Source organism: Cornus florida, unplaced genomic scaffold, assembly GCF_030987335.1.
Source record: "Cornus florida cultivar Cherokee Brave unplaced genomic scaffold, ASM3098733v1 CherokeeBrave_3.0.0_Hap2_Chr01, whole genome shotgun sequence".
In the NCBI taxonomy this organism is placed as follows: Eukaryota; Viridiplantae; Streptophyta; class Magnoliopsida; order Cornales; family Cornaceae; genus Cornus; species Cornus florida.
The window spans coordinates 61,692,064-61,836,242 of NW_026775571.1; the positions used below are offsets into that span (position 1 = coordinate 61,692,064).

The 144,179-nt window shown below is 37.5% G+C and overlaps 3 protein-coding genes across 10 annotated transcripts; 2 read left to right on the forward strand and 1 right to left on the reverse strand.

Annotated features, from left to right (window-relative positions):
* Positions 1-14,298: 14,298 nt before the first annotated feature.
* On the reverse strand, positions 14,299-80,379 carry LOC132298579 (polycomb group protein EMBRYONIC FLOWER 2-like). Of its 7 annotated transcripts, none has more exons than XM_059794997.1 (23): positions 80,216-80,378; positions 63,645-63,697; positions 62,411-62,524; positions 61,810-61,957; positions 61,234-61,289; positions 56,634-56,745; positions 56,377-56,536; positions 56,215-56,283; positions 54,449-54,588; positions 51,882-51,905; positions 51,627-51,748; positions 49,417-49,481; positions 39,302-39,354; positions 39,139-39,192; positions 38,994-39,053; positions 33,551-33,597; positions 33,334-33,455; positions 30,413-30,596; positions 29,244-29,292; positions 25,875-25,967; positions 24,262-24,341; positions 23,697-23,786; positions 14,299-14,700 (listed from the first exon to the last, which is right to left on the reverse strand). In XM_059794997.1, exons 2-23 carry the CDS (start codon positions 63,680-63,682, stop codon positions 14,574-14,576), a joined length of 2,007 nt encoding a protein of 668 aa, XP_059650980.1. In that variant the 5' UTR covers positions 63,683-63,697; positions 80,216-80,378; the 3' UTR covers positions 14,299-14,573. The 7 variants fall into 7 exon arrangements, with proteins under 7 accessions (XP_059650980.1, XP_059650967.1, XP_059650975.1 ...); XM_059794984.1 differs by having other exon boundaries at positions 51,882-51,944; positions 80,216-80,377; XM_059794992.1 differs by having other exon boundaries at positions 25,884-25,967; positions 51,882-51,944; positions 80,216-80,376.
* A 1,744-nt stretch (positions 80,380-82,123) lies between these two features.
* LOC132298631 (heat stress transcription factor A-5-like) lies at positions 82,124-101,169 on the forward strand. Of its 2 annotated transcripts, XM_059795040.1 has the most exons (3): positions 82,124-82,460; positions 83,886-84,133; positions 99,597-101,169. In XM_059795040.1, exons 2-3 carry the CDS (start codon positions 83,915-83,917, stop codon positions 100,830-100,832), a joined length of 1,455 nt encoding a protein of 484 aa, XP_059651023.1. In that variant the 5' UTR covers positions 82,124-82,460; positions 83,886-83,914; the 3' UTR covers positions 100,833-101,169. The 2 variants fall into 2 exon arrangements, with proteins under 2 accessions (XP_059651023.1, XP_059651017.1); XM_059795034.1 differs by lacking the exon at positions 82,124-82,460 and having other exon boundaries at positions 83,748-84,133.
* An 8,091-nt stretch (positions 101,170-109,260) lies between these two features.
* LOC132273326 (uncharacterized) lies at positions 109,261-110,430 on the forward strand. Its single transcript, XM_059774305.1, has one exon. The coding sequence runs from the start codon at positions 109,261-109,263 to the stop codon at positions 110,428-110,430; it is 1,170 nt and encodes a 389-aa protein (XP_059630288.1).
* The last annotated feature ends 33,749 nt before the right edge of the window (positions 110,431-144,179 follow it).

Here is a 144,179-nt window from a genome sequence, read left to right on the forward strand (position 1 = left end):
AGAAAGTCATTCTCAATGGTGGTGGCTCTTTTTACTCAGTCGACTGCACTGAAGCATTGAATAGGCGATGCCGTGACTGCAACGAAGCTCGATTTCCCAACCACGAACTGGGTCAAGGTGGGTTCTTGCAATGGCTTGATTTTGTCTATAGTTGAAGGACAAAATCATAATAAGCTTTTATGGAACCCATCGATGGTAGAGTCCAAGGTATTACCCAAATCTCCTCTGTAGATACTAAAATTTTAGTGGGTTTTGGTGTTGACAAATGGATAGATTAAATATGGGCCTAATGTTTAATTAAATTATTTAATTGGTCCAAGTTTGGTCCACTTAAATTATTTAATTAGCCCAGCCCAGATGGTTAAACAAAAAGATAATTATTCCTAATAAAATATATTTGGAATAATTATTTTTAAGGATAATTATCATAATATAACCGGCCCGGCCTAATTATAATTTTATCCTTATCAGGAGATGACACGTGTCATTATCCTATCAACACAAGAAGCATATAAATAGAGGCCTGGAGGAAGGGAGAAGGGGGATAAAAATTCAGAAATTCAGAATCCAGAAATCCAGAAGGCTAGAAATCCCGAGGGCAAACCTGAAGGCGAAAAATACAAAGCACATTCAAAGTCCACCAAATTCAACAAATTCTCTCCTCTCTGAAAATGAAGAACAACAAGCACATCCAAAGACGTGCCGTTCTTCCTCAAATTCAACAAAGGACACAAATTTAGAATTCAGAAGTTCAGAAATTCAGGTACAAATTCAGACTTCACAAGTTCAGAAATTCAGACACAAATTCAGAATTCAAAAGTCCAGAAATAAAGGACACAAATTCAGAATTCAGAAGTCCAGAAATCCAGAGACTCAGAAGTCAGAGACACAGATTCAGAATCCAAACCCAAAAGTGAAAAACATCAAGCACATCAAAAGTCGTGCCGTTCTTCATCAAATTCCACGGTGATCAACAACAAGCACATCCAACGACGTGTCGTTCTTCATCAAATTCCACGGTGATTCAAGAATAAGCTCATGCAGCCCTTGGATCCAACCAACAACAAAAAGGAGATCGAATCAGAGGACCATTCTTTTTTTAAAGAATATTATTACAGAGGATTGTACTCAAATTTTCCAAATTAATAAATTAATATTTGCTCCATATTTTGTTTCTATTTGCAGACTTACAAAATTTGTGTGTACAAATTTCTGGCACACCCGGTGGGACATCCTCTGCCTCTCATCTCTTTCTCTTACATCAAATCCTCAACAAATTCATCGTCAGATTTTATGACTTCCAATAAGATTCAGACGAAAAGCAAGAATACTACCAAAGACATCGCGGTCATGACGGACAACATCAATACCATCACAAAAGGTGGCAAGAAGGTTGTAACTTCGTCAAGTGGTACAAACACCTCTGCAAGTTCAATGATGTGGAACATGGTCAAATCATCCATTCCTGCCAAAAGACAGCACAATGCGGTGAGAGTCAATTCTGCCAAATCTGTCAAAGTAACAACTCAAACTCATACTGCCTTCACCTCGCTGGGGGCAAGAAAGAAGGTTTCTAGAACCTTAAAGGTTACTCCAGTCACAAGTTCAAGTTCCACCTCGCTGGGGGCAAGGAGGAAGGCTCCTACAACCTCAAAGGTTGCTCCAGTCACAAGTTCAAGGCTAGTCCACCCAAGGCCAAAGATTTTTTCTGACTCCATCACTATGCCAGTCATGATGACGAATACTACCTCGTATGAAGAGCAATTGACGACTATGGGCCGTGCAATTAAAAGATTACAACACTCTCTCAAAGAGCAAGATCTAAAAATTGGCTCCCTGACAGAAAAGTTAAAATTACGTGACGACAATGCTGAATCAAGCAAAGACCGAATTCCTCATTCTAATTCCATGCCAGAGAACATTCCAATTGATAATCAAAATGACATGTACGCCAATCTAACAACTGATGCTGCCTCTGTCACCTTACTTTCTGTCCAACAACTTCAAGACATGATAGTGAATTGCATAAGAGAACAATACAATGGTATCCCTCAAAGTGCTCACATGTACTCAAAGCCTTACATAGAAAGAATTGATATTTTAAAAATGCCGGTTGGGTATCAACCTCCAAAGCTTCAACAGTTTGATGGAAAAGGCAATCCCAAGCAACATGTCGCACACTTTGTAGAGACTTGCAGCAATGCTGGTACAGACGGAGATCTCCTTGTCAAGCAATTCGTTCGTTCCCTCAAAGGGAATGCATTTGATTGGTACACAGACCTCAAAGCTGGAGGTATTGACAGTTGGGAGCAGATGGAACAAGAATTTCTCAACCATTTCTATAGCACTCGTCGTACTATTAGTATGCTGGAACTTAAAAATACAAAACAAATGAAGAGTGAACCCGTGGTTAACTACATCAACCGTTAGCGAGCTCTAAGTCTTGACTATAAAGATCGTTTGTCTGAAATTTCTACAGTTGAAGCATGTATGCAAGGCATGCGCTGGGAACTTCTTTACATCCTACAAAGGATTAAGCCTCACACATTTGAAGAGCTTGTTACTCGAGCCCACGACATGGAGCTTATCATGGAAAATCATAGTGCTAGAGAAGATGCTCCTGATATATCCGACAACCTTCAAGAAGATGAGAGAAGTGAGTCCGAATAAAAAGACAATATACTTCCTAACTCGGATGACGAAATAGCTTCATCTTTCATTATAAGCATAATCTCGAAAGACTTGCATCAAGAAACATACCATGCTACAATAATGACTTCAACCGAAAGTGCAAAATCACAGGGGGCATTAGGTCAAGGAATCCAAGAAGAAAATCCTCAAAGTGACGACGAGATAGTTCGTGCCCTCCAATATAAGCTTGGATTGTCGTCTGATTCTTGCAAAGTTAAAGAAAATTATTAAAGTTAAGATGCTTCCAGATACGAGCTTAAAATGTTGATGGTGCTCCCAGATATAAGCCTAAACTATTGATGAGACTCCTTGACACGAGTTTAAACTATCTACCTGAAGAAAAAAAAAAAATTGGCACTCCTTAACACGAGTTTAAATTGTATACTTGGGAAAAAAAAAAATCAAAAACTCCTTGATACGAGTTTAAACTATCTCTCGGAAAAAAAAAAAAAAAAAAAAAAAAAATTTATTACACTCCTTGACACGAGTTTAAACTGTTTACCTAGAAAAAAAAAATTCAAAAAAATCAAAAGTGTGGAATGGCATGCATAGAAGATTTTGGTTCCAAATGAACAATGAGTCCTTACGGACTAGGTGTGTTCCGAAGGAACAATGGATCCTGATGGACTAAATAAGTTCCAAAGGGACTAAAAGAATGAAAAAAAAAAAAAAAAAAAAAAAAAAAAAAAAAAAAAAAAAAAATTCGTGAAAAAAATTTCATGAAAAAAAAAAAGGAAGAAATAAATATTTCGTGAAAAAAAAGTGAGGAAAAAAAAAAGGAAAGAAAAAGAAAAAAAAATTCGTGAAAAAAAAAAGAAAGAAAGGAAAGGAGCGTGGAAAAAGAGAGAGATAGAGGGAAAAAAAATAAATAAATAAATAAAAAGAAAGAAGAAGAAGAAGAGGAGAGAGAGAGAGAAAAAAAAAAAAATCATACCGATTATGTGTAGTCTTCAGAGACTTTAGAATTGATGGCAAACCCTATAACATTGATGGTATATATAGGCAACAAAATATCTCCTATTTGTATTAGGATTTGTATAATTCAGTTCAAATAGGAAAGTAAAATTCCAATTCAAAGTTGGATAAGAAAAGCAAAAGAGGAAATCTTACAATCCAAAGTTGGATAGGAAAGCAAAAAAAAAAGAAGAAGAAGAAGAAGAAGTTAGATACTTCAAGTCCCATTTGAAAAAGGAGACAAATCTTGTCAAACTTGGGACTCCAAGTGGGGGCAATATGTAGACACTAAAATTTTAGTGGGCTTTAGTGTTGACAAATGGATCCATTAAATATGGGCCTAATGTTTAATTAAGTTATTTATTTGGCCCAAGTTTGGTCCACTTAAATTATTTAATTAGCCCAGCTCAGATGGTTAAAAAAAAAGATAATTATTCCTAATAAAATATATTTGAAATAATTATTTTTAAAGATAATTATCATAATATAACCGACCGGGCCTAGTTATAATTTTATCCTTTACAGGAGATGACACGTGTCATCATCCTATCAACACAAGAAACATATAAATAGAGGTCTGGAGGAAAGGAGAAGGGGGACAAAATTCAGAAATTCAAAGTCTAGAAATCCAGAAGGTCCAGAAATTGAGAGAATCAAAAATCCAGGAAGCCAGAAATCCCAAGGGCAAACCTGAAAGCGAAAAATACCAAGCACATCCAAAGTCGTGCCGTTCTTCACCAAATTCAACAAATGACACAAATTCAGAATTCAGAAGTTCAGAAATTCAGACACAAATTCAAAATTCAAAAGTCCAAAAACAAAGGACACAAATTCAGAATTCAGAAATCCAGAGACTCAGAAGTCATAGACACGAATTCAGAATCAAAACCCAAAAGTGAAGAATATCAAGCACATCCAAAGTCGCGTTCTTCATCAAATTTCACGGTGATCAACAACAAGCACATCCAACGACATGCCGTTCTTCATCAAATTCCACGGTGATTATCAAATTTCACGGTGATTCAAGAATAAGCTCGTACAACCCTTGGATCCAACTAACAACAAAAATGAGATCGAATCAGAGGACCATTCTTTTTGTAAAGAATATTATTACAGAGGATTGTACTCAAATTTTTCAAATTATTAAATTACTATTTGCTCCATATTTTGTTTCTATTTAAGGACTTACAAAATTTGTGTGTACATCATCTATTACCCATATACCTTTATGATAACATTGCAAGATACAAAATGTTAGGACTTGGGCACGATTCATCCATGGATGATTACAAGGTTGTGGAAGTTTTGCATCATCGTAGTGCTACATATGTAAGTGTCTATACAATGAGAACCAATTCGTGGAGTTTGTGGTACACTTGTGATCATTCCCATGTTGAATTGGAGGGTTCACGTAAAAAGGTCTTTACTTTTGTCGGGGGTTTTTGTAAACGGGTCTTTACATTGGTTGTCTTATGACAGACGAGAAATTTGTGCTTTTGATCTAACAGATGAGAAATTAGGGCAATTTTCGGTACCTTGCTCTCTTGACAAAGATGAGGAGAAGTCAAATGATTTGGGGGTTGTTGGAGGGTGTCTCACTATGTTGGTGTGCCGTAATTTTACGGAAACTGATGTTTGGGTGATGAAGGAGTATGGGGTGAATGAAACTTGGACGAAATTTACAATTTGTTTACCCAATGTGTCATTTGATCAAACCCACATGTTTTCTCTGGTGGATGGGGTAGTTCTGTTGGAAATGGATGGAAATAAATGGGTGCACTTGTTTAGAGCAAAGAAGACCTATGTGGAGAGCTTTGTCTCACCCCATTACACATGTGGTATTGAGAAAGAATATAAAGGCATTGAAAACTTAAAGAGAAAGAGGTAATCTATTTTTTCTTTTGGTGAATTATTTCATACATTCATATCGCATATGCCAACATATCATAGGACGTCCTAGCATTTGCATGGTAATTTATTTGTTGTTGATTCTCCACTAATGCAATTTCTGGTTGAAGTTGTATTATATTGTTGTTGACTCATATTTGTTTTAGTTGTATACAAGTGGTTGAGTCAGTCAACATTGTTCAAGTGCTCTTCTTCAGTGTTTGTTCCCGAGTGAAAATCAGTTTTTAACAAAATACTTTATTTGATTTTAGAAAGTAGCCACCTTCTGAAATCTGAATATGCAAATCAAAAGGCTTGCTTTCTGCGGAACTCAAATTGGTTGTGGTACTTTCTTTAAGTAATATTCGTGTTAATAATGTTTATTGGAATCTATTAGCCCCATATATTCATTTGTTTTGTTGTTGTTACTGCTATTTGTGGGAATCGGTTGCATATTTGCATCATATGAGATTTATAATGCAGAGGGTTGGTTTAACCCTTCTGTTATTCATTTTCTTTCACTGATATATTGCTATTTTTTTTTTTTTTTCCTTCTAGTATTTGACTAGGTTATTTTCTCTAATTCTAATCAATATGTTCCATAATTTTTCATTTTCTTCGGACTTCGTGTTATCCATTCCTACCCTCCTCCATTTCTAGATTGTTATCTGGTAGTGTTGTGAATATTGTTATATGCATTTTATGTATTGCATGCCTTGAGTTGTCTTGTATTAATTGTTCCCTTTCTTTTATTGTATGAATCTTCTCTTCATTGGCTTGTGGCATTTTCTACTAATCGCTAGTTTGGAGTGTCCTTGACGGTAATTGTGAATTTTATTGGCTGTTGGAGATACATGTACTGCTGATTGATCATTAATTCATAATGACCTTTCAGCACACAATTTTGTAAAAGATTGTATGAAATGGTTATTATTATAAGTTAGAGATGACTGCTAACAGCCATTCTTCAATTTTTACGTATTCTCCATGGATATATTTCTCTTAATATTTTGAAATTTTTTTTGAGTATATTATGCATCCTGTTTTTGTGCAGAAGCAGATATGTTATAAAATTGAAGGTCTGGTTTAAAATTGAGGAAATATTTTGAGAAACAATTGTATAAATATTCAATTTTGTATAGAATATTTGTCTCGGTGAAAAGTGTTCTTGGTGAACATCAGGTGTCGTTTGTTGTTGGGGTGTGTCCAAACTCACCCTTCCATTTTTGCTGTGTATTCAGTGGCATTTGCTACTTTTACATTCTCCTTAACCTTGTTGGTGGTTGTTTTATTAATCTCAACTTTGTGGTCATGTGGAGTTGCTCTCGGATTTGGAATCTGAGTTCATTGGATTAGTTGCTGATTTTGGTACTCGTCTTCTATATTGTTTAGTCCAGTGGTGGTCTTTTCTTGTCTGTTACCTTCAAAGCTCTGTTTAGTTTTTTTGGCTTAGCACCTGTAATAGTGGTTTTTTGTTGTCTTTTACCTTCAATTGTGTTTTTTGATGCATTTAAACTTGGAAAATTGAACGCTTTGCTAACTAATGACTGGACAGTACCAAGTTCGAGAATAACACAATTAAAAGTCAGGTCCAATAATTGAAGCAACGAGTGAAGAAAATAAAGAGAGTGTAAAATGGACAATCATGAAAGTGGGCAAGGATTCAACAGGGAGGCAAAGCTTGGCTAGAGCTTAGAATTGATCAAATTACCATTTAATTCGAAAGTTTAAGTTATTAATAATATTATATACCCACTCATTTATATCATTTTACTTTTTATTCGGATCTTATGCGGGACACCTCTAACAATGGGCTTGTACGTCATTCACATTTTTTTTTTTTTTAAATATATTTGAAATGAAGACTTTTCAACAAATTCTTAATTGTACCGTCGTTCTTTCATCAAAATATGTGTTTGGATCCTTTGCTGTAATCAATGAGAGTAGGTGATATGTGCCTTATCAAATGACAAAGGAATTAAGTAGTTCTAAGAATGTAGTCCTCTGGGACAGAATGATGATTGTCTAATTTTGCTATAGTTCCATGAGCCTTTTGTTAGTGTTTTAAAATAGGCCACAAATGCTAGTACCTGAACTGCAAATCTACTCAATCCTATATTATGCTTAAAATTGGTGATAGTAAAATGTCATTAATTTAAGATAACAAACAATTTAATTCTATTCAACATCTTCTCCAATTCTAGTAGCAAATTTCTTAGTTTAAATTCATTCATTATATTTGACAATTAAAATTTTGTAACAGTGTTTTTTAAGCAAATTATTTTATTTTAAAATTTTTTGTTACAAAGACACGTGAGCTCTCTTTTTTTGCTTCCAAGTCCATCTCTGCAGCCTTCAATTTCCTCCATTCATCAATTTTGCATATGCAAATCATTTCACACATGTGATTTGTTATTTTACTTTATATTTGTTCAATTTATCAATAAAGCAACTTTATCAAATTATCAAATTTCATACTAATGGTACCACGTCTGGTTCCGTTTTTCACTCATACTCTAACCGTTACTTGCACTGACATAATGTAAAATGATTTAAATATCCTTTAACAAAATAACTCTTAACTTAAATAATTAGATAAAAAGACTAAAATATCCCTAAATATTTTATAAATTTACAAATCATATTATATATTAATATTTTAGCCAGAACAGTGGCGGGTATGCAAGTGGTGGTCATGATAGATGGGTTTAATAAAGAGGGTATAATAGTAACTTAAGTAACTTGGTATTTAGGAATAAATATGATTAAAAAATTAGGGGCAAAGTTATCTTTTTTTATGTTTTTAATAAACTGTGACTGAAAAGTAAAAATGAACCTAAGTGATAATTTTTTTTGAAAAATATTTAAGGATGATATTTAACCAAACCTAAGAGGATGTGAATAAAATAAATGTTATTTTCTAACATTCACGTTTTTTTTTTTTTTTTCTTTTTTTTTTTTTTTTTTTTTTTTTGATAAATTTCAATAAAGAAATCAAGTATCAGTTAAAGAAAAGGATCGAAAGTAATACGCTACACCCATATTTATGCATCCAAAGTTCCAACCCTGTTATTAACATTCAACAAAACTTAAACAAAGGCATGCGGGTCAAGTCGGAATCTTGGGCTTGTAATGTTTTGTTAGCATTGGCAAACTCTGGTCTTATAAACAAAGTATCAATTATTTAACATTTAACTACATGAACTATACTGATAAAGAATTAACATTCAAACACCTTTTCTACCAAATTCCTTTTCTTCTTCCTTCACATTGACATTTGCTTAAATCACCCCTCCATAGAAATTATGATTTAGCTTTTATTTTTCAACCAAAAAAAAATATATAGAAATGATGGTAAATGTAACAAATTCGTTAAAGTCAATTTATTATTTTTAAAAATAATTAATAGAGTAAAGTGCAAAAAATAAATAAATAAATAAAAATAGACATATGTTTTTTAAATTGAGCAAAAGAAGAACAATTTTACAATTTAAAAACTAAAATATCTGAAATGACCTTTAGACAAAATAAAAATAAAAAGCACTTATTTCATTTTTTTTTTTTTTTTTTATCTCTTCTGTCATATTAAGGGTATTTTGGAATTTTTATAAAAAACAAATTGGTCAAAATTGACAGTCAACCAATATTAGGAAGGTATATTAACATATTTTCAAATGTTAAAGATTATATACAAGTACTAAATCACACGAGTGTAGGTTTTTTTTGTACTTTATCCTAATAATAATATAAAAATTAAGAGAAAAACCATATGCAAAATAGAAAACTCCCTCCCACGAATTTGTTTTTAATTTTTACATTAATAGAAACTTTCTCTTGATTTATATTTATTTCTTTTCCCTCTGACTATTTATGACATGTTAAATTATTCCTAAGTAAATACATCAATATAGATAGCTTATCAAAAACTAGCATTCAAAGTTTAATATTATTAATATATTTTATACTTTATTTATTTATTATAAAAAATTTAGTCACTTGCATTGCATGTTACTCGCGCACGTGTGGATAGGACAGTTTGGCCTACAGTTACATAAGCATCTAGTTCTGTCAACTTGACTGTGTCTTTTAACCATTTCTCTAAGATTTTTGGCAAAAATGCAAAATAAATTCATGAACTATCAAAAATAGACATTTTATTCTTGGAATTATAAAAGTCAACAAATCAGTACCGCAACTATTCAAATCGTGAAAATTAATTCCTGACAATCAACTCTTGCAATTTTTCAGCCTACTTCATTGTAGATTTATAAAACTATCTATTGTAATTTAAAGAAGAAAAAAAAATATCAAAATAAATAATAAGGGTGAAATACCCTAAATGCCCCAATCTAAGTTCCAATTTGTTGTTAATTTCAGTCTCACTTTCTCATCCCAGATCCCATTTGTTAGCTTTCATGGTTTGTTGCGGACACATGGATTTACCCTTAAGCTTCATTTATTTTTTGATTTTGTTGTTGTTGTTATTTTAATCTTTTTGCTCAATCTTTCTTTATTTCACTTACAATAAATCCACCATTGTACTCTTGGTTTCTGTATCTAATCTCTCTCTCTCTTGCTTGATAAACCCATACCTCAAACTTTTTTTTCCCCTTTTTTCCTCCTCTGCATCTCTCTTTTTCTTTTTCTTTTTCTTTTTTTTTTTTTTTTAAATGTTGGTTTAATGGGTTCGTTGGTTTTTGAAGTTCTATAAACTACTTGTGTTCCTAAGAGATTGTAGTTACTTCCTTTAAGGAAACTGTACTTGAGAACCCACTCCTGGTCAAATTGGAATACCCTAGATGCAGATCCTTGTGACTGGTCTGGCATTTCCTGTTCTGTTGTGAAGCTGTAAGAAATGTTATTTGTTTATTAATTTTACATTATACAGATACATACAAATATATATATATATATATATATATATATATATTGTTGATTCATTATTAATGTGATTCTATAATATTCATTTTTAGGGCTTACTTGAGTTACTAGTTTGTGGTGGAATTTGATTTGCAAAAATATTTCTTGGTCATCTTTAAAGGGTTTTCTTGCACCAGAACTTAGTCTGCTCTCTTCCTTACAAGACCTGTATGGTTACATTCCACATTGCACTTGAATACTTGATCTTTTTGTTAATAATTTGATATATTGATGATTTATAGAATTTTACGTGGGAACGGTCTGATTGGTACATTACCAAAAGAGATTGACCACTTGAAATCCCTCAAGGTTTTGGATTTGGGGGTGAATCAGCTATCTGGTTCTATTCCTCCTCCTCAGCTTGGGAATTTGTCCGGTAAAATATTCTACATTATATATGATTATATATATATATATATAGAGAGAGCAAGAAAATTCATCCGCACTTTCTATATTGATCATTTGATCTAATCTAACGATTGTTATAGAAACCTACTTACATCATTTCCTTTTAATATAAAACCATTGTTACTATTTATAATTTCTAAATTTAATATTTACATACCACTAATTACAATAATAAAAGGTAATTACTCCCAAAAAAAATTGAAACCTCTTCTTCTATGGAAATAACGTCTCTCTCAAACAAAAAATTACAAGCGACCAGAAAAAAAAATAATAAAAAAAGATATTTTAATCCATTAAATTTTAATTATGATTCATTTTTATTTACTTATGATTACAAGGAGACAAAGGCGGTAGAGAACTTGCAAATTCAATTTGTATAGAGAAAGAGAAGGTACTCTTGTAGGTCTTTGTTTGAAAGAGACGTTATTTTCAAAGGTGTAGAGTTTTCTATATATATATTTTTGAATAATTACCTTTTATTGTTGTAATTAGTGGTTTGGTAAATGTTAAATTTGGAAACTAGAAATAGTGATACTGGTTTTGTATTAAAAGGAAATAATATAGGTGGGTTTTTATAGTGAATGTTAGATTAGATCTAATGGTCTCAATAGAAAGTGCGGATAAATTTTCTTACTTCATGGGGAGCAAGAGATCATTACTCTATATATATAATACAGAAAAACACACACACATATAAAGGTTTTCAACTTTGTTCTTCAACTTTGTTTGAGTGTTCGGTGCAGAGGTGGAGCAGATTAGAGGATAGAAGAAGCAGCAAATGAACAAATGGGGGCAATTTTGGAATTAAAAGAAAAGGATAAATCACATGCTGCACTTGTGGGTCTGAAAGTTGTCGGAATTGACTTTAAGGGGTTAATTTGCACGATTTGGATAGTTATAGTACTGACTTGTTTACTTTTGTAATTCAGAAGGGTAAAATGTCGATTCATGATAGTTTGGGGGAGTTTTTTGCACTTTTGCCAAGATTTTTATCATCAATATTTTTACAATAGCATAATATTTGAACCACCCTCCAAACATAATATTTGAATAATTTTTCCGATAAAATTATTACCAGTACCTTCATAAAAAACTAATAATAATTACAGAAGAAAATTTTTCATGAGAGCTTTTTTCGGTCTTAACTTCATTTTGAGATACAATTGCTATGCATTTGCACCAAGCATCCCTTGATCCCTTCAACCTTCAAACATTGCATCATCTTCAATCATGGTGAGACAACTTGCAATAAAAGTGAGTCACCTATTCGAATTCACTTAGATGTAAACAATTCCTTGAAGGGATTTGTAATAATCCACTCCACCACATAGTATGATATTGTCTGCTTTGGGCCTGAGCCCGCACGATTTTTGCTCTTGGGCTTTACCCCAAAAGGCCTCATACCAATTGGAGGTGACACACTTATATATAAACACTTCACCTTTCCTCTACCTAGGCGATGTGGGACTGTGCACCCGTAGCTCGCCAGTGTGGTAGCCTGACAGTGTCTCTCGCACCCGCCCACAGCACACCCGCCCATAAGGTCACCACAATCCACCCCCTTTGAAGGCCCGACGCCCCCGTCGGCACACTTCCGGCTGGGTCAGGCTCTGATACCAGTTGATGGGTTTAAATAAATAATTCACATATAGAAATCAAGAATATTACAATTAATTAAATAGGGAATTTAGGCTCGTACCTGATTGATGATTAACGCACATATACCTTTGGGAATTCCTTATGACCCTTTGAGAGATTTGAAAAAATAAAGCGCTTTACCCCCTTCTGAAAGTTGTCGATACGATAGATCTAAATAAGGGTTTTAACACCCTTATATATAACAACAAGGGGGACGACTTCTCTACAAATAAGTATATCTAAGTCTCCCTTCTTATCATTGAAACTTAGATATTAATGGTTAGAATTAAATCACACCAAATAAGTTGGAAAACCACAATCCAACAATATAAAACTATACTCCCAATTAGACCACCAAATTAGAAAGTACAACCCAATCCATCAAGTATTAATAATTACATTGCAATCCTATTTTAGAAAACGTAGTACATAGGACCATAAAATAATTTTTATTATTTAAATATATATATATATATATAAATTCCAACAGTCTCCCACTTGGTCCATGCACTCTAAGTTTTATAAAATGACCCTATGGATTGCAACACACTTTATAAAAGTCGGGTGGCCACTCATTTTTATTTAAAAAACACAATTATCGAAATTGATGGATTGAAACTTTAGAACACTCTCCTCCATAAATTTCCTCAATAGTGGATCATGAATGCGTAGACAAGTAATATATTAGTCTAAACAATTCCATGGTCTCAAAACTGATTCCATCTAAGATTCAAGCAAATATAGTGGTACTCAGACAAAATATGATGTTAGTCACCTATTAAATGCCAAGCGGTACCAATAACCTCGTTGAATTATACTTCTTTTAGTAGATGTTTTGAAAAATAAAAAATAAAAAATAAAAATAGAGAGAAATAAAAACAAGATTAAGGATGGAAAGGTATATCTAAGGAATGACGGGTATTCATCGCTCCTTTTATATGGTTGAATGAATAGAAAGAGGCGATATTATTACCATAAAAATTAAAGCGTGTAAATGATGGTGATAAAGTATTTTCCAATTTATCTAACAAATATATTCATTGTTTCTTTCATATTCCTTCCACTTTTTGGATGGAAGTCAATATGGTGGGTCCAGAGGGACGAAGCTTCCCTCTTCCTCTCTCTTATGCTAAACAATGGAGGCTTACTCCAGCTACCAAACAAAAGAAAATTGGCAACAGAAAAGGAAATAGTTAGAGCCAAATTCCACTGTTTGCTAGAAGGGAGAAGATGGGAAGGACGGAAGGGTAGACAAGACATTTGGCACAAAAGCACCTTAGGCCAACACCAAACTAGAAGGATCCTCTTCCAACTTTTTAGGACACATCCTCCCTCAGCCACATGAATTCACAATAAATATAGACAAACTAGGAGATGGGAAATAAATATAGACAAACTAGGAGATGGGAGACTCAAACACGAGCAAACTCATTCAGGGAACTACTATTTGAATCTAATGCCTCAAAAATAAATAAAATGGTAGATTATACTTGCTTATCCTAAGATATAGTATAATAATTATATATACTGAAACTAGAATTAAAGTGATAAATGACAGGTGATTTCCATAGTGACCATAAATCAATATCCATGATACATCCTTAAAATTTAGAGAATGCCAAAGAATTCGGAAGATGACAATAAGTTGTATGTGAGTGGGGCATGAATCCCATCACATGACATCACCCTGACATCATGGAGTGAGGCCCACATCCCCCTCATAGCACCCATTTAGGATCAAGTCGACGAGGATGTATCATTTTTCTTAGAACAAAACATTAGTCAATTCAACACAATGCATAAGGAACCAAATGGCAGCCAGCTTCATTTTCTTTCCTTTTCTATTACGAGTATTTCAGGAAGATATATATAGATGCCTGTGTAGAATTTGAATGTAAGGCCACAGGTACAATATTACAATAGGATTGAAGCCAGGCTAGGACATCTAGTCCACCATACAAAAGCTCAATGGATTAAATAGGATACAAAAAGTGCTACAAAATGCAGTGACAGAGATCAGTAAATTAGTACGGACGCTAGTCTTCATCGCCATCAAAAAATGAATTATCAAAGCTTTAGCTTCTCGTAAGATCTGTGTCCTGCTGGCTTTGGCATTGCTCGAGTATTAAATTACAATTGTTCATGGTGCGTGCATCAAGCACACCATGATTCCAAAGTTTGATCATAAATAATCTCCAGCACCTGTCAAACACATAACCATAGTTCTAATTCAGAACCAAAACCTACTATAAAGAACAAAGAGAAATTTACCTTTTGGAAAGTAACATAACTTGTACACAAAGAACTTCTTGAATGGAGCTTACATGATGGATCTAAGTTACTAAAAAAACAATCTTACAAAAATGCATATTAAATATTGGATAAATTGCATAAACCCCCCCAAAACTATTCTCCCTCTCAAGAAACCCTCTAGAACTACAATTTGAAATTTTTAAGGCATATGTTGTTGCTGGTGGAGAGGGGGAGAGAGACGATGGAAAAGGTGCCCATCAACGGATGGATTTGCAGTGGAGAAGAAGAATTGTGTATGTGTGTGTGTGTATATGTAATCTGTAATATGAAGAATGTTAAGTGTGAGTCAGTAATTACTCAGGAAAAAAAAAAAGTGTGAGAAGTATAAAACAAAGTAGGTTAAATTAGGAGTAAAATTGTGAATTTGTTTTCAGGCGGTTTCTGGGTTGAAAGTTAATGTTGGTAAGAGTGTGCTTGTCCCAGATGGGGAAGTTCAGGACATTTACTCCCTAGCTGCAGTTCTTGGATGCGGGGTGAGTTCTTTCCATATTCCTTAATTGGGTTTGCCTTTGGCGGTCTCTTCTAAAAGGGTGGGCACTTACCAGGACCTCTGAGGGAAAACCCCTATTCCAGGAGTATTTCAATTCACTTTCAGATGAATGAAAGATAGTCATTGAATTCACCAGCTCCGGCTGAATGAAGTGGGAGGAAGCAAGTTCACCTCAAGAATGAAATGAACAATTTCATAAAGGAGAGGGTTGTATCAGAATCCTGTGATTGATAGGTACGAGAAGAGATTGGCGGGGTAGAAAAATCAATACTTATCGAAGCGCGGGAAGATCAATCTTATAAAGAGCACTCTCTCGAGCCTTCCTACTTATTTCTTATCTATGTTCTAGATTCCATGCTCTATTGTCGAAAGGATTGAAAAGATCCAACGAGATTTCCTTTGGGGCAGTAGGGGTGACGAGTTCAAATATCATCTCGCTAGATGGGAGCACATCTGCAAGCCTATTAAGTTGGTTGGCCTAGGTATTAAGAGAATGGCCCCTTTTGGGTAAGTTGTTTTGGAGATTTGGTAGGGAGCGTCATTGCCCGTGAAGGATTGTCTCTTGTAGATTCGGGGAAGAAAGAGGTGGATGGTCTTCCTGCCCAGTTTCCATTGCTGGAGGAGTGGGCATGTGGAAATGCATTCGGAAGGAGTGGGATGTCTTCTCTTCTCATATTCGTTTCAAAGTTCGGGATGGTAGATGTGTTCGGTCCTGGGAGGATCTTTGGTGTGGTGACCAGCCTTTGTCTTGTATCTTTCCTAGACTTTATGGAATCATTGCCGATAGACACGCTTATGTTGCTGATTGATATCAAGCATCGCTGCCGATAGACACGCCTATGTTGCTGATTGCTATCGGCTTGATAGCAATAGGATTACGTGGGATATCCGCTTTAGCGCCCTTTCCAGGATTGGGAGATGGAGGAGGTCTGTGTCTTATTGGATTTGTTGTATCAACAGGATGCAGTTAGCCGAGGTCATGATGTACTCTTGTGGATTCCATCTTCCCATGGTAGATTCGATGTCCAGTCCATGTTCTTGGGCCTCTCCAACTTTGCTAGTTCTGATTTCCCTTGGAAGACAGTATGGCGCTCTAAGGCTCCCCTTGGAGTGGCATTCTTTGTATGGACAGCCGTTTGGGGTAAGATTTTGACGCTAGACAATTTGAGGAGGAGATGCAATATTATTGTTAACTGGTGTTGCCTATGCAAAAATGATGGTGAGTCTGTGGATCATCTCCTTATGCACTGCCCTATGGTGTCTGACTGTTGGAACATGATCTTTGGGTTTTTCGGTATTTATTGGGTAATGCCACAGTCTTCAAGAGGCCTGATTAATGCGTGTGGAGGGGATGCTATGTGGGGGATCTTGCTCGAGACTCTTGGAGGACAGTCCCGCATTGTGTGTGGTGGTGCACTTGGAGAGAGCGGAACAATTGACTATTTGAAGGAAAGGAATCGTCGACGACTTTAAAACTTTTTATTCTTCGCAACATTTTAAGTTGGGTGAAGGAAAGTTATTGTTCTTCTAATGATGATTTCATAGATTTTTTGGACCTTCTGGGTCCTTAGGTTTCGGTTCTGTTTTTGTATGTGGGACGCGTTCCCCTTTTGAACGTTTTTTTTGTTTCTATCCACGTTTACTTATCAAAAAAAAAAAAAAAAAATTATGAATTTGTTTTTCCGTTAAACGGTTGTTTGACACCACGTTCTGAAGTGCCTAGTAGACTATTTCTATCAGTTTAAAGGGGCAGTTTGTAGTTCAGGGGGGTTAGTTGCAATCTGTTGATAGTTTAGCGGGTTTTATGCAATTTACCCTTAAATGTTTTTAAATAAATTACACTGATCTCTCTTGAGGTTAAACATAAGTATACAAGCCATCCCTCTTTTATGAAAATTTATACGGTCCTCCCCTATCAAACATTTGTGTCCAACTCTGCTACCATAGTTTGCAATTTGATAATTTTTCCCCTTAAATTTGTATTTCAACTGAATAGATCAGTTTTCTACAAACACGCATCAATCTCTCCGTGTGTGTGTGCATGTGCACTTTCTTCATTCTCTTATTTCTTTTAAACTCGATGAAACTCTCTATCTCCAAATCAGCATATTTCTTGCATCTTCATTTAGAATCTGCGTAGTAGTTTTTCAACGGTCTCAAGGAAGATATGTATAATTGTCGATGCTTGCAAAAGTGGCCTCTCTCTCTCTCTTTCCCCACCAGTGACTGTTTAACCCAGGTATTAATTTTGTGGGTATATATATAAACATTCATGATCCATGTTATACACCACCAATCCACCCACCACCTAAGTTAAAGAAAGCATAGGGACCAACAGGCCTGTGGCCTAGCTATACAAGGTTCCTACTTTCCAAAGGGAGGTCAGGGGTTCGAACCTCAGTGGAGGCAGTGTGTGTGAGTCCCAACTAGGAAAAAAAAAAAAAAAAAAAGCATAGGGAAATTATAAAGTAGCACGTGTGTGTGTACATATATATATATATATATGAGTGGTCTATAATTTAAACACTTGGTCACTACTCTCTGTCCCTCTCTCTCCCTAAAATAGATCTAATTGAACACAATTGTACTTTACATAGACCCAATTGTTTTGTGATGATCTTTCATCATTTTGATCATGATCAATTAGGTCTTTACAGGTTGGTGTTATAGTACTCTGGTATTTCAGTTTGTTTTGTTGGCTCTTGAGTTGAATTATTAGAAATTAGGCTTTAAGGTTTGGTTTGTTTTGTTTTGTGTTCAACTGTGTTTGGTTTTGTCTAGCCAAAAGAGGAGGTGGCAGTGGACAAAGAAACAGAGAAAGGGGAGAGGAGAGAGAAAGTTGGAGAGTGGTCGTGGAGAGGGGGAGGGAAAGGGGTGGAGGTGGCGATGGGTGGTTCGTACAGAGAAAGAAATTTCAATTATTAAACTTCGGAATAGCCAATTAGATATCTAATTTGATTAAAATGCGAAAGCACTGCAAGTACAAAAAGCTCAAAATCATATATTACAGTATCTCATTTGATCCTTTACTGGATAAATTGTAAATGGTTCATGTCAACCTAGTTTCGCAACAAATCATACCTTTCCAACCTGTCATATGTTAAGAAACACTAAACGCATGCACAAAATTCAGTAAAATGTAAATACTAAAGGAGCTACCATCTATCATAACATCACTACAACAACTATTAAAAGCCAGCGTTCAGTTTCATATTGTTAGGTTAATATTGTTAGTTTGTGTTCAAAACTTGGAGTCCATAAATTTTCTTATTAGAATGTCAAATTAGTTATATTAGTTGTGGCATCTTGTCCAAGCGCAGATCTGGTATTCAAAGATTTATTAGTCAAGAGCAAAAAGGTATTTATAACTTTCTATTGGGACACTAACAAATTAATGTTCATATTCATATATAGTCTACGGTTAACCCCAAGGGTGGCGGCAGAGTAGACAAGAGCCTTACTTTAAAAGTGGATGTCTCATTATCAAAACTTCCCCACACCTAGGGCCACTCAAACGGTATTATACTCGGACTTGGCTGGCTCACGTGGCTTGTAGGATGTTGCATGTGCCCAGGGGTACCTCTTGATGATAATAAATAAATATATATAGTCTAGGGTTTTGTAAAATCATGATTTGATTCATAAGAGATTGTTTTAGATTTTGCATATCTTGTGTTTCTGAAACTTTTCTAATCGGTTTTCCTAAACAAAAAATGATGCAAGTTTCAGACAATTGATCCTCCCCTCCCTAAGTCTGCCTTGCATCATGATTTGTCCAACAAGGAATTGGGTATGGAACTCTATAAATAGATACCTAGGTTATGGGTTGAGACTTATGAGATTGAGAGAGATGTAGTCTCAAAAGGAAGTTGATGGATAGAGGTAGTTTATGGGTTGGTGTAGTATGAAAAATACCGATGGCACTGGTAGCGAGGAGCAAGGACGGAACCAACATCGGCCAAGGTAGCTCATGGAGTAGTACGTGGTGAAAAGACATGTACATGGTGTCGGTATTCTATCATTGTAATATCTCTACGAAAATCATATTGGAATCTCTGCTTAACTGTGGATGTAGGCTGGTTTTGACCGAACCACATTATATCTTGTATTTCTGTGTGATTGCTTTGTTGGCTTTTGTTGGAAAATAACATTTTAGGACCCTTAAATTACTCCTTCATAGAATATTTGATATGAGAATTTCATAGGAGATAGTTTATCCTATGATAGAATATTTGATTGAAGTGATTTATGGTATTAATTTTAGGAATCTTCCATCAATGTATTTTCCATATTTATCACTTATACTCTTTCACCTATAAATAAAGGTGATCATTGTATAGAAAGATCGAGAGAAAATAATAAAGATGATGTAGCCCTTTGGGCTTTGTGCGTGTATCCTTGTGTGCTTCATTTTCTATTTCTCTCTTCAACTTTGATAGCTTTCATTGGATTCCCATGTTCATGCTTTTTCACTGCCCTAACAAATTGGTATCAGAGCCGAAGGTGAGCGAGATCTAAAAAACACAAGGAGCCTCAACAGGTGTTGCAACATGTTTCAGTTGCAGGTGGAGTTAATCAATTTGGTTGATCACGATGGTCATAAAATCGTAATGGGTTACATGGCGTAAAGCTCGAGTAGTCAAGGTGGAGCCTTCGAGGTTTGATTAAACAAGCAGCGTATAATGTGGACAACTAGAGCTTTGCAAGAGAATCTCGCATTCAATCCAAAAGAGTAAGGAGGAATTGTCTCCTTGGGTGGAAGTCCCTGAATCAGACTAGGAGGAACTTGCTCCTTGGTTGGGCTGAAAAGTCCCTAAATTAGGTTGGGATGCAGGAAGGGCTCCATGGGTGGAAGTTCCTAAAGAGTGATCCATTTTGTGTGCCAAATGATTGGGGCTGCAAAAGAATTGTCCTGACTCCTGATCATAGTCGTGGGAAGCGATGATAGGATTGATGGAATTTGAATCAAGGTGGAGATTGTTGGGAATTTTGTCACAAATTCCAAGTCTAATTAGATTTCTACTTTAGAGTTGTATTTTATTTTATTTTTATTTTTTGATAAGTAAGATTGTATTAGAAAGCATTCAAACAGGGAACGCATCCCACAAAAACAAAAGAAGAGCCTAATAGGCCCCTAATCTCTCATTATGTCCAAAAAAATCAACTCTCTCCCCAAATATTTACAGTTCCTCCCAACAAACCAAGCCTAATATGTAGTTCCTTGTTAGGCAAGTCTTGGGCTCCAAGTAATTCTTGTCTAACAAGGCATTGGGTTTGGAACTCTATATAATTATGGGTTAAGACTTTTGAGATTGAGAGAGATGTAGTCTCATGAGGGAACTGATGGGTAAGGGTAATTTATAATAGGTTGGTAGAGTAGGAAAAACACCGATGGCATTGGTAGCAAAAAGATAGGCTCGTGGAATAGTACATGGTGAAAAAACAAGTATATAGTGGAATCTCTTCTCATCTGTAGATATAGGCCAATTTTGGCCGAACCACGTTATATCTTGTGTTTGTATGTGATTGCTTTATTAGCTTTCATTGGATTTCCATCTTCATGCGCTTCCGCTGCCCCAACAGTCTCCATGTTAAATCGTATTGCTTCAAGAAATATAGTTGAGTAAGTAAGTTGAAGAACATGTGCTTCTAGTATTACAACCATCACACCCCATATAAGGGAAAAGGGAAGCTATGTTGTAAGTAATGCTTGTTGATTTGCTCAACTGTATGTTGGATAAGCTCCTACCGAGCATATATTTGATGTTCCATTTATATCTGCTCAAATTCAATAGTTAACGGCAAAATTTTAAATAAATCAGCATAATTACTAAAATATCAGTCTTCTGGCTTGCACATCCAACTGGTTCAACTTTTCTTAAACTGGTTCAATTGGGGTTGCATGTCCAACTAGTTCAAGAAAAAGTTGAACTGATTACACCATAATGACTTCTACCATAACATCACTTGCACACCGAATTTGAGCCACAAAACTCAACAATCTCCACCTTAGCTTGAATTTGATCTTCACATGCTCCTCCATGGATCCACCTCGAACAATGATCTCTTCATAGCTCCACCTCAACTGAAGATCTCTATACCTCAAATAAATCACTATGATGAAATTGAGAAATACACTAACAATCTCCACCTTTTCTCATATTCCATCATACTCCTTCTTCTTCCATCTTCTCTATCCACCACCCCATTGATGTTCAATTGTTCACGCATGGCAACCCACCAATCAACCAACTCATCTTCATCAATTGCTTTTATGGCTCAAAGCAACAAACCTTTCTTCTTCACTCTTCATTGCTCTTTATTGGGCTTAGAGCAAACCCTTTCATTCCTCACACCATACTTGTCTCATCTTGAGAACTAGCACCCACTCTCTGGCTTGTCCCCAAAACTTGTTCCTTATGGGCTTGTGTCTGCACACCTATCTTCATACCTTAGTGTCATCATCAACTTTGATTAAATCTCCATGGCACCTCACTATCATCCTCTGACAAACTTCACACCAAAGGTATAACAATTATACACATTAACACACAACACAGTATTTTACATGGTTTACCCAACTCTAGGCGACGTCGATGGGGAGAGAGATTTCCAATATTATGAATCAAGAAAGAGAATATACAACCAGATGTCAAAACCCCACTCACTCACTCATCATCTCTTTTGAGGCTACATCTATACATGCGGGAATTACATATACTCTCCCCTATCCTCACAACACTCATCCTTAAACTCCTTACATCTTTTCTCTCCTCTCTCTCTACCCAAACCCATCTCTATTTATAGAGTCTTCAAACCCAATTCCTTGTTGGATAAGTATTCCCCAACTTGCCTACAAGGAGTTACCATATCAGTCTTCAACTCTTAAATAGTAATTTTCTGGCTTGCACATCCAACTGGTTCAACTTTTCTTAAACTGGTTCAATTGGGGTTGCATGTCCAATTGGTTCAAGAAAAAATTGAATTGGTTCCACCATAATCACTTCTGCCAAAACATCGCCCGCACATCGAATTCGAGTCACAAAACTCAACAATCTCAACCTTGGCATGAATTCGATTTTCACATGCTCCTGTATAGCTCCACCTCGAACAATGATCTCATCATAGCTCCACCTCAACTGAAGATCTCTTCACCTCAAATAAATCACTATGATGAAATTGAGAAACACACTAAAACTAGTCTCATAAAGTAAAATTGTTGTTTAATTATAGTCCTGCCTTCGGTTTGCTGGGCACCATAAAAAGAAAAATCACAGCCCAAACAGTGTTTAATCAAATTTCATGAAAGCTTGGAATTAAATTATGGAAATTTCCAATCCACGGGCACTTTAAATTGGTTTTTGGACGACTTGCCGACACATGATCCAACAAACCTTCCAACAAGTTCTTTATTTCCTTTTTGTTTAACATCAACACATATGATGCACATATAGAAATGCGTTGATGTAGAACAGCTCGCTCACGATTATCTGAGTATACAGGATCATCGCAAATCAAGGAGGCTGAAAAGGTAAAAAGAATAGAAGGAAATAAATAAGTAAGGAAAAGTCAAAAGAATCATCGCAAATCAGGAAGGCTGAAAAGGTAAGGAGAATAAAAAGAAATAAATAAATAAATAAGGAAAAGTCAAAAGGAGATTTGGTGTAGTTACTAGCAATAGAAGATATTATTCTCCATTGCAAGATTTAAGAAGGATTCTACTCCATCAAATATCATATTTCGATAAAAAACAAGGTTAAGCCCTTGAACTAACAAAGAACACACTCACAAGAGAGAAACTGAAATTATATTGATAATGATGATGTTTGTAGACTTACATCTCTTGCCTTTATATAGGCAAGTCAAAAATAAAATTAAAAAAGAAAGCATGCGTGAAATAATATTAAAGGGGAAATCTGAGATTTGATAGAGTAGAATCCTCCGTAAATCTTACAATGGAGAATAATATCTTCTATTGCTAACAACTACACCAAATCTCCTTTTGACTTTTCCTTATTTATTTCCTTCTATTCTCCTTACCTTTTCAGCTTCCCTGATTTGCGATGATTCTTTTGACTTTTCCTTATTTATTTATTTCCTTCTATTCTCCTTACCTTTTTAGCCTCCCTGATTTGCGATGATCCTGTATGCTTAGATAATCGTGAGCGTGCTGTTCTACATCATGCATCCAAACCAGTAGCAGATGCAGAAATAACATATAATGATGAGATTGGCACGTTATACCCATCTAAACTTGAAAGTTTAGAGCACAGACATGAGTCAATTTTCAAGTCTCACACGTACGAAATGATTAATATGACATTAGTGAACATCTGGACATACGGATTGGAGCATGCAATGGCGCAACTTAAAAACAGATGAGGAGAGAAGTTACCAAAGCAAGGCTGGTGCCCGGGCAAGGTCTTGACCATGGAATTTCGAAAATGCCTCACATGCCCAAGAAATATGACCATCTGCCAACACCCTGCCATTATGAAACCCCCCCCCCCCAAAAAAAAAAAAAAAAAGAGAGTAATAAATTTAAAAATAAATAAATAGAAAAATAAAATAAAATATATTTTTAGAATGGAGGACTAAGATTCACAACAAATCAGGCCTTCAGTGAACTAGAAATGAAGTCTATGCATCGGAATGAACATATCAAAATTTACAGCACACTCGGTAAAACAGACTGATTGCATATCCTGGTCAATAGGCAAAATCAGAATTCACCAATAAAAAACCTACTAAAAAACAATGCCATGTTGGAGAAAATCTAAAAATTTCAATTACTAGCGTAGAAAAATAGAAGGGATCAATATATCCCATACAGTTTTAAATTCGAAAGGCTATATGATGTTTTTTGTTGCTTGTGCCTTTGTGTGTGTTGAGAGAAAGAGACTCTCAATGGAAGGACATAACTAAAACAATTCAAAACGAACAGGAGAAAAAAATATTACCGTTGCTTCCTCACAAATGAGTTCCAGAGATGCATCATTTGCTTCTCATCTTTGGTCACATCCACAAAATCATCAAGCATCTGCAACATATATGAGTGTATCAATGTGGACTACTTTGTTGAGTAAGAATTAGATTGGCATATCTTGTTATAGAGGCAGTAGCAAGGGGGGATTAACACACACTGCTCAATCATTGACATCATTTTAAAAGGCTTCTACAGTCATCCCTCAAGCTGAGGCCAAGCAAGACCACTTTAATGCAAAACCTTGAGACTTAGGTAACCTGAAGTGTGATACTCTCACTAGGCAGTCACATTGCAACTAAGACTCCATAAACTTAAATATGTTCTCCTTATAGGCCAATCAAATATAATTAGGTTATGCACCAACAGTTCAAATAGATTTACCTTCTAAAGTTTTAAAAAATTTAAGATCATAATCGCAAGAAGCCTTATCCCATCTAATTTGGGTTGGTTTTATGAAATGAAGCATAAAACCATGATACTTAGAGATGATTCTACAACATGCTCTTAACATGCCATCAACGATTCAGTGCAAACTAATGCAGATACTTTAAATTACTCTAGAATGCGAGAGGATCCAGACATATTATTGCTTTAGAGTTTGAAAGACTTTTTTTAAATATTTTTTTGTCCCTAAAAGAAAAATCTAGCAACGAGGTGCAAGGATAATGAAGTAAGGACAACCACTCACACTACAATGAAGAGAAATACAGAATTGAAAAGCTCCACTTGCTCTGTGGATAGAGAAGATTAAGCCATGTCATGCATTATCTTCGGGATATAGCGAGTCATGTCAGCTTCTGCAAAAAGTTTGATAGAGAATTGGAGCAGATGCTTAGTGGGATCCCAAGGTAGAGATGCATGGCGAGTCACCCCCTCGTGTTTATGGTGGGCCTTGTGGAAGGAACGAAATAGGAGGTCTTTGATGGGGTAGAGTCCCCAATAGGGGTGATTTTGTACTTTTAAGTTATTTATTTTTGTGGGTACATGGGAAAATTTGTAAATCCTTAAAGCTTTGAATGTCCTTTGTGGATAGCTTGGGGGTATAGCTTTGGGTTTTTCTTTTGTATTAGGCATGCACTCTCCTTTCGAGTACAATGAAATCTTAATTTAAAAATAAAAAGAAAAAATTTAAAAATAAATAAATAAAACAAAAAACAACCACCACCACCACCACCCCCACCCCCCTCTGAGTTTTCTTATTTTTTCTTCTTTAAAAAAATTCAAGATATAGGACAAAAAACCTCAAAAATTATGCTTCTTAAAGGTAACCATCTAATCACTCATTAGATGGTTAGGAGTAGCTTTGTTAGAGAGTTGTTATTTCTTTATTATTTTATAATTCAATATGCTTTAATATACAATTGAATAACACAACATCTTCTTCTCTTCTGTTTGCACAAATCTTTAAAATTACATGCCTCAGCTACTCATTAACATGCAGAATGGGATTGTTGTTGCAACAAAATTCCCAAATTGGAACAAGGGAACCACATGCACACATAGACCCACTCAACAGCATGCTTGCATATACACACACTAATACCAAAATTATAACAAATACAGTGAAATAAAGATCAAATAATTTACCAAACATACCCTTCGATCTTCAAAATCGGCAACATCATCATCAACTTCATCCTCACTATCCCGATCTGACAACACTTGCTCCAATGCCATTGACTAGAATTACAAGAAATTCTACCTTCTCAGATATGTCGATGCATGGGTTCCATAATAATGTTAAAAAAAAAACAAAAAAAAATAAAGTCTAAAAAGAATATTCTATTCCCATAACTGTCTATGAATAAATGTGACTCGCCCGAAACATCAAACAAGCAACATTAACAATGGCAAAAGAAAAAACAAAAAAATGCACAAGAACGGAATTTAACATAAAAATGGACAATTATGGCTTTCATTATCATTCCAATTTCCTCGAAAGCATTTGATTCTTAATATTCTTCCTTGGAACAGTATTAAAGGATCCACTAATCACACAACGGAAGTATATAAGGAAACACAGATAAAACATTGTTTGCCTATAGCAAATCTTTATTAGGGATTGCTACATTTTTTCATTTTTAAGAACAAGGCAACATGTGTTGGAAGATGTTACTTGTGACAGCTAATATTAGCTGTATAAACAGAAAATCTTCCAGCCTTAGACTTTCTATAGTTGCTGTCATATTAAGCTCTTTATCTTGTGTGGTGCTTGTTTTTGTCTTGTTTCACGATTGTTTCTTGGTTCACGGCTGTTTGTCATAACAACAGCAAAGGAAGTCATGGACAAATAAAAACTGGCAACGACATCCTCATCCTTATAAGGTAGCTTTTTTTTTATAAAAGTAATGAAGTTCTCGTTACTCTCCAGAACCTTAATTCCATTTTCTACAGGTGATGCCAATAAAGAAGTCGCCTTATAGGATGTCAAAATGAAGGATGCATACTAGATATTGTTGGGAGGATGTGGTTGTATGATCATGATATGCTCCACCTTACAACTCCACTTGCTTAAGCCTTCCACAAGGACGGAAAGGATCTAATCGTACAACCTATGAAAGAGGAAGTGGCAGACAACCCTAAAAATGCCAAAGTAAATAACTTCCCTACAGCTAATCAGTTTAAGTAATGCACGTAGCTGATTGTTAATCCTACTGATAGTCAAGATGCAGACAAAGCTTCTCATCCACCCGCAATTAAGAAGTTGCTGGATGATTTCAAAAACTTGCTAGTGAAGAATAATAGAGGGACTGTGCAACATTCAACATGCCATAGATTTGGTTCCAGGGGCAGCATTACGAAACCAGCAGCATATTAAATCCCACCAGCGCACCAATTTGAAATGAGAAGGCAAGCAAAATACCTAATTGCAAAGGGACTACACTATAAGTAAAAGTTCGTACGTTGTGCCTACATTACTAACTTCTAAGAAGGATGGTTCTTTAGAAATGTGTGTTTAACCGTCAATCAACCACAAAACTATAAAGGATCACTCTCCAATTCCAAGATTAGCAATAAAGCTAGACATGCTTATGAGATCAACCGTGGTCACAAAGACATGCTATCATCAAGATCAAATAAGGTTTCGAGGTAGTGATGATAAGAAAACAACATTTGAGATGCGGGATGGATTTTGCGAATGGCTCATGATGCCTTTTGGTCTCTGAAATGCCCCTAGCACATTCATGATAGTAATGACAGAAGAACTACCATCTTTTTGGGTTCCTTTGCCGTGGTTACTTTAATGTCATTTTGAGCTTTAGTTAAAAGCATCAGAGTGAAAAGGACCATTTGAATCATGTTTGTTGTTTATAAATGCATACTAATTTCCATGTGACAATGAAATAGCTCACCATGGAAAGAGCATACTTTATTGTCCTAAAATTAAGATTAATGTGTATGTTGTCATTAACTAAGTTTCTCCTGAGGTATGATGGTTCTTTAAGGTCTTAATGCTCATTTCTCAAGGGTCTCACCTCGAAGGAGTAACACTCCACTCTATAGATCTGGCAGCAGACAGCTCGTTTTCACTCTCCTTTGGGGCCCCAAGTACATACTATTACGACAAAATGCAGCGAACCCAAGAAAAAACCAAGAAACACGACAAAAAATAAACAAGCCACACACAAAGAACACAAAGATTTAGCATGGTTCGGCAAGCCTACATCCACAATGAAGATCCGACGAAAGAATTCACTATGCGAAAATCTAGAGATTACAAGTTTCAGCCCCCAAACCCTAGCTCTCCTCTCTCTCTCTTTTCTGTGTCCCTCAATCTTACCACTCCAAACCCTAAGCACCCTTATATATCAAGTTACAAGAAAGTACTAAAAAGGGCCCACACAAAACTCATTAAACTGGTCGTTGGGTCGTAGTTGCGACCCAGCACCAAATTCGGGCCACATCACACATCCTATGAGGACTTCCCTCTTATAAACTATCCTCGATATTGAAATCCATAATTGCGAGGACCTTCTATAACTTTGAGCCCCAAAATCCAATCTCGGAGATATTGAATAATAAAGAAAACAAAATCTGATGTATTTTGCACATTGCCCAAGTTGGTAGCAGAACTTGAGGGGGCATACCACTAGATGCACAATTGCTTTCTCCTAATGCATCTCAAAATACATGAACATAGCACGATTCCTTTGGTACGAGGTTTGACTAGTCATAGACCACATCGAGATATGTGGATATGGTACATTTCTTTGGGATTCTAAAGGGCATGTGGTCTGGTGGCCAGGAGTCAAGTGCTGTTGAGGTAACCTTATACCAAAATTCAACACACTTCGATGACATATGAGAGAGAGAGAGCGAGACCAGCTTGACTATTGGATGACATATGCCCTCATGGATTGGCAACAATTTTATTGACCATGCTTTCCTTACAAAGTAACTGAAACTCTAAAGAGCATGTTTGATTCAGTTCTCCAAAAACGCTTCTCAATAACTCTAAAAACAAACAGTAGTTTCAGAGAACTAAAAAAAGAGTTATCTGAAAAACGATCTTTATTTATATTTTTCTAAAAACTATAAACCAATGAACTTTAACGGATTTATATTTTTCTATCGTCTGAGAATAGAGAAGTACTTTTAGAGAACTGAACCAAACAGGTTTAAATTACTGCTAAGAAATATTATTTGTCTAACATACTTCAAATTCCAAAACCCAAATAAATTCTAGAAGGATGAAGTCACGAAGAAATGCATACTTAGTCTCTTGATCATATATCTTTCTTAAGCCTTTTCTTTGTCGTTGTCCCCAGAGGGAAAAGCTACAACCCTTTCACGTGTGTTGAATATTTAAACCTTTATACCAAATTCTGAGCTTGTCAAACTTATACTTACAGAAAATAGATACAAAATTAAGACACGTGACTCAGAAAAGCTGCAGTGATCACAATAAATACACAGGAAAAGAACCACAGATCAGATGGAAGAATGACTCATCACCTGAGCCCTGTGCGAATGAAAGAACCGTCGTTTCTGTAGTAGAGCACGGCTGAAAGGATAAACAAATCCAGATTACTTTCTTTTTTTTTCTTTTTTTTTTTCTCCCTAAATAGATTACATTCAAACTCATGCAATCAAATATATGACTCATGTGCGGGGGGTGGGGGAAGACCCTGAAAGAACATGGCTTGACAAGTTGACAAGATGGGTCAAAACTGCTCTGCCAAAAAAATTAAATAAAAGAAGAAAAAAACAAAAACAAAAAGTTTGTACACATATATTATTGCCATATGAAGAAATGACAGCCAAAGGAAATGGATGTTAATTAATTGCTGTATAACACAACCATTTTGTTTCCACTTACTGCAGAAATGTGTTCAAGGTACATCAGTTGAAAGAGTGGTCAGCAAGTTCGAAAGTCAGAATGATTAAAATCATCCAATCTAGAAGGTTGCAGGTCTTGACATGTGGCAGCTGGTCCACACGAGTGCTCCACAGGTTTAACTACACAGCCCCCAGACCCATGATCCAAACAGTTTGTGTGATTGCTCGGATAGCTACTAACATGTCCTTAGATATCCTGGCAGACTGTTGATAACTGTTGGGGCCTAATTCATGATGTAGGAAGTCCGTTAGGTATTGCTTGGACTATGACTTAGTTTAACTGTTCTAAAATGAAATTATACATCATTTCTTAATGAGTGCTCCACAGGTTTAACTACACAGCCCCCAGACCCCCGATCCAAACAGTCTGTGTGATTGCCCGGATATCTACAAACACGTCCTTAGACATCCTGACACACTGCTTATAACTGTTGGGGCCTAATTCATGATGTAGGCAGTCCGTTAGGTATTGCTCGGACTATGACAGTTTAACTGTTATAAAATGAAATTATACATCCTTTCTTAATGAGTGCTCCACAGGTTTAACTACACAGTCCCCAGACCCATGATCCAAACAGTCTGTGTGATTGCTCGGATATCTACTAACATGTCCATAGACATCCTGTTAGACTGCTGATATCTGTTGGGGGCTAACTCAGGATGTAGGAAGTCCATTAGGAATTGCTCGGACAATGACTTAGTTTAACTGCTCTAAAATTAAATTATACATCCTTTATTAACGAAAGAGAACTACAGTAAGAAGTAGACAGACTGATATAACATACTTTCTAGGGTCTGAACGTTCAACAGATAATTTTCTCGTCTTTGCAAATTGTAGCATAACAGGAGGTGCAAGGTTGCTTCCAGGGACTGATTGACATTCAGGATCTAAGTATGATTGAGCTGTAGCAGTTGACATCCCTGTGACATTCAGACTGGATGTATCACATGCCACACAGCCAGCAACACCTGGAATAGCATCATGCAAATCATTAGCACTTAGTATGACCCTATCGTCTTCACTTGAATTATTATCTGAATTAATAATATATACAACAAGAAGCATAAGAAAATATACCTACATTTATCACAATTGATTTTCATTATTCAACTGGGGATAGGTCAAAAAAAAAAAAAAAAAAAAGGATCAAAAGTTTCAGCAAACATTATTCTGCAAACTTCAAGGATATGAAGAGTAAACCTAAAGAAGTTCAAAAGCATAGTTTCTTCCAGGATCAGCCAAATTCTACTGCGAGGAGCATTAAATAACTCAAGGAATTATCCACAGGGATATTCTGTACATGTGTTAGGTTCATAGACTAGATTGGCAAATTTCATACTACAAAACTCATTCAATGTAATTTTAGCTTATGTTCAAAATATGTGAGTTGTTTAGAATGATGGTCAGGTGAGATTAGTCTATGTTTGATGAAGAGAAGCAACTACAACAGTCAACTTCGTCAATGCAATGGGTAAAAAGTTAAAATCACATCAAAAATCATCTTCACCATACTAGGATCATGCATACATCTTTATTTGATCAAGTTTCAAAGTTTTATAAACTTAATTGAGCATTAATATATGTTTTCCAAAATATGCATAATCGTTTCAAAAATTAGTTTGCAGCATTTTAATATTGTACTCATCAATCGATTATGAGTGACTGAGTGTATGTAGATTAATCGAAGCTTTGAAAAATGAACTGTTGACCTAAGTGTTATAATGTGTCGATCGATCAAGACATTATTTAATATAGGATTGAAAACGCAAACACTAGGGTTCGATCAAAGCACGTTGTATTATCGATCAATCGACACTTCCCAGAATTCAATCGACAGTCTGTAAAGCTGAATTTCCAATTACGTGTTTTATAAGGTTTCTATTACCAAAAATATTTTGGACTCTTTTCCAAGAAATGGGATGTCTTCTCTTCTAGGATGTCTTCTCTTCTCACATCAGATTCAAAGTTCGTGATGGCAGATGCGTTCGTTTCTAGAAGGATATTTGGTGTGGTGACCAGCCATTATCTCTTACAATTCCCAGATTATACAGTATTGCAGTTGATAGACACGCCTACGTAGCCGACTGTTATCGGCTTGATAGTAGTGGGATTACGTGGGATGTGCACTTTAGGCATTCCTTTCGGGATTGGGAGTTAGACGAGGTATGTGTTCTTTTGGATTTGTTGTATCGGCAGGAGGCAGTTGGTAGAGGTAGTGACGACCTAATATGGATTCCCCGTCCCACGGCCATTTCGAAGTGCGATCTTTGTTCTTATGTCTATCTAATTTTGTTAGCCTTGACTTTCCGTGGAAGACCATTTGGCGTTCTATGGCTCCAACTAGGATGGCATTCTTTGTATGGACCGTTGTATGGGGTAAGATCCTAACGATTGATAATTTGAGGAAGAGGGGTAACTGTTTTGTTAATTGGTGTTGTCTATGCAAGCAAGATGGTGAGTCAGTTGATCATATCCTCATGCATTGTCCTGTGGCGTACGATTATTGGAATCTTATTCTTGGTTTGTTTGGCATGCGTTGGGTAATGCCACATTCTTCTAAGGATTTGATTCATGCTTGGAGAGGATGTCATGTGAGAAGTGGTGTACGCGATTACTGTAGAATTGTCCCACATTGCGTTTGATGGTGCATCTGAAAGGAGAGGAATAGCAGAATGTTCGAAGGAAAGGAGTCGTCTACGGCGACGCTAAAACTTTATATTATCTGCTCTCTCTTCAGTTATGTGAAGAGGAGTTCTTGTTCCTCTTCCGATGATTTAATCATTTTTTTTTTGGATTCTTTGGGGCCTTAGCCCCGGTTCCACTTATGTATAAGGGACGCGTTCCCCTTTTGAACGCCTTTTTATTTAATTCTTACTTATCAAAAAAAAAAAAAAAGGCGGCGTGTATAAATACTAATGTTCTGAAAACCCTAAGAGACACCTTTGAAAAACCTTTTATTGATTGAGAGCTTTAATTTGCATGACATTGTTTCTTTTTCCACAAGATTAAACATCATGTTCTTTAGATACACAATCATATGAGTGTTTTCTTGTGAGTTTGAAGAAAAAGAAGAATGCAGTTTTATTTTGATTTTCATCACACATCATCCACGTTAGTTATGTAATTTGATGAGTATTGAGTATTTATACTATTGTTCTTGTGCTACAAAAGTCAACGTCAACACTGTTTAGAGCAATCAATTAGATTCTCGTTCGGGACTACTAGTGGCTGAAGATCAATCAGTGAAGAGACAAGGATCAGAAGAACCACCTAGAGATCTTCAAAGCACCAAAGATTCAGTGTCTTGTGTCTAGGGATCAACCAAGGGTTTGAGGGTACTGAAATGTGACTTAGGTCGGATATCTATTTCTTCATAGTGGATTGATTTGCCGGACTAGGTCCCGTAGTTTTTTTACTCACCGAAAGGAGGTTTTTCCATGTTAAAAATCTGTGTGTGACTATAATCAATTTTTGTTGTACTGTCTTAGTCAATTCCCATCAACATGAGCTCTAAAGAAAAATAAAAAAAATTAAAATTACCCAGGCTGTCTAGATGTGTCCAAAAGTACAGCAAAGAAAAGCTTTTCACATCATTTCAGCTTCCAAATCAAGTCAATGAGAGATAAGCATTCAGTAAAACGGTTGAAAGAATTGATAGAGGAGTTGGCAGCCAATAAAATCTTGAAAGAGCATGAGAAACTGTACCATCAGGCTTGTCTTGAAGATCATTGGTCGCTGCAGGGAAGTTTGAATCCAAGATAAGTGGACGCACGTGCTCTTCATTTTGAACAACATTCCTATTTTTTCTTCGTCTTAGTGGCTTTGAACTATACATAAATTGTGTTCACCAATTTCAGCGGGAACTCAATATTCATAAAACATAAAAAATAATTACTTCAAAAGAGGCAAAAGAATGACTTACCAAAGAGAAAATGTTTGTTGCTTGGGATCAATACCATCTGCAACAATCTAACCAGATCATAAGAAAAAAGAAAATCAATAACATATAAAAAATGCGAGTCCAGCTTATACCACTAAAAAATTTTGTATAGTCTGGTTGCACCTTGCACATGTAAATATACGTAGCAACAATTATACACGTATCAGCTAAGCAGTAAAAACAATGAAAATTTTTCCATCATCAGAGTAGGTGTTTAAGATGATCACTAAAGGGAATTAGGACCAGCCACCCACAGCATCTAATATATATCTGGAGGAATAGTGGTTAACTGCTGGAGTGACATCTTATAGGGAATGGTCGATTAGCAGAATAACTAGAGGAGCGAGAGAGACATTTAGGTCGCATTTGGTTTGCACGAATAATGCTGGGAACGGAAATCTCATATCTCTGCTACTTAATTTACTCATTGCTAAGTCATTACCTGGTTTAGTGTGGTTCCTGTTAACCGACAGTACCGAGAGGGGCAGATTGGATACAGACATAACATTTGGCAATATTTGCACAAAGTGCTGTCGTTACATTTGAATTTGGCCTGAGTACACTTAAATCCAAAGCAAAGAATCTAAATCAATTTCATAATCTAACCTACTCCGTTCAAATCTGTGCCAGTCTCAAATTCATAGCTGTTAGCATATATGATATCACAATTTATGGTATGACTTACCATAATAGCAGAGATTTGACTATGCATATGTTAGCATATATGGTACCACGATTTATGGTATGACTTACCATAATAGCAGAAATTTGACTATGCTATAGAAAATGCCATAGAATATGCTTTAGAATAAGTTGTGATTTGATTTAGTTTCCTTTCTTGTAATATGAGCATGTGCTCATTTTATCTATTAATACTAGAGCTGTGAATGAATAATTCATATCATTCAAGCCTTTACGCAATTCTCTCCTTTCTTTTCTTTTTATATATTTCTACTTGGTATCAGAGCCAACACCTTTCCACACCTTTCAGCAACCTTGCTACTTGTGCGACAGCTACCTTAAGCTGTTTGTGACATCGTGTGACGTTGTCTACACATGTTTTTCTATGTTGTTGTTTTGTGATCGAAAACAGGTATTTTTAAGTTTTACAATTTCTTTTTCACTCTTCTAGGGTTGGGTAAATTAGGATAGTTGGTTTCCAACACCTAGAAGGGCTTGGGTAAAAAAAAATTAGTCTACAAAGAGGTTCCGGATATTAAGAAAGAGGCTGTCTGGCTATATGTAAGTGGGCAGCGCTCCTTAAAAAAGGTATGTATTTGGATTTTTTGGGAATGGTCCGAGGAGATAATGTTATTGTTTATGGTCTAAGGAGACCCTTTGATTTATTAACAGATTTTGTGGTGTTTTTGGAGTTTTTTTTTTATTGTCGTGTGACAGATTATGGCAGATTCAGGGTCCTCAACTGTTAATTCTCTTGACTCACGTTCTGTGGGTGGTGGTGCCATTTTTCCCACCAACTCATCAGAAAATCCAGGACTTCAAATCACCACAGTGAAGTTGGATGGTTCCAACTATTTGATTTGGGCACAGTTTGCCAAGATGTTCATTAGTGGCAAAGGCAAGATTGGCTATATTACTGGTTCTGAGAAAGAGCCAGCTGAGTCAGAGAAGGCATATCCACAATGGTTTGCAGATAACGCTATGGTTACGTCTTGGCTAGTCAATTCGATGCAACCAAACATAGTTGTTGGCTATATGTTTATGAAGACTGCTAAGCAGCTTTGGGGTTCAGTTCAACGCACTTATTCTCAGAGGCAGAATAATGCACGAATTTTCCAGCTGGGGCGAGATATCACCAGGATTTCTAAGGATGACTTGACAGTTTCAGGTTACATCGCCAAGCTTTGTGCTATTTGGGAGGAGATGTCATATTATGATTCCTTCCACTCTTGGAAGGATCCAGATGATGCAGTTTTATATGCAGGAATTGTGGAGAAGAATCGAGTGTGTCAGTTTCTTGCCGGGTTAAACGACGAGTTTGCGTATGCTCATGTTCATTTATTGGGCTTATCTTCATTCCCTACTCTTGAGGATGCATACTCCTATGTGTTGTCAGATGAGAGCCACCGGACTCATCCATTAGGTGTTGCTTCTGTTGATCATTCTGCTATGGCAGTTCGGGTTCCCAACCTTTCTGGAACTTCACCATCCCAGTCAATTCAGAGCACTACCACCGGTCCTCCTCTGGGACGACGACGTGGACGGTGTGACCATTGCGGAAAAATTGGTCACATCAAATCTCGTTGTTATGCTCTACATGGACGGACGTCCACCACAACAGAAACAACAGCTTCGATCCTCTACACATTCTGTTATATTTTGATTCCTCCCAAGTCTTCGGGTGTGTGTGCTTTGTTCAGCAGTTGGGGCAGACTCGTACAATGACCCCAAGGCTTTGAAGTGTGTGTTTTTGGGCTATTCTCACTCTCAAAAAGGTTATAGGTGCTACCATCCTCCCAGTCGTCGGCGGTTTATATCCATGGATGTTTCTTTCTTTGAACATACACCATACTATAATGGTTCAGTTGGTTCTTAGAGTGAATGGTTCCCATTGAATATAATGGATGATCACCTTCTTCCGTCTTCAACTCTTCTACCATTACCTGTTTCTTCTTCTATGATTCCTCCTTGTGATACCCCTCCAGCAGGGGAATTGTTCCTTTTTCACAGGTTTATAGTCGGAGACAACAGGTACAAGCTTCTACTCCCACGATCAACTGCCCTGTTCCTTCGGCACCAGCTCCGCCATCTCAAGCTATTGTTTCGCTTAATGATCACCCCATTGCTCTTCGAAAGGGTAAACGTTCTTGTACTTACCCTATTTTTACTTTTGTTTCTGATTATGCTCTCTCACCCTCCTATCGGAGTTTTCTTGTTTCTGTTGCCTCGGTTCATGTTCCTTCTAGTGTTGCAGATGCACTAGCACAACCTCAATGGCGTGATGTTATGACAGAAGAACTACAAGCACTTGAGAAAAATCAGACATGGGACATGGTTCCGCTTCTTATTGGACGAAAGGCTGTGGGTTATCGTTGGGTGTTAACAGTTAAGCATAATCCAGATGGGTTAGTTGCTCGTTACAAAGCCCGATTGGTTGCCAAGGGTTATGCTCAGGCTTATGGCATAGATTATCAGGAGACTTTTGCCCCTGTTGCCAAGATGAATACCATCCGTGTATTATTTTCCGTTGCTGCCATTCGATCTTGGCCTCTATTTCAGTTAGATGTCAAGAATGTCTTTCTCAATGGTGATTTGCAGGAGGAGGTGTACATGGTTCCTCCTCCGGGCTTTCGTTCTCCTACTCATTCTGGTATGGTATGTCGTCTTCGTTGTTCTCTGTATGGCCTCAAGCAGTCTCCTCGAGCTTGATCTGATCGCTTTGGCACTGCTATGCTCAAGTTTGGTTTCCATCAAAGTGCAGCTAATCATACTTTGTTTTTACGTCATTCAGGCGGTAAGACAGTTGCTCTCATTGTGTATGTCAATGATATTGTTCTTACCGGCGATGATACTACCGGAATTGATGAGGTTAAGAGCTATCTTGGCCGTCAGTTTGAGATTAAAGATCTTGGTCCCCTATGGTACTTCTTGGGCATTGAGGTGGCTCGCTCCAAGACTGGCATTTTTATCTCTCAACGCAAGTATGTTCTTGACTTGCTTTCTGCTTCTGATCAACTTGGCACTCGTCTTGCTGATACTCCGATTAAGCAGAATCATCGGTTGGCTGATTCTGAGGGGGAGTTGTTGTCAGATATTGGTCAGTATCAACGACTTGTGGGGAAACTCATCTATTTATTCATGACTCGACCTGACATTGCTTATGCCATGAGTGTCGTGAGTCAATTCATGCACTCTCCTCGTGCCCCTCACCTTGATGCAGCTATTCGGATCCTTCACTACTTAAAAGGGTGTCCAGGCCGTGGTATTTTGTTTGCCAATCATGTGTTGAGGCTTGGACAGATGCTGATTATGCAGGATCAATTTCAGATAGGAGGACTACTTCAGGTTATTGTACCACTATTGGTGTTAACTTGGTTACTTGGCGCAGTAAGAAGCAGGATGTTGTCTCTCGATCTAGTGCAGAGGCAGAGTATAGGGCTATGGCTCTTGGGGTAAGTGAGTTGCTTGGCTGAAAACCTTAATGACAGACTTCTGCCCTCCAGTGTCGCTTCCATTCTCACTCTACTGCGACAACAAGTCTGCCATTAGCATAGCAGCAAATCCCGTTCAGCATGACATGACTAAGCATATAGAGGTGGACCGTCACTTCATTCGAGAGAAGATCATCTCTGGTCAAATTTGCACTCCATTTGTCACAAGCTCTCAGCAGCTTGCAGACATTCTTACAAAGGGCGTCAGCAAGATTGTGTTTGAGAATGCATTGTCCAAGTTGGGCATTTCAGATATCCACGCACCAACTTGAGGGGGAGTGTTAGCATATATGATAGCACGATTTATGTTATGACTTACCATAATAGCAGAGATTTGACTATGCATATGTTAGCATATATGATACCACGATTTATGGTATGACTTACCATAATAGCAGAGATTTGACTATGCTATAGAATATGCCATAGAATATGCTTTAGAATAAGTTGTGATTTGATTTAGCTTCATTTCTTGTAATATGAGCATGTGCTCATTTTATGTATATATACTAGAGCTATGAATGAGTAATTCATATCATTCAAGCCTTTACGCAATTCTCTCCTTTCTTTTCTTTTTATATATTTCTACTATAGCATACACGACAATAGCACTAAGAAAAATACTATATTTACATAATCTGAAAGTATATAATTATCTTTTAGTGCTACCTGAGTCAAAATTAGATTGATCATTGAACAGCCTAATTGCCACAAAAAAAAAAAACATTTTCTCATGGTTCACATATACGATGAAATTGGTTGAATATTGATTCCAGGACATTTCCAAATTTCCCAACAGTTTGATTTGAATGATCCTTAGAATCAACTGTTCTTTTATTGGTGATAAAAATGGAAACAACACTAGGCATGCCCAATCCGCAATTCTTGTCATACAAATTGGGCCCTACTGAAACGTGCCGCATTGATGACACATGATTCGGCTAAAATCTCCACCCCTTTGAGGTTTCTTAGGTCGGAAAATAGGAGGAAAGTGAACAAAAAAGTCCGAAGCGAGTTTCTTTATAGCCGGATGACTGCAATTTGTTTTCTTAGCCAAGAAATCATGTAACTTTCACAGGTAGGAGCATTTAACATAATTTAAAATCCATTTATGTGTGTATATATTTATACAAATGTGTGTATGTATGTATGAACATGCATTTATTTATCACCATGGAAGCAGTTTTCAATGTGAACATAATGCCGTTAATTCTCCATAGGAAGTTTTCATTTGGTGGAAATAGTGTTCTGACCTCAGATCTACACATATCAGTTTTAACAGACACATTCACGGCCTGATACTCTTCATTTACCTGCACATCATCAACATGGTTAATGCCTATTGTTCAAAAGAACTAAACGACCAAATGTCATCACAGATTCCTGAAGTTTACCAACCCAATACTCAAAGTTGAAAAGATCATGTGATGAAGACAAGTGATGTCTCAGACCCTACAACAAATTAAGTAGTTCATATAATCAACCAATAAGATCTACATACTGACAGTTATTTTTCATTTGATTAAAAACAAAAATATGTATAGAAATCAATCCAGTTTACCTTAAAGCTAGCATATTTTACCAAGCAGAATGGACAGGAAAAGTCTTCAGTCACTGCATATTCAGAATATATATGAGGTTCACATATCAACCCCTCAAACAATGTGTAACAACTAACAAGCTTTGTTGTTTATTTGGTAATTTTTTGGGTAAAGGGGAAAGCTGGTAATGTAATTTTCACTACCAGTAAAACCCATTGTTTTTACCAAACAAAATGCTAAAAAATCTATCACATCAAACAAATGGGGTTTGAGGAGGATAAGCAGGTAAAGGGGTTTGCAGCATACAATCAGGCAGACTTAAAATGTTTTAACCTCCAACAAAGTTATCCATTGAAATATATTTACTATGATGAAAAAATTATACTATGATGAAAAAATTACTATGAACTATCAAGAAATAGTTACTAAATTAACCCGAGCCCTTGCCAGTCTCTCCTTAAAAATAAATAACTTTGGAACTATAAAAAAAAATAATAAAAAAGAAAAAAAACTCAAGTCTACCAAGCTTCGACAATTGCAGCCAGTCCCATTGCATATGCTTCCACTCTATATAGAACGTGAACCCAACTTAAGCACTACAACATGGACATGGATATGGTATATGGATAGTACACGATATAGACAAGCCATTATTCGAAGACACTGACGCCAACGCAAGGCCGTTTCAACTTTAAGCATAACATAACGGAATTGGTAATCGTGACTTTGAAAGTTTATGGACCTTGCACACTATCAGATGTGCCAAAATCGGCTAAATCCTTAGGGACTCAAAAGTTAATCAACTGATTCACTAGGAATTCAGCCGATTCCCTAGGGACTCAGCCTAGTCTCATTTGATTCCAATTCAGCGAGTATTGGACTCGGACAAGTCCTTTACGACTCAACCAAGTCGTCAGAGAACTATGAAGCAAGGTGATACGATTAATTCTAAAATTTAATCTGTAACAACCATACATTCTCTTTTTCCAAGCTTGGTCTATCTATGACCTATTATTTCATCTTAAAGTTGGAGAAGTCACCTAATTTTAATCTACTAACGCTACAAGGAGCTAGGAATGGGAACAGATAATGCCCTCTTCAGCGGTGAGAAGGATTGAGAGGCTACAGTAGAACAATTTACAGGAAGGCGTAGGAGAGGAATTTAAATGAACTTGTCCCACATCGGATCCGAATGGGAGAGTGATTGGGTATATATGGGTTGGGTGTTAGCCCCACCTAATAGCTTAGGCTTTTGGGTAAATGGGCAAGCGCCTACCCATTACAGTTGGTATCAGAGCCAGGCCCAGTCCTTGATCCGGTGTCACGCCAAGCGCCGGTCTGAAAGGTCCGGGTGTGCTACCCGGGTAGGTAAGGTGGCCCAACCGCTATGAGGGCGTTGCGAATTCAGATGGGGGAGAATGTTACATGGGGAGCTTGTCCCATATCGGATCCGGATGGGAGAGTGATTGGATACATATGGACCGGATGTAAGCCCCACCTAATAGGTTATGCTTTTGGGTAAATAGGCAAGGGCCCACCCGTTACACTAGGGCATTAGGAGGTTAGATATGTTCAACAAAGCCTTATTAAGCAAGTGGCCGTGGAGGTTTGCAGTGGAGAGGCAGAGGTTATAATGGAGGGTTATTTCGTGAAAATTTGGACAATATATGAGTGATTGGTGCTCCTTGAAGGTGAGGGTTCCGGCAGGCATGGGTGTTTGGAAGTTCATCCAGAGAGGTTGGGGCAGATTTTCAAAACATATGCAAATCAGGCTGAAGAGCGGGAGACACATTCATTTTTGGCTGGATATTTGCTATGGGGATAGGTCGCTAACGTGCGTCTTTCCAAGATTGTTGTTGATTCCCGGATTCCGATTGACGATTGTTATTGGCTTGATAGCGGGAACTTGTCATGGGATGTGCGTTTCGTCAGGCATTTCTAAGACTGGGAGGTGGAGGATGTTGGTGATCTATTGACCTTGCTCTATCGTTAGACTGTGACTATCAAAGAGATGGACAAGTGGATTTGGATGGATTCCAATCAAGGGATATTCGAGGTGTAGACCTTCCGGAGGATGGTAAACCCTCATGGGGACTCTTTCCATTGGAAGGCAGTTGGGTGCACCAAAGCTCCCCTAGGGTGGCCTTCTCTGGGTGAACAACTTTAAGGAAGATTAGGTGAAGGCGGCAAGTCATGGTCAGGTGTATCATGTGCAAGAGGGATGAGGAATCAATTAATCATCTTCTTTTGCATTGTCCAGTGGCTAGGGACAAGTGGAGCATGCTCCTATCCATTTTAAGGTGTTCACTGGGTTATGCCGGGATCTACTAAGTGTACTCTTAAAGTGTGGTGAGGTTTCTCAGTAGGGTCTTGTGCCAGTTTAGAGGGTTATTCCACTTTGTCTTTGATGGGGTCTATGGAGGGAAAGGAATTGTGAGGAAAGGTGGGTGGGAGCAAGCTTGTGAGAGGCAAGGCTCTAGTGCGAGTTACGTGTGCTCACAATTCCCACATCGCTTGGGTGTGGAAAAGTGAAGTGCTATATGTAGGTCCATCATCCTTCTGTGACACAATGCGTCTTAAAGCCGTGATGGCCCTGAACCTATCAGAACTCCTGAGTTAAGCGTGCTTAACTTGGAGTAGTACCATGATGGGTGACCTTCTGGGAAGTCTCTGGTTCGAGGAAACCAAAAGTGGACAATATTGTGTCTGTTGGGGTAGTGGTGAGGGCCGTTTCAAATGGTATCAGAGCTTAACCCAGCCGGAAGTGTGCCGACGAAAACGTCGGGCCCCCAAGGGGGGTGGAATTGTGAGGCTCGGTGGACGGGAGCATGCCTGTGAGAGCTACGTGTGCTCACAATTCCCATATCGCCTGGGTATGGAAAAGTGAAGTGCTATACAAGTTCATCATCCTTCTATGACACAACGCGTTTTAAAGCCATAATGGATGTGAACCTATCCGGAGTTAAGCGTGCTTAACCGGAGTAGTACCAGGATGGGTGACCTCCTGGGAAGTCTCTGGTCCGGGGAAGCCAAAAACGGACAATATTGTGTCTATTGGGGTGAGGGTTGTTACAGGATTATGAGATGTTTTGTCTGGGAAGTCTCTGGTCCAGGGGAACCAAAAGCAGACAATATTGTGTCTGTTGGGGTGAGAGCTATTATAAGAATAGGAGATGCTTTGTCGTATTGCGAGATCCTGCTTAAGCGTTGAAATTCTACATTTGTGTGTTGGGGGGAAGAAATTTTAGGGGTGTAGGGAATTTAGTTGAGTTTGTGGATAGTCTAAAGGTATAGTAGCTCCTTTTAGCCTCTGTGCTTTCATTCTGGGATGCAATCCCCTTTTAAGAGCTCTTTCAATGATATTTACTTATAAAAAAAATTAGGCCTCTTTTCCCATGGACCCAAAAATACAAAGAACATAGGACAAAAGTTGGTGAATCTGAAATAAACACATCCATAAATTATAACTATTGTTAGGCTTGGTACACATTGTTGCACCCACTCTCTAACAGCTTCAACTTTTGGAGTAGGCGGTTGTTAACATGGTTGAGCCAAAAGGTCTCAAGTTCAAACCTCATTCTCACCTTCATAATTATAATTGTACACGTGGGACCAAAATTTGTTCACATGTGAAAGGTCATGTTAGAGTGTATAAATAAGTAAATTACACTCTCCCTAACAGTTTAAGCATTTAGAGTTGATGGTGGTTGACATAATATCAAAGCCATGTCCTAGGAGTTCTTGGTTCACGTCTCCATATTTGCTTTTATTCCCTAACTTAGTGTACAAGTTTGCCGTTCTTATGAATTTGAACTAGGTTTGGTATGTTTGTCTTGACACACAAAAGATAGGGTTGCACATGGGATGGGTTAGAGCTTGAATACATTGTTGGAACCATTCTCTAACAACTTAAACTTTTGGGACAATAGGTAGGTAGTCTAACAACTATGTCAAACTTAGAGTACCAAAACTAGACTGATGAAATAATAGCCACAAATTCAATTTTTTTTTTTTTTTTTTTTTTTTTTGTTGATAAGTTAGATATCATTAAAAACGATCAAATGGGTAACGCATCCAACAAAAGCTACACAAGGACCAACTAGAACCCCTAAACTCTCAAAATATCCAAAAAATCAACTCTCTCCCCCAAAGATTTACAATTTCTCCCAAGAACCCAACAAAAAAAGAGAAGTAATAATTAGGGTTGCAAATGAATCGAACTATTCATAAATAGCTCGGGCTCAGCTAGTTAAAAGTCAGGCTCGGGCTCGTTCATTTAGTAAACGAGCCAAGCTCGAGCTCGATTTTCAAGCTCGTTTAGTAAACGAGCCAAGCTTGAGCAACCTTGAGCTTGGCTTGCTAGGCTCGGGAACAAGCTCGTTAAGAAAGGCCCATTTGTATTACCATTTTACATTTAAAAGGTTTGGTCCATATGAATTTATGTTTGGCCCAATTACCATAATTACCTTAATGAGGCCCAAGAAATTATAAGACTTTAGCCCACATTCAAATAAAATTACATCTCAGCCATTAAACATTGATTCATCTTCTGAACCGTTGATTTGTTTTAAGTTAATAAGATAAGTATAACCCTAAAAATAAGAAGTCTCTAGCGGCAGTGGCAAGTGCTCTTCAGATAATATCACAAACAACAGCAGCACCATTCTCTCTCTCTCAAATGCATCTTTAAGTTCAGGCAGAATATATCTTTAGATTGAGTCCCTAAACTCTTGTAAGGTTTGATTTCGATCCTGAAAATTTGTTTGTTTTCTTCTTCTCCTTCTTCTTTTCTGTTGGAGGTGGAAACTTCTTCTTCTTCTTCTTTTCCATTGGAGGTGGAGATTGGATTTCATGGAAGCGACCATCTCCGATCAGATTTCATGAAAGAGAGGTGCTGTTTTCTTTGCATTGTGATTGCACGGTATGTAACCGAGCCCGAGCTTTTCGCAATTCTACCTAGCCCGAGCTAGAGCTCGGCTAGCCCAAGCTCGCCCTGTTCACAAGCCGAGCCTGAACACTTCCCTGCAAATGACGAGCTGAGCCCAAACAACCCAAAGCTCAGCTCGGCTCTGCTCATTTGCAGCCCTAGTAATAATAGAGAATTTCAGCGCCCCAAGAAGAGTCTCTTCACCATCAAAGGACTTCCTATTCTGTTTCCTCCACAAGCACCACCAAACACACAAGGGCGCCACCCTCTAGAAATCACGAGCTTGGGAGCCCACCGTACAACCTCCCCAAATCTCTATCAAATGTCTCGGAGACCGGGCTATGACCCATTGGATCCCGAACAAACCCAACATCAAAGTCCTTTATTTTGAATAGAATGGTGGATTTGGAAATGGTATAAAAGAAATGCACAAGAATGATGCGGGATTGCTAACTTGGAGAACATTTACCAAATATCACAAGTTACAAGCAGAAAAGAGAGCGATATACAGTAAAAGCATATGACTGGAAAAATAGGATAATGCGTGTTCAGAACTCAGTATATTTCAAATAGAATTATTAAAGAACCTATTAATTACAGTTATGATCACTGGCATCCTAAATATATGACTACAAACACAGATTTAATAAAAACAATCATGTGTGGCCAGTGGAAGAGACTTCATAATTTAAAATTACTACAAAGGAAAAGATCTAATGTGAAATCCTTACAGCCTTATATATCACTGCAGAATTCTTAGGCAATTATACACGCTATAGAAAACATAGATGTTATGCTCCATTTTTTGGGAGATACTAGTGTCTGTGAAAGCAATATAAATAGGCCACTACTCAATGCTGCTCCACCATCACTCGAGGGTACTAGAGGGATGACCTTGGTACAACCCTAACCTTTAGCATTATGAATATTATATATTATGCTTGCAAGTAAGATTAAAATAAATTATGCATGCTTCGATATTTAAGGAATTCTTATCATCCAATCAGAAATCATCGTGTTGACTCATCAGTAATCATGAAAAAGTAGTAGCAGTGAATTCACCATATTCATCTTTTTTCCTTAATTCTTTGTATCTAAACGCTTCAATAATATTAACTTTGTAACATACCACAGAAACTTTTTTTTTTTTTTTTTGATAAGTAATAATTGATTAGAAAAGCGTTCAAAAGGGGAACGCGTCCCTAATACAAAAAACGAAAGCTGAACCTAAGGACCTATAGAGTCCAAAAGATCAACTAAGTCATCAGTAGAGGAGCAAGTGGTTCCTCTTTTCACATAACAAAAAATAATTGGTCCTATTCATAGCTTTGCTTCTCCCTCTCATCTCTTTTTTCTTTGTCCTACATACCTTTCCTAGAATGAAAAAGATCAGTCTACCAACCACACATTGACATGTATAAATTAACAGGGACAAAGAAAATAAAAAGAGAAGGAACCCCAGAGGATGGCATGTGTCCTTATCAAAGGGATCTAAGATATTACCAGAATAATTTAAGAAAAACACCATAGCTGCACAACAAACTTGGTCATAATGCAAGACCTCCCTCAAAGAGAGGAGCTGACAACAGAAAAAAGGAGGTTCTTCAGACCTCAAAAGTTACCATATTAGCAAAAAAGTAAGACAACCACATGTTACAAAAAAACCTAAAACCCTGAGGATCTAATATAACAGTCCCAAAGATGATAATCAAGTCATTCTACTCCTCTTATCAAGAATGCTAATACTCTTATCAACAACTCCTAACCGAAATCCAATCATCAAATGACCTGTGACAGGCACCACACAATATATCCACTCCACTGTTCTCTTTTCCTCCTTTATCACCCAAACTAGGAGTCCAACTAATTAATCTATTAAGGTACAATCTGGCACAAAACAATGAATTTGGAAATAAATTGTCGACTATTGCTGACATCAGGTGTCAGTACAGTATCAGCTGTATGAAGTATGAACAAATGAGATTGTGCTACCGGGGCTTCAGCCTCTTCACTGCAGAAGTACATTCAATCAAGGAAGACAAGGAACATCAAAAGGAGTCATAAGGCATGGAGCATACCAACGATGAAGTCATTGTTTCTATAGCTGGTGCGGGTACGGATATTGACCATTCTCACATGTAGGTTATGATGCTAGTTGGCGTTGTGCAACCTTTTAAGATCACTCCAACACAAGTTGTTACAACTTTTGAGCAATGGTGAGAACAATGGTTGATTTCTGAGGGCTTCAGCCCACAAAGTTATAGTACTAGTGGTATTCCATGCAGAAGATTAAGCATAGTGTTAATTAGGCATGGGTAACTTCATTAATTCGTTTCAAGCACCAAACGAAGAACAGTATATAGGAGTGGACAAAGAAGTATTGACAGACAAGGAAGAAAGTCATCGAAAGAAAAAAGTAAATCAAAGTGAAAAAAAAAAAAAAAAATGTTAAAATAGCAACAAAAACAAGCGAATAACACTAAATATATATACATATATAAATATATATATAATGCAGCAGATTGTGGTGAATATACTCCTAAGAGGAAAAAGGTAACTCAGCTTGATGTGATCACTGTGTTAGAATCGTTTGCGATTCAAATCTTATTATTCAATTCAAACGCACCTCTTGCATATAAATAGATAGGTTGAATCTCATACTATTGGCAACTTTTAGGTCAATAAGACTTAGGCTGGCATATTTCATACAATCAAAGTCTGTAATTTTGAATTTTTTTTTTTTTTTTTTTTTTTTTTTTTTTTTTTTTTTTTTTGTTTTTGTTTTTGTTAATGTTTTAAAATTTAGTTAAATTGGGAGTTGAGTTACCTCTGTCCAAGGGAAAAACAGAGAATTCAAGGCTTCAAGCAAGGGCAAAAAGAAAAAAACTCTAGATATTGTGCACTCACCAAATTATGGTTCATATGCATTCATCTATTTTATTAAGCATGTTAAGGTTATAAAATTGCATGTTTTAACCTTCAAACTTGCATTTAAGGATGCAATAAACTGTTTTCGGAAAGTCAATTCCTATTAAACTAGGACCGGGAGTTCAATAACAGGACTAGGTCCGATTGATCGAAGTTTTAGTCAATAGATCGAACGTTACGAAAAGGCAATTTCCAAATCTGATTTGAAAACATCTAAACTTATAAGTTTCCAGCCTCCAAGGTCTATAAAGAAGACCCACCCTTTAAGTCTTCAGAAAACCTATGACAAGAAAAATAAGTGTATGCAAACATAGAGAGTGAGCATCATATATTTGTGAGGCAATTTTAGAGTGCATCCAAGCAATCCAATTGCTACATTTTTGTTTCTTTCTTTCATCATTCATGCACATAAATGGTGTTTGTGGGTGTTAAACTTACAATTCCACGAACATACAACAGAGCGGACGTGACTAGTAATTGGAAATCAAAGCACGGATTGAAGAGCAGAATGAGTGAAGGGGTGTTGGAATTCAACACTTCTAAATGCACAAAATACGTGCACCGACCACATGACAACTGAGGATAATTACGGAATATATGTCAAAACATATATGGTTTGACATGCACCTAACAAGCATATATCTGATAATTCAAGTTTTCTATATGAATGTACATAAAATTCTCGTATTATTATTTTGTTACACTATTGCCTCAAAATGAATGAACTGCCAAGTTTACCGCTCTTTATTACATAAAGCACTATGTTACCCTAAAAAAAAAAAAAAAAAAAAAAAAAAAGAAGAAGAAGAAGAAGAAGAAGAAGAAGATTTTTTTTTTTTATATAAGTAAAATTTTATAAACAACGCTCAAAAAGGGGAGCAAATCCCTAATAAATAAATATAAATATTTAGTTGTATTCCCCATCTCCTTGAGTTCGGGTACTTAATAATCTTTTCGCTTAGTCACAAACCAACATTCAATACACATATATCTTATTCGATGTAACAAAGTGAGACAAACAATTTCATCCTTCTCTCTAACAGAAAATGTATTTCCATATGTTTGCACTCCAAATCCTTTGAAGCCTTCTATTTTGGGGGATAAGAATGTATTTATTAATAGAGGCTAAGAGGAGATACAATCCATGTACAAACAAGATAAAAAAAAATGATGAAATAGACGCAGGAAGCACCAAGAAACCCAAAAATGGAAAGAATGAAGCATAATTTTAAAAATTATATATGACCTTAATAGTTTATTCCACAATCTCTAATGAACCACATAAGGCAAAAAGGAGCTTCCACCCAGAAATACCCCAACCCCACCACCCCCCCCCCCCCCCCCCCCACCCTTCATTTTAGGCACTCTCTCGGCCATGAACATATGAGCTTAATATGGACGTGGCCCTCCCACCACCACTGTCTTAAGGTCATTAGGTGGACTATTATGAAGCATATCAAAATGTTTGTGCAATAAAATGAACTGTAGATGCATATAATACGCAAAAAAGAAAAGGGAAAAGACTATAAAAGGGGTAGTAGAGAAGTGTAAATTGATTATTCAAAAAGTGTTTAAGTTATTCTATGGCTATGCTCTGTCATTTAATGTCATGAAGTGTCCTTTATTTGCTCGGATTATGAAACTGTTTGGTTAACGGAGTAAAGGCTTGCAACTCCATTCTTATAAGGTCACTTCTTTCAAAAAAAGAATTGAATAATAATTCAACTTCAATGAAAAATACAAAAGAAGTGAAGAAAATTAGTTTTAAGTGATCCCATCGGTTGAAAGTTCTCTATCTTGTATTTTTACAATATATAGGATTTCTACATGTTTGCAGAAAAAGACAAAATATGCTGTCTATCCTATATTTTTACAAAATATTGTGACATGCCGATTTCTACGGGATGTAATTTTACAACGAAGAAAAACGGGACCTATAGCTTTATTGTAGGCATTAGGCAAGAATGTCATGACTTATAAATGAGATATAATATTCCACCATGCCTTTTTTTGTTTCTTTTAAAACAGCTTCCACCAATTTGAGTGTGCATGTGAACTCTTATCTTCCAACGGAGATTAAAAATACAAGTATACTCCCTCACCAATACACTTGTAGACCACAATTCTATTATGGAAAACCAATCACCTAGGTTTGATATAAATTTACTGCACAACTAATTAGAACTCGAATAGATACTTAAAAGAATAATTGACAAATAAAAAAACGGCCAACTGTGAAAAAAAAAAAAAACATAGAACGAAATGTGACATCCCCAATACCTTCAGTCCTCCACAGTTTATTGTTATAATACCGGTAGTTGAAAAGGACATTTCCAGTTCTCAACCTAGACAATAAGACAATACAAGCAGCTCAAATTATATTTTGTATGTATTCTTTTACAGGAAAATAAAAATCACTAACATTCCAATAAACTGATAAAGAAAATCTAGACCAACCAAGAACATAAAGAGGCAACAGCATATCAAACACAGAAACTTCTTTCCAACATTGATAACAACATTTCAATTGTCAATTGCCTTATGTTCAGATTCAGAAATTAAAAGGTAAAGATAAGTTGCACAAATATTATTTCAAGGGAAAATTTCCAACTGAAAGTACATAACAACCGCGGAGTGAAACACTGCTGCTTTAACTATACCACTTTATAAAATCATTCACAAAATTAAAGAGTCCAATGTATTACGTTCAGTGTAATCAAGAAATTATATTTCCTTGTGCCTTGTTGTTTCAGATAGCCCCCACAACGCAAATGTTCCAGAAATATATAGAAAAATATGGTAACAAATTGAGAACTCTGAAAACACTCCCAAAACGTAATACATTAATGAAGCTGATAATATCTAGGCCTAATAATGTAATACACTATTACTTGGATAAGCAGGAGGTTTATGAACCCATACACATTGGAAGCACTGATTGGAACAGGAGACAGAGAAAGAAAGAAAAAGCTGTTAATGTAAACCAACCCTACACAGACAAAGACCGAGGCTTTTCTTTTCAGGTACAAGTAAGAACATTTAAACATTACATAATGAAACATATCAATACTATCCATCCAGAGCATTTGGCTTCCATGCACTTCTCAAAACAATGAATTTAAAATATAAAAAAAATTAAGTAATGGAAAAAAGGTAAACGAAGTGACAAAAGTTTCTCTTTGCGGTGAGTGATGGTCAAGTGTGACAACTATGTCAGTTAAGAACACATGCCCTTCATGTCAACTTAATGTTCATAAGGTCCAGTAATTTGACAGGCTTTATAAATTTCACTCATTTTGCCACAAATAAATAGATTCATTTCCAAATTCACCCAGTTATTCACATCAAATTCAAGTTGGAAAAACAGATGAGAATATGTTGAAAAGGGGGAAACAAACGGTGAGAAAACCAAAACTTCTGGTTAGAAATTGCAGAATCAAACAAATCCTAAAACAAGATCAAGTCAGCAAGACCCATAAGGTGGACAAAAATAAAAAAATTAGAACAACATATTAATAATTAAGAGGGTAAAATCCACACACACACAACAATAAAAAATAATATAAAAAAAATCCTAGAACTATTAATTTTGTACCAAAAAAAAAAACTCCCTAAACTATCCAAAAGATTTGCAATGCCCCCCTGCCGTTATTTACCCGGTCAAATTGTATTATTAGTTTGTCATGTGCATCACACATGACATAGTGTGGCTTTCATGACCATTATGCTCCTCACCCAATTGTAATGCTCCAATAATATAAAAGGTAAAATGCAAAAAATCCCCCTGAACTATTCAATTTTTTTAAATATCCCAACATTGCAAAAATAAAATAAAAAATTTCCCTAACTATCAAAAAATTGCAAATTATTCCATTGACAATACTGGTGATGTTAAATTACTTATTTACCCATTAAATGAACTACGTGGCCTTAGTTATTTTTGGCAATTGAGTTACCCATAAAATTTAATGTGCAAAAATATGCTATCAAAAATATGTTTTTTTTTATTCCTTATATTTTTATATGTATACACACACACACACATATATATGTATATGTATGTATTTTGCAAATCTTTTGGATAGTTCAGGGGATTGTTTACCAAATTAATAGTTCAGAAGGGTTATTTTGCAAATCGTCAATAGTTGAGGGGAATTAGTTGCAATTTGGGATGGGTTTTCTTTCCTTTTTCTTTTTCATTTTTTTAGGTCATTTTGGTAATTTTATTATGCCAATGACGGTTGACTAACAAGTGAGTGCTATTTGCAAATGTTGGATACATCAAGAATTTTTATTACTTCAGGGTTTGTTTTTGCAAAACTATGATAGTTTTTTTTTTTTTTTTTTTTTTTTTTTTTGTATTTTACCCTAATTAATAACCCTAACAATACCTGTTTTAGATCACTGAAGATATAAGTATATTATACATTGATAACCACATGAAAATAAATGGAAAGTGAATATGAAGTTAGAAAGAAAAAGGTATTTACCGAATAATATGAGGCAATGAAGAAGTAGGAAGGTCATTATATGTGTATGTATTATAAGGAGATTTTTCTTTTGCCCCAACCTCTTCTGCCGAAATGATGACTTGCACTTGCTGTGACATACCCTTAGGTAACCCAGACAGTAAAAAGAAAGCAGTGATCAACAATATAATTATAATTATCCAGCAGAAGAATATCAAAGGATTCAAGTTGAATATCCAAGAGGAATAAAGTAGATATTTAGAGGGCAGAACATACCATAGCTCCATTGTTATATGGAATCTGAAACGAAATACATTTGTTATCATCCAAGCAACTCGACTGCAAAAGGAAACGCAAATAAGATGTTAGGAAATAAGCTCTAGTCTTGGCACATCCCATGAACATAACTCTGTTATGTGTTGGGAGAATGTCATAAATCCCATAAATCACTCCTATGATATTCTCCCAACATTATGCTTGTAAGCAAAATTCGTGAAGTTAAGGTCAGAGATCATAGTCATAGTTTGATTGGCCAAGATTGAAGAGCTACGATGACAGTCACGACAGATTGCAGAAAAAATGTATGACTTAGAGAACCAAGATCTACATAACTAATGGCTAGTTTAGTTGGAAGCAAAAAAGACTTGGTGGACCCCGGGTAATAAATAGTAAATAAAATATGTTTTGACAAACCAAAATTTAATTTAGTAGCTACTGAACCAATTGAGATGGAGGGTGATTGATCAAAACTGAATAAGAGCCCGTTTGGTATTGCGTTTCAACCGCATAAAAAAGCTTTTATTTTAAAAAGTTGTGTTTAGATGTGTTTGGTAACCATTAAAAGCACTTTTAATAGTTACCAATTTTAGCTTAGTAGAGCTTTTGAATGAAGCTAAAATTTCTAACTTTTAAAACTACGTTTTGAGTAGAGGTTCTATATTTAGGTAACTGTTTTTCCTTAGACAATTTCACCCCTTCTTTTATGATGTTGTTATTATCAAATATAGTAACAATTTATTAAAGGACAGGACTATAAAAGTAGCAATAGAAGTGCTTAAAAAATATTGTTACCAAACAGATTAAAAAGTACTTTATATTATGTATCACCAAACACCTAACATGTTTTTTTACTGACAGAATTTTTTTGGCAGCCCTACTGACAAAAGTGCTTTTTTCATTCTACAAGCAACGCTAAATGGGCCCCAAGAATTGAATTGATAAAGTGAGAACTCAGTACTCGGTGGAAAAAATCGTAATCACAGTTTATCAAACTTTCACATAAGCCAACAGATCAATCAAGCTAAAGCAATGGATCATATCGCGCAACAAATGGATAGATCAAAGTGCAGTCATAAACTGATTAAATTGAAGTCGGAATCAGAAATTTGACAAACTTTTTAGGAGTTCCCAAAATCAAATCCTTTGTACTACAACTCAGAGGTCTAGGTTTTAAAAAAAAAAAAGACCTAAATAACCAATACATAGAGACCCCTTAGGCAATTGTGATTATTCTCAAGAGACCAGGAATGTAGGCATAAAAATTTTCTTAAATATATTTACGCCTTTTTCTTGACTAGGACAATATTGTACATTCTTATCATTCAGTAATCCAATATGGGTAATTTGCTTGTGCTTATGTTTTTATGACTTGAAAAGCAGCGGGTCACAGACAGATTATCAAAATAAGAGTATGCACTGAAATATAGCGGTAACAATAAAGTGGTAGGACCTGATAACATACCCATAGAGGCATGGAGAACTTTACGAAAAGTAGGAATGACAGGCTAATTAATTTATTCAATAAAAAACCAAGAGAAGGAAAGACATAAAAATAATGGAGGAAAAGCACAACATAAAGGAGAGGTACGAATGTTTAACAAAGATTAAGAAAGGAATCCGCAATGTCCAATAACCAATCTGGACTTTTTCCAGGGAAAACCTTCATGGAAACCATTTACTAAGACATTTAAAAGAATATCGTAGAAGCAAAGATCTACACATGATTTCCATGTACTTGAGAATGCATAGCCACATAGGATAGAGTACTGAAGGACACAGCTTGGTGGACTTTAAAAAGAAAATGGGCCCTCAAAAAATATAAGGAGACTAGGACTAGAGTTTGAAGGGTATGTGAAGAGACCAGTTATTTTATATAAAGGTAAAATTACACCAAGGATCAATGCTAAGTTCATATCTATTCACAATAACTTTAAATAATAAACAAAAGAAATACAAGAAGACATTGCATGGCGCATGTGGTTTGCAGATGACATTGTACTATGAATACTTCTAAGGAAGAGCTAAGAATAAATTAGAACTGTGAAGAATACGTTAGAGGCGCAAAAGGCTTAAAATTATCAAGATTAAAAAAAATAAATGATACGTAAATTTACTAAAGTCAGAGAGAATAACAACATAATAATAATAATCAAACTGATTACTGAACACTACTATGTGCATCTCTATAATCAGATACTAATAATAGCAACAACAACCAAAAAATAAAACTGCTTCATTGATTTAATTTTTACATCAAAATTCCACTTCAAGGAGAAAACAGAAAACAGCTAATATGTTGGTAACCAATAGAACCTTATAAAATTGCAACAAAAGATTATTCACAAATGAATCTTTAATGGAAAAAAAGTCCAATGTGCTTGCAGTACCCATTAAATAATCATGCAAAAATGTATAAAATCAGAGAATAAAATGGCTGAGAAAGCACCATCCAAGATTTCAATTCCTGCCAAACCCATTCGTTTGAACCATTTATTTCGTAGGGGAGAAGAGAAGGCATCCACACACCACGCAAATCTCCAGGCAATGAGATGTGATACATATACCTTCACAAAACAGGAGTGCATGTCAATAGCTAACATCATTTCTGCTCGCTCCCCCAAACTCAAGTTTGGAGACTTCTCCCATGAGTAATAAAGTAATTCCATTGGTATCTTGCCCATTAAGCAGTAGCCTCCTACATTTGCTGTCATCCATAAAAAAAAAATAGGAATGGCTTAATTAAAAAAATAAAAAAAAAATCTAGAAACAGGTGAAAATGCAACTGACAACAGAGATAAGACAAGGAGAAAAGATAGGGTAATCAATGACGTTTGCAAATGCAAAAGAACGTTTGCAAATGCAACACAACTCAAACACGACATTTGCAGATGCAAAAGAATTCTCTAAAACTGTGGTTGACTCTCCAATGCATATTTCAACTTGTTATCACTGTGGTACAAACTACAAAGGGTCGCATCATGTATCAGAATCGGCAGGTAACAGTGACCTTTTTAAGAAAAAAAATTATTTCTTTTCTTTTTTCTTGATAAGTAAGATATATCACTAAGGAGCACTCAAGCCTTTGCCGACAATACTCTGTTGCTGACAGCACAAAGGAGAGGATTTGACATACTCCTTATAAAACCAAAGGATTTGAAGTATATTTCTCGTAAAGGGCAATATTTGACACAACATGCTAACACAATTCAAACACAAGATAAGTGGATTTGGGTTTGCCTTAATCGACTCAACCCAAATTGACACGGTAATTAAAAGTGTTGTGTTCGTGTTTGAGACACCAACCCGTTTATAACCCTTTTAACTAAACGTGTCAAACAATCATGTTGTGTTCGCGTTAGAAATGACCTGTTTAACTAAACGTGTCATGTTTGTGTTAGAAATGACCCATTAATTAATTGTGTCATGTTTGTGTTAGAAATAACCTTAATAGTATGAAATTTGAATTAAACGTGTCTTATTGTGTCGTGTCAAGTCTTGAACCCTTTATTAAAGGGTTTACACGTGTCGTGTTATGTTACCCGTGTAATAATCATGTCATGTTCGTGTCAACCCATATAACAAGTTACCCATATCCTAGCACAACACAAACACGACATGCCAACATGAATTGCCATTTCTCATGGTACAAGGAGAACTTGGTCCCAACAAAGCAAATGAATGTGCTTCTTCCGCAAATGCTCAATAATAGAAATTTGAGCAAATTCACAGAAGTTCAAACCCAAAATCGTTGTTTGAAACATAATCCCCGTTTGAGTGCCTTTTTTATGACTATATTACTTATAAAAGAAAAAAAAGATGCAATCTTTCAATAAATTAAGTTTAATTAATGAAAAAGACATAACGACAAAAGTCGATAAGATTTATAGAAATATAAATTAGCATGAAAATATGTCCTCTTTCTGATTCAAATTAGAATTGAATTTTACATAACTAGACAATGATGACTTATGGGTAGAATTAAAATTCAGTGCAGTATTTCTTGACATCAAATGATTGGCGTTTTACAATGAAATCCAAATAGATCAGACTGGAGCGCTTGGTAAATGCTATTTTCTGATAAGTACACATTAAATGATTCGATGTATTACACATAGAGCTAAACATAGTAAAATGAACAATGAGTAGAGGAATATGTCTTGGTCCAAATTTTACATTAAGTTGGCGCAGCTTTCTCAAGCAATTTGAAATCTTACTTATCAATAAAAATAAATTAAAAAAACATTTCTCAAGCAATTTAGGGGCACTTATCATGATAATCGTTAACTCAAGTTCAAATAACAAGGAGTTTTCCAACTAAAGAAAAACTTACATGGAAAAGATGCCATATCCATATGATCCTTGGATAGATCAAGTCCGCTAAGAGAATTTGTAATTTCAGCTGCAAAAAGATAGAACATCAATTAACTAATGCAACGGAAAGTATAAGCCTTAGAGCTTAAACCAAAGTAAAAATATACACATTGTGGCATACCAAAACTGACAAACAAGACAGCAAGAGAGCCAAATTTGACCTCAGCTGCTAGCTTATTGATCTCGGGGAGAATAAAATTTGCTTGAGTTTGATTCGTCCCATCTATTCCAGCATAAGTGTTCAGCATACATGCTCGACTAAAGCGATAAACTTCAGAAATCTGTCTCCAAATGACATCGGAGAAAGAAGAACAAATTACTCAAGAAAAACCAAATGGAATGGTCTGATTTAGTTTACTATAGTAGATACGTTGCTACCTCTGCAACCGCAACATTAGAAACTGGCCTCGCCAACAATATGTACACAGGAAATAGACCTTGTGTTTGAACTCCATTCACAGTCCCTGACAGGGAAATTGTCATCTGTATCCTACAAATTCAAACAGAGGCAACTAAAATCAGTACCCTAATTTTTTTTTTGATAAGTGAGTACCCTATATTTTTTTTTTCTTTTGATAAGTAAATCAGTGCCCTAAAATTATTTTCAATTGTATGCTACAATTTCAAACGGCAGCAGTTACAACAGAATTTTAAAACTTAAATAAATACTTTAAAGGACCACATAATGAATAACTTTGGACATAGCTATAGATATGATGACAATGATACAGTTAGGCATCACAACTAGTGTTTGTGTCTGTGGAACGTCTGTTAACCTGTTGTATTTCAGTCAAGTGACCCACCCCGCTAAAGGTTCGATTAGCGGGTTCGATTTTTTTTTTAAAGGTTCGATTTCACCAACTCTATCTACCCAACTAGTCCCATTTGATCTAAAAACAAACCTGGAAATGTATCTCCCATGGAAAACCCTCTATCTCCACTAACTCACACACTTAAAGGTCAAGAAAGTGTTGACTAGGTGAATTGTAGAATTTAAATTGGATTAAAAACTGATCAAATTGGCCTATTTTACTTGGACCGTCCCGTAAACAAGTGTTTAAGAGTGTTCTAAAATGATGTTATGATTAAATATGTATTCTCATCAAGATAGACCCAACTCTGCATCTTTTGGATTCATATAAGGAAAACAGTGAGGGTGCAACCGGGTGTACAGCCTGTCAAACACTTAAGCAACTGATCATAGTGTTACATTCTTCGAGAAAGGTCAAAATTGATCTACCCATAACACTTGCATATACATGAGTTTCTACACACGGAAAGGTATTTTAAGTCATTGTTCGACAGATTTTCCAGATGCACGGCCCCCAGCTAAAGCACCTTACCGGATGGCTCCCGTTGAACTAGAAGAACTTCGAAAGTAATCATAGGAATTGCTTGAAGCGGGTGATATTCAACCCTGCCTAAAGCGCCATATAGGGCACCTGTCCTCTTTCAAAAGTAGGTAGGTTTGGGCTAGGTTGTTGCGCTCCTGCCACCTCTTGGTTGCCAAAACCTTATATAGAGGCTTGTTGGTTATCTTTTACATATACCTAGAGATAACCTGTGATACCTTCCTTGAGACACCTACAGACATATCCCTGATACTTTAGCTCTTATGAACATATATTGAGAGACTCTCGTAGATATTTCATAGAACTTTTATTACACGCTTTGCTGAAAGTTTGTGAGAACCCTTGATTACATCTATGAGAGATAAGTTATTCTTGAGATCATAATTCAGAACGTTGGAAGAAAAACTAGTGACAGATATATCAACACAAGTAATAGGTATTACTCAGTTTAGCAGTAGTAATTTGCAGCCCTACATGATCAGTAATTGCAGCAGAAATTGTCTTGATTTCACTAGTTTCTGCCACGGAGACAGGAGTTGGGAAGAAATACGAAACAGAAGAGAAGAAGAGAAGAAACTAGAGCAGCCAAGACCAAACTGAACACTGCACAGCCAAGAAAACAAGTAGAACCAGCCTACAACAGATTTCACAGGCTGGAAAAACATGAACTGAAGAAACTAGAGCAGCCAAGACAAAACTGAACACTGCAGAGCCAAGAAAACAAATAGAACTAGCCTCCAACAAATTGCACAGGCTGGAAAAAACGAACTGAACTAATCTGAGAAACCAATCGGGTCAGACATAATCGGGTTGAATCTGCAGTTGGGTCCGGTTAACCTGATCCTCCTTCACTTGGGATGGATCTTTGCAAATCAATGAAGAACTCTGCAAATCAATAAAGAGATCTGCACCACTGCAACTTGATGACGACACTGGTTGATGACGACAACAACAAAGAACACTGGTTCACAGCAAACATGACCAACACTGGTCATGTAAATACAGAAAGTGATCTGAAAGTAACTCTCTCTCTCAGTGATGATGAAGCCAACACACAGGCAGAACGATGACACCCTCTTCATGAGAACGGTGACGAACAATTTAGGGTTGGCATCGTTTCAGAATGTAGGGTTAGGATCGTCACTCTGATACCATGTTGAGAGATAGAGAGAGAGAGAGAGGGAGAAACGAGATGTTTGGTGGTGTTCTCTTTTAGATTCAGTGAACCCTAAAATCTGATATATATATATATATATATATACCCACTTACAAGTGTAGCTTATTTACAATATGACGCCAACTCTATCATTAATTATACTATCACTCAACAAATTAGTTTTGCCAATCTTGGGTCAATGTAGCGAATGTTTTGGTGCTAAACTTTGTGGTATAATTGGTGGTGAAGAAAAGAAAGAGTAGGGGTGGCGATGGCAATGGCAATGTTGGTAATGATGTGGAGAAGAGAGAGTAAGGGGTGATGAAGATGGTGGTCGAGAATTTGGGTTTCATGGGTGTGGGTTGGGTTGGGTTGGTGGTGGTTCTAGTGTGGAGGTTGCAATGGTGGTGTGGAGGTGGGAGGTGGTGGGGGGAGAGAGAGAGAGATTGGAGGTGGGCGGTGGTTAGGGATGCAAACGGGGCAAGTTCGGTATGGGTGTTTGACAGAACCATACCCAGCCCCACCTAAATTATTCTATCCTATCCTTGTCCCAAACCAGGGATGGGTTTGGAGTACAATACCAACACTGTCAGGGAAGAAATTCAAGAACCCGTCCCAGCTTGTTTAATGAGTGGGGCGGGTTATGTGTGTGTGTGTATTTGCAGATGTTAGAAGGGTGTAGGTGCAGATGAAGAGAAGCACAATTAAAAACATATAAACGTCAAGAAGGAGATGCAGAGAAGTGAAAAAATAAAAACGCAGAGACGATTTAGATACAAATGCGTAAATATAGAGAGAAGTAGAGAAACCCATTAAGGAGAGAGAGATCAGAAAGTTCCCATCATACAAATATATATATATATATATATATATATATATATATATATGTTATAGAGAGAGAGAGAGAGTACACACAATATGGTCGCAACCATAGCTCTCATAGCCGGGATGGTTGATCGAAAGGAGTGGCTCGTGAGTAGCAAGTTGCCTGGAGAGCCGAGAACTGGGGTTGCCAAGTGGGGAGAGGGGCAGTTGGTGCCTGGTAGTGGTAGAATGGGAAGAAAAATTAGAAGCCCTAACTCTCTTAAGGTGTATATATATACATAATAGTATTTAATGGTATTTAAGGAATACTATATTAAAATAAGGTATAAATGTAATTTTTATATTACATAATCAGGGCAGGACAGGTTACCAAAATACCTGTCCCCACCCCAAACCCGGTTCAGGTTACATATCTTAATCTCATCCCCGCGCCTAACCTGTTTAAAGCATACCATCCCCATCCCATTAAGGATGAGGCAGGGTGAGTGGGCCAAATTGCCACCCCTAAAAGCGGTGGAGCAAGTGGCAAGAGAGGGGTCTTTATTTTTTATTAGTATGGGGGTAATATTGTAATTTCATAGGTTCAAAATTTTTAATTAAAAACTATAGTAAAATAAAGGGAAATTATGACATTTCATTCACATTTCTATCGTCGTTCTAACACTATGACAGAAAGTGTTCATAGATTCTCATACACACAGCATCTATGTACTTTAAGCAAACTTCAAGGGGTGTCGGTGCAATTTACTCTATCCTTTTTAATAAGTTAACAGATACTCGTACCATATGTTTGTCTTTCTTCTTCTCTCTATATTATTCTATCAGCCAAATGAGTGGACAAATAGATCCATCATATACATCTTGAGCATAAAAATAAATTGATTTGTTGGTTGTCTAACCTTCACTCAATCACTATCTCCCATAGTTTTAGAAATTTATACTATCATCTTTGTTCTTACGTACAGATACAATGGTGCACTTTGTTAAACGATCAACCAAACTATTCCATCATCCCCAAACATTCACAAAACTCAATAAGAATTCCATCTGATACTACAATCTTTCTTATTTTCAATTATTTCATAATCTTTTTCACCTCTGTTACCCTATTTTTTTGAAATATCTTCAGTTTCTAGTAGCATTAAAGTTGCTATGTTCTCCTAAATGTAGATCCTCTACATGATTTTCAATAAATAATTTATAAAAATACTTTTCTATCTTAATTTGATCATCGTTCTTTCCTTACCCTTCATACAATAAACATAATTCAAGCCTTCACATGAACTCTTACCATCCTTTAAATTTAACTAAAGATTGAAACCAACGTTCGCCATATGCTTAGCCTCCCTTACGACCTTTTTACCTCATTTACACCTTACATGTATGTAAAGCTCTATGACAGGCTCCTTTTGCATATTATATGTTTCAATTGTGTATTGTAATATTTAAGACACAGTAAAGAAGGCAATTGATGCTAGCAATCTCTATGATTTTTCAACCAGAATGTACTGTGTAATATTTATCATACCATGATACCGATAACTTTGACAACCCCAAAGCATGTAACAGATAAATCAACGGTAACAATTAGTACAATTAGCTTTTAAAACAGATAAGAGTAAAATATAAAATTGAGAATTTTTACCTCTTTTTGTGCATCGCTTGAATTTTGTAATGCAAACATCTTTGAAGAAATGATGGCTACATAAGAATGTACCATCAGTTAGAAAGATACAATAGAAGAAGAGAATAAATATATACACTTCAAAAACCCCATCCTCAAGAATGCAAAACATTACATGTTTCTGTTATCTACAGCATTGGGGTTCCATACTAAGCCCACTATTTAACTGATGGAAATTCCGTGGTAAAAAAAAACACGGTGTGACAGAATTAATAAAAGACATCCATTGCCAATCACGGATGTAAATGGAACAAGTGCCTGACACCAGAGCTTCCAGTGCATGGGGCTCCCGCCATTGCGGGGTCACAGGAGGGTCAGATATACGCAGCCTTACCTCCACGTGGAGAGGCTGTTCCCAGTTTCGAACCCATGACCCCCAGGTCACAATGGAAAAACCTTACCATTGAACCAAGGCCCAACCTCAGCTTGATTGATAATGCTTGAAGAAAATCTTGATAGACAGTCCATATTAAAAACCATAAAAAACTAGCAGCAGCAAAAAGAAAAAGAAAAAAAAAATCCACTGAAGTATATTACATTTCCTATAGCACGGCGTTGAAGAATGTTGTAAAGTTCTACAGGCTTGCAGTAAACAGAAAGGCTCTCCTCGGCTGCAATTTCCTCTTCTGCAGACAAATGTACACGAGAATCTTCGCGGCACATCTGATCTGCACTTCTAGAATAACTGCAATTGCAAACAAAATTTATGTTCAATGAACTAGAATTGCATAGTGATATCAGTTTATCCTTCAATCGTGTAAAATTTTTAAGTGGAAAGAATTCACTTATCACTATACAGTGATGCTGAACACTTAAAATTCAAGGTGTTGTTTGATAACCCAGTTCAGCACTTAATTCTGAATAAATTATGTACTCAATTTTTTTTTTTTTTTTTTGATAAGTAAAATTATGTACTCAATTTAATAAAGCAATATGGATACCACTGAAAACAGCAAGTGTTACTTAAAATGTCATAAAATTTTAAGTGGAGGAGACTTCATTTATAACTAAACAGTGAATACTGAACAGTAACTATTCAAAAAAGTACAAAAGAAATTTTCAATTTATGAATAGCACAGGTTACGGATTAATAAGGCAGCAGCATAAGACAAATAAGATTCCATAAACGGGAACATACGTTGCTTCACGAGCCACTAAAGGTATGCCAGGCATTCTTGTTAGACAATGATGAAATATAAATTCATAGTTATCTGAAGCTTTCCAAGGTAAGTACCTCGTAGCCCCCCCAAACCTGCAAGATATGTATCATGCGGAATCTTTTTAATTAGAAGAAAAGGAAAAGGTGAAAAAGAGAACCTTCAAATACTTGTCTATTATATATTAAAGAACATTGCTGAAAAAATATAGAAGCAAAAGATGCAATAAGAATAAATAATAAAAAGTCTCAAATTTTTCTGAGAGCTGATAAAACACTACAAAATGATTAATGTAAATACGAAATAGACGAGAGTTTAAGAAAATCAACCTGAGTTCAAACAAATTGTCCAGGAAAAAATAAATAAAAAGAAGAAAGAAAAAGAAAGAAAAAAGAGGTGATGGCAGTGCCAACAAACAAAAAGAAGAAGAGGAAGGATAAACCCACCCAAAATGTTTGACACTTTGGAAACCATAGGCCTTGTTGGGTTTGTCACTCAGAAAACAGTTTTCTGTTATCTGAGTGACAAAAAACAAGAAAACCCTTCTTTAACCTGTTTTGATCTGTTTTTGAAGAATAGTTTTTAAAAAACTGAGTCACAAGAGTGAGGGTTTTTAGAGAACCACAAAATGGAGTTCTCTGAGTTTTTAGGAACAGTTTTTCAAAACTAAACTCAAATTGTTAAAACATGGAGAACTACCCGGCCACTTAAAAAATGGCGTAACTTAATCCTCATGTATAACACTCGTTTACCTTATCTCCTCTCTCAGCCGCATATTCCCCCTTCTCTCTCTATATATTATATACAAACTACTTGAACAACTTCTCTCACCTGGTAATAGATCTCTGTTGAACAACTTTTCTTGTCTCAGCTGCAGCTTGCACTCACATTTCCAACTAACAACCAGGTTCATCAAGAAACTCTTCAGGTAATCATTGATCCCTCTCTCTCCCCAAGATTTTTGGGGCTTTTTTCGAAAATTCAAGAAACCTCTCTAAGATTCAATCTGGTAAAGATAGCCCCGATCTGGTTTTTCTCTGGTGTTTTTGTCAATTTTGTTGGTTGGGCTTGCTTTGGTCGTCTCCATTTTCCCCATTTGGGGTTCTTTCATTGCTTGATTTAGTTTACTGTTATTTGTATGTTGTGTCATCAACATTACTTTCTGTGTGTGATTGTGTATCTATTCACAGTTGAAGCCATTTAGACCAACTTTACCTTTTGAATGTCACTTTGAAATCCAGAGTTTTGTACATCAATTACAGTCCTAGCTGTTCACATTGAGCCAAAAAAAAAAAAATTGTTATGCACACATATAAGGAGCATCTTTTCCTTCATGCTTATATTGAAAATCGGCTTCTTTGTCAGGTTATTTTAGTTATTTACATCATGAGAGATCCGAAAATGGTTAATATGATGGCTGAACCTAAATCAGAATTTCTTTTATTCCTTCGGCTATGGACAGTAGTAGTAGTTTTTGTTAAAAAAAATTATAATTCTAATCTAATCATGTAAGTAGATTGTGACTAGTATACTTGTCAAAAAAAAAAAAAAAAGTAGAATGTGACTAGTATGTTTGAATTCTGTGACAATTTTACGATTTTTTTTTGGGTTGCATTCTTAGTTTATAAGTTAAATTTTATATCATGGTTGGTTTTATGGACTCAACTTATTAAACTATTCTACTAATGGAATTTATATTTTGGGATGGAAAATGGGTTAATTTGGAGGATGCTGATGCAAATTTTGGGGGTAGAATTTAAATTTTGTTCTATTAATTGGGTTTACAGTTTTATATCACAGTTGCTGATGCAAATGGGTTTATGAAATCAACTATTAAACTTTTCTTTACATTTTACCATGATCAGTTCTATTAAGGGTGGAAGTTGATACAAATTTTTGTTTTAACCATTTGTTCTGTTTTTAGGATTTTTAGTGTTGAATTGTTGCCTGAGTCAACTTTCAATTTCAGTTACTGTCTCAGCCAAGGGTCAAAGTAATATAACTGATTCCATTTAGGCTGAGTCACTTCCCCATTTTTGAGGTGGTTTCTCTGGTTTGTGCAGTCGTGCATATCAGTCTCAAAATCAATATTATGCATGAACTTCATTTTGGTTTTGCTTGGTCTTTGTTTGGCTATCCAATGCCTTAAAAGACATCAGTAGTGCTCCACTGGGCTTGCTGCTCTGAATTTTTATTTTTCAAATAATTATATCTACTAGACTATTTTTTTTTTTTTTTTTTGATAAGTAAGATTTTATTAAAAACGCTCAAAAAGGGGAGCGAAACCCAAAGAAACAAAAGGAACACAAGGGCCAGAGGGCGCCTTAGACCTTCAAAGAGGCCAAAAAAACAATAATTTCCTCCACAGATCTATAATCTCTCCCTGAAACCCAACAAAAAAGAGTAGAAATAACAGAGAACTTAAGCATAGAAACAGGCTTCTTTTTCCTGTCAAAATATCTCCTATTTCTCTCAGGCCAAATACACCACCAGATACAGAGCGGCGTAGCCCTCCAAGCATCCCTAATGCCAGCCCCGACAGAGACGCCTCTCCAAGCCTCAATCAACCCTCTAGAGAAGAAAGGCATAGCCCAATGAACCCCAAATAAACGAAGCATTAAATCCCAACAATCTCTGGCCATGCTGCAATGTAAAAGGAGGTGATCAACAGACTCTTCATGACACAAGCACATGTAACAGTGATTGACCACCACCTGATTCCTCCTCCTCAGATTATCCTGGGTAAAAATCTTACCCAGAACAGAGGTTCAAGCAAAAAAGGCGACCTTGCGGGGAGCCTTGGACCGCCAAATAGACTTCCAAGGGAAGGGATCTCCATGACCAAATGAAAGGCATCTGAAAAAGGACCTAACCTCAAAACGGCCATGTGTGGTAGGAATCCAGAACCACCGATCTGATCCCCCAATAGAAAACACCTGGCTATACAACAACTCCAGAAAACGAGAAACATCCTCGATCTCCCAATCCTGAAAATGCCACCTGAAACGAACATCCTAAGACAGTCTCCCGTTATCAAGATGATAACAGTCGACAACCATGGCCTGTCGATGAGAAGCAATCCTGTAGAGCCGTGGGAACGCGAGAGCAAGAGGAAGATCCCCACACCAGAGATCCAACCAAAAACTGATCCTCCTTCCATCTTCAATACGAAAACGAACATGCTTGCAGAAATCATCCCAACCCCTCCGAATACAATGCCAAACTCCCATTCCCCTTGGACCACGCATTTCCAGGGAGCACCACCCACCACGACTTTCCCCAAATTTGCAAGCAATAACTTTCCTCCATAACCAATGCCTCTCGATCCCAAACCTCCAGAGCCATTTACCAAGAAGAGCCTTATTAAAAGGTAACAACCTCTGAAACCCTAAGCCTCCAAACCGAATTGGACGGCACACTTGTTCCCATCGAACCAAGTGAAATTTGAACTCTTCACCTTCCCCCCCCCCCCCCCCCCCCCCCCCCCAAAAGGAAGTTGCACTGTAATCTTTCAATTCTCTCAGCCACTGAAGAAGGAATGTGAAACAGAGACAAGAAGTATGTAGGCAGGCTAGAAAGGGTGTTCTTAATCAGGGTAACCCGACCCCCCTTGGACAGGTACTGCTTTTTTCAACCCGCCAACCTCCTCTCGACTCTGTCCACAACCGGATCCCAGCTCCCCACACATCTCGACAGAGCACCCAAAGGCAATCCTAAATAAGAAATGGGAAAATAGCCAGTGCAACAGCCAAGGATGTGAGCAAACACCTCAATCTCCGGAACATCCCCAACAGGCACAAGAATACTCTTACCAACATTAACCTTAAGGCCAGAAACAACTTGAAACCAGATCAGAGCGCATCTCAAATACCTCAACTGGGACTCATCCGCATCACAAAACACAATAGTGTCATCTGCAAACATCAAATGAGAAACCTCCAATTGACTAGCAACATTCCTGCCCACCCGAAAGCCACTCAAAAAACCCAGTTCCACAGCCCTCTTTAGCAATCTGCTAAGAGCCTCCATCACAAAAAGGAACAGGAAAAGGGAAAACGGATCCCCTTGTCTCAAACCCCTTGAGTTAGAGAAGAAACCCGACGGCGCTCCATTCACAAGGACAGAGAAACGAACGCTAGAGATGCAAAAAAGAATCCATCTCCTCCATCGCCCACCGAATCCCATCCTCTCTAACAAGTAGAGAAGGAAACTCCAGCTCACATGATCGTATGCCTTTCAATATCTAGCTTACAAAGAACACCCGGAACACCGCTGCTCAAACGGGAATCAACACAGTCACTGGCAATAAGAACAGAATCCAGGATCTGCCGACCTCCCACAAAAGCATTCTGAGAGTCAGAAATGACACCATCCATCACCTTCTTCAACCTAGAGGCCAAGACTTTCGCAATCAACTTGTAAAAACATCCCACCAAACTAATAAGGCGGAAGTCTCTAACATCCATTGCCTCTCCCTTCTTCGGAATAAGAACAATAAAAGTTGCATTCAAACTTTTCTCAAAAGAACCCTGTGCATGGAAGGCATGAAAAGAACCCATCACCTCTTCACGAACCACCTCCCAACACTCCAAAAGGAACCTCATAGTAAAACCATCCGGACCAGGAGCTTTATCCCCATTACAGCTCTTCAGAGCAGAGAGAACTTCCTTTTCTGAAAAAGGCTCTTCCAAAACAGAGCCCTCCTCTCCCGAAATAGAGTCAAAATGAAGCCCATCAAGCAAATGACGCCAATCAGCTGACTCAGTGAACAAAGACGAAAAGTACTCGGAAAAGCTCTTACTAATCTCCTCCTCTTTATTAATCACCACCCCATCCACCCTAATCCTCCCAATGTGGTTGCCCCTTCTGTGAGCATTAGCAAGTCTATGAAAGAATTTAGTGTTATTGTCACCTTCTTTAAGCCACAAAGCTCTAGATTTCTATCTCCATGAAATCTCCTCCATAACAGCAATCTCAGCAAACTCTACTTGACATTCCACCCTCCTAAGTCTCAAAGGACCCGTCAAAAAACCGTGATTCTCCATCTTATCAATGTCAGCTATCTCAGAGAGAACCCGATTCTTTCTCCAGACTAAGTTACCAAACACCTCTTTGTTCCAGACTTTAAGATCATTCTTCAAAAAGCGCAACTTGCCTGCCAAAGTATGACTCGGAGTGCCAACCACTCCATACCCCGCCCACCAGGATCGAACTCGCTCCAAGAAACCTTCAGCCCAGAGCCACATATTCTCAAATCAAAATAGGGATCTTCTGCTACGCAACCCGCCACAGTCCAACAGCAACGGAACATGATCAGACAAAGGACGAGCCAAAATGGTCTGAACAACATCAGAAAACTTCACCTCCTAATCATTCGACACCAAAAATCTATCAAGACAAGAAAGTGTGGGAGGAGAACGACCACTGGACCAAGTGAAACGCCCACCCACCAAAGGCAAATCAAGCAAGCAGCAAGCATCAATAAACTCTGAGAAAGCCTCCATATCAGCTGTCCATCTGCCCCCTGTCGATCTCTTAAAAGGGGAACGAACAACGTTGAAATCCCCCCCGATACACCAAGGCAACGACCATCGCCTACGAATCTCCCCCAGCTCCTCCAAAAACAAATGGCACTCATTATCCTCCGTAAGCCCATAGACTCCAGAAAAAACCCACCGAAAGCCATCCTCCACCATGGAAAGAAGACAGGAAACCGAGAACCGCTCAGCCTGAGAATCCAGCAAAGAGATCCAACGGACATCCCATATAATCAGGATACCACCCGAAGAGCTAACCGCATCCAACGCACACCACTCCACGAATCTCCCACCCCACAAACTTCGAACAATCACATCCGTCATGGAAGCAATCTTTGTTTCTTGAAGGCATACAAGATGACCACCCGCTTTCCGAATCACCGATTTCACCACTTTCCTTCTAGCCGGGTCATTAAGACCCCGGACATTCCATGAGAGAATTTGGAGCTTCATAGGGAAACAGTAGAATTAACCGAAATTACCAATGTTGAGGAGTCAGCTCTATGGACCCACAATTGGAAAAAAAAAAATACTTTTATTGAAATAATGGTTCATGAGGTTAACAGGGGGAACACTCAGTCTAGAGTATTTACCGATAAGTGTTTTTTTTTTTTTTAAGTAAAAATAACATTAAAAAAAGGCGTTCAAGAGGGGAACGCGTCCCAATTACAAAAGTGGAACCGGGACTAAGGCCCCAAAGAATCCAAAAAAGTATTTAAATCATATGAAGAAGAACAAAAGCTCCTCTTCACATAATTGAAGAGAGAACGAAGAATTTAAAGTTTGACCGTTTCCGTAGGCGACTCTTTTCCTTCGAACATTCTGCTATTTCTCTCCTTCCAAATGCACCACCATAACCCAACACATGCCAAACAACCCAACAATAAGATTCCAACAATAAGTGTTGGAAACAAATCAGGGAGGAAATCCGAAAAAAGACTAACCACAATTACAGTTTCATTGTGTCAAGCAACTAAAGCAAAAATTTCATCGATTACCCACAAAGCATCATGATTTTCAACTCTTTTAAAAGAGCAACTTGATTTGGTTGGGATGGAGAAACACTGTGAGTGCAGTTGAAGAAAGCTCGCAAAGATATTTGCAGGTAAAACATATGTTAAATTCATTAACTAAAAATAGTTAGTTAACCTTTTTTAAGTATGGTTATTTATACTAAATTCTCTTTTCTTCTCTTTTTTTCTTTTTTTTTTTATATTTTTTGACAAGTTCATCCTAATATCAAGTGTTTTCTGAAAAAAGATTGTGAAAATTACAGATTATTGGGAGTTATTTTTCAATAGGTTGACTGCTATTGGACAAGTGTTAAGGTTCTTGTCCCACATCGAGGAGAGTGTTGAGTACATATGGGTGGGTATGCAACACTACCCAATAGCTTAACCTTTTGGGTCAGCGGGCAAGTGCCCGACCTGTAACAGTTGGGATCAAAGCCAAAGCTAGTCATTGATCTAGTGTCACGCCAAGCGCTTGCCTAGAGGTGTCCAGGTTTTGCTTGAGTAGGCACGCAAGGTGGTCTGACCGCAACGAGGGTGTTACGAGTTCGAGTGGGGGGAAAATTTTGGTTCTTATTTTTTTTTTTTTTTTTTTTTTTTTTTTTTAGATAAGTAAAAATATATTAGAAAAACGTTCAAAAGGGGAACGCATCCCTAATACAAGAGAAAAGATCTAAGGACCAATAGAATCCAAGAGATCAAAGAAATCATCAATCGAGGAGCATGTACTTCCTCTAACATAAAAGAATAAAGAACGAAGAATATGAATTTTTAAATTAGCTAAGGACGATTCTTTTCCTTCAAAGGATCTGTTATTTCTCTCACGCCACAAACACCACCAGACACAATGAGGAACAATCTTCCAATAAGCACGAGCTTGTTTCTTAACAGGACAGCTTTTCCAAGCGTTAATCAATTGAGAGGAGTGCTTAGGCATTACCCAAAAAATGCCGAAAATGCTGAAAATAAAACTCCAACAACCAAACGCCACAGGACAATGCAAAAGAATGTGATCCACGGATTCACTATCATCTTTGCATAAACAACACCAATTAACAATGATGTTGCCTCTCTTTCTCAAATTGTCCAAAGTCAAAATCTTCCCCAATGTAGCTGTCCAAACGAAGAACGCGATTCGAAGAGGGGCTTTAGAGCACCACACGGACTTCCAAGGAAACTCGGAACCAACGAAATTGGATAAATGAATAAACATAGAGCGGACATCATACCGACCATGAGCCAAAGGAACCCACAAAATATCATCACACCCTCTGCCAATATCCTTCTGCCTATACAAAATATCCAAAAAAGCAGAAACTTCCTCCATTTCCCAATCCTGAAAAGACCGCCTAAACCGCACATCCCACGTAACTCCATTGTTATCAAGATGATAACAATCAATCACGAAAACATGCTTATTAGTTGCAATGCTATAAAGCCTAGGAAATGAGTGTGAAAGCAACTGGTCGCCACACCAAAGATCCTCCCAAAAACGAACATGCCTACCATTACGAACTTTGAATCTAATAAGAGTAGAGAAAACATCCCATCCCTTCCGAATAAATTTCCACAAACCAACGCCTCCCGTAATAGTGACTGGAAGAGATGACCAACCCCCACTCCCCTCACCAAAACGACACGAGACAACTCTTCTCCACTGACGATGTCGCTCCCTTCCAAATCGCCATAACCACTTTCCTAAGAGAGCACGATTAAAAGGAACAATTTTTCGAATGCCTAACCCTCCGAATCTCAATGGTTCGCAAACTTGATCCCAATTAACAAGATGATACTTAAACTCCTCTCCCCTTCCACCCCATAGAAAATCCCTTTGAATTTTTTCAATTCTATCAGCAACAGAACATGGAATTTGAAACAAAGATTAAAAATAGGTAGGAAGGGATGAAAGAGTACTCTTTATAAGTGTGACTTTCCCACCCTTAGATAGATACTGCTTTTTCCATCCTGCTAATCTTTTCTCATATCTATTAGTCACTGAGTCCCAATTCCCAACCAGAGTAGAAGAAACTCCCAAAGGCAATCCTAAATAAGGAAGAGGAAAAGAACCAACTCCGCACCCTAAAACAGCAGCTACGGAGGAAATATCTGGAACATCCCCCACTGGAACAAGCACACTCTTTCCGACATTAATCTTAAACCCAGAAACTGCTTGGAAGCAAGCAAGAGTGCACCTCAGATATCTGAGTTGAGAAATATTAGCATCACAAAATACCAAAGTATCATCAGCAAATAAAAGATGGGAAATCTGGATCTGATGATCAACATCTCTGCCAACTCTGAACCCCCTAATGTAACCCAAATCTTCCGCTTTTCTCATTAATCTAGTCAGACCTTCCATAACGATGAGAAAAAGAAAAGAAGATAATGGATCACCTTGTCGCAGACCACGTGAGCTAGCAAAAAAACCCGCAGGAGAGCCATTCACAAGAACAGAAAACATAACTGATGAGATACAAGTGTCAATCCATTTTATCCATCTATCACCAAATCCCATCCTCCGAAGAAGATACAAAACAAACTTCCAATTAACATGATCATAAGCTTTCTCGATATCAAGCTTACACAAAACGCCAGGAACCCCGCTTCTTAATCTAGAGTCAACACATTCCCCAGCAATAAGAACAGAATCCAAAATCTGCCTTCCACCAACAAAAGCATTCTGCGATTCTGAGATAAGACCATCTAACACTTTACTCATCCTGGAAACAAGAACCTTGGCAATAAGCTTATACATATATCCGATTAAGCTAATTGGCCGAAAATCCTTGATATCAGATGCACCGCCCTTTTTAGGGATGAGAGCAATAAAAGATGCATTCAAAGATTTTTCAAATGTGCCATGAGAATAAAAATCCTGAAAAGTACTCATCACCTCCTCTCGCACCACCTCCCAACTCTCCTTAAAAAAGCGCATAGTAAATCCGTCTGGCCCTGGTGCTTTGTCCCCGTTGCAACTAGAAAGTGCCTTAAGCACTTCCTCTTCCGTGAATGGAATCTCAATACTATCCCTATCCATCGCAGAAATAGTATTAAATGGAAGACCATCAAGAGTAGGTCTTCGATCCAAAGTTTCATTGTAAAGCTGCTGGTAAAAAGAAGCAATTCCTCCGCGCACATCTTCTTCTCTCCACAAATCAAAACCATTAACCCGAATACTTCCGATATGATTACACCTTCTGTGAGCATTGGCCAGTCTATGAAAGAATTTTGTATTCCGATCACCATCTTTTAACCACAAAGCCCGAGAATTTTGACGCCACGAAATCTCCTCCATATGAGCAATCTCAGCAAAAACCGCTTGACAAGAGGCTCTTTGAGAGCGTAAAGACTCCCTACTCTGTCCCACCTCAGCTAAACGATCAAGCTCAGCAATATCAGCAAGGGCTCTATTCTTTTTCCATTCAAGATTCCCAAAAACTTCTTTATTCCATCTCTTAAGCTCAGTTTTAAGAAACTGAAGCTTTCTAGCTAACACATAACTAGCAGAGCCTGTGAAAGACCCTTTTTGCCACCAAGACTGAACCTTCCCTTGAAAGTCTTCAGATCTAAGCCACATGTTTTCGAATCTGAAAGGAGTGCGTCTAGACCTCAAACCACCACAATCCAAAACAAGAGGTACATGATCAGATGTGACTCTAACCAACACAGCCTGAGAGACATCCGGGAAATGCTCTTCCCAAGCCCCAGAAATCAGGAAACGATCCAATCGAGAAAAAGTAACCAGTTCCCTACCATTAGACCAAGTAAAAGCCGCTCCTTCCAACGGAAGATCGATAAGAAAATTATTGTCAATAAATTCTGAAAACATGGTCATTTCTGAAGACCACCTACCTCCTGTGGATCTCTCAAATGGGGATCTAACAGAGTTAAAATCCCCACCTAAGCACCAAGGCAATGACCATAAGTCCTTAACAAAGCAAAGCTCTTCCCACAGGACTGGTTTATCACTATCAGTAACAGGCCCATACACACCTGAAAACGTCCATTTGAAATTGTCTTCTTCCATCTGAAACATGCATGACACCGAGAAAATACCCTTCCAACAGTTCAAACTTGACAACCATCTACGATCCCACATGAGGAGAATACCACCTGAAGTGCCTGTTGCATTTAAAACTTCAAAGTCCACAAACCTACATCCCCAAAGACTCCTGACAATCTCAACAGTAATATCAGCCAATTTAGTTTCTTGTAAGCAGACAACATGAGCACTCCACTTCCTCAAAGCGACCTTGATAACTCTTCTTCTTTTCGGGTCATTAAGACCACGAACATTCCATGTTATAAGTCGTAGCTTCATGAAGAACCAAAAACAATCAATTCACCTCCTCCCCTTTTACCACTCCTGGTTCTCCCCCTTTCTTTGGTCGACCCATTCTTTCCATCGTAGTTAACACAAGAAATCAAATTCTTCACTTCCTGTTCGCCTTTCCGATGTGAATTTCTGACTTTGACTTCTTTTGTGTCACGAATAGGTTCACTGCTACCATTTCCTGCAATAATTTCGTGGAGAATACACATGGTTTGTTCCTCATAACCTTTTGCAGAGACACCCAAAGCTTCACTAACTGCTCCAACATTCTCGATGACCCATTCCATGCCCAGATCAGTGGTTGTCTCCAAACAATCAGGCCGCACAACAGCCAAAGGTTCCATAAAGTCCACTTCATCGTGAACAGGATCTGTCCCGGAAAAAGATACGTTAAAAGGGTGCTGTTGAAGAGCAACATCAACCTCTCCTTCCTGTAAAATCCCCTCTATTTCCGAAGCATTAACTTCTTTGGATGGGATTACTGAAAACTCCTCATGCTCAGATGAAAAATTGCTCAAACCTTTAACTGAAGTAAATAGCCGAAGCTCTTTAAGCAAAGCTACGGCTAAATCATTATTCAATTTGAAATGCAAATCTTTTCCAACACAAACTGTCACTCCATTGAAAAAACCCGTACTCTCGGTAGTAACCTTTGAGACGTCCAACTCTGATTTAGAAGTCGAAATCCCAATGATACTTCTCTGTTGACCCGAAACATTCTCAGCAACATTCCTGTCGCTAGCCACTTCACCCGAAGATGGAGAAGAAGTAGAAAGAGTGTTGAGACAAAGATTAGGACTCAAACCTGGAGAAGAAGTGCGAGAACGTGCGACCCATTTCTGCTTTTCATTCCGAGTCCACCGAGATCCATGGCGTCCGACGTTCGTCAATCTCCTCTCGGATTTCATCCAAATATTAGAGGGTTTGGTATGGGCTTGTGATTCATTAGGACCAGGTTTGATGTTTGTAAGTGAGATAGATAATGAGTTAGGCCCTTTTAGTACCTTTCTAATAGGCCCAGACTTGAGAGGCCCAGTTTGGAGTTGCCCAGTTTGACCAAATCTAAGTGGCCCTTTCTGTAGTCTTCTTCTAACAGGCCCAGAACCCAAATACGCTCTGTAAGGTTGAGATTGAATGAGCCCATGATTATCAGGCCCAAATTTCCTGACCTGTCTTGATAACTTATGGCCCAAAGTAAAACCTTTATCAGCCCGAAAATAATCCTTCCCTACCTTATCTTCAAGAGATAAGGATAAAGCTGAATCTGAAGGGGTAGCCTACCGTTCACCACGTGTACACCGGTGTTGCTCATCAACGACGCGTTTGCTCGGCGTGTGAATCTCACCTCGTCGTCTACCTCCAATAAACTTCACCTTTTGCTGAATTTCACGATCCTTCAGCCACTGTTGAATTTCGAGAATCCCTTCTTCACCTTTGCTAAGAAGCTCGTTCCATTTTTCTTCCGACATAAGATGAGATCCGTCACTGCCTTCAAGACTTTCCGTTGAAGGAACAAGCTCCGGCGAAATTTCTTCCCAAATCGCGACCTTGTAGCAGAAAGTGTCATCGTTGATATACACAAACTTCGGACAATCACGACCAACTCGTACTATTATCCGAACGCTTTCAGCATCCCTGGTCTCATCCGCATCAGATCTGACATAACCACCACAAAGTTCTCCCACTTCGACGAACAGAGCATGGCACCATAAATGTAATGGAAGTCCAAACAACCGGATCTGCTTGAGACCTTGATCACTGAGAACGCCACGGCAACCAACACGAAAGGACCACACATCAATCCTCAAAGTTGCAGAATCCCATTGTCTTCGCCCTTCTTTCAACACACGTTTGGCCTCTGCCTGAGAAGGAAACCGGAAAAGAAGCATTGAATCGGATAACGGTGAAACCCCCACTCCACAAGTCGTATTCCAAGCCCTCACTGCCCATTCTTTCACGCGATCACAACTCCCCACTTCCTTGTCAAATTTTCCTACCAAACAAGAGGAGAGAATAGATATCCTTCCTCCGACGGATTCCCCGTCGATATACAACGACGGACCGCGATGAGGAACCGCCGACTTCACATCTCCCCCAAGCGAAATTCTTGGTAACCTTGCGATATCCAGAAAAGATTTCATTCCAAACAACCAAAACACAGATCGCCTCACAAATCGCCCCTAGTGGGGTGAAATCGCACATAGTGACGTGTACATCTTAACATTAATATCACATCACATTGGATTTTTGAAATATCTATAAAAAAAAAAAAAATCATATACGGATAGGGGAGTATTGAGTATATATGAGTAGGTATGCAACACTATCCAATAAGCTTTTGGATCACCAAGCAAGCATCCAACCAGTTACAAGTCACTATACATCCACTCAAGAGCTTCCCAATATAGATGAAGAGCAAGAGTTGGAGGACAAGTTTCTCTATGCAAATATCCATGTTGATGTGTTCCCTGAGACCCAAGATGATTCAGATGTTGCTGGTGAAGGCAACAGTCATCGTCATCGTAACCCCACACTCACTGATGATCGTGCAAGAAAGGAGTAGAATTAACCAAATGAATGATGCTCTTACTTTCTGGTGTGAGACTTCTAAAGCAACGATTGGATTCATTAGCTAAGGCGAGGAGGAATAACAAAACTGCATAGTATTTTGTATCTAATTGCTTTCATTGCCTTGAAGAAATTTGAGGGATGGATGTTGAAACCTATGTGGAGGCACTGGAAAAATTGAAGGATCCAGACTACAGGAAAATGTTCGTTAAGATTCCTATTGAGAGATAGCTTGCTTGGTTGAACAGGATGTAGATGACATGATGGGATGATGGTTGGTGACTTTTTAGTATGGTATTGTTTGTGACTACATGTGACTTGAAAAACATATTTGGCCTTATGTGATGATGAACTTTTCTTTTTCATACATGTGATTTTATCTTATGTAGCTATGGGAATAATTTATTATGCTTTATGTTATGGAGACTCTAGTGTGGTTAATCTCCGACTTCTTATGCTGTTGATGTTTGAACTTTGATGGTGATTATAAGTTTATTCGATCAATTTATTGGTGGAATATTTTATATTGGTTATTGAAAATTTGTCCAGAAGGTTGGGAAGTTAAGATGGAAAAAACAAATTTAATTGAGACATCAACTTCAAATCCAATAATTCAGATGAAGATTTTGATCAAATTTTAAATGTAATAGCTATTAATTTTTTTTTCATTTAATAAGTAAATGTAATAGCTATTAATATGATGATCGAGTTTGAGAATTCCTTTTTTAAGGTGCCTGTGCGAACCTTTGCCTATGCCTATGTTAACAGCTCATGAATATGTTTCAGAATAGCAAAATGATCATCTCGGTCGATACTAATATGTATTCTGCATGGGTAGAGAAGTGTAACTTTGTCTCATAATGAGACGTGGATGGTTCGAAGACACTCATACAAGTTCAATTGAGGAAGAAATAGCAATTTTTTTTGTTCATTCTAGGACATAATGTTCGTCACAGGCTTGTAGCCAAACATTTTGATTAGTCCACTGAAACAGTTTCTAGACATTTTAAGCATGTGTTAATAGGCAATATGTCACCTGGAAAAAAGACTTATTCATCCACCATCACGTGAGGATGTGCCTCCTTATATACGTCATAAATCTAAATACTATCCGTAGTTTAAGGTATTACTTTCCTTTAATTAAATTATGCCATTTTATTTTATAACCTCTTTTATTGACTTTATTTTAGTTTCATTTAACGTAGAAATGAATTGAGCAATTGATGGCACACATGTAAGTGTTTGGGCACCCGCCTCCAAAAAAACTCCTTATAGAAGAAAGATAATAGGGACACAAAATGTTATGTGCCCTTGCTTATTTGACATGATTTTACTTTCATTAACACGGGTTGGGAAGGTAAGGCCGATGACTCAAGGGTTTCTATTGATGCAATTACAAGAGTTGTTGTTAGTTTCCCTTTACCAAGTGATGATATTACTACAAACTTATGTGACGTTTTAACATTTATTGCTTTCAGGCAGTATCCAGGCTAAAGGTGAATGTGGCCAAGAGTGTGCTTGTCCCGGTCGGGAATGTACAGGACATTTCTTCTTTAGCTGCAGTTCTTAGGTGTAGGGTGAGCTCCTTTCCTATCCCTTATTTGGGATTGCCCCTAGGGGTTTCTTCCAGGTTAGTGGGGAGTTGGGATTCTGTGCTTGATAGGTATGCAAAGAGGTTGGCAAGTTAGAAGAAGCAATACTTGTCCAAGGGGGGTAAAGTAACTCTTAACAAGAGCACTTTATCAAGCCTTCCCACTTATTTTCTTTCTTTGTTCCAAATTCCATGCTCCGATGCTGATAGAATTGAACAAATTCAAAGGAATTTCCTTTGGGGAGGAAGGGGAGATGAATTCAAGTATCATCTTGTTAGATGGGAGCAAGTATACAAGCCTATAAAATTGGGGGGTCTCGGTATTAGACGATTGATTCCTTTTAATCAAGCTCTTCTGGACAAATGGTTGTGGAGATACAGGAAGGAAAGACATCGTCCTTGGTGCAGATTAGATCTTGCAGGTATGGGGAAGATGTTGGCTGATGGACTACACGTCCGGTTTCTATTGCGGGAGGAGTTGGGGCTTGGAAATCCATTCGGAGAGGATGGGATGCCTTTTCCTCTCATATCAGATTCAGAGTGCGTGATGGTAGTTGCGTTCGTTTTTGGGAAGACCTTTGGTGTGGGAACCAGCCTTTATGTCATACATTTCCCAAATTATATAGTATTGCAGTTGATAAACATGCCATACAAGCTAACTGTTATTATCTTGATAATAGTGGGATTACGTGGAATGTTCATTTTTGGCGTTTATTTCAGGATTGGGAGTTGGAAGAGGTGAGCATTTTCTTGGATCAATTGTATCGGCAGGAAGGAATTGGCAGGGGTTATGACATTTTGATTTGGATTCCCTCCTCTCACGGGGGTTTTGCAGTAAGGTCTTTGTTCTTATGTTTGTCTAATTTTGCATCCTATGATTTTTCATGAAAGACTATATGGCGCTCTATGGCTCCTACTAGGGTGGCATTCTTTTTATGGACTGCCGTTTGGGGTAAGATTCTGATGATCGATAATTTAAGGAAAAGGGAAAATTTTCTTGTTAATCGGTGTTGCATATGTAAGCAGGATGGGGAGTCAGTCGATCATCTCCTAATGCATTGCTCTGTAGCGCACGATTGCTGGAATCTTATACTTGGACTATTTGGCATGTGCTGGGTAATGCCATGTTCTAGTAAGGAGTTGATTCATGCTTGGAGAGGTTGTCGTGTGAGTAGGAGTGTTCGTGATTATTGGAGATCTGTATCACATTGTATTTGGTGGTGCATCTGGAAGGAGCGAAATAGTATAATGTTTGAAGGGAATGAGTCATCTACAGCAACACTGAAACATTTTACTATTTGTTCTCTTTTTAATTATGTGAACAGAAGTTCTTGTTCCTCTTCTGTTGATTAATTTCTTTTTTGGATTCTTTGGGGCCTTAGACCCCGGTTTCTCTTATGTTTATGGGGCGCGTTCCCCTATTGAACGCCTTTTTGAATTTATTATTACTTATCAAAAAAAATTTCAAATAATATTTATTTTGCAAGAAAATATTATGTAATTGATTCTAGTTACCCAAGCACAACTAGATTTCTCCCTCCATATCATGGTTAAAGATATCATTTACAAAGATATTAAGTAAGTGTTTGGGCACCGGGCTCCAAACAAACTCCTAGTAGAAGGAAAAGGTAATGGTGACAAAAAAATGTTACTTGCACTTGCTCATTTGACATGATTCTTACTTTCATTTAAAGGTATGGCCGATGACTCAAGGGTTCTTATTGATGTAATTACCAAAGCTATTGTAAATTTCCCTTTACCAAGTGGTGGTATTACTATTACTATTAATTTATGTGACGTTTTAACATTCATAGTAGCATATTATAAACGATAATCTTTAACAAATTTTAAATAATATTTATTTTGCAAGCAAATATTATGTAGTTGATTCTGGTTAGCCATGCACGGCTGGATTTCTCCCTCTATATCATGGTCAAATATATCATTTACAATAATACTGGGGTATGAATCGGCAACCTTATGGTCCAAAGGAATTGTTTAATATCGACATTCATCACTTCGCAATATCATTGAACTTTGCTTTGGAGTTCTAAAAGCTAATTTTTTCCATTTTAAAGCTTATGCCTCCTTATAGGTTAACTAGACAACGACTCAAAATAAATGCTTGTTGCATGATTCACAAGCTCATTCTTCAAAATGCACAAGGTGATCGCTTTTTTTATGGAGTATGAAGAAGAAAAAGTTGATATTGTTGGTGCGGGAAATGCTAGCAATAGTCAAGGGGGAGGACCGAATGCAGTTAACTTATTGATGCTAGTGTGGCAGAAAAGGCTGCTTATGGAAACCAAATTGCAGGATCAATGTGGGTATCAAACGTAGCCAATGTTGGATGAAACTAAATTTATGTACCCCAATGGTTTGTGAGTTCTTGAATTTTGTGGATACTCAGGGGTTCATGGCATGGCATGTCCAGATGCACTATGTAATAATACATGCATGTGAAAGAAATTAAGTAATCATTGATAAATTCGTTCCATGATTATATGTGAATAATTACAGTACAGTAATCACTGCAACGGGTAAGCCAGTGGGTCCATAATTCACTTCCAAATTAAACAAAAAAAAATCCAATGAATCATAAAATAAAACGAAATAACCCAGATCGTAAGGAAAATTAAACCAAATTTGCAATCAAAAACTACAATGAGTTTAACGAAGATCCATAAAATATATTCGATTGGGCAAACCCTGGGCTCTCTTAATAGAGAGAGAAAATAAATACTTACTATTCTGTATTCATGAGAGAGTGCGCTTTCTAAGCGGACTGTGAAGGACGACGGAGAAATATCCTTCCGGCGGTCGGAAATCAGCTGAAAGTGGAATCGTCACCGGAAACGTTCAGGAAAGAGCACCGGGACGAAAAGGGAATTTTTCGAATGGTATTTATAGGATGAGAATCAGTGTACAGTACATAAGAATTTATGTTCAACAATGTACTGTCATAAATTTAACCAAAAAAAATGTACTGTCATAAATAATATAATATTTTAATTTCGTAATTATAAAATAAAAAATAAAGGAATATAATTTTTAAATCAATTTTTCAAACAGCAAACTCATACTACTACAGTATTTTTCTATTGCATCAAATAATAAGAATCCTTTGACTACTACACACAGCTACTTGAATAATACGTATAAAAAATATTATTTAAAGATAAATACCTGAAGTTTGGAAAGTTTAATGAGTATATTTGTTTGTGATATGTGCAATAAAACTTTACCATTAAATTTAGGGAATTGGATCCTCGAAGTTATTGCAAGTTGAATTTTCGTAATGATATGTGTCATTTAAAACATATCCATAGCTTATGTTAAATCACTTACAAAATTTGCGAAGACGTAAACATATCTCTTCTATAAGATCTCTCGTCTTTTTCCTAAAAAAATATTGCTCCCTCTCTCTCTCTTTTTTGAAATAATAGTCTCTTTTCTGAAATAATAGTATTGTCTTGGATGAAAAAAGTGATTTGATTAAAAAAACTTAGAGTGTGTTTAGTAATTCAAAACATTTTTTGTTTTATGTTGTCAATCCTTAAAAGGAGAAACAAACACAAAAATCATGTTTGGTAATTTGTTTTTGTTTTCTTTTAATAAAAAAACATTTCTCATTTTTATGAAAGAAAGAGAAAACATCAAAATGATGTTTCCTGTTTTTTCACTGTAGCTGAAAAAATGTTTTCACTATTGTTTCATTCGTTTTTTACGCAATTGACATTACTCTTCCATTAATATACAACCACTGACATTACTCTTCTATTAATACATAACCACTGACATTACTTCATTAGTACTTTTATATTATATATATATACATTATACAACTGTACGCCCTCTATTTATTTTTTTATATATACATTATACAACTGTACGCTTATCTTTCCCTGTATATATATATATTTTTTTCCTTTTTAGATTATATCTTTTATTGTGATTGAAAGTTAGATTTTGATAGATGGATGAAAAAATAAATTAAAAAAATTTCCCAAAAAAAAAAAAATTTTGTAACAAATGTTTTACTAAACATTGCTTTTTGTTTTTTGTTATTAAAATGGTGGCAACAGCAAAGATTACTAAACGTTATTTTTGCTTTTTGTTTTTACTTCAAAAAATAAAATTATGTTTCAGTTTCTTTGCGACTACAAAAACAGAAAACGAAAACGTTACTAAACGCACCCTTAAGTAGTATGTTTTTCAATTTAATAGTATACAGTGTCTGATTAGATGAATTTTGTAAAATTTAAATTTTGAACATAATTTGCCATAATATCAATAGAAAAAAATAAAATTTTCATTATATAGAAATACTAAATTTTTTATAAGTAATTTACACCGACCTCTCCTATGGTTTGCCAAGCGACACCTTTCCTGTTTCGGAAATTATCCTACACGGACCTCCCTTCTGTTAAGGTCAACGCCAGAAATTACTAACATCATGCACTAAATTAAGTAAAATACCTATAATACCCTTATCCCTACCCTTATACATATATATATATATATATATATATAGATAACTATTGTCGGCTTGTCCCTACCCTTGTTCCCTTGACTGTGATTGACAGGTCGTGCCCACCTTAACCACTGCCGCAGACAGGAAGAAAATTAGGAACGTAAATAGCAACAATCACCGTGGATGAGATCTCTTCTATAGTGGTGGCGATATACTCGTCGAAAGCCAGGGAGTCGCCGGCGGGCATTGGCATCAGATACCTCGCCGCCGATGAGCTCGCAAGCTGAGATTCAGAGAACCAGTGAGACGCGCTTGTAGCCGGAGAGGATATTGGTCAGATTGTTGTGCCGGTGAAGTTGTTGCCGGAGAAGATTTAGATTGGAAAAATCGGAGGGAATCTGACTGGAAAAACGGTTGGCATGAAGATTGAAGGTTGAGGACTCGGAGCTAAATCAATTTTCTGATTGTGTTGGGTGAAGAGCGGATCGAACCGCATCTGGGTTTAGCTTGTTGGGCAGGTTTGTTGAATCTATGAGCTATTCACAATTGTTTTGCTTAAGAATGGTTGAGATTTCACCAATTGTGACCTCATTCAGAGCAAAATCGCAAGAATTGAGAAATAATTCAAATTTATGGCAGATCTTCCATTGTTCAATTTAAGAACAGAAACGAATAAACATACACATTCATATTCATTTGATTTTCTCTAGATTAACACTTCTTTGCTTTCTAATTCAAATCATTTGAAACAAATCAATCAAAAGCTATCAATATTGAACCATAACAAATAAATTAATTCTTTTCTAGCTTTCCTTCGTCAAGTGACAAACATATGAAAAGATCAGTGGATTTCTTTCATGATTTGATTTGTAGTAAGAATTCACCCTCTTGTTGACAATTTCAGAAAGGTACGACATAATCATATATATCAGATGTGTATATATACATACAGGGTATTTCTTTTTTTTTTTTTTTTTTTTTTTTTTTTTTTCATAATTCACATAGGGCATTTCAGTAATTTAGAATAACAATTTAAGGGCACTTTAGTAATTTTGATAGGTCTGTTAGTGTATTTAATGTTCCGTCACAAATAAGGGAGGTCCGTGTAAGATATTTTAAAAAGTAGAGGAGGTTATAAAGGAGATCTGTGTAAATTACTCATTTTTTATTGATAAAAACTAGATGTATTTTTATGCTTCAAATTTAAACTAAAGTATAAATAGTTAAGTTATTTTAAAACTTTTTTTATCTTAAAATAGTGCCGTTTCTTAACTTTTATCAAATTAGCTAAACTGATTTAACATAAGTCATAGATATACACGTGTTATTATATAGAAAATTCAACTTAAGATAATTTAGAGAATTTATAAAATAGCTTTCAAAAAATTAATAAATAAGTTATTTTCGTTAAATTTTAATATTTGTTTTCATTGTAAATATTTTACTATAATCAAACAACAAATACATAGAAAATATTTTATCCTCAAACCAATCAAGTCCAAAAATAAGGAATAACGATACTTGCACTAAACAAATGAAATATTTTTTAGTTAATTATTTATACAAAATACAACTCATTGGATGTTGGATGAAAGAATCATTTTTTTCCTTATTGGTCTTAATATAATTAGATAAGCAAGTAGAGACCGAAGTGTCAACTTTTTTTTTATATTTGACATGTATTAATCAATTAAATATAGTAAGTCCAAACGATCAGAGACATTACTCGAAAACAAAACATGGTTTTTTTGGACACGTGGCACCCTTCGTGTCCTGAAATTTAAAATGACAAGTATGTCAATAATTTAAGTCAACAATTTTTAGGCTCTATTCATCGATGCATGTCTGTGATACCAATACCACGACGTGATTCCATTTACCCAAATAAAATTAGGGTTTCTCGACAATCTAAATCACAAACAAATCTATTCAAAAAACTACAGCAATTGCCAATTCCGTTTCATTCAACGAGATGGAGGGAGCTACGGCGGCTGGCGGTGGCGGACCTGCGCCGTTCCTGCTGAAGACATACGAGATGGTGGATGATTCATCGACTAAAGAAATCGTGTCGTGGAGCTCCAGCAAGAACAGTTTCGTTGTGTGGAACCCTCCGGAGTTCGCTCGGGTTCTTCTTCCCACGTATTTCAAGCACAACAACTTCTCAAGTTTCATCAGACAGCTCAATACCTATGTAAGTCCCCTTTTCAATATGAATAGAGTTGAATTATTATTGGGGTTGTTTTTCAATTGAACTTGATTTTGAGGTTTTCGTGTACATGGAAGATCTATATTGTATAGCTTTGGAAGCTATGATTTTTTGTATATAGCTAAGGGAAAAACATTTTTGATAGCAGAGCTGGTGAAAACTTTTGAAACTGATCTTTTTATTAGTCCTCTAGATAAGGAAACAATTTTTCATTATCATCATTTTTGGGCACAAATCTAAATTGATTCCCGACGTTGTAATTTCCGGTGTTAGTTGTTGTTTATTAACTCTCCAAATGTTTTTTTAGTATGACTCAGTAATATGATACCATTGAAATCCTACAACTTTGAATATCCCCTTGTTTGTATATAGGTACCACTTATAAGTCATTTTCTTAGTTATTATTGAATATATGTTTTTTAACCCAAACATGCTATTATCATCCAAATATTTCTAGGACTCAATAAGGATGCAATTTCATTATCTTCTCGTTTTGTCACCAAGTTCCTTAGATAATTACCCTTTTTGTTTCATTTTGATAGCTGTGAAGAAAGTTGGTTGAACTTCTTCTTCCATAACTAGTGGGAGTTATATATCAATTTTGCATGTGTTTGTCATTTCATTGTTTCTCTACCAACAATCACGTGGAGGACCATGACAAAGTTGAGCTACAAAGATTAACATATATGAAAACTTTGATATATATTTTTTATTTGTTTGTTAAGATAAGAAAATTACAAAAATGAATGTTAAAAGTTTGGCTTTAATAGTGTGTTTTTAAACTGTGGAAGGTTTGTTGGACTCATGTCGTTAAGTAGAGAGAGAGAGAGAGAGATGCATGGTGTTATCAAAGTTGCTCCAAGTGTGAGGCAACCAAACATTTGAGGTGTGGTGTGAGGCCTCCACAATTGATATTCTACCAATTGAGGAAATAGATTGCACCCAAGGTTTTGATTCGTCATGGTACAACTGGTTTAATTCAGACCTGGGGTGAATAGGTCTTATGGATTCCTTTTGTGAACAACTAACTTTTCAAAATTTAAGTAACTCTTGTTCAATTTTCAGTTTATTTAGTTATCCATGTCTCAATCGCAATCACAAACAAATAAATCAATAAAAATAAAGTAAAGCAGCGCAAGACGATTACGTGGAAAAATAGAAAGGATAAAACCATGGGACCCTCGGTCTTGGTATGCACGATCCACTATAGAGAAAGATGCTACAATACTATGTACCAGGCTCTAAACTTTATAATCACCTAGCTACCTCTTATTAAAAGTCATGCCATATGTACCTCCTTGGACTCTTCTGGTGCATGTCAACAAACTTGCTCACCCACTCCCTATGGTTGTTCAATTCCTTGATCAACAAAATCACTTGGTTGTGACAGTTGCTTGATAAATCTCTGACTTGCTCATTGCTTTGAATCTCTTTATCGCATAAATATAGTATTCTACTAGAACCTTATATTGATTTTCAAAAAAATTCTCTAAAATAATATACATTCTCACTCTTAATGAAAATTATATCCTAAACCAACTACTACACAATTTTTATAGCCAATATAGGAGTCTCATGTGAAATAGAAATTCAATTAAAATTCTAATTTTTGTAACTTTCTAAAACAATTCTGGTCCTATTGAGCGCTCAAAGTCAAGTTTGAGCGATCGAACTCCTTCTAGTAACCTTCAACCGAAGTGTCCAACAAGTTTGATTTATAAACGCACTGTGACGACCTCTGTGGGTGAGTGATGTGGGTGGGTGCGAGATACTGGATGAGCTACCAAACTGGCAGGCTACAAGGTGTCATGATCCCACATCGCTTGGGGAAGGTGAAGTGCTATATGTAACGTTCAACATCCTTCTATGACATAACACATTTTAAAGCCGTGATGGCCACAAACCCATTAGAACTCTAAAGTTAAGGGTGCTTACTCTGGAGTAGTACCAGGATGGGTGACTTCCTCATAAGTCTCTGGTTCGGGGGAGCCAAAAGCAGACAATATTGTGTTTGGGTAGGGTGAGGATTGTTACAAATGGTATTGGAGCCGGAGTCCAGCCGGAAGTGTGGCCAACAAGAACATAGGGCTCCCACGAGGGGTGATTGTGACAACTTCTGTGTGCGAGTGTGAGACACTGGATGAGTTACCACACTAGCAGGCTACAGGGTGTCATGATCCCACATCACCTGGGGAAGGTGAAGTGCTATATGTAAGGTTCATCATCCTTCTATATCACAACGCGTTTTAAAGTCTTGATTATCGTGAACCCATTGGAACTCCAAAGTTAAGCGTGCTTTCTTTGGAGTAGTACCAGGATGGGTGACCTACTGGGAAGTCTCTGATGTAGGGAAACCAAAATCGGACAATATCATGTGTGGGTAGGGTGAGGGTGGTTACATCCACATTTGAAGCTCACCAGGAATTTGTCCAAGTGATGTTTTGAGTGATCAACCTATCACTTGAAGCTCATGTTTTCCAACAATTTTCCTTTTCAAAATGTCCGATCGATCCATCAAATTTTTGATCTATGAGCTTGATTTTTGTAGTACTTTAAGAACTTCTAAATTTGGACCTTCTAATGATCAATCTAGGACCTAGGTCATGGGAAGTTCAATGATCTAATGAATTTTTCCAAACCTAGATTCCTATTTCCGCTATGGTCTTATATTACTTCAACTTAGATATGTAATTGCATTCGACGAAAATATTGGCATGTTCTTCGTTGTTCTTCATCGTCTCTTTTGGTTATAAATGAAGTGACTCAAGACATTTTGTTTAACTTACAACCCTAGTTTTGCATAGAGATTTAAAGCACATGACTCAACAACCTAACAAGATGCCCCTGGATTGGAGTTTCATTTTAACTAAGGTAATGACTTTCAGAAGGTGAGCACTTCTAATTCCCTGACAAGGGTTCAATAAAACTGGAAACGCTCTTACATGAGATATTTGAGATGCGTTCTGGTTTGGTTTCAAGTTATTTTTGGTTTGAAGGTGAATGTAGGAAAGAATATTATGGTCCCGGTTGACGAGGGTCTTGATGTTTACACTTTAGTAGTTAGCTGCCATTCTTGGTTGTCACATGGGTTCTTTGCCTATTTCTTATCTTGGGTTACCTCTTGGGGTGTCGGCAAGGATGCTGGGAAGTTTTTTTTTTTAATAAGTAAAATGTATTAAAAGGCGTTCAAAAGGGGAACGCGTCCCAAGCTATACAAAAAACTGAAACTATGATCTCAAGGAGCCCAACAAGTTCACAATATCCTCAATGGAGGAAAAATCTCTCCCCCAACCCCAACAAAAAAGAGTACAAATAATAGAGAATTTCAACACCCCAATGGAGGACTCCTTCCCATCAAAAGATCTTCTATTCCGTTCTTTCCAAATGCTCCACCAAACACAAAAATGGGTTACCCTCTAGAAGACACTCGCTTGAGCCCCCACCCATTGGCCCCTCCAAATATCCAGCAATTCCCGAGATGTCCGAGGCATAACCAAATGAATACCAAACAAATCAAAAATGAGACTCCAACAATCATGAGCCACAGGACAATGCAGCAACAGGTGATCCACTGACTCCCCATTCAACTTACAAAGACAATACCGATTAACAATAATATGTCTTCGCTTCCTCAAGTTATCCAAAGTCAAAATCTTGCTCCAAGCTACAGTCCACACGAGGCGCCTTAGACAACCACACCGTCTTCCACGGGAAGGAAGCGCCATGAAAACCAGAAAGGTATACAAAAAAAGACCGGACCTGGAACATCCCCTGAGAAGAGTGCACCCAAAACAGGGAGTTAACACCAGTGACCTCCACCTCCTGTCTGTATAAAAGAGCCAACAAGCCAATGACATCATCCAACTCCCAATCCTGAAAAGATCGCCGGAATCGCACATCCCAAGATAACTTCCCGCTATCAAGGCGATAGCAGTTAGCAACCATAGCATATTTGTCAACAGCAATCCTGAACAGCCTTGGAAACAAAAGAGCCAGAGGCCTATCCGTGCACCAGGGATCCTCCCAAAACCGGACAAACCTTCCATCCCGAACTTTGAATCTAACATGTTTGGAAAACTCGTCCCATCCTTTTCCAATGGCCCTCCACACCCCTTCTCCACTAGCAGACCTGACTGGCCTAGCTGACCACCCCCCTCTCTCGTCCCCAAAGCGACAGGAAATAACCCTTCTCCATAATCTATGCCTTTCACTGCCGAATCTCTAAAGCCACTTATCGAGGAAAGCACTGCTAAAGGGGGCCAATCTCCTAATCCCAAGCCCGCCCAACTGAAAAGGCCTGCAAACCTGCTCCCATCTGACAAGATGATACTTAAACTCCTCTCCACGACCTCCCCAAAGGAAGTTTTGTTATAACATCTCTAGACGGCCAACAACCGAGGTTGGAACCCGAAAGAGCGAAAGAAAATACGTTGGAAGGCTTGACAAGACGCTTTTCACTAACGTAACTTTACCATCCTTGGAGAGATATTGCTTTTTCCAACCAGCTAATCTTTTTTCGACCCTCTCAATCACCGGGTCCCAACTTCCCACCCTTTTGGCCGAGTCCCCCAGCGGCAAACCCAAATACGAGATAGGGAAACGTTGTGTCTCACACCCTAAAGCAGCGGCCAGAGTGTCCACCTCCTGAACCTCCCCCACAGGGACAAGCACACTCTTGCCTACGTTGACTTTCAAACCAGAGACAGCCTGAAAGCAAACTAAGACACATCTTAGATACCTCAACTGGGACACCTATGCCTTACAAAAAACAACAGTGTCATCCGCAAAGAGCAAGTGAGAAATCTCCATTTGCTGAACGAAGTCGGGACCGATCTTGAAACCCATGATAAAACCCAAATCTACCGCCCTTCTCATCAACCTACTAAGAGCCTCCATAACAATAATAAAAAGGAACGGGGAGAGAGGGACCCCCTGCCTCAAACCGCGAGAGCTACCAAAAAACCCCGCAGGGGACCCATTCACCAACACCGAAAACCTGACAGTGGAAGCACATGAAACAATCCATTTCCTCCATCTCTCACCAAAGCCCGTCCTCTCCAACAGGTAGAACAGAAAATTCCAGCAGACATGATCATAAGCTTTCTCGATATCCAGCTTACAAAGAACCCCAGGAGCCCCACTACACAATCGAGAATCCACACATTCACTGGCAATAAGAGTGGAATCCAGAATCTGTCTACCCCCAATGAAAGCATTCTGGGACTTAGAAATTACTCCATCCAAGACCTCCCTCAAACGGAATGCAAGACTTTTGCGATGAGCTTGTAAATGCATCCAATCAAATTGATTGGTCAAAAATCCTTAATGTGAGAAGTATCACCCTTCTTAGGAATAAGAGTAATAAAAGATGCGTTAAGTGATTTCTCAAACCTCCCCATGGAATGAAACTCATGAAAAGTGCCCATCACCTCGTACCGGACCACCTCCCAGCTCTCCAACAGAAATCTCAGCGCAGTAGGAGAGCAGCTTGTCAGGCAGAATGCATGGAGATTGCAGTTTTGGAGGAAATTTCGTGGCGTCAGAAATCTCGGGCCTTATGGCTCAAAGAGGGAGACCGGAATACCAAGTTTTTTCATAGAACCGCTAATGCTCATAGGAGGAATAATCACATTGGGCGGGTGTGTGGATGATGCGGTTTCGACTACGGAGGAGGAGGTGCGTAGCGGTATTGTCTCTTTCTACCAAAAGCTCTACTCTGAGCCTCTTCGATGGAGGCCACGTCTTGATGATCTTCACTTTGAGGCTGGGAAGTCGGAATCCCATAGTGGATAGGTTTGTGAGGAGGTTGGCAATATCGCTTGAAAGGTGGGAGGGTCACTTTGATGAAGAGCAGTCTTTTGAGCCTCCCCACTTACTTCTTCTCTCTCTCTTAAAGAATCCGTCTTATGTGGTTGAGCGGATTGAGAGGTTGTAATGGAATTATCTTTAGGGTGGGATGGGGGAGGAATTCAAGTTTCATCTAGTTCGTTTGGAGCAAGTGTGTAGGCCTTCTCGGAAGGGAGGTTTGGGTATTTGAAAACTGGTGCCTTTCATTAAGGCCCTTTTGGTAAAGTGGTTATGGAGATTTGGAGTGGAGAGGCATAGACTCTGGAGGAGGGTGATTGCTAGCAGATTTGGGGAGATTAGAGGTGGTTGGTGCTCTTTGGAGGTGAGATCTCTAGGTGGTGTTAAGGTGTGAACATTTATCGAAAGGGGTGGGATGAATTTTTCAAACACATCAGATTTCGAGTTAGGGATGGTAAGGGGATTCTTTTTTCGGAGGACTTATGGTGTGGCGATCTACTTCTTACTCTTATAGTTCCCATACTTTTTTTGGGATTGCTATGGATAGACATGCTTTGGTGGTTAACTATTATCGGTTTAATAGTGGGAGAACGACCTGGGATGTCGGCTTTTTGAGGCATTTTCAGGATTGGGAGATTGAGGATGTCATTGGCTTGTTGGAGTTGTTGTAACGCTAGGAGATTGTGGGTGAAGTTCCTGACTCCTGGGTTTAGGTTTCCTCTTCCCAGGGGCATTTTGATGTTCGATCCTTCTTTAGGTGTCTTTCGGATGTTCCTAGAGCTTCCTTTCTGTGGAAGGCTATTTGGTGTTCTAAAGCCCCCTTTAAGGTGGCTTTCTTTACATGGACTTTTATTTTGGGAAAGATCTTGACCCAGGATAAGCTAAAGAGGAGGAGTCGGGTGGTAGTCAATTGTTGCTACATGTGTAAGAGATGAGGAAACGGTGGATCACCTTCTTTTGCATTTCCCAGTGTTGGGTCATGATGTTGTTGGGTTTGTATGGATTACAGTAGGTTATACCCAGATCATCCAGAGATCTGGTGCAGGCTTGGAAAGGATGTAGATGTACAGTGGGAGCCTAAGTTTGTGATTTCTGGAAGGTCACGCCTTTGTATGTTTGGTGGTGTCTATGGCTTGAAAGAAATTGGAGATTCTTTGAAGGAAAGGGGAATCCTATTGGTGCGCTAAAGTTCTCCATTATTAGCACTCTTTTTTGTTGGGTTCTAGTGAGAAATTGTAAATCTATGGTGGAGATAGTAGATTTTTTGGATTCTTTCAGAGTTTAGAGGCCCTATTTGGCCTTGTGTAGCTTTTGAGGGATGTGTTCTCCTTTTGAATGCCTTTTTAATATAATCTTACTTATCAAAAAAAAAAAAAAAAAAGGGTGTAAAGTTACTTTTATCAAGAGCACCTTGTCGAGCCTCCCCACTTATTTTCTTTCTATGTTCCAAATCCCTTGTTCCATTGCAGACAGGATTGAAAAAATTCAAAGGGATTTCCTTTGGGGTGGTAAGGGCGATGAGTTCAAGTACCACCTTGTCAGATGGGAGGAAGTTTGTAAGCCTGTGAAATTGGGTGGACTTTGAATAAGACGATTTGTTCCTTTCAATCAAGCTCTCTTGGGTAAGTGGTTATGGAGATATGGAGGGAAAGACATCGACCATGGCGCAGGTTAGTCTCTTGTCGGTTTGGCGAAGAGGCTGGAGGTTGGTCTACGCATCCGGTTACCCTAGTGGGAGGAGTAGGGATGTGGAAGGCTATTCGGAAGGGATGGGATGTTTTTTCGGCTCATCTCAGATTCAAACTCCGTGATGGACTTTGCATTTGGTTTTGGGAAGATCTCTGGTGTGGGGATCAGCCACTTTCTCGTACATTTCCAAGATTATTTAGTATTGCTGTTAATAAACACGCCTACATAGTCGACTGCTATTGGCTTGATAGCAGCGGGATTATATGGGATGTGCATTTTCGGCGCTCTATTCAGGATTGGCAGATGGATGAGGTATGTGTTTTTTTGGGTCTTCTGTATCGATAGGAGGGCATTGGCAGAGGTAATGATGTTTTAATTTGGGTTCCCTCTTCCCATGGTCGTTTCGAAGTTAGATCTTTGTTCTTATGTTTGTCAAATTTTGTTAATCGAGACTTCCCGTGGAAAACTATTTTGCAGTCTATGGCTCCAAGTAGGGTGGCTTTCTTTGTTTGGACTGCTGTGTGGGGAAAGATTCTGACAATTGATAATTTGAGAAAAAAGGGGCAATTGTATAGTTAATCGCTGTTGTCTATGCAAGGATGATGAGGAGTCCGTTAATCACCTCCTTTTGCATTGCCCTGTGGCGATTGATTGTTGGAATCTTATTGTTGGGTTGTTTGGCATGTGTTGGGTTATGCCACGATCTACTAAGGAATTGATTCATGTTTGGAGAGGTTGTCGAGTGAGAAGAGACGTTCGCGATTTCTGGAGAATTGTACCACATTGTGTATGGTGGTGCATTTGGAAGGAGAGAAATGGCAGAATGTTCGAAGGAAAAGAGTCGCCTACGGAAACGGTCAAACTTTACATTCTTCGTTCTCTCTTCAATTATGTGAAGAGGAGCTTTTATTCTTGTTCATATGATTTAATTACTTTTTTGGATTCTTTGGGGCCTTAGTCCCGGTTCCACTTTTGTAATTGGGACGCGTTCCCCTCTTGAACGCCTGTACCACATTGTGTATGGTGGTGCATTTGGAAGGAGAGAAATAGCAGAATGTTCGAAGGAAAAGAGTCGCCTACGGAAACGGTCAAACTTTACATTCTTCGTTCTCTCTTCAATTATGTGAAGAAGAGCTTTTTTTCTTGTTCATATGATTTAATTACTTTTTTGGATTCTTTGGGGCCTTAGTCCCGGTTCCACTTTTGTAATTGGGACGCGTTCCCCTCTTGAGCCTTTTTTTTTATGTTATTTTTACTTATCAAAAAAAAAAAAAAACACCTGGAAGCACTTAGAAAGCACCTTATTAGCATTATTACAGAAAGAAAGAACATAAGTATTATAAATATTTTTACCTAGTCACCCTTGTATGTAGGAAACTGTCCCTTAGTGATTTTTGGTGGCTCCATTTCTTGGCATAAGATGCAGTGTAACATGTCTGAAAACCATTTTAAATACTTGCATATGTGCTAAGCTTTATATGGTTAAAAGTGTACAAAAAGGAAAAGCACACTATTTCAGTGTTGGCCAGTCAATTGTTTACCAAATCTTCCATGAGTTCATGAACTCAAGATTTATACATGTATCCATAGCGCGTATACACTAACATGCATATGTAGCTAGAGCCCTGTATCTATGTTATGATGAGTTACCATATTTAATGCCTTACTGTTTCAAGGCACACTATTCATCTTCATTTTACAGGTCGTAGATGCTTGTTTTTCTTTGAAAGAAACTGGTCTATTTTGTATAATCTAGGCATTTTACTCAAATACATGGAATTGGTAACTGTAGTTGCTGAACTGATAAAAAAGGTGGAATCATTCAACCAACTATTGGGGCATATGGGAAAGGGTTGGATGAGGGATAAGAACTAATAAGCCATATATATGTATTTCAGTTTTATTTGTATTGTGAATTTCATTTGTATTCGATGCATTGCTTCCCCAAGGCATTTGTATAATCTATAGACTAATATGGGATCCCAGCTCCGCCTGGTGCCGCTAACAATTACACTAAAGGGATGCAAATATTACTCTGCAGTAGCTGTAAATAATAAAGGAACTGGCCAGTGTATTTGTATGGGCAGCGGCTACAAGAGACAGGAGGAAACAAGAAATACAATATTGTGGGTGGTTCAAGATTTTTTTTTTGGATTGGTGACAGTTACAGTCTTTATTCATTAAAATGTCATGTTATGTAGCTACTAATTATACTCAAAATATTGATCAATTGAGGGTAGGCTCCTGAAAAACATGTGGTTTTGTGCAATTTCTCAAAGTGACCAGTGTTAGTTGAGTCAGTTTGTAATAATCATGGTTAAAGTTAAGCATAATATTGTTCAGTATCTTATTCTTTTTATTTGAGGACCATTGATTGGTACAATGCTAGAAGTTAGGGCCGATAAGCTTGGGGACGCCGGCTAAGTTGTAGATCAGCTATCTTGTGCAGAATAATGTCCAAAGTTCAGTTTATCTACACTCTTCCCTTCCCAGCACCCTGCTATGTGGGATCAACCCTGGATAATGTCTTTCTGGTATGGAGTCTATGATATTGCAATGGCATAACCAAATTCTATGACTCCCTTTGAAACTCTCTAGTGCCTTTGGGCTTGTTACTTCCGATTTTCATTCTTAGGATGGTTAAATGGTGTGAGGAAGGACTATATTGAGAATGAATTAGCTTAGAATTGCAGCTGAACCTTATGATATGAAGTCCATGAGTGTTTGGTACTTCAGGCCTTTGTGGTATATACTTGTTTCTCCCGTGTTCCAATCCCTTCAGTCAGAAATGAAGAAATGAGGAAACCTTCTAACAATAAGGAAACACAAAAAACAGAAAAACTCCAAAAAAAACTTTAGGGGGCATGAAGGTGTTCTTTCTGATCATGATGTAAAACTTGTACTGCTGCAATACCTAGAAACTCTTTTTGGAGATGGTATACTTTAGTGCAGTTAATATTTATGTTTTAGTTGATACTTATTGGTTTTGGTGGCCGCCGTGTTGATTTTATGCAATATAAAGAATTGATGAGGTGCATCATAGTGGTGAAGGTGTATGTTGGTTTTCTTACTTCTCTCATTAGAATAAATTTTGGGGTTTCAGAGATGGTATTCTTCCATATGACCTATATCTATACAATGATGATGATATTGTGATGAAATTCTTAATGTGAAACTGTCTATTATATGAAAGAGAACTTCTGATTTATTTACCAAAAATATTATATTTACATAAAATAGAGGAGAGCTGCCTTTGACTTTGTACCCATTTCTTGGAAGATAGACCAGGGATGATTAATTGATTATATTGAAGAAAAACATATATTTGTGGGAAGTTTGCATGGTATTTTAGGTAACTCTTCAAGATAAATTGATGGACCACTCGTGTAAATGAGAAGTAATTCTTATCAAGTATGTGAAAATAGTCTAATTATGATGATGGACTAAGAAGCACGGACACGGATACGGGACACGGACACGGACACGGCAACACGGCAAATCCAAAAAAAAAATAGGATACGGACACGGCGGGGACACGGCGAATAGTGTGTGTGTATATATATATATATGTGATGTAGTACTTTAAAAATTACTGAGTGTTGCTATTTTTCATCAACCTCACAATGAAAAAAAAACACAAATCATAACTCATAACTAATAAACTATAAAAGAACAATGTGGCATAGTTATAAAACCAAATAAAAAACAAGACAGTAGAATAATAACTAGTATCATTTAATCATCATTGCAACTTTACTCCAAATACAAAAGCATAGACAGAAAGGACTATTAACATTCAGGACTTTACTGTTCACTTAACATTCACAAAAACCTAAAGGCTAGTCCCAAAAAAGATACAAAAACAAGTCAGTGTACTATCATCTATTCCCATCCATCATTTGACCTGGGACTTTTGCCATTTACAATACCAAAAGGGTAGTACAAAACAAAAAACAGAACATATCAGCATTAAAAATTAAAAAAAAAAAAAGAAAAAATTCCACACATTTTTTGGTGTGTCCGATACATGTCGGGGTGTGTCCGACGCGTGTCGGACACGGATTCTTTGCCCATTTTGGCGTGTCCGTGCTTCCTAGATGATGGAGAACAAGCTATGATTTTCATGCATGAGTCACACATCTGCCTTTACTTTTGGAGAAGGGGCAAAGATAAATGAAATTAGGGATTTGATATAATTATGATTAATTTTTATTTGTTTTTATTATTTTGATAATGTTTCAATTTTAGTGATATTTTAGTACTTTATTATGTTAGGGTTTGGTTATGATTTTGCCATATTAAGGCTTCTATGTAACTGAACAAATCAGCTTTTGGTTATCTAATTATTATCGTCAGTTTACAAACTCTCTTGTACCTCTCTTCCCTTCTTTGTTCTTGCTATTCTCAACCCTCAGTCTCTCTAGCCTATCTCTTTCAATCTGTCTTCTCATCCCCTTTTGCTGTCTTCTCATCTCGTCTTCTCATTCTCATCGGCTTCTTTCTTTCTGGTTCTAAATCAAAGTTGCAACAAGCCTAGCTGGTTGTGCATTAGATGACATCTTGCTCAATGTTGTGCACTGATGAAGGCTCTGACACCACTTATCGGGATGCAAAAAACCCATAAAGATCCACTTACAAATAATAGACAAACACACCAAAGCACGAGATATACGTGGTTCAGCATACCTGGCCTACGTCCATGAATGAAAAGAGACAATTCACTATAAATTCCATAGACACCCAACACCCGAGTACCCAAATTATCCTGCTGGCAATGTTCGAGCCCCCCTTGGTGTACCCATTCATAAGCCTACTCAAGCCACACGTTTCCATGGTTGTCATCAATTTTTCTCCTACTCCCATCCATTTCCACATCTATATGGAGTGTGAGGTGAAGGAACTGATAAGCCCTCACAGACCTAACTCTCTTATAAGCTTACATCTCCTTCATTTTCACAAATCTCAACTGACCTAGTTATCAATTTATAAAGTTTCATTACTTAGATACTTGTTAGACAAGGAATGCAATTCCTTGGAGCCCAAGTATATCATAACAAGAACTTTTCTAAACAAAAAACCCCTCTAAAGTAGGAATATGAGACACAAAGCACAACAATCTCCACCTCGGCTTAAATTCTATTAAGCCAATTGTTGCTTCTCATGGCCATTAATTAGACAATTCATATTACTATTTAGGGGCTTCAAGTTTTTCTTGGACCATTATTGAAGATTTTGAAGAACAACTTGTGGCAGAGACATCATATCTTTATTTTGTGGAACAGAGGTCCTATTTCTTGTGAATGAGTGTGTGCTCAGATTCAGCGTTGCAACAAATCACTAGTGAAGGGAAGTGGGGTGTTGGGTGGTTTCATTGACATGGAGAGCAGCGGGCTAGTGATTCCGATGATGGGAGTCTGTATTAGTTTGGTAACTTTGCACGTCGGATGTTCACTAACAGCGGGTGATTCTTTGGGGAAGTTTGGTAATACACAATGGACAAGGACAAAACCCCACACAATTTTTTGTTCTTTATTATATATATATATATATTTCAACAATTTTTGGTATTTTTTCTTTTTCTCAAATTTTGTCGAATCTCTCATATAGTTCGTCTCTTACCTTCTTTCTCTCCCTCAACATTATGCCTTATCCCTCAACCCAAATAACTCGCTCTCCTATAAGCTATAAATCTGTTTACACTCGATCTCTCTCCAAGGAAGAAGCACGAATGCGAATAGTTCAGAAATCAACTGAGTCCATTTCTCGAGCTGAAACCGGTATTCAAGAAAAACTCTAATTAGTAATCTTGTTCTTTTCTTCAAATAACAATTCATTTTGGAAAAAGAAAAATAAAAAGAAAAGGAGCTCTAAAATCAAGAAGCTCTTGATTTTAAGCAGTAAATATGTTAAGTCTTCTTGTGATAGTTTTAGGCTCAGACAAGCTAAACATGAATTTTGTCCGAGAAGGCGTATTGCTGTAATCAACAACAGATGCCATCAATATCTTTCAGTTATAATTATTTCAAGGTGTTTGATATTGCAATCATCTTCTTATTTTTTGAAATCTTGCTTATTTATTTATTTATTTATTTTCCTAGTTGGCACTCACACACACATGCCTCCGCCGAGGTTCGAACCCTTAACTCCCTTTGGAAAGTAGGGGCTTGGTACCGCTAGGTCACGGGCCGTTGGTTTTTGAAATCTTTTTTAGTAAGAATTAATACATTATTCATTGTCCAAGAACCTCAACTACGAATAGAATCACTTGCACTGATATGAGAAATTAGAGATTTAAAAAGAAGAAGATATATTCAATATGGAAATCAAAGAAATTGTTCTTATATAATAGGAAAAATTGCAAGACATAGAGTTACCTAATGATGTAGGTATACAATCTAAAGAAAAATATGAAAATGAAAAGAAGAATGATAAAGAATTTATCAGTACATGAAGAAAGTTGCATGACCAATTCTTTTTACTAGAGATGCATGGTAAAAAGATAATCTATCTAATTTAGAGAGAAAATCTAACTGGAAACTTCGTATTCATAAAGCATAAATTGGTAAGAGATGTGAGTCAATTAGTCAAGATTTGCGGAAGTCCTTTGGATGGAATTGAAAGATACTAGTAAGGTGCTTAAAAATGATAACCTCTACTTGTTATATATGATTTATTTATTTATTTTTAATCTTATTATTATCCATAGTAGCCCCAACTAGAATAAATCTCTGGTTCTGTCACTGCACAAAGAATTTGTACTCTTTCTTCCTCATAGTGGAATTATGTGCCTGGGATGGTGTCCTTGTGGTTCCTCCTAGAGTTTTTCACGTAAATGTTTGGCGTCTCTCTCTTACTTTACTGCTTATGTTTGTTTGGTTGATTGGTTAATTTGGTTGAAATTTACAACAAAAAAACCAAAGTTTTTCCCAACTTTTGGGGGTCGGTTATTATATCTTTCCTTACTAATTCTACTCATGTTAATTTTGGTCATCTCCTTCCTCTAGCGTTACCCTGAATGCATACCATCTCATTTTCCCTAACTGGTGCACTAAGTGGTCCTCTTTACACATTTCCAAACCATCTTAATCAATTTCCTCTCACTTTATCTCCAATTGGTTCTACTTCAACCATCTTGTGAATCTGTTCATTTATGAAATATAGAACTTCCCTTTTATCTCCAATTGGAGGTACTTCAACAATTTATAAGATAAAGAATGTCTGTTATAATAGCTCTGTTTATAGAACTTCCCTTTTAATCCTAGAGGGATGCGTTGATCATAAAATATACTAGGCAAAATTATCAAAAAATAAAATAAAAAATATACCAGGCACACTCCATTTAAACCCATTCTTCCTTGACTTTGCGGTTAACATCTCCAATTTGGTTGAAATTTCAACTTGGTAATTTGTTAAGTTCAAAATTGTTTGAAACAGGGAAGTAGACCTATTAATCCCCTTTATGTCTGCACATTGCCACAAAAACCATCTAAACTGCTTTCACAGCATCACTGTCAATGATTTGGTTGCTTGGCAAAACCTTGAGTTAGTATATGCTTCTGCATATGTGGGACCTTCCGTCAACTAACTTAAATTTGTGAGGACTTCCATATAAGAAGCTGGGATATTTTTTTTACGGAAAAAAAAAAAAAACTGGGATATTTTCCTACCATGTTTCTTTGGGTACAGAGTGGAACTCATCATTTATTTTTCTGTCTTCCTACTCTATTATCATTCTTTTCATCAGTGACGTGTATCAGCCTTTAAACTACCTTCAGCTCCTTTAACTGCACAGAAAAATAACGAAAGAAGAAAAACAGAAAGAAAATGAGGGAAATCTAATTGTATTGGTTAAAATTCTCGCATCATTCAGTACATTGGTTTTCATATAATTGTCAGAAATTAGAGTTGCTTTATAACCGAGTTCATTAATCTCATGGATGTATTTTGTTGATAGGGATTTCGGAAGATTGATCCTGAAAGATGGGAATTTGCAAATGAAGATTTTGTGAAAGATCAAAAGACTCTTCTTAGAAATATACACCGCAGGAAACCGATTCATAGCCACAGTAACCCTCAAGGATCTCCAGTTGATTTAGAGAGAGCATCATATGATGAAGAAATTGATAAACTTTCACGTGAGAAAGCTGCTCTTGAGGCAAATGTTTTGAAGTTCAAAGAGCAGCAATCTGCTGCAAAACTGCAGTTGGAAACCCTAACTCAGCGAGTAGGTGGCATGGAGCAGAAGCAAGAGAAAGTACTGGCCTACTTAGAAAAGAAAGTTCAGGACCGTAATTTTGTTGAACATCTTACTCGTAAACTTGAATCCATGGATTTCTCAACATATAATAAGAAGAGGCGACTACCTCAAGTTGATTGCTCTCAGTCAGTTCCAGAAAACAGTTCTGTTGACAATCATTGCAGCCCTAGACATGATTCTGGGAACATTTTCAACCAAGATTTCTCAATGCTCAGACTAGAACTATCTCCAGCTGTTTCGGATATTAATTTGGTTTCACATAGCACTCAAAGCTCCTACGGAGATGAGGAAAGTCCTCAGAGGAGAATATCTGAAGGATACCCAAAAGATGCACAGATGATAATGGATGGTTTTGAATTTGCCCCTGAAACATTAGAGCTTTCAGATACTGGGACGACATCTTTAACATTTACGATGGACTCGTCTTTGTCAAGCAGAGCAGGCGCTGATGAGAGCCTGAGAATGCATTCTTTGCAGCAAAATTTGAATTCTAATGAGGAAGATGATAGTCATATCTCCTGCCACTTAAATCTTTCACTAGCATCATCTTCATTGCAAATTGAGCAAAATCATGATTCCTCTAGGATGCCCCAACTATGTCAAGACATTGTCAAATCTCCACTGCCAAGGTCAAGTGCCACTGTCAAAGATGCTGATATTGGAGTTTCCCTGAAGAACAGATCCTTTTCTGATGATCATACAACTATGTCTTCCTCACAAGAGGCACTGACGAACAATCCAGAGTCTGCAACTGCTCAAGTCCGATGTAATGATGTATTCTGGGAACAATTCCTAACTGAAAGACCAGGCTGTTCAGATACTGAAGAGGCAAGCTCTAATTTCATGGCAAACCCCTATGACGAGCTAGAAGAAAGAAGATCAGGCCATGGAGCGACCGGAAATGTAAAGATTGTGAAACATCTCTCACTCTGAGCACCAAAGTTGCATTTGGACCGAGTGACAATATGTTCAAGGCTTCTCCGTACTCACTGCCATATTCTGTAAGATTCACATCTCATCAAACCATATAATATTTAAGACTTTGTTGACTTCAGACAATCTTAATCCAAACCAAATGAGATGATTCTGTATGTGCCAAAAATTTTGTTCCTAGTTGATTATATAGCTCATGGTTATTCTAGGGTCGTTCTTCTGGAGCAACTGCATTAACTTTTTGGCATGGATGCTTACCTTGTAAAATGAAATGTTTGTTTGGATGGTAATGGTAACTAAAGTTTGTTTAATAATTACGTGACGATTAATAGATTCAGTACTGTGTGAAGTTGGTATGTTGTCCCTTCTCTTAATTTGTATTTAAAAGGTTTCTTCTATTCTTTTATCTGCTTGGAAGTTTAAGGTCTTTGGTATCATCTGAAGTGTGATTCAGATAAACAGTGGCGAACTATGCATTCTTTACCTATAGAAGTCTTGATTGTATCTTTAACTTGTTCATGTCGATACATGTCTAGTGGATATTGTGCATGGCGGTTAATGAGATGGCTTGCAAAGTATTAATAGGAACAGTATCGGTCATGGTCGTGGTGTAACGGACTCGGACAAAGTCAGTGTAAACTGACCGATACGGATCGCGCATGAGACTTGAAAAAGGGTAGCGTATCGGACGATACGGCGAACCCATATATGCATAACTTCAGGGTTTACTCTCTCTCTCTCTCTCTCTCATTCTGCGCGATTTCTTTCACCGTGTGCTCGAGGGGAATCTCTTCCCAAACAGTAAGGCCTTCCTCCAGCTCTAATTCACCACCGGGACACCGGGATGGATCGGAATGAAATTTCTTTCCCAGCGGAAGATGGACTCCCCCATCCCGTCCAGAGCTACTGAGTCCCGTCTAAAGTGATGATTTACCTTAAGGTGTTAGATTATCATATATGGGATGTTGTTGATGATGATCCTCTTATTTCATTTAGAATGGAAGGATAAGAAAAAATTTGAGAAAGATATAAGTGAATGGAATGAAGATGATTATAAATTAGAAGAGCTAAACAATAGAGGCATCTATAATCCCTATTGTGCACTTTGTGATGAAGAGTTCAACAGAGTCTCTTCAAGCAAAATTGCCAAAAAAAATTGGAAAAAAACTTGAAGTTATCCACAAGGGGACAAGTCAAGTTAAAAGACACTATAATTAATTTGCTAGTTTACTCCGTGGTGTAATGGAATCGAATCTGTATCGGTTGTGTAATGGAATAGATTATCGCAATGGATTTTTTATTTTTTTTGTTTATTTATAGACTTGTATATAGACCAATATACACCGATATCCTAAATTTTACAACAAAATTCACATAAAGATGTATTTTTTTTTAGTGAATTTTAATAAATTTTATTGAATTTTTAAAGATTATTTAGCAAAAGTAATGGATTATTAATAATTTTAAATTACTGCCATTATTAAATATACTTTATATTATACTTTTTATTAAAACAATTAATTAAAATAAAATTTAATTTTGAAATAAATGAATCAGTAATTTAGTTCTAAAAAAAATTAAATAAAATTATTTTTAATAAGTCATCCCTAGTATAATATTTAATTTAATAAAATTATTTTTAATAACTAAGGATCACACACAAATCAATGCATGATATAATATGCTCAAAATTTTTTTTATTTCTTGGAAATAGAAGCTCCCCTGAGCAGGGCCCCTTAGGGACCCACCCCAAGTTACAAACCTGGACTATGAGCACCGGCCCCTCAACACGCGTAGCAGTAAATCGAGAGGAATAGATAGTTTGGGAAGAGTCGAACACTGGCCATTTCAAACCTTGCGCCGAGCTCCAACCATCACAGTGATGCCCCGGGGGCATAATATGCTCAAAATTCAATTCTGATTATATATTTTTTGTATGTTTTTGTATTAATGAGAACAACTTCATATTTCACACAAAATTGTGCAATACATTATTAATTTATCTCTTAAAATCCTAATATTTTATTCCTCTTAGACTTCAATTAAATCACGTATTGCAACTTATGTATCACTTAATTTCAATCCAACCAACTATTATTATTATGTTTATGGTAAAGACAAATGTGTAGTGTCTCACCATCACCTATTAGCTTTTGAGGCTAGAGGCCAGCCCAGGCCAGGCCAGCCCAAATCTTTAATTTTGCTCTAAACTTGTTTTCATTTTAATCCATAATTATTATTAGACCAAAATTTCAACCGACTCTAAATTTTGAAGTTTTTTTTAACGTATTTACAGTTATTTTAAACTTGTATTAATCTGAATTTTTACTAACCCTAAAATTTAAAAAAGAAAAAGCACCTTATAATAGTATATATCTATATATATATATCTATATATTTGGGAAAGGGTTGGGAAGAAATATATATCAACCGTCGTCAGCCAAAAACCCTAGAGGAGTAGTGGGTATTGCTGGTTCAAGAGCGCCTAAGAAGATTAACAATCAGGTGAGTTGCCTCATAAGTCATAACAGTGTCTATCACATTTCTTTTCCAATGATTCATTTATACTGTAAAACACTAGTTCGTTTTAGATGCTCTTCTGTTTTGGATTCAAAAATCCATAAATTGTATGCCCTTCAAACCCATCCACTGTCTTCATCTCTCAAATCCTTCTCAACTTCCACAAATCAACACTCATTTACAGTCAATTACCTCGTTAATTCATGTGGGTTAAGTCCAGAAACTGCTATTTCAGCTTCCAAAAACGTCAATTTCAAAACCCTAGACAAACCAGATTCAGTTCTCGACTTCTTCAAGAACCATGATTTCAGCAAAACGCAGATCTCAGCTGTCATCAGAGTACGCCCAAAACTTCTCTTATCGGATCCCACGAAGACCCTTCTGCCCAAATTCGACTTCCTTTACTCCATTGGCATTTCCAGCACTGAGCTCGCGAAGATAGTATCCACTAACCCTGATATGTTGCTACGCAGTTTGGAGAACCAAATCATTCCATCTGTCAATTTGTTGAAAAATTTTTATCGGTGCCTTTAAACGATTTCCTCAGATTGTAGCGCGTGATCTCAATGCTGTTACATTTCCCAACATTGAAATTTTGAGACAACATGGCGTGCCGGACTCGAAAATTGTGTACTTACTTACATATCAGCCTAGGTCATTGGCGATAAAGCATGATGGTTTCAATGAGGTAGTGGAGGATGTTAAGAAAATGGGTTTCAACCCTTCAAGCTTCCAGTTTGTCTCAGCGATTCATGCATTGAGGTCAATGAGCAAATCAACATGGAGAAGGAAGATGGAGGTTTATGAGAAGTGGGGTTGGTCTGAGGAAGAAACAATGAGCGCGTTTAGAAGAAGACCAGGGTGTATGACGGTATCCGAGTCTATGATAATGGCAAAGCTGAATTTTATGTCAACACAATGGGTTGGGAGTCTTCCTCAATTGCCCGTCGGCCAGAATTAATGACAATAAGCTTGGGTAGGAGGATAATTCCCAGGTGTTCAGTACTTCAAGTTTTGTTGTCCAAAGGTCTGATTAAGAAGCCCAATAGCGAATTGACATTGTTGAATCCCACAGAGAGTTTGTTCCTCAAGAAGTTTGTAACCTGTTATGAGGAAGCTCCTCAGTTGTTAAAACTATATCGAGAAAAATTGGAGCTTTCAAAATTACACGGTCATGATTAGTGATTACGAAGGTAAGAGTGGAACATATCAGTTGTAGATTGTCTACTTCGTAACTGAAGTGGCTTACACAACCCCTGCACTTGCTCTCATTTCCACCCTCTTCTGTCACACCACCACCTTTTCGAATTAAGTCTTTAGAACAATATTTTTCTTTTTAGAATTTTTATGATCGTAATTTGTTTTTTGTTTTTTGTTTTTTGTTTTTTTGGGTCCGTATTAATTCGATATCAATACAAAATGCTTAGAGATATAGCATTTTATAACAATTCCTTAAGCAGCTGCTGTGGTTCGATCTACTCCCGAGATACAAGCTTTCATAGTATTTGTATTGCGTTGCATTCATTCTTTCTTTGATATGGTTATATGTTTACATGCATATTATATTTATGGTGATGAAACATTATCTGAAGACAACTTAATTACTAATACTAATTTTCTTTCTGGTGCGTGTGTCAATCTATTATTCTAGAAATATAAAGTTAAGTAGATTCTAATTGTCTGAGTAATCAGTAATCACATAACAAATCACATTTGTTTATAATTTAAGCTCTTTTATTCATTATATGACATCATCAATACAGCATGAAAATTTAAGCTCGTTTTATAAAAATTTCCATGTTGGGAGGTGGTGGAGCTGTGTTTCGGGATTCATCTGGGTCCATTCTTCAAGCAGTGATTTTCAAACCGTTTTCATCATCTTCGGTGCTATTAGCGGAGACTTTCTGCTTTAGAAACACAGTGTATTGGGCTCGGTTATTCAATTTTCAGGCTGTATGTTTTGAATCGGATGCCAAACTGGTGGTGGATGCTTTGGCTGGGGCAAATGCTGGTAAAATTGAGATTTCTTCTCTGCTATACGACATCAATACAGAATTAAGAAAACTTTCATGGGTCTCATGTTCGACGAAATGGTAATCGGATAGCTCATGCTCTAGCAGGCGTGTCGAGAGGTGATATGGATTCGGGTATGGTGCTGTCTTCACTCCCTTCTTCCATCTATCAGTTCCTCAAGCAAGATGTTGGTATTGATGGATGTTAGTTATTGCTTTGTTTTTCTGTTTTGTGCTTTGTTTTCCCAGAAAAAAAAAAAAGAAATATCATTATTATTGTCTCGTTACTCTTATATTCCCTCTTCATCTACCCCCAACCCCTTGGTGCAGTGAATATATATATATATATATATATATATTAAGAAGTTTGAAATTGAAATATTGGTGTTTTACATCGGATTAAATAAAAAGATTCTGGCGCCCTCTCTATTCAGATTGTTTAAGAGTAAATATACCGGGCGGTTGCTTATTAAGAGCGAATATACTAATTGGTTGAATTTAAGCTGGCTGCTCATTAAGGGCAAATATACCTGTCGGTAGAATTTAAGCTAATTGACGAGATGGATCCGCCGAAGCTGGCAAATTCAAAGAGACGTAACAAAGAACTCCCACAATATAGTCTTTTGTAACCCAATATATAAGGGCGTTTAGGGTTTAGAGTGGAGGTAAAGAGAGATTCTGAAATTCGTACAGAAACAGAGTGAGGGCTGAAAACTTGTAATCTACGGTTTGTCACGTTGTGAAAACTTTCGTCGGATTTTAACCGTGGACGTAGGCTGTTTCCAAATCAGTATAAATCTTTGTCTCTTTGTGTGGCGTGTTTACTTTTCTATTTCGATTCTTGATTCAACTTGGGTTTGTTGTGATTGTCTTAACAAAAACCATTCTTAGTACACCACAAAGTACCGCTGAATTTGTGGTTTGTATGACGATGACTTGCTTTATATTTCTAATAATTGATATCAAAGACCAATGTTTTTGTTATTTCTTTTGCGGGTCCCTTGGATTGCACTTTACGAGGTTGAATAACTATAGATAATGAAGTAGTTTGGAAATGTCTTTGAAATAGGCAGCACATGAATTCAACAATTTGGGGCTTTACAAGCCCTTGTTGCTTCGTCAGGCAGTTCATTTCAAACTTGTTGTTTCCTAAGGTACATCCTTAGAAATGCTTTAAACTTTGTATGAAGATCCCTTAAAGCTTGTTTGGCATAACTTTTGCTTCAATTCTTATACAAAAGAAAAAGAGAAGCAAAAATTATCACTTCTATTTGGCTTATTTTTTTAGTGTTTGGAACATATATTTTAGAATAACTTTTTATGTCAAAAGAATTTTTATGTCTGTTTGAAAAAACAATTATTGAAGCTATTCTCTTATTAAAATAATTATTTTGCCCCTTAATCACCGTATAAATAAACCATTCAATATAAAAAGGAAATAAAAAGAATAGACAAAATAACAACACAAAAATAACAAACAGATAACAGAGATTGAAAAATAGCAATGGATCCCGATTGGTTAGAAATTGGAGCAAAGAGATTCTCAGCATAACTCAAAACACCAGTGTGTGTGTGTCTGTGTGTATATATAGGTAATAATTTTTTTTTTTCTTTTTTGACGGCATAAATAAGAATTTTCTGCAACTAAGAATTTTTTGTTTCTATAATTTAAATCCCCTGGGCAAGTGTTGCTTCTTTAGCCCTTAAATTTGCTTTAAACCATGAGATCTGGTTGATTTTTTTGCTATTTTTCATGACTCCAGATTAGGGTTAGAAATTTTTTTTGGCCATGTTTGAAAGATTTTATTTGCTCATTAATCTACCATCGTGATTAAGTGGCTGGAATCACATTCAAAGCTTATATATATATAAACATAAAAGATCAAATATTTGTGTGGCAGAAGATATGGAGGTTTAGTGCAGTGGAAATAGCCAGTTAAAATTGCCAATGACCCTCGTAGGAGAAGCAGGAATGGTTGTTTGCCTGAGGATACCGCCTCTGGAAATTATGCGAGAGCTTTGTCATGCACTAGGGTTTAAGAAGAATATAAGTGAGTGTTATATAGGGACACGTTTGGAATTCTATTTTTTTACTGAATAATAAAAGGGGTACTCTTGAAATTTAAAAAGTTTAACTTAAACAACAATTTAGCTTCCCTTGTCTTTTTAGCTTCTTCAAAATGCTCTTCCAAAGACAAAAAGCTCTTTTAAAAAAATAGCTAAATACTACTCAAAACAGCTTCCAGATTCAAAAAGCCAAAAGTTGTGTTTCAAAAGCCAATCCAAACAGGGCCTTTAGTACGTTGTCATTCTAAATTTCTTCTAGTGGGTCTTGGTGTTCTGTGAGGAAAATGGCTGATACTCAATAGGCTGGAGCTTCCAATCCTTGGAATCTGCTGCATTGTGACTGTCACCATCTGGATAAGATGGTGGAAGCTGGGTCGCTAAAGGGTGGATTATTATTCCCTCAAATTAATTATGTTTAATGGATTAAATTGAAATTATTTTTTTTAATTTTTTTTTTTTTTTAAATCAGTTGGTGGTCATTAAAATTATGTAGAAATATAATAAACTTATTTGGGCTAAAGCATGAAGGACGTGTCCACCTCATATACCTGTAGTGTTGTAAGAATGTAAGGATAGAAGAAAATAGAGAAAGCAAAGAAACAGAAAGAGAACAAGAGATCTGATGCACCATTATTAGAGCTGTATCTGCATTAGGTGGAGGTCAGAGATTGAATATTTGATCCACCATTATTAGTCCATCGTCTGTTCTTAAGCCTGAGTATGTTCCGATGAACTCCAAGACTGATTGTTATGCCTTTGCCCATTGTATCCATGAGGTATCTGAGTCTGAGGAGGCACAAAGGGGTATCCATACCAAGAACCATATTGGCAGATTCATGGAGCGCACGCCTACCCTGCCCTAGTGCCCTTGGAGAGAATGTGCAAAGTTTAATGTTCTACTACTAGTTTTTGTGGGGTTACCTCTGGATTCTAACATGTAGTTTACCTCTGGCATCTAATTCACCCTTGGTATTTTCTATTACATTGGAAATGGTATGTGATTATTGGATGAAGGTGCTAATTTTATTTTATTTTTATTTATCCTGATGGCCAGGGCCGGTGCTACATTGTAGGTATTCCAAAATACTTTATCAATTGCTCGTTTTTGTGATGTGAGGGTGAAGGTCTTGAAACTCAAGGATCCAACACTACAATTGTGAAATACTATTTTGTTATGTATTTATTTATTGATTGGGTAAAGAACAAGAAGAAATATTAGTTAGAATTACGATTATATACATAAGCATTAGAGCCCATTTGATGTTGCTATTAGAGAGAGAGAGAGAGAGAGGAAAAAAAAAAAAAAATTTCAATAGAGTTGTAAAAAAAATTGTTGCCCATGGCAAGATGTTAAATATTTGGTGACATAATATAATAAATATTTTTATTACTAATTTTATAATAATATTTTTTTAATAGGATGCTATCATATTTGATAATGACAACTTTGTGGAGGGTAAAAAGATAAAATTGTCTAAAAGAAAAATATTACCAAAATATTCGATGTTTACCCACAACACAATTTATAAAAGCTTCAGTGTATCAAAGAGTTACCTAAAATTAATGTATAAAAAAAAAGGAAAGGAAAAACACCTTATTTTAATATATATATATATATATTCCGTATATAGAGTGAAAAATTAAACTGAAAAAGAGTCAAAGATATATATCAAACGACATCGTGTGCTCTATTATTTGCATTTCTTTCGTCTTAACCTTGCTTCAGCCAAAAGCCCTCGAGGAGTAGGTATTGCTGGTTCAAGAGCGCCTAAGAAGATTAACGATCAGGTGAGTTGCCTCAAAACAGTGTCTATCACATTTCTTTTCCAATGATTCATTTATACTGTAAAACACTAGTTCGTTTTAGATGCTCTTCTGTTTTGGATTCAAAAATCCATAAATTGTATGCCCTTCAAACCCATCCACTGTCTTCATCTCTCAAATCCATCTCAACTTCCACAAATCAACACTCATTTACAGTCAATTACCTCCTTAATTCATGTGGGTTAAGTCCAGAAACTGCTATTTCAGCTTCAAAATACATCAATCTCAAAACCCTAGACAATCCAGATTCAGTTCTTAACTTCTTTAAGAACCATGATTTCAGCAAAACCCAGATCTCAGCTGTCATCAGACTACGCCCAAAACTTCTCTTATCGGATCCCATGAAGGCCCTTCTACCCAAATTCGACTTCTTTTACTCCATTGGCATTTCCAGCACTGAGCTCGCGAAGATAGTATCTACTGACCCTAGTATGTTGCTACACAGCTTGGAGAACCAAATCATACCATCTGTCAATTTGTTGAAAAATTTACTTAATTCAGAGGATAAGTTTATCGTGGCCTTTAAACGATTTCCTCAGATTGTAGTGCGTGATCTCAATGCTGTTACATTTCCCAACATTGAAATTTTGAGACAACAGGGCGTGTCGGAGTCAAATATTTTGTACTTACTTACATATCAGCCTAGGTCATTGGCGATAAAGCATGATGGATTCAATGAGTTAGTGGAGGATGTTAAGAAAATGGGTTTCAACCCTTCAAGCTTCAAGTTTATCTGGGCTATTCATGCATTGAGGTCAATGAGCAAATCAACATGGAAAAGGAAGATGGAGGTTTATGAGAAGTGGGGTTGGTCTGAGGAAGAAACAATGAGCGCATTTAGAAGAAGACCAGGGTGTATGATGGTATCCGAGGAGATGATAATGGCAAAGCTGAATTTTTATGTCAAAACAATGGGTTGGGAGTCTTCCTCAATTGCCCATCATTCAGAACTAATGACAATAAGCTTGGGTAAGAAGATAATTCCCAGGTGTTCAGTACTTCAAGTTTTGTTGTCCAAAGGTCTGATTAAGAAGCCCAATAGCGAATTGACATTGTTGAAGCCCAAAGAGAGTTTGTTTCTCAAGAAGTTTGTGAACTGTTATGAGGAAGCTTCCCAGTTGTTGAAACTATATCGAGAAAAATTGGAGCTTTCAAAATTACACGGTCATGATTAGTGATTATGAAGGTAAGAGTGAAACATATCAGTTGTAGATTGTCTACTTCGTAACTGAAGTGACTTACACAACCCCTGTACTTGCGCTCATTTCCATCCTCTTCTGTCACACCACCACCTTTTCGAATTAAGTTTTTATGAACAGTATTTTTCTTTTTAGAATTTTTATGATTGTACAAAATGCTTTGAGATGTTGTGTAGCATTAATATGTCTTTAATTAATCATGCACGCATTTAGCTGAATAATTTACTGGTTTTTGTGCAACTCTGACTTTGCAAGATCTTCCTCCTAATCTTTAATTTGAAGCATATAGATAAACTAAATTCCAGTATGTTACTGGAAGATTGCTAATTTAATTCAGTTCTACTTCAATATAGCATTTTATAACAATTCCTTAAGCAGTTGCTGTGGGATTTCATAATGGAGTGAACATGCTTAGCTGTTCTACTCCCGAGACACGAGCTTTCATAGGATTTGTATTGCATTGCATTCATTCTTTCTTTGATATGGTTAAATGTTTACATACATATTATATTTATGGTGATGAAACTTTATCTGAAGACAACTTAATTACTAATACTAATTTTCTTTCTAGTGTGTGTGTTAATCTATTATTCTAGAAATATAAAGTTCAATAGATTCTAGTTGTCTGAGTAATCACATAACAAATCACATTTGTTTATAATTTAAGCTCTTTTATTCATTATATGACATCATCAATAGAGCATGAAAATTTAAGCTCTTTTTATAAAAATTTCGGTGTTGGGAGGTGGTGGAGCTGTGTTTTGGGATTCATCTGGGTCCATTCTTCAAGCAATGATTTTCAAACCGTTTCCATCATCTTCGGTGCTATTAGCGGAGACTTTCTGCTTTAGAAACGCAGTGTATTGGGCTCGGTTATTCAATTTTCAGGTTGTACGCATGTTTTGAATCGGATGCCAAACACGTGGTGGATGCTTTGGTTGGGGCAAATGCTGGTAAAATTGAGATTTCTTCTCTGCTATATGATATCAATATAGAATTAAGAAAACTTTCACGAGTCTCATGTTCAACAAAATGATAATCGGATAACTTATGCTGTGGCAAGCGTGTCGAGAGGTGATATGGATTTGGATATGGTGCTGTCTTCACTCCCTTCTTCCATCTATCAGTTGCTCAAGCGGGATGGTGCTGTCATCTTTTTAGCATGTACCTTATGTAGGATTAGCTGGAGCTCCTGCACTTGGCTCATAACAATCTTAGAGTCCACCATTTTAAAGTCTTGAAATCGTCCGACCACGAATTTCTTCAAACCAGCATCCTCTATTTTATATTTCTTGTCTAGTGACTCCCATAGCTCTTTAGCAGTATTGATCGGACTATACACATTATATAACGTGCTGTAAAATCCATTGAGGATGTAGTTCTTGCATAGGAAATCTCTTTGCTTCCATGCATCAACAGCTCATACTTTTGTAATGTCAGTCTCACCTGGCCTCTTGTAGCATTCAAGCAATCTTAGTTAGGAACTTGCTCAAATTTAGAGTTATAAGGTAGAACATCATTTTTTGTTACCACCATTTGAACTCCGCCTCATTAAACTTTTCGGGCTTTTCCTCATGACTGACAGGAACATTAGGTGTAGTTGTACTCATACTTGCCATTTGTCTAAATATATGAAATATACAAACCACAATTCAATTTACAAAAATATAATATACCAATTGTTTACTACATTATTTTTTGGCCCAATGGAAAGGCGACATGTGGCGAGTTCCAATGAGCTTGCCACATTAGATTGATGCTTTAAAATGTCCAAAAGAGGAAGCGTGATGTGGAATTGCTGAAGTTCGATCTTGTGTCATCCACCAATAGGGAGGAAGTATGTGGCGAGTTCCAATGGAACTTACCACACTGGATTGCAATTCTTATAAATTATTATTGAAAGCTATACAGTATTACAAATGGATCAGTATAGTTTTGCTATGCTATATGGGTTATTTTCTATTTTTGTTAAAAGGAAAGAGGCAAGTCCAATTAGGACTTGCCATCTTTAAGAAGTAAGGGCCCATATTTTCCTATATGAAATGAATTGTACCATATATGTCGAGTTTCACTGAGCTTACCATAATCCTGACCATAACATTTTAATTCTGTTAAAGAGTTATTATCATGGTTTCAATAAATAGAGACTTACCTGAGGTGTAAGGCCAAAATCACCAAAGAAGGAGAACATGGGGTTGATTTTCTCCTTGTTTTTAGGAGAATTCAACGACTGTTTAGCCAAGTCAAAGTAATATTGCAAAAAAAGGAAGGAAGCGCGGGAACTTAATTTGTTGTTATAAATATATTTAACCCACGATGCAGTAACCACTAAGAAAAAGGAGTCCATGGCGCTAGGTGTTCTAAATTTAGATGAGGTAAGGCTGAAAGGAAGTGGGCTTTAACCACGACCCATGATGTCAAATCAATAGGAGAATGAAAGTTAACCACGACGTTGTGAAGGTCAACCTAAAATGAAGGAGGCATGGTCCATGGAAGGAAAGGGTGTGGGATGATTTTTATCAACAGCCGAACCTTTCCTTCAGAAGGGCCGAACCTTTCCTTCAGAACGGCCGAACCTTTCTTTCAGAAGGGCCGAACCTTTGGTTTATAACGGCTAAACCTTTCCTTCAGAACGGCCGAACCTTTCCTTCAGAAGGGCCAAACCTTTGGTTCAGAACGGCCAAACCTTTGGTTCAGAAGGGCCGAACCTTCGGTTCAAAATGGCCGAACCTTTCCTTCAGAATGGCCGATTGCGTCTTAGAGCATTTTGGACAATGGATTGACTCGTCTAACAGTTATGGACATAGGAAATGGATGGTATGACTTAGTTGACCTCGGGTTCGGGTAACGACCAGGTTAATGATTCGAACCCATATATATATATATATATATATATATATGTCAGTTATAGTCCATGACGAAGAAGATGTTAAAATTCAGGAGGCCGCGATGTTGTAGCAGATTCAAGTAAGGAAGTTCAAATCAAATAGGGGAAACGTGGGTCTGTGATAATTCCTATATACATGTATATAGAATAAGAGGAGAAGAAGGATTCTAAGGAAGAAAGAGACTGTAAGAATCATGGGACATTTGGCCAATTAAGGATACGTCGGTTAAAGGTGGTGGTATTTCATGCAACTGTTTCCACCAATTGAAGGGAAGTTGTCATCAGTTATGAAGAGCAAGTCTAGCTAAATCGTGTTTGAAGGAAGAGATATTTGCGACAGAAGAAAGGGAGCAAAAAATTGTTGCAGACATGATGGAAGAAGTTGGAGGAAAGAAGTTGTAACTGCTAGAAGGACGTGGAGTACGTGACAGCTTGAAATCAATACGTGGAAGTCGCTGAAGTTGCCACATTAAGTTGCTATATGCATGAAAAGCTCTATAAATAGAGAACTTAGGCTTCACTTGTAAACCCTGTTCAAATCACATAGCCCAACAACACTTCAATTTCTTTACATTTATGTATCTTTACATTCATGTAATACACCTTCAATATATTTAATTCAAGTCCTGCACTTATTATTCTTACTTTCCAGCACTTTACTTTGAAGTCCTGCACTTTCAATACTTTTTTCCTTTCCACTAGCCATAGAATAGTCCAAAAGTCCTTTTTCAAGGCAAAAAGAACCTCCGAAAATGGTAATTCTAGTCCTTCGTACAATCGCCTAATCCCTACAATCATCTACTAGATAATTGTTCGGATATCCACTTTGGAACAACAACAGTTCCTGGCACGCCCAACATTCACCCTCCTTTTTGCACTTGGAAAAGATCACGGTTTTTAGGAGCCGAACATCTTGGCACGCCCGGCGGGACCTTTTAACATATTGTTCAATGGCCGGTGGAAGAAGGCAAGGCAAGTTTGTCCAAGACCTTGCCGAACTAGAAGAGTTGCAAGCCAGTGAACTTCCAGTGGAAAGTTTACGATTTGCACCTGATGAAAATGATATGGTGGAAAAATTTACTCAAATAATGGCAAATGGACCCATCATGGACAACATCCACATGATGGCAATGCAGCAAGATAGGTTTGCGTAAGACCAAGCAAAAGTCGCTCAAGACCAAGCAAAAGTCGCTCAAGACTTAGCCAGAGTTATGCAAGACCAATCAAAAACTATTCTTTCCCAAGACCGGAAGTTAGAATAAATGGTAGATCGAATCTCTCAAAGGTTTGAGTCTATGTTAGAACAGACCCTTGGAAGCTCGAACCAAGGTTTGGCCCTTCGGCCAAACAACTCTGAAGGGTTTCAGCATTCGGCCTTTCAAGCTAGCAGGCCGACCACATTTGTTGAAGGAAGTTCCTCTCAGCAACATGCAGGGTCGTTCCTTCCAACTCAACAGCAGATGCAGCCCCTTCCAATGGCACAGACTTACATTCCAGCTGCACCTGTGACCGTTTCATTGGCACAGATGACTATTCCATAAGCGGTGCCCATGCCAGCCATTCAGCAAGTTCAGAATCTTCCACCCGTGGCGTTTCCATAGCAGATTTGGTACAATTAGCCAGGCCAACCATGACCATACCACATCCCTCAAGCACAACAAAACGTTCCACCTGTGAACATTCAGCCAGTCGCATCTGCTCCTCCAAGGCCATTAATGGTCATTCTAATGGCAGTTGGGGGGCAACCTTTTCCAAAGGAGCCATTTTTTGACCAAAGAGGAAGGAACCGTGGTAGGAACAATTATGGAGATGCCAACCTATTGCTAATGGCGGGTGAGGGGCATCAAGTGGCCAATCAACCTTAAGGTTGGCCAGACAACAACCCTCCACAGCCTAGGGCACTTGATAGAGGCCAATTTGTAGAATTCCTTCAACAGGAATTTAGCCTAACTCGAAGGGTTAGAAGGCCAACTTACAGAAAGCCCTTCCTAGAGTTCATTGATGAAGTTGAATTTCCAAGGAATTTCAGAATTCCTGAGTTTGCAACGTTCAATGGAGAGGGCGAACAGTCCACATTGGAACATATCGGTCGTTTCACTGTCCAATGTGGAGAAGCAGCAGTCAATCCATGATTGAAGGTACGCTTGTTTCCAAATACACTAATTGGCTAAGCTTTCAGGTGGTATTCCAACTTGCCAGCCAATTCCATCCAAAGTTGGCAGCAATTTGAGGATTCATTCCATACTCAGTTCTATAGAGCTGAGCCTGAAGTGTCCATGGCAGACCTTTGCAGACTTCATTAACTACCTGGAGAGTTGGTGATGAGCTGCTTTTCCAGATTCAGGAGGGCCAAGTACAAATGTAATTTGCCTTTACCGTTAGAAGAATATGTGAGGATGGCTGTGAACAGCCTAGAATTTGAACTTTGTAATAAGTTTGAAGAAGTACAATTTCATGACTTGTTTTACTTGGGCGGCCGAGTGGCTAAGTATGAAGAGCTCCTTCACAAGGAGCAAGACCAAACGAGCTCCTCCAAGGGCACCTACTATCGTGATCCTAATTATGAGGTGTATACCACTGAAGTTGAAGGAGAGTTTGAGGTGAATGTGGCTGAGCTCAATATAATGAAGGCCTATACATGTGAGGCTTTGGCAAAACCAAAATCAGCTACGGCCAACTTGCAAGCTGCCTTTAGTTCCAAGTGGAAAGGGGCAGACCCTTCCAGAAGTTACTCCTTTGACATGATTTGCTCATGACTGACAAGCAACTGATTTTCACGACAAGACATAAGATGCCAACGGCCTCTGAAATGGCCGAGAAAGACTATTGCAAGTTTCACAATTCGTGGAGGCATTCCACTAACAATTGTGTTATTTTTCGCAATATTGTGTAGAAGGCAATTGAAAATGGCAGGTTGAAGTTTTCAGAAAAAACAGAAGTCATGGGTGTTGATGGAAATCCTTTCCCCAAGGCCGTTGCCACAAATGTTACTTCCCTTGCTTCAAAACACCCTAAGAAGAAGGTGGATTTGACAGGTCCAGCGGCCAATGGAAAGCTGGAAATTCCTAAGGCAGCAACATCCATGGAGAGAACAGTGGCTGAGTTGGAAAGGCAACTCCGAGAGGCTCAGATTGCTTTAATCTAGCAAGGTGATCGGTTGATCAACTATACATCAACCTTCGCAATAGCACGAATCATTGTAAAATAGGGCTATTGGTCGGGTAAGTCGAACCACTGGGACTGCGCTAGTCTAATACAACCTAAATGTCTAGAATCATTCTTAGAATGATGAAGGGTTTATCGAGGTTTTGTTGGATGTCACTTAAGCTAGGAAATTAAAAGTGCATAAAACAATAAATTGTAAGAATTCAAGGGAGTGAAGTACAAGTAAAGAAGGCTAGGGAAATGAATCCACCTCCATCCCTATACACATGCTAGGTTAAGATTAATTTAAGGGAAAAACAACATATATGATAGTCATGATACATAACAATACTAGGTTGCTATAATATCCTCAAGAAGTTCATTTAAATAGAAAGGCAAAAATAAACCATCAAATGTTCACATGATCAACTACCTAAACTAAAATGTAGCTTAAAACATGCTTACTAAGTCAAGGATTATCAAGCCCTAATTTAAATGGTGAATGCACATAAAGCTAAGAATCAAGTATAGACCATCAAAGGGAAACCCTAAGCCATGAACTATCTAGGTTCTCCAACTCCATGCCATTAAAACCATTCCATGATCTAACTTCCATTGTCACCATGGAAGTGCAAGCAATATGATTAAGAAAAGTAACCATCCAAGACAAGATGAATAACTCACAATAATCATTTATAAACATTCAACATTCATTACAACAAAAATGAGGCTCTTGATCATGGAAAGACTATCAAAAATACATTGTAATCCCCAAAAATAAACTATACTAACACATGCTTACAAGGGAGGGGTTTCATCACCTCCCTAGATGAGGTTTAGTTGCCCATTGGTGAGCTAGAAGAAGGAAGAAGCATCATCCTCATCTCCATTTTCGTGCACCCTCTTTGGAGCTTGAAGAACCCACCTTTCTTTTTCTCTCTTCTCTCTCCTCCCGCTTGTCAAAATGAAGGATAAAATAAGTAATGTGTGGCTCCCCTCTTTTGTAGACATATTACTCCACCCAAAAAGCCCTCTCTTTCCTCCAAGAAATATCCCGAACCAACTCATAAAGAGAGCATACAAAGTTAGCAAATTTCTGAGCACAAGTGGCTGATCTCGTGAAGCAATCTGCCCTAATTTCGAGCACTCGAAATAAGGCCTCGAGCACTCGAAAATTGGCCAGAATGCCCTATGCTTGGTTTGCTCCGCCCGGACCTACTTTGGTAAAACGGCTATAACTTTGTACTCCAAACTCCGAATGATGAACCGTTTGAAGATTTGGAAAGCTAATTCAGAGCTCTAAAAACTTTATGTTTTGGTGGAGATCCAATTCTCAATTCTGGTTGGTCGAAATTGAAGAACAAGGCAGACTTTCATTGCTGCCAGGCAGTTCTGAGCACCTCTAATAAGAAGATCATAACTCTCTATTCCGAACTCCGAATGACAAACCGCTTGAAGATTTGGAAAGCTGATTCAGAGCTCTAAATCTTTCATCCTATGATGGAAGTCCAGTTCTTGAGTTTGCTAGGTCGAAAATGGCGACAAAAGTCAGGTTCCATTGCTGCCAAGCTTCAGCATTGTGCCTTTCTTATCCAAAATTACAACAAAACTTCAACCTTGCTTCTTTTTGGCCAATGAACCTGAAAATGCATAAAAACATGGAAATGGAGATAATCTACATAAATAATTAAAAGATGGACTTAACTAATGCAATTTAGGGCGCTTGAATATATAATATTCGGCGCTTATCACACCCCCAAACTTACATTTTGTTAGTCCCTTAGCAAAACTACAATGAAAAACTTAATGAAAAGACAACCATGGGCATGCTACTACAACAATATCATCCATGGTAAAATGAGATATATACATAGCTCAAAAATAACTTGAAACAGAAAAAGAGCTGGAGATGGGGTCATTGGGAAGACTACCTTGCATATATGAAGCATTGATACTAAACACATTTCAACATGCATGTATCAACATCATAGTCCATATAAATAACTCAATTATCATCTCTTAAATAGAAATCAACTCTAACTTCAGTGAAAGTGGATTGGATTCTCAACATGCGGCTTTTACTTTCTTTTCCAATTCCAAGACACGAGTTTTCAAATCACTGAATTCCCTTTTAAATGAAATCCCTAAGGCATGATTTTATTTACAAGACAACTTTTGTTGCTTGTTGACAATTTATTGTAACTCAGAAGTGAAACATAAGATGGTTGTGCAATGCTGAAGTCCCTTATGCTTTCTAACCAACCTATGTAGCAAGCGTTAGGCCAACAACTCCTAAACCAGATGGCTTTAGGGTGTTAAGTGTAGAGACACTCCAAGGGGCTTAATAGCTCAAGTTGGAAAGGTTACGAACTCTAACGAACCATGTTTATTACAAATTTTTTTGAATGACCGTGCAATGTTTAAGTCCTTTAAGCTTTCTAACCAACCCCTGTAGCAAGCGTTAGGCCAACAATTCCCAAACTAGATGGTTTTAGGGTGTTAAGTGTAGAGATACTCCAAAGGGCTTAATAGCTCGAGTTGGAAAGGCTACGAACGTCAACTGGTCATTATTTTCTTTCTTTCTCAGTTTTTTTTTTTTTTTAGACAACTTAAATCATGCCAAAGATATTCATTTATCAGGTTCATCAAATCAGATTAACTAGGCCAAGGTCAAGGTCAATCAAGTTGCATGCCTCACAGTTAAGTTTCCAATGTGCATCTGTGCATTGTGAGGCTTAAAAGAGTGTCAAATCCAACGAGAATTTAATTGAGACATTTATACAGACTAATTTGAATCTACATGATCATTTCAACTCAAATTTTCTTTATTTTCAAAAATATCAGCTACTTCTATACACAAAGTTTTAAATATATGCTTTCATCTCCAACAGGTTTCAAATTCCATTATCATTGCTTAGCAAAAATTATGAACCCAAAAATATGCCAAAAATGCAATATTGCACCCCCAAACTTGAAATACACAGTGTCCTCAATGTGGGATATGGAGTAAAATTGATGACAAAAATGACAGAGAATAAAAAGGAACAAAAATACCCAGGGGGAGGAAACGGCATGGTGAAACAAAACCCCCAAACTTGAAATGAACTGCGCCACCTGGATAGTATGACGAAGAACAAAAAGAAACAACCACAAAGGGCATTAATAGCACAAGCACATATACAGAAAAAAAAAATAATGAACAAAAAGTTAACAGAAAAGAGAGAATTTGCATTCAAAAGGAAGTTTACATGATTACAAAAGAGCTGTACATAGATCATGTCTATTAGAGCAACCTATACATAGCAAATTCTGAAAGTTCAAAAGGAAAACAAAAGATACAAGAGAAATATTTACAGATGAACAAAAAGATAAGGTCCAACACTCGCAACAAGCTACGGGCCAGAGGGTAAACGAGCGAGGATGGAATGGAGGAGAGATTGAGTCTTACGCCGTTCGGCGGAAGCCAAACGATGTTCCTCAGCTGCGACACGGCGGTCTTCAGCAGCAAGACGACGATTTTCTTCGACACGTGAAGAAGTCTCACACATAGTCCGAGTGTACGTGGACAAAGAATTCTCAAAACGATCCACCCGCTCATGAATACCAACAATGCTAGCCCGGATGAAAGCCTGGTCCTGCTGAGAGTCGACCGGAGGCTCTATCTTGCAGCGGCTGCTGCCGTGGAAGCATCCTCAGAAAGAGGAGGAGGTGGAGCTTGGATGAACAGGGGGGAAGCAGACTGAGGGGTACTAGAATGGCTAAGAACATTGATCCACCGGCGTTTGGTAAAATTTTTAATCTTTTCGCCTTTTGGTTCATGGGGAGGAACAATGAAGCCTTTGTGCTTTAGGAGCCGAGTGATGAAAAACAGCAAAGGCAATTTCCGATTTTCAACTCGCGGAGCCCGTGCATTATGAGCGTCATACCAAAACTTTATAAATGTGGTCCAAATGAGCTCCGGGATGGAGAACCATTGGCCTTGGTCCATGGCATATAAGGCTTGCAAAAGGAGGCCCCTACGCTCGGTGCTATGCGCCAAAGGGCAGACATTGTGCTTGAAAACAGTGTCAATGAACCAGAGGCGTTCCGGAAGATTGGTTTTGCGGATAAAAGACCGGGGCCTATTAGGATCGTCGACATTGCCGATGGCGGCCACTACCTACTCGACAGTCATATCATCGACCTGCTCATACAACGTATGGCCAGTAGGGTCCAAAAGGTCAGTGAGGTACTCAATGGGGCAACCAGAAACCTGAATGATGTCAGTTATAGTGAAAGCATAGGTGGTGCCATCAATGGATGTAGTGAGAGAAATGGGTGGCTCTTCAGGGCATTGGAGATTCTGGTAGAAGAGGCGCACTACACGGGGGTAGGCAACCCTAGCAAGGGGCGCACAAATGTGCTGCAGACGCCGATTAGTCAATTCGGCTACAGCCCACGAAGTAGTGGGAAGAATGTCAAAGGCATCCGTGAGCGGAAAAGAAAGCTCGTAGTTAAGTTGTTTGCCAACCCAAGGATCACGTGGTCGCTCACGATTGATAGCACGGGCACCCGCAGAGGGTCTAGGAGGGCGAGAAGGACCGGCACGAGACATTTAGAGAGGTGGACTTGGTTAAGGAATTTCACTGAACACCTGGCGTGCACCACAAAAAGGAGAAGGTGAAAATGAGTGGGATGGATGATGAAATAAAAAAAATTTTGGCCTTGCAATTATAATAACTACTCCCAAACAATCACAAATCTCCATTGCATGCAAGCCCATCCTCCATTTATACCAAAAATGTGAAAGAGAAAGAGAAGGAAGAAACTTACCCCACAATGGAGAACCAAAGGCCCTTTGTGCGTGGGATAAGTGATGGGGATGGGTAGGAGGTGGGTGATGGTGCTTGGGTTGGAGGAGAGTGGGGAATAAGGTAAGGTGGGGGGTGGTGTGGTTTGAGGTGGTGGGTGTTGGCGGTTGAATGGGATGGTGGTAAGGAGGGTTGGGGTGTTGGAGCCGAGAGGGTGGAATAAGGGTGGCATGGGGTGGTTTGGGTTGGGTTTAAAAGAGAGGTGGCTTGGTTCGAGCACTCGAAGTGTGTCTTCGAGTGCTCTAAAATGTGGCAGTGGGCTCGGTTGTTTTTGGTGTGAGAAATCGAGCAATTGCGAGCTTCGAGTGCTCGAAAATATGACAGAGAGGTGAGGGGGATGTGTGGTTTGTGCATGGGTTTGAAGGTTGGTTGTTTTGGTGTTGATTGGAGGTGGTGTTGGTTGTTTGGTTTGAAGTGGGTTGCATGGGGATGATGAGTTGGGTGATTGAGAGGGGTAGAAGGTTTGGGTTTGTAAATGCCGAGAGGGTGGTGAGCTTGGGGGTGAGGTTGTGCATGGGATGAGGTTGAGTGGTTGCGGGGTGGTTTGGTTGAGAGGTGTGAGGCTCAGTTGGTGAGATGCAGAGGAGGGAAATGAGGGTGGCATGGTGTTGGCCGAGGGTGGGGTTCTTGGGGATGAAGTTGTGGGTGAGGGAGATGGGTTGGTTGAGAGGAGTTGGTGGTTTGCATGGTGTTGGCATGGTTGCTTGCTTGCATGGTGAAGCTTTGGTGGGTGAGATGCTGAGAGTTGGGAGCTTGGAGTGAGGAGAGAGAAAAGGTGGAGGAGGTGAAGTTGGGTTTGCATGGGGTGGTGAGGTTTGAGGGTGAGGAAAGAGAAGTGCCGATAGGTGAGGGTTGCAGATTCGAGTGCTCGAACTGAGCCTGCGAGCACTCGAATTGAAGGCAGTGTCTGGGGTTGTGATGCATGAAGTGTTCGAGCACTCGAAAATGGACTTTGAGTGCACGAAATGGAGACAGTAGCCTCAGGATGATGTGCTGACATTGGTGTGCAGCTGCGAGCACTCTAACTTGGATCTTAAATGCTCGAAATTAGGACAGTAGGCTAGAAATGAGCACAGAAAGCTGGAATTTTGAGCATCATAGAAGTTGAATTTTTCATCTGACATGGATGCATGGATGCATACAAATTTTTTTTATTTTTATGCATGCATGAATGCAAAATTTAAACCTTACATTATGAGTGACCAACCGAGCACTTACATACATATCTTATGCATACATATTGTAGAATGCAAACATTTTTTTCATTCTCATACATGCATGCATGCAAAATTTTAACCTTAAAAATTTATTTATTTATTTATTTATTTTATTCTTATGCATGCAGGAATCCATTCTTATGCATTGAATGCAAAATTTTTCATCATGGATGTATGCATGAATTTTTTATTCTTATGCATTGTGAATGCATGCAAAATTACTATGCATAGATAGACTGTGTATACATGATGCAATTTGCAATTTGCCTGGATGCATTGGCTTGAAAGTTGAAATGTTGCATGGATGGAAAAATTGAAATTTTTCATGGAAATTTTTTTTTTTTTTTTTCATGGAAATTTTTTTCCTTTAATGATGCATGCATGAATTTCAATTGCATGGAAAAATTTCCAACTTGTACAACATCGCACATAGCATGGATGAATGAAATTTCTGGAGAAAAATTTTAAAACTTTGTAAATTCATTCCAATGTAATGCATGGATGGAATATTTTTGGAAAAAATGTCAAATTGCTCAACATTTCTAAGGCCTGGATGAAAAATTGTCAAACTTTGCATTTCATCTCCAATGCATGGAAAATTTTGGGGAACCATGATCCAACAATGCATTGAAAGGGAGAGGTTGTGCACATGAGTTGCATGCCAAAGATCCTATGAAATTGCTAGAAAGCGATGGAAATTTTCGGGAATGAAAATTAGAGCTGAGAAGGTCTAAGAAGCCGGTCTAAAATTGTGGAACACAACTGAAGAGCATTCCAAAAAAAATCAATTTTTTGGCTTTTCGAAACCATTTCCCAGAAAATTGCAAGGCTCAGGCAATGAAAAGGAGGTAGGGAAGCTTGGAACATCGAAAGAATTTATTCCCTTGCTTTGCTAAATTTAATGTCGATAGCTAGATGAAGTTAGAGTTGGCACTAATCCTCATAAATTGGGTACGTCAAGAGGACTTCCTCAACTTTTCGGGTTGGGATTGTGCCATCAATGCAAGGCTTAAGCCGTTTGCCATTAACCTTGAAGAGTGATCCTTTTGCAGGATCATGAAGTTCGATTGCTCCATGAGGAAAGACAGTAGTGACAATGTATAGACCATCCCATCTTGACCGGAGTTTACCGGGAAAGAGTTTCAAGCAGGAATTGAAAAGCCAAACCTTTTGTCCGGGGGCAAAAGACTTCTTGACGATGTGTTTGTCATGAAAAGCTTTAGTCTTTGCCTTGTAGATTTTTGCACTTTCATACGCGTCATTACGCAATTCCTCAAGTTCATTTAATTGCAACGATCAAAATTGAACCTTTTTATGGCCCAATAAGCACGGTGCTCTAATTCTACCGGGAGATGACATGCTTTGCCAAAGACAAGTCGATATAGTGACATGCCAATGGGTGTCTTATAAGCTGTCCGGTAAGCCCAAAGCGTATCGTTTAGCCTTAATGACCAATCTTTGCGGTCCGGTCTAACCGTTTTTTCCAAAATGTGCTTAATCTCCCGGTTAGAAATCTCTACTTGACCACTCGTTTGAGGGTGGTAAGGTGTAGCAACCTTATGAATGACGGAATACTTGGTAAGGACGGATTTGAGATAACGATTTCGGAAATGAGATCCGCCATCACTAATGATTGCTCGGGGCGTACCAAAACGACTAAAGATATGGGACTGAATGAATTGGATCACAACTTTATGATCATCGGTTTTGGTAGCCTCAGCTTCAACCCATTTAGACACATAATCCACCGCTACAAGGATGTACTCATAGCCATAAGAAGATAGAAATGGTCCCATGAAGTCAAACCCCCACACATCAAAAATTTCAACAATTAAAATGTTGGTGAGGGGCATCATGTCTCTTCGGGACATGGATCCAAGTTTTTGACATCGTTCACACGATTTGCAAAAATTGTATGCATCCCGAAACAAGGTAGGCCAAAAGAATACGCTTTGAAGAACTTTGTTAGCGGTCTTTTTGGCACTGAAATGGCCTCCACAAGCAAGAGTATGCCAAAAATTTAGAATGCTTGTGGTCTCGGTTTCAGGAATGCATCGCCTGATGATTTGGTCCGGGCAATACTTGAATAGTTCCAGATCTTCCCAAATGAAATGCTTGACTTGGGAGAAAAACCGGTCCTTCTCTTGTTTGGACCAATGAGTTGGAATTTTGCCAACTGCAAGATAGTTGACAATATCCGCAAACCATGGAAGATTGAAATGTGAAACTTGAAGAAGTTGCTCATCCGGAAAGGAATCACGGATGGCTGCGAATTCGGAAGATTTTTCAATAATTAAGCGAGAGAGATGATCGGCGACAACATTGTCGGTCCCTTTTTTGTCCCGGATGTCAATGTCAAACTATTGAAGTAAGAGGATCCATCGAATTAAACGGGGTTTTGTCTCTTTTTTCGCTAACAAATGCCTAGGAGCGGCATGATCCGAAAAGACGATGACCTTGGACCCAAGAAGATAAGAGCGAAATTTATCCAAGGCGTACACCACAGCTAGCAATTCTTTTTCAATGGTGGTGTAGTTCAATTGGGCATCGTAGAGAGTCTTGCTGGCATAATAAATGACATGCGGAAGTTTATCCACACGTTGGCCCAAAACCGCCCCTAATGCATAGTTGGATGCATCACACATGATCTCAAAGGGAAGAGACTAATTAGGCGGTTTCATGATTGGGGCAGATGAGAGAAGAGTGCGAAGTTTAATGAAAGCTTCCATGCAAGCGTCATCAAAATTGAACGGAACATCCTTGGCTAAGAGATTACACAAGGGCCGTGAGATTTTGCTAAAATCTTTGATGAAGCGACGATAGAATCCGGCATGGCCAAGAAAAGAACAGATTTGACGGACGGAATTCGGAGGAGGAAGATTAGAGATCAACTCAACTTTTGCCTTGTCTACCTCGATTCCCCGTTTAAAAATGACATGTCCTAAAACAATGCCTTCTTGGACCATGAAGTGGCTTTTCTCCCAACTTAGAATGAGATTCGTCTCTTTGCATCTTTGGAGCACAAGAGATAAATTTTTGAGACACGAGTCAAAGGAGGAGCCAAATACGGAAAAATCGTCCATGAAAACTTCCAAGAACTTTTCAACCATATCGGAGAATATGGACATCATGCACCTTTGGAACGTTGCCGGTGCATTGCATAGACCAAAAGGCATGCATCGATAGGCAAAAGTACCAAAGGGACATGTGAATGTTGTTTTCTCTTGATCTTGGGGGGCGATTGCCACTTGGTTATAGCCGGAATAACCATCAAGAAAACAATAGAAGCTTTGGCCGGCTAACCTTTCTAGGATTTGATCAATAAATGGGAGTGGGAAATGATCCTTCCTAGTTGATGAATTGAGTTTCCGGTAGTCAATGCACACACGCCACCTGGTGGTGGTTTGTTGTGGCACGAGCTCACCCGCTAAATTTTCAACAATGGTGAGACTGGATTTCTTGGGGACAACTTGTGTGGGGCTCACCCACTTGCTATCAGAGATAGGGTAGATGATTCCCGCATCTAGCAATTTGATCACCTCTTTTATGACCACTTCCTTCATATTTGGATTTAACCGGCGCTAGACCTCTCTAGTAAGCTTTGCGTCATCCTCCATATGAATGCGGTGCATACAAATGGAGGGGTTAATTCCTTTCAAATCTGCTACTGTCCAACCAATAGCTTCTTTATGCTCTTGGAGCACCGCTAAAAGGTTAGTCTCTTGGTCTTTTTGAAGGTCCGAGGCAATTATGACCAGAAGAGTTTGCTTTGGACCAAGGAACTCATACTTGAGATGGGCCGGGAGCGGCTTAAGCTCAAGTTAAGGCGGGGATATCAATGATGGGACCGGAAGAGTAGTGGAAAGTTGGGGAAGCGGTTCTTTTGGAATTTTCCAAGGAGGAATGTCTATGATAGCACTAACATCAAGCAAAGAATTGACTTCTTGAATGGATTGATCAATGTCAAAGTTTGAGAAGTCGAAATGGGACATGCAAGTGTTAATGGGGTCCTTGCTTAGAATGAAGGGGAGAGATTCTTCAATTACTTCATTTATGACACCCACAAGAAAACAATCATCCTCATTGGAGGGATGTTGAGTTGCATGAAAGATGTGGAGTTTGACTTGCATGTTTCCGAAAGCAATGTCCATCACCCCGGTTCGGCAATTAATTGATGCATTACCCGTGGCTAAAAATGGCCTACCAAGGATCATGGGAATGTGCTTTTTTGGGTCATGGACCGGTTTCGTATCAAGAACCACAAAGTCTACTGGGAAGTAGAATTTGTCCACTTTGATGATAATATCCTCAAGAATGCCTCGTGGATGCTTGACCGATCTATCGGCAAGTTGCAAAACCACGGATGTCGGCTTAAGATCTCCCAACCCAAGTTGTAGGTAAACCGAGTATGGAATCAAATTGACACTAGTACCCTAGTCAAGGAGGGCCCTTTCTATCTTGTTGTCACCAATGACACACGAGATAGTTGGGGCGCCCGGATCCTTATACTTTGGAGGAGCACTGTGTTGAATGATTGCACTCACATTCTCAGTTAGTCTCACTTTCTTTAGCAAATGATTTTTAGAAGTGCGCTTTTGAGTGCACAAATCCTTGAGAAATTTTGCATAGGGAGGAATTTGCTTGATAGCATCCAAGAGGGGCAAGTTGATCTTTACTTGCTTGAAAACTTCCCACATGTCTTGAATTTTGCAATTCTTATTCCCAAAATGTGTCGACTCTCAGAGACGTTGAGGAAACGGAGCTTTTGGCTCATAAGAAGTTTCCACATTTGGGGTGACATGAGTGGGCTTTCCGTGAATGGTATTTGGACAAGAAGAGCTTGGATTTGGACTTGAAGAGCTTGAATTTGGATTTTTCAAAGGAGGATTTTTCTCACTTGTGTCTCCATCAACCTTATTGTCAACCACTCTACCACTCCGAAGGGTGGTGATAGCTTGAACTTGTTCATGAGTCGGCCCACTCGGAGGAGGGGTTTCATCAATCACATGCATTCCTCTAGGATTTTCAAAAGGTTGAGAGGGAAGCTTGCCCTTGTCCTTTTGAAGCAATTGATTCACCGAGTTAGCTATTTGGCCCACTTGATTTTCGAGATTAGCTATGGATTGAGTATGAGAGTGAACCATTTGGAGAGTAGGCTGCAAGGATGTCAAGAGTTGCTTGTTGGAATCCATTATTTGCTTATTTAATGATTCCATCATTTGCTTGTTTGCAGCTACTATCTCGTCAGTTGGACACACAGGAGGTTGATTGGAAACATTTGGATTGTAAGGAGGACGGTAGCTTGAAGAGGCTTGGAAAGGCCTACCTTGATATTGAGAAGAGGGCTGATTTTGAGGCCCTTGATTTTGAAATTGGGAATTTTGTAGGGCTTGCTGCCTCCATGAAAAATTCGGATGGTCCCTCCAACCCGGGTTATATGTATTGGAATACGGGTTATACCCGGGCCTTGAGAACATGGCATTAGCTTGCTCTTGGTTGGGATTGGGAAATTGCTCTGGTATGGGGCAATCTTCCGAGAGATGGAATGGACTAGTACATGAAGCACAAACTGAACTTGCCGAATTTTGAGACAATGAAGGAGGAAGATGTGGTGCCATCAATTGGTAGAATTTATGAGCGATGGCATCCACTTGAGATGATTCCTCCCTTATTGATTTTGGTTGACAAGGGTTGGTGTTCTTTGCAATGGTTGAGGTCGGAGCCCTACGAGAATTATGTTGAAGTGAATTTTCGCTTAAATTCTCAAGGAGGGTCCAAGCCTCATCCGCATTCTTGGACATGAACATCCCACCACAAGAAGAATCAACCATGAATCTATGGGTTTCGGTCAAGCTGGCATAGAAAGCTTGCACTAATTGCCATTTTGGGATCAAATGATGAGGACATTTCCGAAGAAGATCTTGTAGCCTTTCCCAAGTCTCATAGAGTTGTTCTCCATCAATTTGAGAAAAGCTCAGAATGGAACGCCTTATTTGGTTGGTTTTACTCACCGGATAATACTTCTTAAGGAATTCTTGTTGTAATTGAGCCCAAAAAGTAATGGAATTGGGAGCGAGGGACTTCAACCAATATTTTGCCCTATCCTTTAGGGAGAATGGGAAAAGATGGAGATGAAGTGCATTGTCCGGAAAACCTCTCAACCGGATGGTCGAACAGATTTCAAGGAACTCATCAAGATGCTTATATAGATCTTCATTATCAAAGCCATGAAATGATGGAAGCATTTGGATGGTGCTTGATTTGATCTCATATTGAGCTGCATTGATGTTTGGCATTACTATGCAAGAAGGAGAAACATAGCTGGTAGGGATGAAATGATCTCTAAGAGTCATTGGCTCGATATTAGGAATTTCAGCCCTTTCATTCCCCGGATTCCTATATTATCTCCCATTGTATTAAATTCAGTTTCAAGATCCCTTGTAAGAGTAGATTCCCTAAGGTTTCTTCTAAGAGTTCTTTCAAGAGAATTGATATCAATGGGCGAATCGATTGTGGATAGAGAGAGTGACCTACGACCGAACATCAACAGCATGGCATATAATCAACAAAGTATTTCATTATCCACAACTCCACATACGATGTTCCATTTCTCCTCAATTATCAAGACAGAAAATAAATGGCCACGACAAGGACCGATGCTTATACACAGAATTAAAACAATAATATAGCCTCAACAAGGGCTTACAAATAAATTAACTACTTCTAAGCTTAACACATGCACGATATCTTACAATGTGAAACTAAAAGGTCAAGAAACTTACCTGGGGTCCTCTAGACTTACGCTTTGCTAGCGTTCCCACGGCGAGATTCGAGTCCCTAAAATCTTACAACACATAAATGGTTAAACCACACGAAAAATATGCACAAAACACAATATTCACAATCAAACTAAAATTAACCCTAGAACCTTGGTCGCTAAACCGTATGCAAGTCCCCGGCAACGGCGCCAAAAATTGATCGGTTGATCAACTATACATCAACCTTCGCAATAGCACGAATCATTGTAAAATAGGGCTATTGGTCGGGTAAGTCGAACCACTGGGACTGCGCTAGTCTAATACAACCTAAATGTCTAGAATCATTCTTAGAATGATAAAGGGTTTATAGAGGTTTTGTTGGATGTCACTTAAGCTAGGAAATTAAAAGTGCATAAAACAATAAATTGCAAGAATTCAAGGGAGTGAAGTACAAGTAAAGAAGGCTAGGGAAATGAATCCACCTCCATCCCTATACACATGCTAGGTTAAGATTAATTTAAGGGAAAAACAACATATATGATAGTCATGATACATAACAATACTAGGTTGCTATAATATCCTCAAGAAGTTCATTTAAATAGAAAGGCAAGAATAAACCATCAAAGGTTCACATGATCAACTACCTAAACTAAAATGTAGCTTAGAACATGCTTACTAAGTCAAGGATTATCAAGCCCTAATTTAAATGGTGAATGCACATAAAGCTAAGAATCAAGTATAGACCATCAAAGGGAAACCCTAAGCCATGAACTATCTAGGTTCTCCAACTCCATGCCATTAAAACCATTCTATGATCTAACTTCCATTGTCACCATGGAAGTGCAAGCAATATGATTAAGAAAAGTAACCATCCAAGACAAGATGAATAACTCATAATAATCATTTATAAACATTCAACATTCATTACAACAAAAATGAGGCTCTTGATCATGGAAAGACTATCAAAAATACATTATAATCCCCAAAAATAAACTATACTAACACATGCTTACAAGGGAGGGGTTTCATCACCTCCCTAGATGAGGTTTAGTTGCCCATTGGTGAGCTAGAAGAAGGAAGAAACATCATCCTCATCTCCATTTTCGTGCGCCCTCTTTGGAGCTTGAAGAACACACATTTCTTTTTCTCTCTTCTCTCTCCTCCCTCTTGTCAAAATGAAGGATAAAATAAGTAATGTGTGGCTCCCCTCTTTTGTAGACATGTTACTCCACCTAAAAAGCCCTCTCTCTCCTCCAAGAAACATCCCCAACCAACTCATAAAGAGAGCATACAAAGTTAGCAAATTTCTGAGCACAAGTGGCTGATCTCGTGAAGCAATCTGCCCTAATTTCGAGCACTCGAAATAAGGCCTCGAGCACTCAAAAATTGGCCAGAATGCCCTATGCTTGGTTTGCTCCGCCCGGACCTACTTTGATAAAATGGCCATAACTTTGTACTCCAAACTCCGAATGATGAACCGTTTGAAGATTTGGAAAGCTAATTCATAGATCTAAAAACTTTATGTTTTGGTGGAGATCCAATTCTCAAGTTTGGTTGGTCGAAATTGAAGAACAAGGCAGAATTTCATTGCTGCCAGGCAGTTCTGAGCAACTCTAATAAGAAGATCATAACTCTCTGCTCCGAACTTTGAATGATGAACCGCTTAAAGATTTGGAAAGCTAATTCAGAGGTCTAAATTTTTCATGTTTTGATGGAAGTCCAGTTTTTGAGTTTGCTAGGTCGAAAATGGCGACAAAAGTCAGGTTCCACTGCTGCCAAGCTTCAGCATTGTGCCTTTCTTATCCAAAATTACAACAAAACTTTAACCTTGCTTCTTTTTTGGCCAATGAACCTGAAAATGCATAAAAACATGGAAATGGAGATAATCTACATAAATAATCAAAAGATGGACTTAACTAATGCAATTTAGGGCGCTTGAATATATAATATTCGGCGCTTATCACAAGGTTGTTGCCCCAAGTGTAAAATTCAGAATGAAGGTTGTCATAGAGATGTTCCAAAAAGGAGAAGCAGAAGGAGAAGCTATCCGATGATGACCAAGGCCATAAAAGGAAGGTCCATGACCGGCTGACTTTCCAAAAGGTGGAAAACACAATTATTGTAACCATTCCAGAGAAGGAAAGCCGGGTCCATATAGAAAGAAGGGCAGCAGAAATGAGATCAGAATTCCTTCCAAGGAGTTTGGAAAGGAATAAAATTTCCTATCAGGCAAGGCCTCATCCTAGCAGAAAGTATAAAAGTAGCAGTTGGCAAGGCAGAGGCTCTGAAGGTGACAGGCATTCCAGGCCAAAAATGGCCTCGGAGTATGGATCAGAAAGGGGAATGAGTATCTCCGTCCAAGAATGGTTAAGCCTCCTACCTCGCAAAATGAAAGGTGGAAGATGTTTGATCATCCCAAGTTCCCTATTCATAATTATTCCTATATAATCCGCACACAAAAGCGAATGCAGCAAAAGAAGAGGGTTGATAGAAGAAAATTATGGGAGAAAGATCATGGTTGGTCCAACTGGCCAAAGAAGATGGCTAAACCATCAGACTTATTAGAACTTCCAGCTAAAGGAGGAGTTAGAGATCCTGATGATTTATTGGACTTGGTTTTAGAAGTTGGAAATTCCTTGACTGCAGATGGCCCTCCTACAAAAGATAGAATAGACTTGGAAATCTCTAACAGTTCCAGCAGCAGTAAGAAGATCTGTTTTGGGAGCCTTCCCGGTGACTTTATTTGTAATATGGTAGTGGTTCTTCCCTTATTTTTTAAGCCACAGCCAAATCAACCAACTTCAATGGAAGGAGATGTAGTAGATACAAGTCCTCCCTTAGAAAGCCCTGGACAGTCTAGCTCTGGGCCATTCGTAATGGAACCCAATAATGGTATTTATATAGAAGAGGTTTTCGAAGATGAAGCTGAGCATCTTCAGAAATTAAAGGGAGTTGTGATTAAAGAAAATAGCCCCACGAAACCAAAGAAGATCGTTCTGGAAAAGCCACCATATGGCACGACTCAACAGCTCAAGCCTCTATATATCAAGGTACTGGTGGAAGGGAGACCCCTGGCAAGAGTTCTGGTGGATAATGGTTCAGTATTGAATGTTGTTCCAGTCAATGTCATACACATGCTTGGAAAGTCGCCTGAAGACATCATTCCAATTGATGTATCTATTAGTGGATTCACGGGAAGAATAGTGAAGACACAAGGCATTCTATCGTTGGAATTAATGGTGGGAGATAGAACTTCCATCCCAGCCTTCTTTGTTATTGAGTCTACAGTGGCCTATAACTTGCTTTTAGGCCGCGAATGGATTCACCCAAAATTTTGCATTTCATCTTCACTCCATCAAATGCTAATATTTTGGGATGGAGATGAGGTAAAAGTAATGGAGGCTGATAACTGGCCATTTGTGGCAAGGGTCTATCATGCAGATGCTGAGTTATAAAGTGAAGAATTCGTTCCAATCAGATTTATTGGAAAGGATAACAAGAGCCGTCTAAGGAAGGCTACCATGAGGAGAACTCTCACAGAAGAGGATGTAAGGGAGCTTTTCCAAGAAACACTAAGGTTAACAAATCTACCCAAGGCCGGTGTTCAACACTACATCTCGAACAAAAAGTTTTTATGGAAGCGAAACCTAAAGTAGATAGAATACTTGGCTAGGCAGTTAATTGCTGCCTTGCCAGGTTAAAAGCATATCTAGCCGAATTACGGCTGGAAAGGACTGCAGCTGGTAGTACCTCATTTTCTACCAATGTTTTTGGGGATTATGGAAGATACGAAAGATAAATTGGATGTTATCCAACTAACAGACTTGAAGGCAGCGCCAATAAAGTTAGATGATCTCAAGGCCGAAGTATAAGATCCACTTTTGGAAGTTAATCTTGGAACAGAGCAAGATCCTCGGCCTAGCTACATCAGTAAGCTTTTGGAACCAACCTTTAGAGAAGAATTGATTTCCTTACTTGAAGAATACAAAGATTGCTTTGCATGGACATATGAGAAAATGCCAGGACTTTCCAGAGAGCTAGTTGAGCATAAGCTGCCAATTAAGGAAGATTTCAAGCCTTTCAAGCAGCCTCTAAGAATGATGTCCCAATAAGTTGTTTTAAAGGTCAAAGAAGAGATAGAAAGGCTACACAAGGCTGGTTTTATAAGAACCGCCAGGTATGTTGATTGGATTTCCAACATAGTTATAGTTATTAAGAAGAATGACAAGCTAAGGGTATGTGTGGATTTCCGGAATATAAATCTTGCAACTTCGAAAGATGAATACCCCATGCCTGTTGCTAACCAGTTGGTAGATTCTGCTGCCAAGAATGAAATTCTTTCATTCATGGATGGACATTTCGGGTACAACTAGATTTATATTGCAGAGGAAGATATTGCTAAGACAACCTTCAGATGTCCAGGTTCCATTGGAACTTTTGAATGGGTTGTCATGCCATTTGGTTGAAGAATGCCGGAGCAACATATCAAAGGGCCGTGAATGCCATTTTTCATGACATGATTGGCCATTTCTTGGAAGTCTACATTGATGATGTTGTCATCAAATTCTCGACCAAGGCTCAACATCTCCGTAATTTAAAGATGGCTTTTGAAAGAATGAGGCAGCACAAGTTGAAGATGAATTCCTTGAAGTGTGCTTTTGGGGTTTCAGCTGGAAACTTCTTGGGTTTCCTGGTCCACCAAAGAGGTATTGAGATAGATCAAAATAAAGCAAAGGCAATTATTCAAGCAAAGCCATTGGCCACTAAGAAAGAATTATAAAGATTTCTTGGCCAGGTTGGATATTTACGGAGGTTCATTGCCAATCATGCTGGAAAGACTCATGCTTTCTCCTCATTGCTGAAATTAAAAGGTGCTGAAGAATTCAAGTGGACAGAACAGCACCAGCAAGCCTTTGAAGGTTTGAAAAGCTACCTGGCCAACTCTCCAGTGATGATGCCTCCAATCAAGAAGCGGCCTTTAAGATTATACTTATCGGCCGCCGATGAATCCATTGGAACTCTTCTAGCTCAGAACAATGAATGGGGGAAGGAACATGCCATTTATTATCTAAGTAGGGTGCTCACCCCAGTGGAATGTAGGTACACTTCCATTAAAAAAGTTGTGTCTTTCTTTATATTATGCGGCTATGAAGTTAAGAACCTACGTGTTACCAGTAGCCGTATATATCATTTCTCAAACAGATTTGATTAAGTATATGCTTTCAAGGCCTTTAATCACTGGACGCATTGGAAAGTGGTCAATGGCCTTAATGGAGTTTTCTTTTAAGTACATTCCGCAAAAGGCAGTTAAAGGAAGGGCGGTGGCAGAATTTCTAGCATATGATCCTTCTACCAAGATTGATTCAGAAGTATGTGACGAGGTGGATAATCTCTACCTTGACTATACATCTTAGACTTTCATGTTTGATGGATCACCCACTCATGATGGAGGAGGAGCTGGAATAGTTATCATTTCACCAAAGGAAAGAAAAACCACATTTTTTTTTTTCTTGGATTTCAAGTGTACAAACAATCAAGCTGAGTATGAGGCACTAATTATTGGGCTGGAAATCCTGCTAGAGCTAAAGGTGGATAAGGTCTAGATTATTGGAGATTCCAACCTGATACTTAGCTAACTTTCTAAAGAGTATAGATGTCTCAACTGGCATTTGAAGCCTTTCCATTCTTTGGCCTTGGAATTACTTTGCCAATTTAATGATTTCTAACTCAAATATTGGCCAAGACATTTGAACACGGAGGCTGATGATCTAGCACAACTAGCCTCTTGAGTGAAAGTCCCACTGGGTGTAGAAGAGACCATGATCACAATCAAAAGAAGGACTCTTCCTTCGGTAGAGTCACGACATGAGATGGCAGGTCATTTCCAGTCTGATGAGCTTGAAAGAATTAAACCTGCCAAGAAGACATGTGAGATTTTCAATGTTGATATAGATGGATTAGATTTGGATGAGTGGAGAACAGCAGTTATTCATTTCTTGCAGGATCCTAGTACAAAGGTGGACAAGAGAGTTTAGCTTTTGGCGCCTCACTATATTCTGATTGATGGAGATCTCTATAAAAAGAACAAAGAAGATGGACTCTTGTTAAGATGTCTTGGCAGGAACGAGTCCATGAGAGTGATGACCGAATCACACCTTGGAATATGTGGAGCACATCAAGTTGGAATTAAGATGAGGTGGCTTCTTAGAAGGTACAGTTATTATTGGAAAGACATATTGAAAGATTGCATAGATTTTGCAAAGACTTGTATTGCATGTCAAGAACATGGCCCAGTCCAAAGAGTTCTAGCTATCAACATGCAGCCGGTAGTGAAAATATGGCCACTTAGAGGGTGGGCTTTGGACTTCATTGGAAAGTTAAGGCCTCCATCTTCAGATGGTCATACTTATATGGTAGTTGCAACGGATTATTTTACAAAGTGGGTGGAGGCCATTCCATTAAAGACCTATGAGCAGTCAACAGTGATTAATTTTATCAAGAAGCATATTATACACAGGTTTGGAATTCCAGAGACTCTCACCACAGATAAAAGCCTTTCCTTTGTTGGAAGTGAGGTTATTGACTATTGTGCTGAATGTGGCGTTCAAGTGATCAGTTCTACTCCATATTTCGCCCAAGCAAAAGGACAGGCAGAAGCTTCCAACGAAGTAATTCTCAACATCCTTGAAAAGATGATTGAGAATCATCCAAAGGAGCGGCATTACCTACTTTCTGAGGCTCTTTGGGCTTACAGGAATTTAAAAAGATCAAGTACGAGTATCACACAATATATGCTTACATATGGACATGATGCCGTTCTTCCAATGGAAATGACTATTAGGTCTGCAAGGGTGGCTTTCCAAAATAAGCTAACTCTAGCAGATTACAATCATGCCATGCTGGCAGAACTAGAAAACCTTGATGAAGTCCGTCTCAATGCCCTAAACCATATTATTGCTCAAAAGAAGAAAGTCATGCGGGTATACAACAAGAAGGTTAAGGCAAAGACGTTTGTTGAAGGAGACTTGGTATGACAAGTCAAATTTCCACCTGGGGTTAAAAGTTTGAAATATGGAAAATGAACACCTAATTGGGAGGGTCCTTACTTGGTGGAACGAGTCCTTGGAAAATGGGCTTATAGATTGATGGACATAGATGGAGGATCCCACAAGCATCCTGTGAATGGGGTATACTTGAAAGAGTATCATCCTTCCATCTATGAAGATTGGAAAGCTACAATCATTCAATCGGCCACATAATGTGGCTGGTACCTTCCTTTTCAAGTGAACTGGAAAGTTGGAAAAGAAGCATAATGGCCATACTTTGGCAATTCTAATAGTTAAGTCAAAATGTATGAAGGATTCATCTCAAAGAAGAGAAACTAAGTGTTTGGAAAAGTACATTGGCTAGAACTATAAGGAAGATTTAACTATATTCCCAAGATCAGATGATTTTCTAAGTATATAATGCAATCATAGATTCGGATGAACAGTGTCTATATATGATGCAATCATAGATTCGGATGACCAGTGTCTAGTATCTCATCTAAATTATTAGATAATTGGTCACCAATTGCAACAGAAAATTATAACCACAAAGGAGTACAACTAGTCTCTTTAACATATGGGTAATTATTAACCCCTTTTTCTTCTGATATAAGCCTTTTCCATTTCATCTGGGATGTATACTGCATTATGTGTATTGAATAAACTCTTATGAAATTGAAATTCTACTACCCTTTCTCATCGAAAAAAAAGAGAACATTAATACACCCAAAAACCAAGTTAACCAATTTCAAAAACCCAATTACAAATATTGTCGCATTGACCAACAACCACCACCCTAATCAAGAAACTCTGGCACTATTTCCATTGCATCCACTGACATTTTACAAGCAAGAATAAGCTCTCGGTAATCAAAATGATCAACAAGATCAACAGAAAAGACTAAAATTTTGGTTGGGGACGGGTCTCATGGCGGCAGAGGGTTCATAAATACCGATATAAGAGAAAGAGATCGATGAAATTATGATTTGATCGGACTTTTTTTTCTCTCGGTTGGTGCATTTTCAACACTTATAATTAGGGTCACAGGACTCCCGTGCAGTTTGTTAACTGAGGTAATGACCGGTGTAGTTCGGTAAATGGGGCAATGACTTTAATATATATATTCCTTCTATTAGATGTTGGGTCAGTTTTTTTTGTCCATTCATCATGAAAATCGATTTCCATATATATATGGTTGGATCATGCACCTATGCCATTGATTATATCCTGCAACAGCCAATCTGCAATGATATGAAGGTACTAAACCAAAAACAACAATACACATAGTCAATCTGTAACGATCTAAAACATCACTATATGACTGTTGCAGATTGACTATGTGTATTGCTCTTATTGGTTTAGCACCTTCATATAATTGTAGATTGACTGTTGCAGGTGATAATGAATGACATATGCATGGCCCAACCATATATATAAAAACCTACTTTCATGATGAATGGACAAAACAAACTCACCCAACACCCAACAGAAGGAATATATATGAAAGCCATGATGCTAATTACCGAATGGAAGGGACATATATTAGAGCCATTGCGTGTTAACAAACTACACTGGAGTCCTGTAATTTCATCTCCTTCTCTTAGATCAGTATTTATAAATGAAAAGGTTATATTATATATTTTCTACTAGCAAAACATGCACATAAAAGACCAAAACTGCTGGTGGTGGTGGTGGCTTTATTTCCATTGCGCACAACCAATAACAGCTCCAACCAGCAAGAAATAAAAAAATGCTCTCCCCTGTTTCTTGAATCGAGCTTGCCTCCAATGCATTTTGGTCACTATTTTAGCTTCTTTTTCCTTTCTTTTTTAGGTTTGATCTGCAAATAATTGAAAACCAATGCCATTTCAGATTGGCAATCAATCAAGAATTATATCAGACTAGAACGAGCGAGAATTAATCAACTAATAAAAAATTAAAAGGCAAAAACTCAAAATTTATAGACACATAACATAAAATGCAAACAACTCACCACTACGTTTGGGACAGTTGTCTACTAGCTGAATCCGCGACAACACTTTTCTGCAGCATAAATCTGTTGTGCTAGAGCAAGGAGGGCACCTCAAGGGCCATTGTTCAATTCAGGAAACGCTCATGAGAGGGCTCATCCACAAGCCCATCAAGCATGGACTGAGGATCAGTTTTTTTGGAAGACTTGGCTCTCAAATAAGTCACAAATGAAAATAAAAAGAGTATAAAGCCAAAATGAGTTAAAGAAAAAAAGTGTTTGAAACGATTTACAAAGCCAAATAACCAATTTTTGGATTAGGATCACACAAACTATAATCACTATATGAATGAAATTTTAGAGGTAGGATCACACAAACTATTTTCTATGATGGATTTTTATAGATGGTTCATCTTACTGATTCGAACAAGAACCGAACTACTAAGGGAAAGATGAGAACTACACGCGATTTCTCCAAATATAATATATATATATATATATATATTGAGACAAAAAAAAAAAAAAAAAGCTTGTTACAGGTGCATCTTTGCATGTTAGCAACATGTTGCGTGGCGTGTTGTGATTTATGTCCGTGTTACCATGTGTTATATCAGTTAGGTCGTCATCTTCATTTGGATATTCACTAATATACTTAAATGGGGTTGGGTTACACACTAATGTTGAATACACGTGTGTTAAAATTGTTATAATTTGACTTTTGTAAACATATTTGTTCGGTACAATTTCTTCACATATTTGGGCAAAGTCACACTCATACTCACGCTAATAATTGCTAAAAATCTTGGTGGGGTGTTTCACTGCTTTTTGTTACAAATACTACGTAATACTCTTGCCAATATATAGACATCTTTATTAATGAACGACAATCAATGATTAAGCTATATAGTATTTAGAACTCTATACCTAAACATCTAAATATTTAACAACTGCATGTATAACATTTTATAGTCTTCAAAAATCTGCTACAAACACTCTAAAATTTAAGATTCCTCCAATAGCGATGTATACTACTTTATAATCTTTACAAAAATGTAGAAGACACTCAAAGTTAATACTATTCATGTTATATATTTAGTTGTCCTAATCGTTAGCAGTGTAGCCCATGCCTCATGCATATAGACAATTTCTACACAAATGTGAAAGACTTGAAATTAAGCAATTGTCTATATATATATATATATAAAGTGTGTATTTACAGTGTGGCCATTAAATCGCTTGTTGCCTGTATATATGTAGTCATGTGTTGCAATTACAATATATATATTAAAATTAGTGTGTATTCAGAGTAGTGATCACCTTGCAATTTATGCTTCCAAAATTAATTATACTCTTCCTCTATATATATATACCACACAAATGCATTTGCAGCACAATTCAGATTCGGTTTAACAGCTACATTTTAGAGAAAGAACAAATATATATATATATATATATATATATATATATATATATATATATATATATATATATATATATTCAAACTCAAGCCATAACAACGCGGATAAATACTCACATACATACAAACAAACATGAGTTGCAATCTCCAACCCGCCCACTATGTATGTGATAGTTTTTTTTATTTATATTTTACATGTATATATATGAAATATTTTAGGGTTAATTTCACTAACACTCCCTCAGATTTGGCCAAATATCAGTCTCAAACATCTTTCGAAAATAACTATTACTTAGGTCCATTTTGACTTTTTAGTCACGTCTTTGTTAAAAACATGGGAAAAAATAACTTTGCCCTTAATTTTTTAATCATATTTATTCCAAAATATCAGATAATCTAAATGACTATTATACCCCTAATTTAACTCCTACCTACCGCCAACACACACACACACGCTATTTCTCTCTCCTCTATCTCTCTCTTCTCTATAATTCTCCTGTCTCTCTCTCTTCCTACAGATAGGAGCCACAGATTAACAAAATCATGAAACCCTAGTTCTTGTAGTTCTAGAGTCCTAACTTCGTACCATCAAGCCCTAGTTCCAGAGTCTTTCCACATACATCACCGATCAAACCTATATACCTTTCATCCAACTGTGTACGGTCGATCAAGTCCATTTCAGGCCTTTTCCATATACTATTGACCCATTTCAGAGTTGTGCAAACGCTAATCTCAGCATTCCAATATTTGATTTTTATTATTGTTTTATATCAATATTTGATTTTTATTATTGTTCGCTTCACCGCGTAAACTCTCTAATCGTGACCAATTCACCGGAGACAAAAGAATTCACAATCTCCGACGCGTCCTCAATTCCTGTAAAATCCAACTACTGAATAAGGGCCATCGCGACGGTGGTTTGGTCTAGAAGTTTCCAGCTCTGCTTTAGGCTTCGGCTTAGCCGAAGCTGACTACCTTGAGCGGCGGCGAAGCCCATGGTGGTGGAAGTGAAGGTGGAGACTTGTTTGCAAACGGAGGGCCATTCCAGGGTTTTCAAGGTCTCATATATTGTGGAGTCTCTAAGAGACTGACTTGGTGCGTCGACTCAGGAGTGGCAGACAGAGAAATGGGTGTTTTGATGGATCAGTGATTGAGCATAAGGTGGTGATTTGGAGGTGTTTTGATGATTGTGAAGCTCTTCCAGAGCTCTATTGAAGTAGATGAAATTTTAATTAACAACGTAGACAGTATATTGTTGTGCGAAAAAAAAAAATTACTATATTGTTATCTTATCCAGTTCTCTCTGTTTGGAACCAAATTCTTTGGGATTTGGATTTAGAATTGGAAAAGAAATTGGATTGGAGTTAAGGATTTCATATTTGTGTTTGGAATAAACTAGAATTTAAAAAAATAATTGAAAATAAAATATAATTTTGTACCATTTTACCCTATAAATATATATATATATATGTAATATTTATCAATTTAGATCAAACATATGAAATATATATATATATATATATATATATATATATATATATATATATATATATATAGTACAGTAGTTGATGAGGGAGATCAATTAAAATGGGAACAAGAGAGTTTCAACTATGATGGTAATATTGCAGTAATTGACAATAGAGTATCAACAACAATAATAAGAATAGCGCAGTTGCGGAGGAAAGAATAGTGCATTATTAGATACTTAGATGAGACAGTTTCACGATGATAGGATAATATATATATATATATATATATTTCCAGTAAATATGATGATAGAATAGTATTTTATAAAATGAAGACAACTTTAAACTAGAAATGAGAGAAATGAAAAGATGTTTGGTAAGTTAAAATTTTTAATCTTTTTACACTCGAAATCCCCTCAAATTCTGTCGATTTTTCTTGGATTTCTCAACATTATGAAATTTCCATTGATATCTCATGAAATCCTATTTCGTTTAAAATTCCATCAATTCCAAACAACTGAAATCCTTTTTGAAATCCAATTCCCATGAAATCCCATTGTTACACAGCGTAATTTCCTCGTTTTATATTGCCCTTGAAAACATACGTGTTAAAGATTAAAAAAAATTGGCAATTACATATTCAAAAATAAAATTTGTAATTACATGTTAAAAATATTTCTCAAAATATTACCCTCAAATTTACCTACATTTTTTTTTTTTTTTTTTTTTTTTTTTCACATTTATAAAGTTCAAATCAGCAAGCACTTACAAATGAATTACTCCTAAAAAAATTATAATTAAAGAAGGTTAGTTGATTTCAATAGAAAAGTAAGGGTAAACATGTCATTTGAATACTTAAAGAAATAATTTAGTTAGTCAAACTAAAGTCAAATGAGGGTAAACATGTCATTTGAATCATTAAAGAAATAATTTAGTGGGTCAAACCAAAGTCAAATGATAAGAATGTCTTTTTACATGTAAAAAGTGACCTGACACACACCTATTAACTAATTTTTGGAGTGTAAGAGCAAAAGTTTATAATGTGAATGATAGTTATTTTCGAAAGATATTTGAAGGTGATATTTGGCCAAACCTGAGGGGATGTAAGTGAAATTATTCCAATATTCTATATAATACCCCTTAAAATTATTAGTTTTAAAAATTCTCGTAATTTTCTAGTTTTTTCTTCATTTACTCTTCAAATTCCTTAAAAAAATTACATTTTCCTTATTAAATTAAATTCTTTTTTTTTTTTTCATAATTATATTTTTGTTACTATGTTTATACTTTATATATGTTCTATTTAAAACTATGTTCTTTTTTATATCAGTTTCTTTTCTTTCATTTTTCATTTCTCTGTGTTTGTGTTCTAATGCTCCTCAAAATTTGATTGATGTGATTTATAATTGGTCTATCTTGGATTGGTTATGTACAGCACAAGTTTTTTTATTGTTCATGTTATATACAAACATCTAAATGGAGTGGACATGCTTAGCTGTTCGATCTACTCCCAAGACACAAGCTTTCATAATATTTGTATTGCAATATTGCATTCATTGTTTGATATGGTTATATGTTTACATACATATTATATTGATGGTGATGAAACTTTATCTGAAGACAACTTAATTACTAATACTAATTTTTTTTTTTTCTTTTCTGGTGTGTGTGTGTTAATCTATTATTCTAGAAATATACAAAGATTATTTTTAATAACTTCAGCTCGTGTTAATAGTAAGATCACACACAAATCCATGCATGATATAATATGCTCGAAGTTCAATTCTGATTATATATATTTTTTATATTTTTGTATTAATGAGAACAACTTAACATTTTACACAAAATTGTGCAATACATTATTAATTTATCTCTTAAGATCCTAATCTTTTATTCCTCTTAGGCTTCAATTAAAGTACGTATTGCAACTTATGTACTACTTCCGTCCCATAATAATTGTCAATTTAAAAAACTTTAACTCACTACCACTTTTTATTTTTGAATCATTTGATATTATTTTTAATTATATTCTTTTAATATATTTATATAGTTGACAACTAATATAGGACAAAGGGAAAATCACTTAATTTCAATCCAACCAACTCTTATTATTATGTTTATGGTAAAGACAAAAATGTAGTGTATCACCTACTAGCTTTTGAGGCTCGAGCCCAACCCAACCCAGCCCAGCCTAGCCCAAATAATTAATTTTGCTCTAAACTTGTTTTCATTTTAATCCATAATTATTATTAGACCAAAATTTCAACGGATCCTAAATTTTGAAGTTATTTTACGTATTTATAGTTCTATATTTTAAACTAGGGTCGTAATTCGGATGGGTTGGGCGGATTTGAGGTATAACTTGAGCTCAACCTATCAAATGAAATGTTAAACCCAAGTCCAATCCTAACCCTATCCTCAATCTTAACTATTCAACCCAAACCCAATCCATCCTTCCACTTTGAAATTCGGGCTTAGATTTCGGGTTAATACGGATTACTCATATGACTAATTTTTACACTGAAAATTTAATATGATCTTAAATTAGTTTTAGATTAAATTAGTCTTAAACAAGAAAAAGTTTAAAGATTTTTTGTAGATGTTTAATAAATTACAAACAAATTTTTAAAAAATTAATTCTCTTAAATGTTAAAATATAATAAGTTAAGGATTTAACAAAAGAAATTGAAAAGAAAAAAAGTAATCATAGTTTAAATATTATATAATGTATTTAAAAATAAAAATATATAAGAAAATAATATTAGAATCCGAATTTGGATTGGCTCGGATCGCTAGCACTTCAACCAAATCCCAACCCTAATTAAATTCAGGTTGGGATTTTTCAACCTAAGCCCAACCCTAATTATAAAAATAATTGCCCAAACCTCTGAAAAATCGGGCTGATCTCGAATTGGGTTTGGGTTACCCAACCCAAGTTGCACCCCTATTTTAAACTTGTATTAATCTGAAT

Coding starts and splice junctions, on each gene's coding strand:
- LOC132298579 (XM_059794984.1), bottom strand. CDS start 63,682: ATGTACAAAACTCTGGATTTCAAAGTGACATTCAAAAG. Junction 62,525..63,644: donor TTCAAAGTGACATTCAAAAG/GTAAAGTTGGTC, acceptor CATATCTTGCAG/GTTTGGGGGGGCTACGAGGT. Junction 25,968..29,243: donor TTCATTCGCACAGGGCTCAG/GTGATGAGTCAT, acceptor TTGTAATTCTAG/TCAATGGCATTGGAGCAAGT.
- LOC132273326 (XM_059774305.1), top strand. CDS start 109,261: ATGATTCATTTATACTGTAAAACACTAGTTCGTTTTAGATGCTCTTCT.
- LOC132298631 (XM_059795040.1), top strand. CDS start 83,915: ATGGAGGGAGCTACGGCGGCTGGCGGTGGCGGACCTGCGCCGTTCCTG. Junction 84,134..99,596: donor TCAGACAGCTCAATACCTAT/GTAAGTCCCCTT, acceptor TTTTGTTGATAG/GGATTTCGGAAGATTGATCC.